Source organism: Ixodes scapularis, unplaced genomic scaffold (genome assembly GCF_016920785.2).
Source record: "Ixodes scapularis isolate PalLabHiFi unplaced genomic scaffold, ASM1692078v2 PGA_scaffold4__175_contigs__length_147842914, whole genome shotgun sequence".
NCBI classification, from domain to species: Eukaryota; Metazoa; Arthropoda; class Arachnida; order Ixodida; family Ixodidae; genus Ixodes; species Ixodes scapularis.
The window spans coordinates 129,931,326-130,048,509 of NW_024609879.1; the positions used below are offsets into that span (position 1 = coordinate 129,931,326).

General features: G+C 44.0%; 3 protein-coding genes across 3 annotated transcripts; all 3 read left to right on the forward strand.

Annotated features, from left to right (window-relative positions):
* The first annotated feature begins 504 nt into the window (after window positions 1–504).
* LOC121837862 (THAP domain-containing protein 1-like) lies at window positions 505–4,089 on the forward strand. Its single transcript, XM_042293710.1, has 4 exons — window positions 505–657; window positions 1,556–1,649; window positions 1,760–2,142; window positions 3,739–4,089. The coding sequence occupies exons 1-4, from the start codon at window positions 505–507 to the stop codon at window positions 4,087–4,089; spliced, it is 981 nt and encodes a 326-aa protein (XP_042149644.1).
* Window positions 4,090–12,428: 8,339 nt separating this feature from the next.
* Window positions 12,429–44,134, forward strand: LOC115320664. The gene is made up of 10 exons (XM_042293711.1): window positions 12,429–12,471; window positions 14,223–14,341; window positions 17,662–17,733; window positions 18,431–18,579; window positions 28,379–28,524; window positions 29,054–29,159; window positions 32,247–32,372; window positions 35,533–35,674; window positions 39,744–39,875; window positions 43,930–44,134. The coding sequence occupies exons 1-10, from the start codon at window positions 12,429–12,431 to the stop codon at window positions 43,984–43,986; spliced, it is 1,092 nt and encodes a 363-aa protein (XP_042149645.1). The 3' UTR covers window positions 43,987–44,134.
* A 30,330-nt stretch (window positions 44,135–74,464) lies between these two features.
* Window positions 74,465–103,468, forward strand: LOC115320668. Its single transcript, XM_029980815.2, has 10 exons — window positions 74,465–74,516; window positions 83,938–84,056; window positions 87,589–87,657; window positions 87,749–87,894; window positions 87,982–88,133; window positions 92,069–92,174; window positions 93,872–93,991; window positions 101,475–101,604; window positions 102,266–102,397; window positions 103,415–103,468. The coding sequence occupies exons 1-10, from the start codon at window positions 74,465–74,467 to the stop codon at window positions 103,466–103,468; spliced, it is 1,080 nt and encodes a 359-aa protein (XP_029836675.2).
* The last annotated feature ends 13,716 nt before the right edge of the window (window positions 103,469–117,184 follow it).

Below are 117,184 nucleotides of genomic sequence, written 5' to 3' on the forward strand. Positions count from 1 at the left end.
TTGGCAAACTTAACATAGGCCCTAATGCTAATGGATGCCAGTTTAATTGTTTCTGGTAATGACACTAATTATTCTCTCTGCCCGGTTACCTCTGGTGTGCCGCAGTGCTTCGTCTAAGGACCTCTTGTGTTTGCACACCCAATGTGTCGATCATCATCAATTCGTTTATTTGCTGACGATTGTGTAATTTATCTTGAAATAACTGACAAATTTCAGGCTGAACTAGGGTGCCTCGATGTCAGCGCCGCCTTGCAGGGTGAAGACATCCTTTGACCCGCGCCACGCCGCCACTTCCTCGCCGCGACGCCATCTTGGTTCAAACGACGGAGCGACGGAGTATGCGCAGTATGCGTGCGGTGTTCGGTGCGTGCGGTTGGACGTGCGGCGCGACTACCTTTCACCGTGGGCCGGGCTGTGCGCGGAAAAGTCTTTCTGGTCTTACTACCGATCTCATAGAGATCGGTAGATCTTACTGATCTCAACAGCAGTCGCCCGAGCACAAGCATGACCGGTTGTTCTGTACCGCTGTGTGCCGCTTCGTCGGCAAAGGGAGTCCGATGCTTCCGCTTTCCCCAAGAAAAGGCGCGAAGAAGGAAATGGGAGTCCTGCATCAAACGTGATCGCTGGAAGGCAAGTCACACCTCGAGGATCTGCGAGGTAAGTTACAAAAGCACGACTACTTTACTACGATATTAGGCAGTATTCAAAAATTGTCTTAGCAGCTCCGCTCGATTGCTTCATGATTGGAGTTGCTCGACTCAAAACCAGCCCTCGCTTTGTCTCACCGGTCGGATCGAGCGACCAGTCGGAGTTGTGACGTAAGGAATTGATCCTCTAAAGCACCCCATCCCGAGTTTTAATGGCAATACCTATATCGACATCCCCTTTCCGCCGTTAGGTCATATTCACTAATTAAATGACTTCCCCGATTAAAATAGGTTGAGGCGGTAGCTCTTCAGCGTGCGAGTTTCTCGCTCGTGAACAACTTTGGGATAACTTTTTGTGCTTATTTTACTATTCAACGAGTTTAAAACGATCTTATAAGCGCGGAATATTGTCGCGCGCGCGTACACCAGGTTTCTGTAGTTCAGTGACTGCATGCCATCTTCGCCTTTCGATCCTTGATTTGCGACTGGCCACCAACGTTTTCTTTTTTAGTTGGATTCTTTTTGTGTGTGTGTGTGTGAAAATAATCGCTGATGGTGAATCTCGAGCATGGTCAATGATATGTTTTCGAGACGATACTCGGGAATGCAAAAATCGCGACATATCTCGGTAGTCGGCGTGTGATATGTCATGGTCATGTCGCACAGCTCGAAGTGCTTGACGAAATGACATGACTTTGTCCCAGGTTGATTAGTACTTACATCGCTCTCTTGCAAGGTCGAAAAATTAAACAAAATAAAGCGCATTTTACGGTAACATTTTCAAAACTTAATCAGGATTGTTTTGACGTGAGATACTATGCAAATATTTTCTTCGATTTTTGTTTACACTAACGTCTGTGGCTTCCAATCTTCACATAAATCACAATCTCATTTCTTGTTTATTTCAGCGCCACTTCGAAGAAGACCAGTACGAGATGAACCGACAAGATGGGCGGCGACTTCTCAAGCGGACGGCTGTACCTACGTTGTTTGATTTCAGACGTAAGTGTTACTGTTACTATATGAGGTGCTATTACTGTCTGTGCCTCACTCGTTTGCGTACAATTTTATTCTGTGTTTAGATTTGTGATGTCTCTCCCTTTACTGCGCAGTGCAGCCGAAGCGAAGAAAGCCCCCCGCACCGCGAGCTCCTCCGGCTGATCGTGGAGGTGCCACCACTGCAGGTCCGTCGTCAATTTCTGCGGCAGAAGTCTCGGACCAAGAAGATTCTGGCACGGAGGACACTCAGCCAAACCCCATTTTAGAAGAAAATGTGCACGACCGCCTGAACGATACAGTTGATATCGTGACACTGCATACAAGTGAACTGCAGAAAACTTTGCAAGACACAAAAAGGAAAAACTGCGAGTTGGAAGAAAGCCTGTCAGCTGCAAAAAAGAAGTTAAAAAGAGCTCTAAGAAAAACAAGGCAGCTAGAAACAAAGCTTTCCACCTTGACTAGAAATTTGACATTTCTGAACGAGGACCAAAAACGTGTTTTGGAGAAACTGAACAGAAGAGGCTGTGCTTGGAGTGCTGACACCATACGGAAGGGACTACAGCTCAAGTTTGCCTGTGGCTCTACAGGGTATGACCTTCTACTTGAGCAGGGCAACCCCCTTCCGACGAGAAGGACGCTGTGCAGGAGACTGCAACACCTGTCATTTCAGCCTGGTGTGCTAACTGAAATATTGCGTGTGATGGAAACGAAAGTCGCTGCGATGTCAGACATTGAAAAGGATTGCGTCCTTTTTCTTGATGAAATGGAAATTCGAAAAGGCGTTGTGTTGGACCGTGGCAATGACACTTTGCTTGGCAAAACGACGCTGCCCAAGAGTGACCATCGTGCAAACCATGCTCTCGATTTTATGGTGGGAGGGATCAACTCGCGCTGGAAGCAAGTCGTAGCATACCACTACACGGGCGCATTTATCAACGGAGACGAGCTGAAGAAGTTTGTTTTTGACTTAATCAAGCGCTGTGCAGACATTTCACTGCGTGTGCTCTGTGTGACGTGTGATATGAGCAGTTCTAATCGTGCCATGTGGAGATCCCTGAACCTCTCCAGTTCCCGCAGTTCTGTGACTGTATGCAGTGTGCCGCATCCCTGTGAGGATGGTAAGGCATTGTTCTTCATGGCAGACCCCGCACATGTGTTGAAAAATATAAGAGGGCACCTTGTACGAAAAGATGTAATGCACCTAAGCGACGAGGTAGTCTCCAAGTTCAATTTACCAAGCAGCGAAGTCTCAATAGAGCATGTGGAAATGGTGTTAAAGTTGGACACTGAGCAGCTGCGTGTGGCACCCAACTTAAACAGTGCTCATGTGTCAAATGGCCATTTCACGAAAATGAAAGTCGGAATAGCGGTGCAGCTATTCAGGGAAGCTCCCTCGGCCATTCGGTATTTTATCCAACAGGAGAAACTGCCAGTTGAAGCCGAAGCAACTGCCTGGTTTTTCGAACTGGTGTTTAAATGGTACACCATAATGACCTCTCGCCATCCTGTCGTTGCTTTGAGTTTTGCGAATGAGAGCAAGTATCAGGAGGCCATTTCAACTCTGAAGCTCAGTATTTCTGTTGTTGAGGGCTTGGGGATCGGAGTGAAGAAAGTATGGAAGCCATGCCAGGCAGGGGTACTAATGTCGACAACTGTAGTGTTGCAATTGCACGCTGTTCTTTTGAAAGAGTGTGGCTACAACTTTGTGCTGACAGGACGGTTCGCTCAAGACTGTCTTGAGAACCTGTTTTCAGTTGTCAGAATGATTTCTCCAGTGCCAAACGCATATGACGTGAAAAATGCACTCAAAATTGTGACAGTAAGCCAGTTCATCAAAGTCCCAAAAAATTCAGGCTACGACATTGACGACAGCACCTACCTGGTAGATTTCCTCTCCGCAGAAATCAAAGAGGTGCAGCAGGAAGTAGAAGAGCCTCCAGGAGATAATGAGATAATTGAAATGGAACCACTCTCTAGAGCCGAGTCCGACATTGTTGCTCATTTGGCAGGGTTTTTGGTTAAACCTCTTCTCTCCGCTGTACAGTCGTGCCGTGTCTGCACACAAATGCTCACTGCAGAAGAGGCGTCCGAGGAGCATGCTCTTGTGCTCATGAAAGAATATGTTCAAGGGGAGAAACACCTCACTTACGTCAGCCTGGAAGTCTTCAACTTTGTTTCTTGTTGTGAGGGGGTATTTAAAGCGTTCTCAGAAGAAGAGGACATTTGTCTTTTGAAGAGCCCAATGAAGACCATAACACGACTTATTGAGCAATCTGTTCCTGTACCCCGTGTTGAGTGCAGCAAACACCCTGATCTAATACGCAAGTTATTGGAGCGTTTTGTCGTGATGCGCCTGCGCATTTACTTGCATTGGCTAAGTCAGCCGGAAGAGTCAGATGATGGTTATGGTAGTAAAACAGTCGCCGGTACAAACCTGCAGTGAGATGCAGCTTTTTGCTTTTACAGAAATAAATCGTGTATACTGAGGTAAAGCATTTGTGTCTTTTTTTCTGTAGGGTGGCATGTGTTATAGTCGTTTGCAACTCAAGAAGGTAGGGCGAGGAAAAGGAAGGCCGGCGAGGAGAAAGCGGGCTGAACGCTAGAGAGGAGGTTTCCCCCTTCCCTCTCCAGCGTTTCGTCTGCTTCCTCTTCCCCGGCCTTCTCCCTCGCCCTACCTTCTTGAGTTGCATATTTAGTATAATAAATTACTGAACAAGTGTATAATATACAAATCGAGCTCTGCAATAAGCACCTCCTATGGTAGAAACAACCCGTCGCTGCCATTATGTGCTACATCATATCTCAATCGGAACGCATAGGGATTGTTACTTTAAAGTGCTGCACTCGCATTAGCAAAAAAAAAAGTGTGGCACCACAAATTTGGGGGGATGTTAGTCTTGGTATTTTTTACGAAGAGCGTAAATTTCGAAAGTGTGTTGAGGCTATTATTTTTTCTTAACATTTTCCTTTTTATCCTGTTTGAAATTTTACTACTAATTGATAGGTGCACCACTAAGGAGGCGTTAAGCTGTTGGTGGGTCACTTAAAATAAGAATAAATAAATAAATAAATAAAAAGCCGTGAGAACCCAAAGCCCGTGCGCTCGCTTGTCAGAATGTTTGCGTCGCATCCGCTCATTTATTCTTTATTTGTATGAGTAAAAAGACTGAGACGCGCGTCTGAGTTGGAAAATGCAACGCGAAATGAAAGTTGCATGACGTAAGCCGACGTAAGCGCATCCTAGGCTAGAAGTAGCCAGCCCGCGGCATGCGCTTGAACCAAGATGGCGGCGCCGACGGAGATGTCTCCACCCTGGACGGAGGCGCGCGTTCATCCAGGCACCCTAGGCTGAACTTCTCCGAAGTGACCTATGCGCAGTATCGGAATGGTGCAACCCGTGGGAAATAACTCTTAAGTGCTTTTTGAGATTTATAACTTAATCTACGAGTTTTTAGGATCCTAAAAAAAAAAAAAACGAATTACATTCATGCACGGCCGATTTGCGTACTAAAAAAAGTAAGCAAAGATCTTGACACTTACCGTTGGGGGACAACAACAGATGGCGCTACAAATCCTCGGTGAATATGGGCGAACGACAAACGACGCTTGTCAGCCGCTCGCGAGCGACGAGTTTCAGCGTGGACGAATGGGACTGGTCAGCCGCTTGTCCTCGTGGGAACTCATCGCTCACGAGTGGCTGGCAAGCACCGCCCACCGTCCGCCCATATTCACCGAGGTTCTGTAGCGCCATCTGTCGTTCTCCCTCAACGGTACGTGTCCAGATCTTTGTTCACTTTTTTAATACGTAAATCGGCCGTGCATGAATGTAATTTCAGAATTTTTAGGACGCTTAGAGCGCGTACATTTACTTAAGGCCATGAAACGATGATCTCTAAACGCACTTTAGTGTTCCTTTAACACTAACCAATGCAATACTATAAGGGTTTCTCGTCGGAACACGTGCCCGTCATCATACTAAATTTGTAACACTCTATACAGCAGTCTGTCACGTCCTAGAAATATCCCGGTGTTCACATTACTCCTAACACAACCACTCTTCATCAAATATAATATTCTTAAGGCAGATCAAATATATTACTTCGAACTTTTACTGTGGATACATAAAAATCGACTTTACACCACACCAGCGAACAGCCTTAGTGCATATCAGATTAGAAATCCGAAGCGAAGGATGCCGGCCATAAGAACCAACTATGGTCAACAAACTTTCATTTTTCAAACAACTAAAACTCTAAATAGAACGGACTTCAACATTAACTTTAACAACACGTTACCTGGTTTTAAAAGGGATTGTAGAAGTTTCCTGGTTGGCAGTGAAATCGCATTCTCATTTGGATAGTGTATATCACCAAGAATACAATCACTAGATGTAGCTAATTTCAAAGATTTGTTTTCATTGCATTCCTTCATGAGAACTTGCTTGTGATGCTGATATGTCGGAGGAGCACAAGATTGCATTCTAGTTTTTTGTTGTTAGTGTTTGTTGTTACTGTTTTTGGTTTCTTACGACCAACACTCGTTTATAGAGTTTTTTTTTTAGCAAATGAATATAGTGTCTATTCTTGCTTCTTTGACTTGTTTCTCTTGTTTTATTTTAACTGTATGATGTTTTGTAGAATCTGTTATTATGCAACCACTTTGAGCTGCTGGACTTTAGGGGGCAGAGGCTTTGTCAGGCATCACGCCTTTATCTCTGCCCCCTACGCGGCAAACCCGCGAAACAAATAAAGAAAAAAAAAAAACATGTCATGAAAAACTCATGCCGACCATGTTATCGCTAACGATAACTCTGTGCTTTAAAAAAATATAACTTTTCTGCAACCCTAGTATTATCGAAATTACGCCTGTACAAAACCCTAGTTCGACCAAAATTGGACTATGCCGAATCTATCTGGGACCCAGGACATTCAACTCTGGTGGCGAACCTCGAATCTCTACAAAATCGCAGAGTACATTTAATGTTCGGCGACTATCATCGCACATGTAACCAGAGTGTCGTATATGAACACCGATTTATTAGTACCTCTTCTTTCCCTACGTCGAAAAATATCTGGTTCTGACACTTCACTGAATACATTATATCCCTTAGCCCTTCATATATCTCTTCACGCATTGATCATCATTTCAAACATCACTGAAACATCATTATACATTGACTCCTTTATACCAAAAACGTCTTCTGAGTGGAACCGCCTTCCAGTATCTTTAGTAACTATACCCTATATCGATTTGTTTCCAACTGCGTTAACTAATCACCTTTGTAAACATCGCCTCGAATTAGTATTTTGTAAAGTGCATTCTTTGTGTGTATTTTCTGTTGTGTGGATTTTTTTTTGTCCCACCTCCTGTGTAATGCCCTATGAGCCCCAACGGTATTGTCATAAAAAAAAAAATACGTGTTAATGTTAACGAAATTTGATCTACTTTTTTTTAGCTGCACCAGGGAACAGTAAAACGGCCCCAGAAGAAGCTTCTCGCAATGAGCAAGGTAAATGTACTATTTTATGTATAAGTTGAACCTTAACTAAAATAAGTTTGCGGCCTCTATGTCTCTGAGTGGTAGGAAATACAGTCAAATTAAAAACGGGAAATCAAAAACCAAGACCGTCTTGCATGGAAATTCTACCCCCGTTAATTACTATGGTCACAGGAAGCTTAAGAGCGGGGTGTGGCTCATTATGCTAATTCACACTCCTGGATTTCTGATTGGTTCTTTGGCGTTCTTATCGGCTGATGTCGCAATCTCATTTGCTGCGAAGCGGTAATTAGATGCTCGGGGCTCGCCAAGCCTAGTGTTTCTTAAACTGTCCGTGACTGTAGCTACGGTCAAAAGGAAGCAGGGTGACAAACTCAAGTGTACTTTGCTCCGGTTTTTGTTCCGGTTCGGGAACGGTTCAGCTCTGGGGCCTTAATCTAGATACTTAGCGAAAAAGTCGGCGAGAAATCTGGCGGCCGTGATTGGCCAACGCCGCACTTGACCTTGGCGCCGGCCAATCAAAGCCGGCGCCAAGGCGCCGAAGCGTATAACCTTTGACGTTATACGCTTCGCAAGTGGGCTCATTTTCGGCTTCTGTGCATGAGAAAGGCAGTAGCGGTGACGTCAGAACGCCGAGCCCCGATTGGCTGATCGCGACCCCCTATCTGAGCGTCGTCTGCTCCTTTGCGACGTCGTCTGCTCGCAACGACGTCTGCGTCTGTCTTACCTTTCCTGCGACTTTCGGAAGTGCAGGTATTTACGAGCGAGCTCGACTTCGCCTTTTAGAGAGGGCAGACGAAATAACTCGAGCGGTACGTTGTCTTTGTCTAACAACTAGCAGACGCGCATCAAGGAGGGAAGTCAAAGGACTCACTGGCGAGGTGTCCCGAGGCGCCGAGGTTTGTTTGCTTAGAACCAAGAGTGAGCGTATTAGTGTGCGCAAGTTCCCTCCCAAATACTTTTTCCCTCCTTACGTGTGCGGCGAGACTCCGCACTCTTTAACGGCGTCGGCGGGTTGGCGCAGTTAACGTCGTCTGCTTTACGTCTGCTAGTCAAAGCGATGGCTGCTTTACCTTTCCTCACTCTAAAAAATGTCTGTAAGCCTACTTTCACGCACAACAGTCGGAGAGCCAATCACCGCAACTTGCGGAGGCAGCTCAGCGAATGACGATGCCGAATCATATGTTTATACCAAAAAACGCAGTCTGAGTTGTGACATTAAGCAATGGGAAACGTCACGCTTGCATTGCTTAATGTCACAACTCAGACTGCGTTTTTTGGTCTAAACATATGTTTCGGCATCGCCATTCGCTGAGCTGCCTCCGTAAGTTGCGGTGATTTCCTCTTCGAGTTGTGTGCGTGAAAGTAGACGCACAAACTTTTCTTAGAGTGCTGCGTCTGCCGGAGATTCACCGCTTTTTCACCGGCGAGAGTCACCGTTGCCTCGGGAAACAAGGGGATAACAAGAGGAAGAAATTGACCTCTTAATCTAAAATTGAGGTCAGCGATCAAAGTATAATACGGGAAGGGTTCACAAGGGTCGCGCGGGCATATTCCATTCAGCACGCCAGCCGGTCGTGGGCAGACGGTCGCCGAGTCGAGGAGTACCTGCTAGGCCTAACTGCCGCGCTCGCTTGGTCGCGTTCGGTGGAGTCGTGGCTGTTAAAGCTTTTCGCGGGTGCTTGTGGATCCAGCGTTCTTGTTCGTCGTGGTCTGTTTCAAGTACTTTTTACTTTTTTCTTGCTGCTTGAAGTCGGGACGCGTGAGAAGCGCACGTAGAAAAATAAACGTCCGTGGGCCATCGCGACCGCGACGCTTTCGGCCATGCTGATTTGATTGTAAGAAGTGCGTAAGACAGCTTCGGAGCTGTCGAACGATTTCGTCGTAACCTGCGCAAAACTTACGAAAATTTCGTTTTGTGAATACGAATTTGTTCTTAAGTTTTGTCTTACGCACATTTTTGGCGTAAGTTCGTTTCGTGAATCTAGCCTCTGCACTTCCGAAAGTCGCAGGAAAGGTAAGACAGACGCAGACGATGTTGCGATCAGACGACGTTGCAAAGGAGCAGACGACGCCCAGATAGGGGGTCGCGATCAGCCAATCAGGGCTCGGCGTTCTGACGTCACCGCTACCCCCTGCGCAAGAAGCAGACGAACTTGCCCTCCGTATAGAAAAGAGAGATTTAATGCATCTTCGAACCGGTTGCTATTCGCATATATTGAAGACAGAATTGAAGACAGTAAAACACATGTTGTGCTTATTTTTATCGGAATGTAAAATGCAGAAAGAGAGAAGCTGAAAACTGTTTATTAGTTTTGACAAACGGAACATTCAGCCTGTTTTTAACTATGCTGGCTCTGCATTTCTAACACGTAGAATTCGTGTATGTAAGGATGAGTGTATAAGTTTTCTTGTCACGAACAATGTAAGGTTTTCATGCGCCAGGGTTCACAAGCATGTCGTTTTCTTACCAGCTCGTCAGCATTCCCTCACTTCTGAAAATTCCAAGGCATTCTGTTTTTTCAGTCCCTTGGATGAGTTCCGGAGGGCTTAAGCATTGCTTGAACATATAAAAATTTAAATATATTACGTACATAAGATGTGCTTCCAAGATGAAGTGAGACAAAATGTTAAAAACATTACTACCAGAATGATTAAAACATTATTCACACTCCGATTATCTAAACGTTTCTGCTGGATGCATTGCGGTATCAGCGTTTTCGTACAAGCCGGGAGTCTCTCCAGTGGCTGCAGTGCAGGTTTGAACGTGTTACGGTATTTAGTCGTGACTGCGGTGCTACCAACAATAGCTTTCCCCACTTGTGATTTGCGTGAAAGACGAGCAGCATGGTGTACGTAATTCGATTCTTTTTTTTTTCTTGGGGTGTGTGGCGCCAATTTTTATCGAAGACTGTACACAGTGTGAAGAAATTGTTTTGTTGCTAAGAGCTGTGTTTGCATGAATATGAAATATTAAGAAAGGGCACACGAATATCAACCATGCGGGAGTAGCCGTCCGCATATCCACATCCGCGACTGATGACAACCTTGAGCATACATGTGAACTGGTTCTGTCGGATAGACATAATCAGTTGATGATGTGGGAAATCATTTGCAAATCGACCAAAGCCCTGCCTTTGCATTAATACGTGACAGACTTGGGTTTCAAAAGGTTTTAGTGAGATAGGCACCTAAAAGGTTGTGGAAACCTTAGCGGGTAGGTGAGATTTGTATTTTGAACCTAGTTTGTGCTCCCAGGCAGATGCTAAGTGCATTAGACACCAGGCTTGCTTGGAATGTGCTCAATTGGAATGTGCTCAATTGGCGTCTGCATGTACGTAGCGCCGCGACTAGTTTATAGGAAAATTGGGGTCTATTTGGAATATTATACCAATTATAAGATGAAACAGAGCAAACATTGACTTCAACATGTATAATAGTTTTAAAGCACGTAATTATTTTTAACGAAACCCAAAACTTCTATATCCTGTCTGTCCATCCATTTGTGTATGTGTCGTTCATCCGTGCATTTTCCGCTAAATATAGCGTAGATTTTGACGTTGCGTGAGCTAACGTAACGTGGCATTTACACCAAGTGTAGGAATTGACATCACGTCACCTATACGTCAATTAAGTTTCCCCGTTACATTTAGCGGAAAATTTACGTCTTGTGACCCGAAAACACCAATTCAGTGTCTCTGCTAAATTTTTCTTGGCAATTAGCTTACGCGGCCTTTACACCAAGTCAGTTTCCCCTCTAGATATATCGGAAAAATTCCCACAAAGTGACCCAAACAACAATCTAGTTTCCCCACTAGATTTAGCATGGCAAATTGTTGTGAGGTGACTTGATATCACGTGACCCATGTAACAGTTCAGTTTTTCTGCTACGCGACAAACCAGTCCCCTCTTCTCACCCTTTTCCTCCCTTCCCGAACCCTTTCGTCTCCCTCCCCTCCAAGGCTGCCCTCTCCATCCCTTCCTTCCCTCTTCACCTCTCAAATTTCTTACCTATTACCCTCTCTTCCCCCCTCTCCTTTCTACTCCCCCTTTCTTCCCATATCTACCCCACTCTCCTACGGTGCCCTCCCTTCCCGTCCCTGCCCTTCCTTGGCCATATGACACATTGAGTTGCTGCATTTCATTTTCTACCATACTGTCTCCATCTTTCTCACAATCTCTCTCCCTACCGTCCTACAGTGTCATCTCTCCCCTCCCCCAAAGTTGTCTTCCTTCCCCCTCCCCCGCTTCCTGGCCGCGTGAGACGCCGATTCAATTTTCCCAAAATTGATTAAAAATAGGTTTTTTACGCCCGGAATGACTATTTTCGTTGGAATTACCTGCACTTCCTGCGCCGGTGCAGAAAGGTTTAGGGCAGTGTACTTCCGCGGTATCTGTATGCAGATACAACCGGAAGTACTGGCATACTTCCGCGGTATCTGTATTCAGATGCGGACGGAAGTACACCGCTCTACACTTTTCTGCACCGGTGCAAAAGGTGCAGGTAAATCGAACGATGCTATCTGTTTAAGGTCTACCAAATAAATGAAACAATCGCTCCTAAATACTGCAAGGACTTAAAGGTTAAAGGTGGCTGCCAATTGTTTTTATAGTGATAGACTGACATCGCAAGAAATAGAGCATCGATATCAAAAAGACAAAATTTGTAAGCTGTGATATTCATAGAAAAGATTTTGGATTTTGACCTCATTTCTGCAGGAGTAAATTTACAGAAGAAAAATAATACCTAAATACCTTTCATTATTGACTCATATACGCATAAATAAAAAATAACAGCTTTTTGAGGACTGACAATTTCAAGCTAACCCTACATCTTTTTGACGGGTTGTAATTTTACACTCGTGGTGACTTTATTTATTTATTTATTTGAAACACTATTGGTCCTACACAGGACCAAGATAGAAGTGGATTTGCAAAACACACAAAAAAAAGAAAACCACAAAACATAGACGCGCTAAAAATACACAGATTAATAACAGGATGCAACACAACGATGAGATCACTACTCTAGTACCTACAGTTGTGATTTCATCGTTGTGTTCATCGCTCTCAGAAATTTATGAAACAAGGAAACTAAACTCTTCTCAAGTTCCCGCAGTCACGACATGTGCCGGTAGCTTGTTCCATTCTCGCGCTGTTTGCCAAAAGAGCGAGTACCTAAAACACTCCTTTTAAACTTCCGCTGACGCAAATATGCGTTGTGCAGTTTCAGTTCTCGTCTTTATTTTTTATTTAAAACATTACAAGCACGTTACTGTAGGACCATGAAGACTGAAGGAAGTGATATGCCCTACATTGAATGTTTAGGTGAAATATATTAACATTTTACATCTCAGCACATTAGTCTACTTGCATCATAGCACTATGTTTTTTTGTTTGTGTTTTTTGGAAGGGGAGAATTAATAGTTCAGGCAGATGTTTTTAAAGCTCCGTATTGAGACAGACCGTCACGGACCCATCAGTCTTCACGGGCCGATCCTATGTTTATTAACGCATGGTGTGCTAAGCTACACCAATGCTTAACAAGGATTTAAGTGCCGGATTACAAGAGTCGCTCATGTTGATGAGGAATCTTTGAACTTGAAGAAAATGTTACGGACAATGTGAAACACTAGATTTCTATGACCATCAGACTACTTTTAGCGGTTTGGTGTGATTGTTATTCCAAACGCATTGCTCATGTTTATCGGCAGTGTTGTGTAGCTTGGTATGTGCATCAACAGTGCTGTGTTGCTTTGCCTAAAAACGAAGTATGTAACGGCACTTTAAAACTTTCGTTTCTTTTAGTAGAACAAGATGAAGACCCCGAACCCTCGCAATCAGGTAAATTGTTTTTCAATCTTAGACAATGTATGCCTTTAAACCTCACATTTGTCGTAGAGTGCCGCGAGCAAAAATAATATTATTGGTAAAGACACTTGGCAAGATATTATTTTTTGTTTCGGGTTTTTTTAACTTGCCGGTTCGTTTACATTTTGATTACTTTAAATATTTGCAAAGCAATTTTAACATATTGCAATGTAAATTAATTTGCAACGAAACGTAGTAATGCCCTATATTACGGGCGGTGCCTCAAAGGCTCCCAAACACGTTTCCCTCTTTCAAATAACATGACAGCCTATTTGATCAGGTTTAATTGCGTTTAATTGAAGCTCTGTAAATAAAAATAAAAGGGACGACGTACCATGAAAATTTATGGGTACTAGAAGTTTGAAATGGTTGAATGTGTAAATATTTTGTGGCAACCCAAAACAAGGATACCAAGACTGTTTTTTGGTTCAGTGCTGGAAATTTGCAGTGCATCAGCTATTAATTTATGAATGAATGTTTTGACCATGTGATGTAAAGTAATCCATATATGATCTGAAGGCCTGAATACATTGGTGTTTCTGGAATCAAGTCTGCTATAGTTCATTTGAACGCAAGTCAGAGAACATCCGCCGTCACGATCCGATATGAATAATTAAAGAGCGCCAAACGTTGCGACGTCACGGAATTCTTCAACTTTTGCGTCTGCTACAATTGACTCACCCAATCAAGCCCAACGAATACACCTTGACTTCGCGTTTTATCTATGGCTCTTCCTTTTTGTATGTTTTCTAGCCTTTGACTGTAATTTTACCTATGGTGAAGCAAACTGTAATGACTACATAACATCTAAAAAAAAAAGCATCCAAGAGATGCAGGCGAAAGCGGAAGCACTCCCTCTGATTTCTGTTTAAAAAGGCGACTTTTCGAAGGCAAAGCCCGTTCAAAAAAGTTCAAAATTCTTACTCCACTAACCGTAAAGTTTGAAACCAAATAAATATCTCAATTTCCAGCGATGCATTACATAAGATTTTGAGCTTTCAGCAAATTGTAATTGATTTCTACTCCGCGAAATTATTAATGTTTTATAAGCCGTTTGGCATGTGGGAGATGCTCTTTTTCCTGGTGTTTCCGGAAACTATCATGCGGTGATACCGGCGTCAGCAAATCATAAACAGGTAGTTTAGGTGACTTTCTTACCACATTCTTTAGCTATACAACTTCTTGAATAATTTTTTTTTTTTTTGTAGTAGCAACTGAGAAAACACTCTACGTGGGAATGTTCATTCTTACTGACTCGACGTTTCAAGCCTGCACTTCTTACCGGGACGACGCGCTCGAAGACTACCTAAGTGCATTTGTTGGATCAGTAAGTGATTTGTGTACATTTTAAGCCTGTTACATTATTAAAAACAAAAACGTTAACGAATTGGCTACGATTTATTTACCTAGTCTTAAATATTGCTCGCGTAGTTGCTATATTATTTTATATTAGTTATAGGTATATGACTGCTCAAAGGTAATGCAGTCATTGCAACCTTTTTTAGCGGAAAAAAGTGAAAAGGCTATAACATTTTATTTACTCTTTGAAACAGGACCTCCAAAAGAAGTTAATGAGACAAAGCTAAAAGAAAATGAAAAAAAATATTTGTGACACGATCTCCTGGAGTTACACTGACATAATTCAACCTTGTTGCAAAACGCCTCTTTCAATTTGATTCTGCGATGACGCATTAAAAACAGAAGGCGATGTTGCGAAAAAAAACAAAAAAAAAAAAACGACGAAATTATCGCTTTTTGTCTGGTCCAAAAAAATTAACTCCGTCATTGACGGGGAGAAGTCTTCCGCGGAAACCGGGTTTCAGCTTTTATAATATAAATAATTCAGCGTGGTTTATAAAAATTTGATTCAGGACTCACTTGTAGTGGCTCAACTGGCAGCTACGCAGTTTAGCGAAGCATTGAATATCATTATGAGCCCTACCCATGAAATGTAGCTTCTGCGCAGGTTTATGTTAGGAGTTTATTAATTTGCTTGCATGCTCCTGTACGAACCCTTAGGGTAAAACCTGAAACATGCGCGCGTGGGATCTTTTAGAGGTAAATATACATTTTCAAAACCAGGGCATAAAAAAAGAAATATTAAAGAAGGGCATAGCTGAAAAAAAAAAATCTGTTCGCGTGAAAGTTTTAATTATATTTGTGTTTCGCAGAAAAATTTAATTCTTTAAAAGTGCGCGGTTTGTAAACATCATATTTGAGAGGTTTATGTCTATAACATGTCAGTTCGCAACCGGGCAAAAATCAACAATATCAACCCTTCAATTAATAAGCCACGAAATACCGCTTTCTTTTTGAACAGATCCGACGTTCGAATCTTCAATTAACATTTGCAACTTGCGGATGGCTTCGTGACATAACTTTTATCACTTTTATGCGGCAGTACACTTTCTCGGCAAAAGTATGGCGTCCGAATCAAATTATATTTCACATGGCTATCAAACTACGTCATACAAGCCTCACATGCTCTGGCTGGCTATGTGATCTTTATAGGATTATATACGAAGAAATTAATATTATTATCATAATTTTTAGCAAACCAGCCATGTAGACGTTACTGAAAAAGTAACTAAATACCGTTCCCTGTTTATCGCTCAAAAATAACTAGGTACGTTACTCGTTTCTGGTATATGATATGTATACGCTCAAAAGTAATGAGCTTTCTTGTTACTCTGGATGTTTCGTTTTTCAAAACCTGTAGGTGCCTTACAATACTTGGTGCCGTTAATAATGCATAGGTTTTTAACGCAGTCATAGATATCGTTTTATTATTTCATATTGGCATTTTTGTACCGTGAAAGTCACAGGCAGGAGCTGGGGAGAAAACCAAATAGCGTAACATGTGTTGTACACGTTGCTCCCCAAAAGTAACTAACTACCGTCACTCGTTCCTTCATCATAAAGTTGGGAATATTCGTTATCGTGGAGCTAGCAAGCTTCTGCCTTCAGCGCGACGCCAACAGAGGCGAAGCGGGGGGAGACTTCCGCTTTGGAGTGACACGCCCACAACGATGACCAAAACCAAAATACGCTGTTGGACCGACTTGGGCACCCCTGGGGGCGTTCACCGACTGCGACCTCTACTTCCGGTTTCACTTGGGGTCTTCTCGTTTGGCGGGCTTCAGCCCGTATGTCGTCTCCTTTTATTCGTACCTTCATTTACCTTACTCGTTCCTTCTATTGAGAAGCAACCAAGTAGTTATTTGTTACCGAAAACATAACTAGACACAAGTAACCTGTTAGTTGTAACGTGTTACGTACAGGTCTAGGACACACCATCATTTGGAAGAATTGATTTTACTTTGACAGCGTATGCTGTCACTTCGTGAGAGCTGAGATCACTCAGACATATGGGCAAATTTTCAAATGTTATACCCCGAGGGTATAACATTCGACGCCAGCAACAGTATTCTCAATACCTTGTGCAACAATAGAAAGTTATAGAATAGGGGGCCTCAACGCTTTGGGTCCCCTAGATATTAGAGCATCGCAAAACGCGTGCGCAGACCTTCGGCGTATGCACATTGCGACTACCCGAGCCCCCCGAGATACCTTCAGCTTTGGGGCCCCATTCTGAAATTCCAATGCCTCAATGTTGTGTCAACCGTGTTTTAAGTGTGTTTATACAGCGTGGAGTTAGTCAGCCCCTGTTGGTGTCTGATGTCACTGCCGGAGATAAGAAATTTGGGCAGTGCAGAACGACCTCTTCCCTCAGAACATACATCACACAGTATCGATACATATGACCGCACGCCGGTGCGATGCTCATGCGGTTTGAAACGAGCAGGGGAGGGGATTGAATCCAGTATTCCAGGGTACTGCTGCGCGAGCTTGCACTCCAGGTGCTCCGAGCTACGGTGTGCTAACAAATTCGGCCACCAACCCTCTTGTTGGAAACGAGAATCCTTCGCGATTGTATTAATCCACAGGGTAGATAGAATCTTACCTGCTGACGTATAGTTATAGAACCGATCTTGTTTTGTATACAGCTATTTGAGTAAAGGTTCTAGCATGTAATAAATTATTAGCAAATATGGTTGACATGTGCAAAGTTGTAAATGGTTGTCCGCTTGAAGAGTGTGCACCATAGATGAGCAAGTTCATTAAAAAGTAGCTCAAATTAAAAAAAATCTAGTTCACTTACTCTTGACATTGATTAAAAACAATGACGTTACACAAGTTTATATTCTACTATAATTGCCAGAAAGACGTCTTCTCAAGAGAGAGCGTAAGTATTTAATAGATTGATAACCGGAAACCCGAATGACTTTTTAGATTTTATAAGACTGCACCATTCTTGTTATTGATTTCTTTAACATTTTTCAATTGTATAAGTGCCGTGAGCTTGTCATTTCTCTTTTTTTTTTAGTTGGTAGATTTGGAATATATTTGTATGAGCATGATTACACCCACCTTATCTGAGGCAATAACGGGCCTTTGAGATGAAATAAAAAAATAAATACATTAATTAATTAATTAGTTAATAAATGGATGAATGAATGAATGAATGAATGAATGAATGGATGAATGAATGAATGGATGAATGAATGAATGAATGAAGAAATGAATGAGGAACGAATTAATGAATGAAGAAATGAAGGAGTTTACTTAATTATTCTTGTCTTACAGGTGTCTATGCGATTTTGGGATCTTTCTTCACCAGCAGTGAAACTCATCTTCACCGGATCACGGGCTCTAACTGTAGGCATGAATTCCCCACTTGTATTTCTAGAGCCGAGTGAAAATATTACTCATAGCCGAACATATCGCACTTATACATTGAAAAGAAATGACATTGATATCTCAGAGTGGAAACTGTTGTTTTGATAAGTTACACTTTTTTGGGGGCATCGAAGAGTGTTTTCTTAGTATTATGATGGTAGCCATTTCGAGGTTTTTAAAAGGTTACTTATCAAGTACTTTCTAGCAATGTCTTCAACCTTCGTTATACTGTCACGAATGACAAATGATGAGCCGGCAAATACCCGAAGAAACTAAACGTTTAATGGGGTGAATTTGTGCCCAAAATAAAATAAAGAAAGGCTAGCGTCGCAGGCGTCGATGTCGGCGAAACAGCAGGATCGAGCGCTGGGGCGAAACTGACCAGCGGCTTGCCACGCGGAACCATTTTTGTACACGCGTGGGCTTCTGGAACAATCGGCATAGAAAGTTTCGCGCGTAGAACATTCTAACCTCGAATCAGTAAGACTGTTCTCGAATTTACTAGAACATCACATTAGAATCAACAAAAATGTGAACCGGCGGTAAAACATCCAACCCCGGCTTTCTGCGTGGAAGGCAAGCGCGATAACTATTAGGCCACGAGTTCGCTGACTACTTCGTCAGCTGCCCGCGCGGCAATATGTTTAGAATAATAATGATGTAACGTCTCGCCTAGGATGAAGAAGAACAGAATATTCTTGGAAAAGAAGAGGGCTTTCTGCAAGGTCCCGTGAAAGGCGCTGATGCAGTGAATAGGTTAATGGATATTGAAATGGAGGGAGAGTCCATTTTCGGCCAAAACGTATTTTACTACGTCCTGACACGGTAAGCCTTGAGACTGTCCTTATTTGCACTTCTGATTGGGTTTGGGATACTCCGAATAAAGAGTTCTAGAATGACGAAATTGTATTGAATAAAAATAATTCACATTAATACTACGCTGAATGTTCCACGCACAGTGGTAGAATCTTTAAATTTACCTACACCCAATACGAGACATAATTCTCCAATCAAGAACAACACATTTGCAGGAATTTGTAAAGATCTATTGTAAATGCAGATAGAGACTTTCAATTATTGAATATTTTATTTAAACCAGCCATCCCAAATTATAAGAAGCTAAGCTTTAGAAGGACGAGCTTTCGATTGGAAAATTTTAATAACATATTTCACTGTACGACTGGGATAGAAAGAAGTGCCTACCTTCATTCGCCAGATTACATATCACAACGAAAGGATCATGCTTATAAGGTTAAGGAACCCACTGTAGAACTGATGTCTTTATGAACTCATTTTTTCCTAAAACAATACGGGTTTGGAACGGTTTGGCAACCTCGGAAGTCAACATTGTTCATAACGATATGTTTTATTCAACGCTAACCTCCTAGTGTTTAGTTCATTTTTATTAGACCGTATTTTTATGTAGCCTGCACTTGGTTATGATGCTAAAATATTTATTGCTTGTGTATATTGCTCTTTGAACCTTTGTATAACTATTTGTGTTTTTCATTCCCAACTTTCTCCCCACTGTAATGCCCCAAGGCGCTGTAGGTATTTGAAAAAATAAAAATAAATAAATAAACTTCGTATTTGCAGATGTCAATAAAGGAAGAAACAGGACAATATACAAGGGCTGGAAGGGGTGGGCGTGAGAAATTTTTGAGATGAATGCGAGAGAATTAACAATGCTGGGGGCTTCTTAAACACACAAATTCAGTGCAAGAGTATGACCATTTTGTAGAATAACGGATCAGTTGAGTAAAGACGTGGGGTGGCCTTTGTACAGGGTTTACCGTTTGCTTGGACGGCTTCCTCTCTTCAGCCTTTGCTCTTTCTTTTTGTAGAAGACCCCGGCTTTGAGCTTAGATAGCATCAATGGTTACGGGCAATAGTCTTGATTTAAAAACAATTGAAACTTTTGAATCGTTTTGGGGCAAACGGCGATCTTGGTTCAACTTCTTCAGACTGACTTTGACACTGTTTTGGACTGGTGCAACGCATGGTGTATGTCTCTTAACGTTAACAAATGCAAAGCGATGAGTGTATCTCCGACGTAACTCATCACCACTTTCATACACCCTTAGTACCTCCCCCTTGGAAATCGTAACTTTCTACACATATCTTGGAGTTCATATTACAGATAACATGTCATGGCACGTTAACATTGATCATACCACTGCTAACGCTAACTCCATGCTCGGTTTCTTAAAACGGTGTTTTACTTTAGCACCAGTGTCACTAAAATTACTTTTATTCAAAAACATGGCACGCTCTAGATTAGTGTACGCTGCAGCAATCTGGGATCCCGGTCACACCACGCTCGTATCTAACATTGAAGCCATTCAGAACCGTGGCGCGCGGTTTATCTTTTGTAATTATCATCGTTCAGCCTGCGTGTCATCCATGAAATCTAACTTATCTTTGCCCCTTCTTTCTCTGCGCCATAAAGTATCTCGTCTATCACATTTTCATAAAATTTACTACTCTATTCCTGCTCTAAAAGAAAAACTTATTCTCCCTCACCCGCATATCTCCTTTCGCGCGTACTAAGTTGGAATTCCCCAGTGTCGCACCTCCGCCTGCCTTGACTCTTCTATCCCCAGGTCGTCATTGTAGTGGAACCACCTTCCCGCATCTTTAGTATCTATATGATCATTTGCTTCTTTTAGAGCTGCATTAAACAGCCATTTTTGTCAGCAGGGCCGTGACTGCTGTTTCTATTGTATAAATTTTTGTATTTGTTCTCATTTTTTGCATTATGTTTTGTTACTTGCCTCTTCCTTCTGTAATGCCCTCGGGCCTTGAGGGTACTGAAATAAATAAATAAATACATTCCTCAATCTGAGGAATGACGCCACAAAGGAATGGCGTATCTGACAGCGCTCCGCACAAAGGTGCCAAGATGGCTGCCAAAAAGGACGTCTGTCCATTTTGCTCTGATCCATTTTATTGAAACCAACAGCATCTTAACTGCTGTGCATGCCTGCCTCGATATTATTGTAAATGTATTAACGTTCATGGGGACGACTACAACCTTTTGATGGCCGAAGGCGTGAGTGCCTACAAATGAAACTCGTGTTCGAAGCGAGGTGAGCCGGAGGAAGCGAAGCTGAATGCCACCGCGATGGACACGCCCCAAAAACACGCTGTGAAGGACGGAGAGGGCAGAGGGTTCCAACAACAAATCAACGGTACAGAGCAGCTCCCTCGAAATGCTCGTTTTGTCTTTGACAGCCAAAGTAGACTTGCTTGTAGGCACAGTCAAGATAATGCGCGAAGAAAACGTCATGATAAGAAGTGAGCTTTAACAAGCCGAATCGCTTTGGACGCAGCTCTTCCCTGCTACTCCAAAAATTACCGATCGTGCAGCGCCTCGTGCCCACAAGAGTTACGCCGTAGCCATGAGTAGTCAGAATACTACCGAAAGCAGTCGCCACCTTGACAACGACGCTGGTCGTGCAAAGGAAAAGACTGCTGGGAGGAACATCGCTCCACAATCTCAGGCATGTGCCTCTGGTTCTGTCCCTGAGCACGCCAGCAGTATCGTCGAGGATCCATCCTCTGTGACAGGCTTTGTGACCGACGACGGATTTCAGCTTGTGGCGAGAAAAAAGCGACGTCCGCTCGCGAAAGTTGGTGCGTGCACAAATGCCTCACTCTCCTCGATTCCGCGGCCACCTGTAAAGCAGGAACTTTTCGTGACGAGGCTGAGCCCGGACAGGGCGTGCGAGGATGTGAACAACTTCCTGTCTTCAGTGCTCCAAACTGGAAGATTTCAGTGTACCAAACTTCGCAGTCAGCCCGATTCATACAGCTCTTTTCATATGAACACTACGATTGCCTGATAAAAATTAATGACTCTAGCGTGCGGCTGGAAGGTAATTTCTTTAGGCCCTTTTGGGGGCCCTTGCGTGGCCCGGATATAGAGCGACCAACAGCTAACGAGGACTCGTGATGGATAACATACGTGTATACTACCGAAACGCTCGTGGGTTACGAACCAAACCTGGTGCTTTCTTTGAATGTGTCACGACTTCCGATTTTCATGTAATTTGTATCACGGAAACTTCGATTACACAAGCAATCTCTAGCAACGAATATTTTACTGATGAATACTGCGTTTACAGATGTGATAGGGATTCAACTGGTTCGCGAGCCACTCTGGGAGCAGGGGTACTTACGGCGGTGCACAATTCGTTATCATGTTTTCGCAGGTTTGATCTGCAAGGAAGAAATGGATGTCTTGGGTTGCAAATCCGTTTTCCGGGCCAGACTAACTTTATAAATGGAAATTATTACTTTCCACCTCGCTCTGACACACAATCATTCATAAGCACTTTGAACTACATTTCCGGTGACGTAGATTTTTCAGCCGATGATGCCATGATCGTTGGTGACTTTAACGTGCCTGGCGTTGATTGGAATTCAAACACAATTACTGCTGCATCAAGTGAGGCATGTGATAAGGCCGAAAAAACAAGAGTTTGTGAACTTCAATGGGCTTTTTCAGCTTCATACTACAACAAACGGGGCTGGGAATACGCTTGACTTGTGCATGACTAACATATCAGCAATCACTTTCGAGGCTGCTGACTGTCCTCTTGTCTCTATCGATAAGTGGCATCCACCATTCACCTTTTCGATCGTACTTCCTGCTCGGACGTCGGCGAGTAGTCAGTCTACGCTCGTGGGGATTACTTTGGTCTTAACAATCACCTCCGCAACGTAGACTGGAGCGTTATTTCACTTTGTTCCAATATCAATAGCGCAGTTAAAGGTCCAACAGACATCGTAACTACAGCCATGAATAATTCCACTCCACGCAGAAGTGGTCGAACTACCAACGATCCTTTTTGGTTCTCCAGAGAGCTACGTGATGCGTTGCGTAAAAAAATCAAGGTATAAAAAGTACAACACCGGCATAAAGAAATGGCAGGGTATGTATAAAGAGTATCGTTCAGCGGCCAAAACTTTGATACGGCATGATGGGGAGAACTGGCGAAATTCAGTTGAACGCAATTTAAAACGCGATCCTAATGCTCTGTGGTACTACGCGAGGTATATGACGACGTCTAGTCGATCGAAAACTATATTACAAGACGACTCTGCTTGTACATCCGAGCCGTCCGATGTCTGCAACTTTTTTGCTACGGTCTTCTCTTCCGTCGGTAACTTGATTACTCCGTGCACTGTTATGACCGATGCTCCTCTTGAAACTACCCGCAGCTTGGCACCTCCGAATCTTACGCTTGAAAATGTGCTCTCCGCAATAAATGAGCTCGCTCAAAAAAAGTCATGCGGTGAGGACGGAATTACTGCCTTGATTGTAAAGGGATGCAGGGATATTGTTTCCCCTGTGTTACTACATGTTTTAATGTGTCCTTAGAGGTCAATGTATTTCCTTAACGATGGAAGAATGCAGTGGCCGTACCCACGCATAAGTCTGGTCGCACTGAGTGCTTTAATAACCACAGACCAGCTTTTCTTCTTTGTTCTTTTTCGAAGGTATTTGAAAAGGCAATTGTAAGCGGGCAAGACGTCGGGTGATCAAAGAGGTTTATTCAGGAAAGGCAGCGGTTTATAGAGCCGAGGCGTGACGTGTCTCGTCACGTGCACCAGCTTGGTTCTGGATGTCACGATGACTCAGACCTGAGCCACGCTACCTCTCCCCTCCATCCGAATGTCTCTCGGGAAGAGGGTACCGACGAGGTTCTTGAAGTACTCTTGAACTTCTCCAACGTTCTGGAGGCTGTTCGACGTCCTCAGCGTCGGAGGCTTCCGAGGTTCCAGGCGCACCAGCTATGGCAGGGGCTGCGTCGTGCGGGGCCAGGGGCTTCAGAGGTTCCGCGTCGTGCGGGGCCGCTACCTCCCGGAGGTGCTCTCGGGTGCGCGGACTTCGCGGCCGTCTTCGGTCTGCAGGATCATCGAGCGAGGCGTGTTAGCTTGTCTCAGGACGATAGCAGGAGCCCATGTTCATTTGTCTTGTTCGTAGATCGTGACCTGTTGTCCTCGCGGCAACGTCGGCTGGTCCCTAGCGCCGTGGTTGTAGTCCCTTCTTCGCCGTTGGCGGATCTCTTGTAGTCGGCTGTGGACGTCCTTGGTCGGCACAGTCTTTGGCTCCAGGTGGCTCGTGAGCACGGGTGTCTGCCAACCCATCAATTTCTGCGAAAGGGATTTAAGAATGTCATCCCGATGGATGTTTCGCCATTGCATTAGAGCTAAATCAAGGTCGGAAACTTTGAGGGAACATTTCTTAAGCAGCTCCTTTGCTTCCTGTCATGCCGTTGGAGCGTGGGTGGTACGGACTGGAGGTGACGTGGGGAATGTCTAGCTCCTCTAGGAAATCCCGGAATTCTCTGCTGGGCTATAACAATACATCGATTATACCTCACGCTGAAAGCTCACGCTAGAGCGCGTTTGCTGTTGGGGGTGGGGAAGGGGGAGGGGGGGGGGGTTGGAGTTCCACTAACGATGACGTCGTGCGCAGTCCTTGTCTTCTAAGTGGTATTGTCTGATGTCGTCATCCTTCTGCACCCTACTTACGGTCTCATTTTCGAAGTTGCGTGATTCACAACTTTCCAATACAGCCAGCAAGGATAACTAATTTTTGTAAACATGACCATAAAATACCCACCAGAGGAAAAGCAATAGTAGTAGAAATGCAGTTTTCTTAACCCGTCCAAAGTCACGAAAGAGTTTATTTTGTCTATATACGTTTTACACAATTATTATATTTCGACACATCAAAAGCCATTGGTTGTTTCCGAGAACAGAAATAAATACATTATTTGTATGATGATAAAAAATTAAGCACGGAGCAAACATATTCACCAAGAATATGTTCTTAAGACATCTTTGCTAAGAAGTTCGTAAGTTACGCACATGATAAGAAGTTTTGAAATCGGTGTTCCTGAACGCGTTCGTAAGTAAGAGGATGAAAACGCAGGAAAAATAACACTTCCGATGTCCCGCAAGGTAATGCGAGAGAGGGTTGTTGATATGGCGACAGTGTCTTCGGCAACACAAACATCCAACGGGGGAGCTTGGCATGTCTCGGGGTATTCCGGAGCACGTGGGGTAGAACCAGAACAAACACAGGCAGTGGTCCTTCTATGATCATTCTGCCTGTGCATTGAGACGTCGCCACTACCCTGATTTAACCAAACCTAATTGCCCACCTTACTGTGGCCGGGGTGACCGTTTCAGTCCACTCCTACAAACGCAAATGCTACAACATAAAAAAAACAAAAAAAAACATAAGAAAACTGTTAATTATGATGACGGGAACGGGCCGCAATTCTAGTTTGCAAACTGGAACGCCTAAAAAATCGCCTAGGCATCGTTCGTGGTTCCAGGAATCCGGGAAGAATCCAACTTCTTTCGTACCACAAAAGCGCCAACATACGCTTGGCCCAAATCGCGTATCTCCCAAGGGAGGCTCTATCTAGACCTGTGTTAATGTTTTTACTACTAATGTCACGTTGAGACAAAAGGCCTACTCAAAGAATAACATGTACATACCAAATGATGTGAAGGTAATCCTTACGGCATTTACTTGAGATCTGCATCTGACAAAAAAGCAGATCGAATCAACAGAAGTGTCTCTGCGACGAGAGCGTCCGCCATCATCCCCGAAAAATGACGACGAGGGGACAAAAGGGCCATACCTAAAATCAATGTCAGGGTTTAGACTAAACATGCACAAAGCGTCCACTTAAAAAGGAAATAGGCTGAAATCGTTGCGGCCTCTAAGTTTATCCTCGAAAAAATGCGAAAGAATTTCGCGCAGCGGTTATATATAACAAAGCATGGTGAATGCAGCGAGCATCTAAGCCCTTGTCCGAGGAGCAGACATTCCCGAAACCTCTCTTCTCTCTGGTGCAAGCATATCAGGCCACTTAGCGTGCATTAAGGTTGTGCGCGCGATGTGCGGAAAACGAGAGCTATTTCTTTAGTGTGCAGACATGTTGCACATACAGGGGCGACGACACCGTGTGCTTGCGGCCCGGTGACGTGGCAAGACGACTGTGCGTCAAGAACGGCGTCGCAGGCTGAAGAACCGGACCTCTGCCGGTGTGCGTTTACAGGTCTCCAAAGTCGGCGGCAAACGCTTCCGAGGGAATCCAAAGTGTGCACCCGTTCCCCGGCCGCTTATTTCGAGAGGCTAGGAGATAGGACGCCTAGCAACGGCGCACGCACAGGATTGGCTGGTTATAGAGAGCGGAGACGCAATATAAGACCTAGTAACCGAGGTGCAGTGTGGGACAGCGGGGCTAGGGCGTACTTGGGCCGCAGGTGGGGCGCTGCAAAGCGGCGTGTATGGGTTGACTAAGGTGGGTTAATATTCTTTTGTAATGAGCCATCAGCAGACTGTCGCCGCGAAGCGGCGTGAATGGGAAGGCCTGGGCGGGTTTACACGCGCCTCATTGATACACCCGCTGTTCCACTCCGCGGCGCCGATATTGGCGAAAGGGGCCGTAGCCACTGATCTTCAGTTGCTACGTGTTACGTCAGGGTGCAGCTCCCTATAACCAGGCAATCCGGTGCGGCTTCCGTCGCCATGTGTCCTATCGTCAAGCCTCTCGATATATGCACCCCACCGCCATTCTCTCGGCGCCTGCAGGTGTTTCCTAGTCAGTTTCAACAGCCAGTGGGGCAGTGGCGCCATTCCGTGGCGACGTTGTGAAATTTGCGTACTTCAAACACTCCACCAAGGTCAGCGCATGTACCAGGGCACTAAAGGCATTAAAAAAACTGAAGGCCGTTTACAACTCCCTGTAATGCCGAATTAGAGCGCAGCTCTTGAGGAGGAGGATGGAAGCGTACTGAGGGGAGGGAATACCCCTTCTCCCTCCTCCTCACCCCGTCATCCTGCCTGCTACTCCTCCTCCCTCCTCTTCCTCCTCCTCCTCTTCTTCTCATCCTTCAACCTCCTGCCCTTGTGTCCTCCTCCCCCGTGACCCACGTCACGTCACGGGGGTCACGCGACCTCAGCGGGTCACGTGACCTCAGGGGGCGGGTTACGTGACCTGAGAGGGAGTCACGTGACCTCTAAGATGGTCACGTGACCTCGGGGGGGGGGGTTAGGTGACCTCAGGGGGAGTCACGTGACCTCACGGTTACGCCGACAGCGACGGTGACGCCGCTCAAGCCGGAATCGGGAGCCTAAGAGCTGCGCTCTAAAAAGAAAGTGGTTATGTTTGAGTGTGTGTTGGAAGTGGGGGAGGCGGGTGTCCCGCGAGCATCTTCTATTAAGCAGGGCAGCGATCGCAGGCTGACAGTCGTGGCAGGAGAGGACAAGTTAAATGCCTTGCCAGCCTAGCCCGTAAATGAGCACGGCTAAGGCGTCACAGTGCATTTGATTCGGTTTACGGCGAGGTCGCATTAAACACGGTTCACCCCGTTGATTATCCATTGAGGCACTCGTCTGGCTCATGCTTCTGACGCAAGCCACCACCGACTGGAAACTGCCGCTGGCATAAAAGCGACACGCCAGCACATCGCAGGGCTTCGCACGGTGGCCTAGGCAAGCGGTAGTTTCGCTGAAACGGATGATCAGCTATTGTTACGCGTCTCCGACGTGTGCTGAGCACACGTTGCTGCCGTACGCTTCTTCTAGCGTCCCGCTCTTCTTCAAGCACGAACGGGACGTAGGCAGTCATTCTGGACGCATAATCACGGAAAACTTCGTAAGATGAATCGGCCCACTTTAGTAGGATTTTGTCTTATCTCACGCAAAAGTTACGAACATTTTGCTTCGAAAATACCAAGAATTTTGTAACTTTTTCCTAGCAATATTTGCGCATTTTTGTGTTGTAAGATAAAGCTGTCAGAATCCGGCCACTGGCTTATATAGAGAAGAACTGAATGGTGTGAAAATAGTTCATACATTAAGGCCGCCTAAATTGCAGATCGTGATCGCTTATTAAAAGATATAGCTTTTAAAATAGGCTTTTTGTTTTCTCAAAGATATATACTTAAACATCCGAACATCTTCAGCTCCCCTGGTGTTTGTTAACGCCATTCTCTGGGGAAGAAATTGAAACCGAATTTCTAGAATGTATAATTTACTAGCCTAAAGTACAATCCTTACCTTGTGTAAAGCTTGAATGTAGCGTTAGGGGTAATTTATGTTAAAATAATAAATCAACTTAAACAAAGAGGACTAAAAAATTTTCTACAAAATGCGAGGGCACAAGTGAGCTGGTGTGAGCTCATAATAATAAAATTACCCGAGAATGCGGTGACAACAGAAAAACGACAGGTAGAAGAAAACATGTCTCAAATTTTGAGACATCTTTCCTTTTTCCTGTCGTTTTTCTGTCGTCAACGCAGTCTCGGTTAATTATGCAGTTATAAAATTGTACATATTTTGTTTTATTAAGATTACAAATCGCCTTTGTAGAAGAGATATCCTATAGCTGCCTGCGGTGCACAAACTGACCAGCATTCGCTCCCTGGGTGTTTACTACCACGAAGAACCTTTGGGTTTTCGCTGATTGCCTTGGTTGCTTTGCAATTTAAAGTCCCGATGTTTCCACATACTTTGTTTAAAACTTGAAGAGAGTGCATTAGGAATTATTACTTCTGGAGTGTTAAAAGTGAAATCGAAAAATTTCAACAGGCGGAACATTACTGAGGAAAAGACGAAAGCAAAAGTTAATACTAACTCACTATCGTTTGGCGGCAATGAGTCCAACAGTGAGGAGGAATCATTTCTTGTGAACGGACGTTCGAACACTGCTCAGAATATGTTTCCACCCGTTGAAGGTAAGAAAGCATTGCCTCTTTTCAAAAACATGTCGTGGTGCCTTGTCATTTTTGACGTTGTAGATACTAAATGACGCAACATCTGATTTCTGTAAAAAGATATATATTCTGGGGACATGATTTCCAGCTTTTTATCCCGTCATTGACAATGAATTCCCACTCATTACTTAAAACATTACTTGACCTGCAAGAATCTGTTCATAATCCCGCTTCTTTGTGGTGAAGCTTACAACAACATCTGCCACTGAGCTTAATTACTCTTAAGACACATATAATTGATTAGCAAGATGCTTTCGTATAGCTGTCAGAGCAGAATTATTGGACTGAATGACCACCCTGCTGCGAAACAATATTCTCGTAGTGTCAAGCAGTTGCTATTCACATAAATTTGTTTTAAGTGCCTCTAGAGGCCCCGGAGCGAAATACAGAGAGGGGCTACCGCATGAAACATGCTGGAGCTGCGACTGCATTATGCCTCTTGTTGTTCTGATAGCTGCCTCCTTAATTCTAAATTTTATGTTTTGTGAAGGGCTATCTCAGTACGGCAGCATATGTACCGTAAGTGTTGGTTTGGGCAAAGATAACGGACGAAACTTCAGCGGCGTCACCACCGCAGCTAAGCAAATTGCAAACATGTAAGTCTACAATTTATGAAAATTTTAGACAGACGGCTACCTCAGGTTTTTTATCAACTCTCTGTGAAATGATCATTACGTTAAATATAAAAAATCAAGTCATTTAGATGCGTTCTTTCGTGTTCGCAAGTTTCGGTTGTAACTTAGATAGCACGAAAATAAGCATAAAAAGCAAGGCAATATTTTGGAAACAAGAATCGAAGACATGAATGACTTTACGTATTCAGAGTGTAGCGGCAAAGTTTTTTTAGTTATATTTCCTCGTTCAAGGCATCCATTGGCGGTGCATCCATCCTTTCCGTAGTATTAGTCTTGAATTCTAATTAGCTTCACTATTTATGCGTGCTTTTTACAGATATCACGTACTACGCAATTTAACAGAACAGATATGAACGCACAATAGGTTTCACGCGGTCTTTTACTGATTACAAAAAGTATCTAGAAGGGTAGATATTCTCGTCACTGAATATTTTTTCATTAGTTTTATACACATAAGTGCTGCGACTGCGATATACGAAACTATTTTTCGTTTTCCTTTAAAGGGCAACTCTGATCGAAAACGACTACAAAATGATTGACTGAACCCTCTTTAGTGTCACGAAAACAGATCACAGCCGTAATATCACGTCAAAGTGAAGCCGCGTAATACACTAAAACCGATTTTAAAGATGCGACCAACTGCTCTTTAGCAAGTTGCAAGCAGGTTAGCCTTTGGTTAAGCAACACTGGGCGACGCGTACCGCAGTTAGTGTGTACTCGAACGTGGAGGTGTGTCGTCCGGCAGCCGTGAGAGTGTCGCTATGTGCGAGCTGGCCGGTGAGGGCGCTGTGGGGCAGAGAGCGGCCATCTGATGGCTGCCAGAGAGGCCTGGAGGTCGTAGCAGAGACGGTTTATTGGGCGCGAAAATGGTCATAATCTTCGTTTATCCAATCTCACACTCCTGTAAAAAAGCGTCACTTACGCGAGCGGCAGATGCTTATATTTAAAATGTAAATGCCTTTTGGGAGCGGTCAGTTACTTACATAGTGTCGCTTCTTTTATTATTTTCATTTTGCTAATATAGAAGAATAGTTGTCTATCTCATCTTACATGCCGGCTTTAAGAAAGCGAATTTTGAATGTGCTATGATGCGATGCTTTTCTCTTTAATTTAGTGGCAATGCCCTTTTTGTTCTGGTGTTTATACATCTTTTTGTGTAGCAGGGTTTAATAAAACTTAGCTTTTCGTGACTTTTTCATTCTCAACAAAAGCTTTTAATCAAGGAAATGTCTGAATTAATTTTATCTGTAAGCATGCACAATATGAAACAAAAAAAAAAAACCGCCAAGAATGACAAGTTAATGGAGCTACTTTAAGTGCTGCCTTTATTGACGAGCAATCCAACTTGGAGAAATTTGTGTTATATGTCATGTCACACAATTCACACATCCTTCTGATGCTTTATTCTTTTCTCTGCACCAGCTTCGTGTTTCTCCTCCAGAAGGAAACTATAATCCTGTAATGCAGAAGTTTTTTTTTTTTTCTTGGAATCAAACAATCCCAATCCGCGAACAGAAAGGCGCGCTCGGCGTCCGAACAAGGAGAGTTTTTGGTGCTTCCCGGCACAAAACTTCACCAATCTGTCTTTTTCTTTACAGTATTTCACATCGCTGTGAGTCACTCGTCTCTTCTGCGCAGCTAGCCAGTCACAGAATATTATACCGCTTCACACACAACGCAAATTAAGAAGGAATAGTCACATCAACACGCCCCAAGCCAGACTCGCTAAACGCTGCCCGACCGCCCCCTGGCCCCGCTGCGACTAGCAGCGTCACCCTACGTTCCTGCTGCAGAATCGTGCCACGCCACACCCACCTCCAGTAAAGAGCTCGAGGCGGTCGGCACACATCCGACTTCTTGGACACCCTACGGCAGCACCCCCGTGACGTCACGTCGCGGCTGGATGGAAGAATGTTAATGGCTATACCCCTTGTAACGGGTGGTAGCTTGCGCCACCTAGTCTAAGTCTAAAAAGACAAAAACTACTAAAAAACATCACCGCCCGCCTGCCTCTTCCTCCCGGCGAGGGAGTCGCAAATTTTCCTCTGGTCAAACCTTGTCGGCATTACCCCTGCACCGAACCCAATGGGAGACAGGATTTAGACTTTGGGCCGGAGCCACACGTACAGCTGACGATAATTGTTGCCATCACTCTCTAGCAGATAGTTTAGGTTTTGCCGTAGAGGCTCAGAACCAAACTTTGAGCCTTGATATTTATCAAACAGCACATAATAGCGAGAAGACAAAAAGAATATTATACCTTGTAATGGACCTTTTCCACATACCGACGCCACCAGGCGGTGGCTGCACGAACTAAAGATCGAGGAAGTGACCTACGTGCGCTAACAATCGATAATGGGAGCTACGCTACCAGTTTCTTCGCTCTCTGAGCTGCGGCGCGTGCCTAACGCGACTTTAAAGAGGGGAAAGAAAAACACGACGCAAACGATGTGTTTTTTTTTTCGTCCACTTTCTTTTTTTGTGTAACTTAATTATATATATGCTGCAATTACGTGTTCTACTCGCTGATCAACAGCCTCCTTCCGAATTTCCTCGATTTTTCGCACCGATTTCCGCCGCTTGGCATCGGGCGCTCGCGCGTGCGCAGAACGATTCTCGGAAAAGGTCCATACACGGACATTAACTGAACGTAAAACAGTCGCAATTCCAAATTCGAAAACATCCGTCGGAGTTGCCCTTTAAGGCAGAGGCAGCCGGTGCCACGGTCCGGTGAAGGCAATCAGGTCAAGCGGTGCCAGCCAAAAGTGTATCGTCACGGCGGTCGTCGTCTCTGTGCCTTTGCTATATTACCAACGAAACCAATCACGCAAATAAAACAAAATACAGAATCACGGCGCATTAACTGTGTGCGATTGACTTAGTCGGTGATAGCGAACGCACAAAGGCGACGAACGTTATGAGGACGCTTTTTTCGGCGCTCCCTGATGGCTCAACCGGATCGCAGCACCGGCTGTGCAGTACTTAACTGAAACTGAGTATAGCATCAGTCATGATACCCGATCTACTGTTTGTGCGTAACCTTTTCAGACTTGGTCCGATGTACAATGGAACGATAGAAAGAAGAAAGTGCGACATGAATTTCATGCAAGATGAAACAGATTTTCATTTTTTTGAATGCCGTACGGCTACGATGATTAACGATGACCAAACAGCGTGAGTTGTGACATAAAACAAATTCAAAGGTGTTTAAAAATATCTGTAATGCGAAATTAAACCGCAACTCTTGAAGAAATTTGATTTTGCGATATACCGGGCTAATTAATTTGCCGAAGAAATATCTATATGTACAAATACAGATCTAGTATTCCTGCGTTTAATATAAACTATATATAGACTATATATAGTTTAAATAAATAAACTATATATTATTTCTATATTATGTACACACATATATATATATACATATGTATAAATTAAAAATTTATTATAATAATATTTATATAAGGAGGAGGGGCAGGGGACGCGCAGGACCCTGCCCCCCTCCTCCTCTGGTTACGCCGACGGCGACGCCGAAGCCGCAAAACACGGACACGATCGCCTAAGAGCTGCGCTTTGAAATAAAGAACTGCGTTGAGGATGCACTCCAAGAGCTTGTTTTTCTATTTTAGTTTGAACAGCATATTATGGCGAAGTGTCGTCGGATGATAGAAATAAGACAGACACTGCACTCTAAGAAATACGTGCGCGTCTACTTACCTGCAAAGCGCTCAAATAGCCAATCTGTGCGATCCACGAAATCAGCTCAGTGAATGATGCGGCGGAACATCTGTTTAGACCTCAAAATTAAGTCTGCGCTTTGGCATAATGCGATGCAAGCATGACGCTTTGCATTACGTAATGCCACAGCGCAGACTTCATTTTTAGGTCTAAACGGGTGTTCCGTCGCATCATTCACTGAGCGGATTTTGTGGATCGCAGAGATTGGCTCTTTGAGTGTTTTACGGTTAGGTAGAGGCACACACATTTCTTAGAGTGTAGGGTGTGTTAGCGACGTCATTTCGTCCACCGTTTTGTTGTTATGAGCAGTCTGGCGCGTGCAGAAGGCGTGCACTCCGAAGAGTCACATCACACCCTTGAGTTGCTGTAGCGCACACAAAGGTATAAGTTTCATCACGTTGACATCTAACAACCAAATGGTAGATTGACGCCCCGTGAAAACAGCCTAAAGACGATTGTAAGCGAGACCAATGGATGCCACCATGTTTCTGTTCGTGTGGACAAAGCCGTGCAACTTCGAAGCTGTGTTCGAACTTTGTCAAAGCTGTGTTCACGCGCAAGCTGCACGCGCTTGCTCTTATGGTGCACCAGTAAGGGCGCCATGCTTGCAGCAGACCTTTTCGGAAATATGTGGTTTCCAGAGCGTCTTCTTAACGCATTGTGACGTTCAGACATACGGCCGTTAAATTATCCATGAGGCGAATACGAACTCGACGTTGGTTTAACAGTTCGTGATTTCAGAACGCAGAGAAGGCAGAAAAAAGGAAAAACAGAGTGTGTAATTATCTTTTTTTTTCTCCTTCACGTTATTTTTGCGTGTGTTATGAGCTCCTAATGATAAGAAAGAACGAATCGTGCCGTAACCAGGATATATAAAGCCTTCGAGCCGGAACCGAGCCTACACCCGAATAGCTCCAGAATTCCCCTCGTTGCAAGACCTCAAGGGATTTCCCTGAAAGATCTATTTTTCTATACACCAACACGCGGCTTTAACGCGGCGCTACTGCGGTTGCGCTGTTGTCAGCATGGCTCATGAGCAGACGCTTCACTTCAAACTAATCTGATTTCTACGCACGTCTAGTGCCCACACCTAGTATGGGCAAATGCTGACTTGTTTGTAAACAGTGTGTTGGTCTATAGTTGTTGACAGGTCAGGAACCAATTCAGTAGTTGCTGCGCCTGCAGTTCGCGCTCGTTGCCTTTCGTCGGGCTCTGGCTGAGCACGCGACAAAGTGTTACCAAAGGCAGAAATCTCGCGAGCGAGGCAAAATTTCTTTTGGGCTCTTAACCGGTGACCAACTATTCGCGACTCCAGCGAACTATAAGGGGCGTGCTGGTCAAACGGCGGACGGAAGGAGGTCGCTTTCGTCGTTCAGCACGCGGACCACCCTACATCTCTTGCACTGCAGGGTAAACTCGCTGTTACATAGAAATGCAAAGTGATTTTTCAACCCTAGAAACCTTCTTCTAGTCAGTGCTTAGGAACGACACGGCGGAAGCATAAAAATAGTTACTGGAGACGATGTTTGTTTCTATGCTGCATACGAGAACCAAGCAGCGGTAGCAGACGACAGAATCGAAACGACCTCCTCTCTTGAGCTTCTCGGCGTTGCCGCTACGCGGCGTCGATTTCCCTAGATTCGCCAATTGACTTTTTTGAAGAAAAAAAAAATATTGGCAACCCTGAGACTCTGTGTTTGAAAGTTTGAGAGGACAGCAGGAAACACTCTTAAGTGTTGGTGCCGCCATATTAAAGTTGCTTCCAACGATCTAATAGCACGCAGGAGTTTGGTTCCGGTTACAGATCGCTTCACAGTATAAAAGATTAGCGAGTACTATGCTTTCCTAACGACGAGCGATTGCAAACAGCGACGTACCAACGAATACGCCACTAAAAGCTACCTCTAGCCATTATCGGTTTCTTATTCCCGATAGATAAATTCCAGCGGAAAAAAAAATATCTCAGCACTATGTAATCAAAACTCTCTGAAAGCAAACAAGGTTTACTGCGAAGAGAAAAATACCTCGATCCAGGTTTTAATGACATAATACATATAACATAATCGTTCTAGCATTACGTATGTACAGTTACGAGCGCGTGCCTGCAGGCAGCTTACAATGGTTCAGTTGTAGCAGCACTGGTAGATCAGCCACAGTCTTCGGAGCCCGTTTTTATTAATGTACAACAACAAAAAAGTATAATATTCGTTTGTTCCTCCGCAGTAAAGCACAAAAAAAAAAAAAAAAACGTGCGTATGTGCGGTTCTTGTGGACGTACTCTTGTTCCTCAAAGTGGCAGGATCGCGCTCTTTATTTTGTTATTTGCAAAACTATGTCTCGCTTTGTACCCCTGATTATCATTCACGCCTTTTTGCGGGCAGATTGATGTAGCACAAATCAATAAGGTTATTCAGCTTCCAAATGGTGTAAGAGGAGCGTCAGGGACGCAACGTGCTTGAAATACGTTCGACGTACTGTTACCGGGAGCGGACGGCCTTAGCTCCCGCTGCAGCTGTAAAGCGTCAGCAATAAAGGACGAAACATGTGTAAGCAGGTCTATAATAAATTATGTTTAAGTTAACATTTTTGTGCGCAGCTCGGAAAATTATGACTGCCTCCAAGAACCTCCAGAGGATAAGAGCTCAAGCAATGTTACAAGTCCGCAACAGTTTTTCGAGAAGTATCACGAATGGACCCCGTGCGGTGTATCGTACCTAGGATCCGTGGAATGCCCCAGTGTGAGTCTTTCAAATTCCTCACTTACGTACTTAAGACATGTTTGAAACATGCATTTTTGATGATGGGTGGCCTTTTAAAAATCTGTTCATATTAAGAGTTGTGTAATCTAGTTTGGTCTGTAACAAAATAAATCACATGGTCTAGTCTCAATATATAATATAAATTTTATTACATTTTTACCTTTTTCCCAGTTTCTAGTGGAAACAAAAGGGACATAATTGTATTTATTAGTTCTAGATATTTTTTTTTTGCTGAGTCAAACCTTGTGTTTGTAAAAAAGTTTTAAAGAAAAAGGTAAGGAGGAACTAATTAAGTATAGATTGTCCTATTATTTTTCAACCAACTGTTCTGCAGGATTGCTTAGCGTCAAAAGAAGTTAAATGGGACTGAGCGAGATAAAGCTATGTTATTATTATTACACAAATATATAAATATGAATGAATCTCTTAATAAGGTAATATACCGATTATTATCAAATGAAGTTTTTACACTGACACCATATATCTAATCTTAAGTTAGTGCAGTGCTACGCGCGTACTGCATGCAGACAAAAAATTGGGATTATTCGGCACATAAAGAGGGCGCTCCTATCCTCCTGAGAATAAAGCCTGTCTATCCAGGGAGAAGTGGCGCCATTCATTGTTGTGCAAATGCTCGAGGTACGTGCCGCGCGGCACTTCTGAAAAGAACATGGCGTCTAAAATCTAGATCTGTGCTGCGCTGTGCCGCCACGTTCTTCCCAATGGTGGCATGTCACACGTGCCTCGTGCATCGACGCACCTTGCGCTACTTTTGAAATACCGTAACATAAAGTATCGTGATAAAATTTACGCTTACAAGTACCGCCAACAACCATTGTTGTGGAAACGCGCCAGACACGCCCCACGAGCGGGTGCTCCGCTGCCATTCGCTTCCAAGGGCCTCTAGAAACGGGCCTCGTGCGCTGGCGCATTTGACGAGACTTGCCAAACGGGGGGGATCGGTGGCCGAGTGGTCTAGACAACGCCAGCTCGGAGCACGCGGGACGAAAGCTCGCGCTGCAGAACCCAGGATCTCGGGTCCAATCCCTGCCCGTTTCGATCTGGATGAGCATCGTACCGGCATGCGGTCGTGTATCACTACTGCGTGGTGCACGTTAAAGATCCCAGGCTAGCGGTTGTACTGCACTGGCAAAATTACTCACATACAGGTGGGAGACTCATTGCCCGTTGAGGCAGTCCAAATTCTAGGCTGTATAAAGGTACACAAAGTCCTTAATAGCTCTTGTGATCTTTTATAACGAGAAGGCACACTTAAAGCCCCTCGATATGTTTCTGTTTGTCTTGCAAGTAGCGTCAAACGCGCGAGTGCACGAGGCCCATGTCTCGAGCGGCCCTTGGAAGCAAATGGCGGCGCAGCACTGAAATGAGCGGCCCTAGGAAGCGAATGGCGGCGGAGCACCCGCTCGTGGCACGTGTCTCGCGCATTTCCACAACAATGGTTGGCGGTACTTGTAAAAAACGCCTTTATCAAGGGGCTTTAGGCACACTAGCACGCTGGCTCCATCTATGAGGTGACCGTGGAACCGCCTTTCAATAGAGCGAAGTTTTCTGCGGTATCTGGGAACCTGCGGAGGAGGAATGAGGAGGAGGAGAGGAGGGGGGGGGAAGAAGGAGGGGAGGAAGAGTAGCCGGGAGGATGGAGAAGTGAGAAGGAGGGGTATACTCTCCCCTCAGTACCCTTCCCTCCTCCTCCTCAAGAGCTGCGCTCTAATTCGGCGTTACAGGGTGTTGTAAACGTCTCATTTTTTGTATTGTTTTTGAACGAAACGTCTTGCGAGCGAAAAAGAGCAAGAGTACGAGTTTGCAGTGCCTCTATATCACGGCGCTACTCGCGGTACCGAATTTTGACGGTGAAAGTAGTACTCAGTATTCATTTTAAAGCAAAAGAAAAGAATTGAAAGTGATATTAATTCAGCATATTAATTCAGCATAAAGAATAGTTTCATCACTTGACTAAGCATAAGTAGCTGCGGACGCTTAGATTTACGAGGAACGCTGTCAGTACCAAAACGCGTCACCGGGGTCCATAGGTGGTTCATTTAAGGTAGGTTCAAAATTCTGATCCCACTTTCTGGTTGCCAGACGTCCGGCGGTGTCGGAAAGATGTGTGGCTCTTTGCTCCAACGCTAGCGCCATGCGTGGAAGCGTACCAACCTCGCTCATAGCGTTCCGGAAAAGCTTCATGACCAGTAGCGTGTTAAAAGACTCTGGCTATAGCTACGACAGCGTCCGCATTACGTCGTCTAGTAAAGCGGTGCCCCTTCGGACTTCTTCTAATGCCCCTGCAGCGCCTTGGCTCCGTCTGCGCCTTCCCGCGGCCGCTCCAAACCAGTAAAGGTTTGACACTTTGACAGGCTTTGTCTTTCGAAAACGTATCCATGTCCAACGTTGCTTTGTATACGTGTCTTCCGATCATTCGACCCGCAGGAGTTTCTCGGAGCTCAGGTTCGATCGTCTTCAAAACGTTTGTGTGTGCGACGGTCCGGAAATCGCTACGGTACAACATTCATCAGTGCTACTAAGTGATACAATTTTACATAAGAAGCAATTTTCGATCCTTTTCTTTTTTTATCAGATTGCTCCTTGTTGGCTGGCGAGGGCCGAGTAGAACGACTGGAATTGAGGTGATCGCTGTTGTTTTCACTCGCGCATGGAGCGAATCTGCTCTCATTTTCTGGGTCTTCTATAAAACAAATTAGTGCTGACTGCGCACTGATTATTGTTTATTCCGAACGCTTCTACTAGAAGCCGCACCGTGACGCCACTGTCTTGTCCCACTCTTCCAATACTTTTAAATTTTAAACTACACTCTAAAAAAGGGTTGTAGCCCTTACACCTCTTGAAACATATACGACTCCCCAAACGTTCAGTTAATCGTACATGGCACTGACCTGAAACTGACGGCCAAAACTTTTACGAGAGGCTTGATGACGGTCCCATGTAAGATATTAAACAGCTACAGTACTCATCAAAAAGTTCAGAAAAAAAAAGCACTGGGGTTCTGCAGTAAGGCCAAGAAAACCCCGATTACTTATTTACAGTCTGTTACATTTACTTAAGCTATTTTAATAAGCTGTACAACTCGGCTATCAAGCCGCTCGTGAAAGTTGGTAGCGTCGAATGAACGTCGGTGCGCTGCAAGTCAAACTGAAGTTTAGGGCTGTCGTATATGTGTAAGGGGTGTAAGGGCTACACCCCTTTTTTGGTGTGTTTTTGTTCAATCTGCTTAACATTCAAGGAATAGCTAAAAATCTTGTTTATCTTCGGCCTTGTCTAATTTACGTTGTCATTACAATGAAGAGTTACCATTTAGTCCAAGTTTCAATTCTCTTGATGATCATTTATTTAAGGTATATATTTTACATTACACTCATTTTTACCCCATGCGTCTTATTTTGGCATCCCTCGAGGCGTATATAGTTATTTAAGTTACATTTGTATTCGCGCTTAAGATAATATATTTGTGTATTTATCAAGACGCAACGTTTCAGACGCGAATAACATTGTTTTTGTTTTTTTTTCTTCCACAAGCAAATAATATTAGAACTACTGCAAACTGCATAATAATAACGAAAACCAATTTGCTTTCTTCTGGAGCTGCGAACTGCGGTATTTACGCGTGTGTGTTTGGGTATATGAAAATTTCAAACCAATGGACTGCACGGATATTTAGCAGGAAACATGTTTGAAATTTGTAAATTTAGGGACAGAATAGGCGGATTACTATATGGATTGCATATTTTGGAATGTCGGCCAATGAAATTTGATGTCTTGAGTATAAGTCCAAATTATAAACTGCATTAGAAAGGTTTTTTGAGAATATACTAGAAAGAATAGGTTGGGCAAAACATGTTGAAATATTAGTTTTGCTGCCCAATCCTAATAGCAAATTTGAGCTTTTTACACATTTATTAACACTTGTCTCGGGATCTTTTTCGGCACTAAAAGAATCGTCCTAGTTTTATTTTCCCCATTTAGTTCAATGGTATTTGTGATAGTAAATGACTTCGAAACATTTCTTTTTCAGAATCCAAATGGTGCCTCAAGTTTATCGAGCGATTGTCATTTGTCATGCTGTCTTCCTGAAAATATTTTTAAGAGTTCCCTGAAGCATATTAATATCACTGCTCCTGATGGTAGAATCTGTGATTCAAAAAAGGTGTGTTCAAAACATGATGTATTTGTAGGAATAAGGAAGTCGTTGAGATAGTATGAAACGATTCAGAAGTTACAGCCAGAGCTTGCTATTAAAACGATTTAGACACGCGGGTTGCCGAACGTTCTATGAAGACAGGGACAATAAACAAAAAGAACGCAGACAGACACGCGAAGAGTTTTTTTTTTTTGTTATTTTTATGTCTGTATTTCTTTTTTTTCATTATCTATCCAAATATTACAGCGGAAGCTCTTAGTGGCCCGTCCTTCGGTTTCGCGACTGCGTGATGTAAACGAAAATGAACAGTTTCCCCGCTAAATTTGGCGGGAAAATTAATTTCATGTGACCTGACGTCACGGCACCTACGAATTCAGGTTTTCCGCTAACCTTAGAGGAAAAAATTGACGTCACGTTACCTCTACCCCAATTAAGTTTCCCCACTAAATCTTGCGGAAACAAATTGATGTTACGTCGCCTCACGTCACGGGGCCTACAGACAAATTCAGGCTCCCCGCTAAATTTAGCGAACAAATTTACAACACGAGACCTATGCACCTATTCAGTTTCCCAGCTAAATTTAGTCGGGAAAACACATCGCGATCTGAATATAAATGATTCATCCCCAACATATCGACACTAAATCAACGCAACGTCATTTCAATATCAGATCAGCTTATGACGCAAGATCGGCGCAATGTCAATCGACCGTCATCGTCATGCGTTCATGCAGCTCCCGCTGTCTAAACGCATTACTTCGTGTGATATCCGCTACGTTAGCTAAAACGGTTGTGGTTACCATAATGTAAACTAATCTGATATTTTCGTAAGGAAAACCTAAAATTGAAAAAAAAAAAATTGAAAACGAGAAAGTTAGGAGCTTCAAATGTTTCGATTGGCTTTTAAATTTTATTCTCGGGTTTATTTACATCAATGTAAATTATATAAATGATGATCACGACTGTCATATTAATGAATGTAAGCGATGCTCATGGCCCATCAGCACAACTGCGTTTAAATTGTTCTTGTTATAGTTAATTTATGTGAAGGTACCTTGGCTTAATTGAATATTTCAACTTGTAAAGGTTTGGCTTTTTTTAATGCTTTTTGTTTTCCGAGACGTGACATAGCTCCTAAAAAGTAAGAAAATGTACCCTATCGTCACCTAGTTTATACATTTCCGTCTCCTACAAATGTTTTTTTTTAAGCTGGTAATTAAAATTAACGATGCACCCTATTTTGTTGCCGACCTTTATGCCCAAGTCACGTAAGACTTATTGAACTGCTATACGTAACCCATTCCAGTGCCTCCTCTATACTTTCAGTGTCTGGCAAAGGGTCGGAAAACAATGAGACGCCGCCGTCGTTGCAAGTGCAACGCTTTGTTGCAAGTGCAACGCTTTGCCGCCAGGCGCGCCACTAAAACCGGGTCGTTTGGACTTTGAAATAGATAGGCTGATGCCGAATACGCGGGAGGTACGCTAGGGACGTGCCACCCGCATTCAGAAAAGCATTGACCATGGGGAAATTCTGGCACTATTTGATATATAAACGTTCCGGAGCGCTTGCGCCCGCGCATTTTCAGAACTGCATGCAACTTACTGACTTTCATGCATAAGCTGACAATGCGTCAAAGCTAGAGCCACGAGGCCGCAGCTTTGAGTCGTTGCGCTCACGCTTGAAAGGCCCATTTCAAAAGGGAGCTTTCGCAGATCGGTTCCTAGCGGAGGTAGACGCTGCTACTGAGCATGCGCACCGCTAGCTTTGTCTACGAAATTTCAGGGATCAGGTGAACGGAGTGAACCTACATTTCTTCTCTTAAATGCAATATTACATTATGACAAGGACTACCATAATCCGGGTGTATGAGGAAAGGAATGTTGTGTTGCAGAACATTTTGGAAACATCAATATTGTTTCTATTGTTTTCTTAGTAAAATGAAACTAGCTTGTAACGTAAAGAGTTAAGTCATCTATAACTTTTCAGCGAAAGTGATCGGTAGCGGTAAGCCACTAGGTTTGAGGCCCCGTAATTTGTGATTGACATCCATTACATTTTTGAAGTAACGGGCAAAAGTCTGCACAGCGCGTATTTAGAGAGAGCAGATTTAAAAGAGAGAAAATGATACCTTAGAAAGCGTTTGCAAGTGCGCATGCTTGTATTGTCGCGTGGCAAGGAATGCGGGCGGAAAGGCTGAGACGCTTTGAGACGATCAACGCTTCCTTCCCCTCATCGCTGCTCATCTGAAAACGCAACCACGTGACCCCAGTTGAAAACACTTTCAAACCTAGGCAGACTACGCGTGATGATGATGATGTACCTTGTTAACTTGAACCCCTCGCGCCACCACCACGAGCGACAGAAGCGATGTCTACGAGAGGACCTCTTCCCAATCACTGAAAGCGTATAGGTGGCAGTGTCCATTCAAAAACAATAACGTTCCCACCGTGCCCGCTAAGAGTGAAGGTCTATTCTTAAGGAAAAATATATAAAAGAGGAATAGTGTAACATTGTTGTGACCGAATAACTAGCTAAATATCAAAATCAGTAATAAGAAGAAAGAAATGCTGAAATACATATATCACATGACTTCTAGAGAATTTGTGGAAAGGGCGTCTAGAATTAACAGAATAGAATCTACTTTTAAAGGAGCCCTGCAATCATATTTAAGCGTCTACGTTTTTTGCGGTTTCCACGTCTCTTGGGGTTCGGGCAAGCCAGCGGGCACGGAGAGAGTAACTAAATATTAGTGCGTCCGATTTTAACCGGACAACGCGGAAACCTCCTCCACCTACGCGGACGACCTGCGGTGCCGAAAGCGCGCAAAATGTGACGTCTTTATACTATACTTACTATACTGGCTAGCTTTTTTTTAGTCGAAATACAAAATTTAAGCGGCGCGAACCGTTTCAATTATTTATGAAAGCAGTTTTTGTTCACTATTTAAGACCAGAAAAGAAACACATGCAGTTTATTTATTTATTTACCCTCAAGGCCCCGAAGGGTATTAGTATTAGTTTAGAAAGTACGGAAACAAGAAATGACCCGTCGACATACCCGCCACCAAGTGGTGGAAAAGGCGGCGCATACTAGAAAGGTGTAGTGGGATCAAGCACCAACGAGCGGCGAGAGTAGAAAGGTCCCGGATGTACGCGGCGGCGCTGCGGTCGTAAAGACTGAAGGATCCGACCGGCTCTGGGGGTTTCCAAGGCCTTCGGTGAGCAGCATTGGCTTGCGGTTTGGCCTTTTGGCGGTTAGGCAGCGCGAAGTGGCTCCCGTTGTGAACTGATCTTTACCCCGTGTTTGCTGTTGCTGTTGTTTCTGGCCAATGAAGTGTCATGCCGAATTAGTGTTTGATCGCGCAGTAAATACAATGCGAGCCGTCCTGGCTGCCTCCTTCATACAGCCTAGCCAGAACATGCTTTAGCAGCGCCCTCTCGAGCTGTCGACACGGAGTGCGGCAGCCGTGACCGCTCGCTGAGCTCACTAACCCTCTTCTAGTCCACGGCCACTCAAGCAACCAAGGACGTCATGAAGGAGGTTATTTTTCGCTTGTTTTCGTAATTTTGATTTTCCTATAACTTTTAAAATAAATCGAAATTCGAGAAAAGAAAAGTTTCATTAAGTTACTAAGTTCAGTGCGCTCCGGCTCAGTGCAAACTAAAAACCAGTAAAAACGTCCTTGTAGGGCCCTTTTAAGTTGTTGTAAGTCAATCGTAATGGAAAAACCTAAAAATGCTGTGAAAAAAAAAAAAAAGAACCACATACACTATGGAAAGACAAAAGAAAATGGGGACATATAACATCTCAATTATTGATTTTTCACCGTGCGTTTTCTTTTTCTGTTGTCGTCACGGTTTTCACCAACATAGTGTTTTTATTATGTCCTGAGTATGTCGCTGACTTTGGTGACGTAAGTTATCTTTAGATTGACTAATAACAAAACTGAAAGTCTACAAAAACAACTGTTGGAATTCTGATAGTCCCGCCAGCTGCTATTCATACATGGGTTAACAGTGACATTGAATAATAGTATTTTGGTAATTTTTTTTTTTTTCAGGTGTGTGTAGCAGGCAATTGCACTACCGAAGTGGCTACATCAACGGATGAAATATGAAGTGAAGCTGAAGTTAACATTGCCACGGATGTGACTGAGCTGGATGCGCACGCGCCTCTCCCGCAAGACTACTGGTTTCAATCTACCTCATTGCAGTTTTCTGTATAATTCTTCGTACCTATCCTTTAACGTGTCTGATTTGGAAGTTATTGTGTGTCCTTTAATAAAATGTTCCTGAAACTAGAGAGTGTATAAAACAAAATTTGTCTTTTTCGCTTTTCCACTCGGTCTTCCTGAAAGCTTATAACAATATTAAAAAAATAAAAGAATTTTCATTTTCGTTTTTGCAGTTTCGCCGAAACCAACGGCTGCGACGCCCCTTATTGTAATTTGTTTTGGCACAAACACGCCACAACCAACATCAAACTACAAGAAAAGCCCGCCAGCCGTGGGTCTTCTTAGCACTGCGAAAGCTATGAATGACACAGCGCTATTTGCTTCTAACCCCTATTCGCAAACCCATACATTGAACATTTAGTTATCACCCGTTAGAAAAAAAAAAACCGTCGTAAACAATTTGTAGGAATGAACAGTAGCCGCTTGGAGATATTAGACGTAACATCTGGAGACCACAGGGGAGCATTCTTGATCCTTTAGTGTTTTAGAGCGCAGCTCTTGGCGCCCGTTTCCGGCTTGAGCGGCGTCGCCGTCGGCGTAACCGCGCGGTGGATTACGGGACGCGTGACGTCACTGATGACGTCATCAGTGATGTATAGTCATCGGCATTGTTTCTGATGACGTCCTCGGCATCCGCATCATTATTGTAACTGATGACGTCATCAGTGACGTCACTGATGACGTCATCGCCATCCGCATCGTCATCGTCTCTGAGGACGTCACCAGTGACGTCACTGATGACGTCATCGGCATTCACATCGTCATCGTCACTGATGAGTCATCGTCATTGTCACGTGACTTTAGAGGACTCACGTGACCCCCGTGAGGTCACGTGACCCTCGTGAGGCGACGGCGACGCCGCTCGGAGGGAGGAGTAGCAGACAGGATGAGGAGGTGAGGAGAAGGGAGGAAGGATATGGCTTCCACTTTGTAACCTGCCCCTCCTCCTCCTCAAGAGCTGCGCTCTAATTCGGGGTTACAGGGAGTTGTAAACGGCTTTCATTTTAGAGCGCAGCTCTTAGGCACCCGTTTCCGGCTTGAACGGCATCGCCGTCGCTGTCGCCATTGGCGTAACCAAGGTCACCCCAAAGTCACGTGACCCCCAAGGTAACCCCAAGGTCACGTGACCCCTCCCAAGGTAACCTCAAGGTCTCGTAACCCCCCCCCCCCCCCCCCGAGGTGACCCCCCCGTGACCGCAAAGGTCACCCCCAGGTCACGTGACCCCCAGGTCACGTGTTCCCCATCCCCGAGGTCACGTGACTCCCCTCCCCCAAAGTCACGTGACACCCCCGAGGTCACGTGACCCCCTCCCCCCGAGGTCAAGTGACCCCCCCGGAGCATATTAAAAAATGAGGGGAGGAGGAGGGTCTACCCTTCCCTCAGTACCCTTCCCTCCTCCTCAAGAGCTGCGCTCCAATTCGGCGTTACAGGGCTTTCACTTTTTTTTTTAATTTATACAAAGGACATAGTTTCCGCGCCACACCCGTCTGGTAACATACGTTTATTTGCAGATGATTGTGTGTTTAAAGAAATATCTTTGCTTGACTGTCAACAATTAATGAGCGCAAGCCTCAATGACATTCAAAGCTGGTGCAGTACGTGAAACGTGAAGTTAAATTTTGAAAAAAAAAACTGTTTAACTGCAAATAGCCGAATAGAAAAAAGCCGTTCAACTTCCAATTCAGACTGAATAACATTCCCATCTCTCAGGTTGATGATTACAAGTACCTCGGAGTGACCATAAATACGAACTTAAATTGGATGACCCATATAAAAAATACACCCTCGGCAGCCTTCAAGAAGTTGGGCTTTTTAAGGCATAAGCTGAAATACGCAACTCCAAATGTGAAATTGCCGACTTACAATTCACTCGTTAGATCTAAACTAGAATATGGTGGTATTACTTCGGACGGTCATGCGAAATCTAAGTCTGAAATATCGGAACGAGTTCAAAGTTTATATAGGGAAAATTTAAAAGAACTGATTCGCCGCCCCCCCCCCCCCCCCCCTTCCAGACGGACAATATACTCTGTAAAATGGTGCTTTAGTGCAAGGAATGTTTAGGAGTGGGAGAAGTGGGGGGGGGGGGGGGGGGGGTAGTTGTCTCCAACGCAGGTAACTATAAATAAATCTGGAAAAGTAGATATGCAACAAGGAAAAACATATAGGCGATCTGGTTAGAAAACGTCACGCTCTGAGCCCTGGGACAAGGAGGAGGCCTGTGTGCAGTGTTATCGAGTGTCGTCTGTGGGCAGCAGCGTATGCAGCAGCACGGCAGTAGTCGCAGTTAATTAGCGAAATACGGCAAGAAACCTAAGCCGGCTTTTTAGAACCAGCGTCTCAGCTCAGACAGGGTGAAAAAAAGCATTGCAAAAGCTAGCGCACGAGCGGAGTGGTGTCTCAAGTCGAGTCATAGCCTCCTCTATACTGACAAAGCCTGGCAGATCGCCACCAGAAGCGACCTCTGAAATTGGAAAGGTAGAGCGGCAGACAACGGATGTGAGGAGAGGCTTTTAGGAGAGCCACGTGACGGGCGCCCCGCTGCGGCGAGACGCCGAAACACACTTCTTTTCCTTAGAGATGAAATGTCCGCTCGTGCTCCTCATGTTCCTCGCGCTACCGCTTCTTGTCTCGTCGGGTTTGAAAATCATTTTCGGGTCCTCGCCACTGCAAAAGGTGTGCGCTGACATCCGGGCTCCTCGAGGAATGCTCTGTGCTACCGGATCCTCGCCCTTCAAATCTGCGACCGGGCACTCTATGGCTCCGTCGTCGAACAGCCAAGCTTCGCGAGTCTAGAGGAGGCTATGGTCGAGTCTGAAGCGCTCGTGGGCACCAGGCGGTGCAGGCTTTCCTTAACCCAGTCTCAGCGAAGACTCGGTTTATGGCAAGCCGGCCCTAGTATTTTTTAAGGCTCGAGTTCTAGATGGCTCAGCTGGGATGAGTAGATAAAAAAGACGTATTTAATAGCGACACTCATATTGATTGGAGTGAAAATATTTGATGAGGTGCGCTTTGCGCTGTGGCTAACATTTTGACGAGGGTGGAAATTTGGGCAAGTAGGTGATTCATAATGATTTACCAACTTCTTCATAATAAATAACTTATATATATCTCTCTCATAACAATTAGCTCTGTGCATGTGTCTTCTTCTGTGTCCGTCGGCGTTTTGCGCTTTTTAATCGCTTATAATTTTAATTGGATGAGAATTTAATTAGAATAAAATAATAATAATTTTGATTAGAATTCCTATTCGACTCTTTGGAATTATTACTTTTTTTTCCGTCAGTACCTCTGAATAACTGCATCTGTTGGGAAAAAAGTTCGGGCTTTCTAATAGCAAAACCAACGGCTGCGTTGCATTTCTTTTATCCTAAGGCCCCTTTCTCCCACCCTCAAGAAATGACGTCAGTGCCCGTGTTCACTCGGAGAACTGTTATTATTATATGAGGGTTAACCCAAGCCGAACACAGTAGCTCTGAAGCCACATGGCTCCTGTTTATTATGCTGCCTTTGAAACAGAAACAGACTACTAAGAGGCGTCTTAAGTGTGACTTTCGCGTGAAGATAAAATGTGTGAGCTGAGACAGCTTTTCGTTCCATCGAGAACACTCACAGCAAGAGAGGGTCGAAGTAAGCCGTGCTTGCTTCTTTAGAGTACTGCGCAGTCTTAAGCAGAAACGCCAAAGGCTGCCTACTGCCTAACGCCTACACTTGAAAATTGTCAAAAAAGTTTTAAAAAAGTAGTCCGTGAATTCAACAAAAGGTTATTTGCAAAGCCAAAAATACTTTTACTAATTTCGTCGAGGCGCGACTAAAATGCAGTCCGACTGAATACTATAAGCATGCAAAAAGAAGTGTAAAATATGTCATAGCCATTCTGCCACATGCTTGCAGTGATGACGTTACCCAGGATAACATAGCTAAAGCGGAAATATTTATTCAGTACTTTTGTTATATTTCCACTACCGTGGTGTCACCTGATAACGGGAATGAAAAGGGAGTTTGAGAAGGATAAATGGTATATATGACATTGTGATCAGTGAACGCAAAGTGGAATCACTGTTGCGGGGAATAAATACTTTTAAAGCAAGCGGTGCTGATCGCTTACCCAACCATGTTTTTAAACTTTGTGCGCGATTGCTATCACCTTTTCTAATAGTATTTCTTGATAAATCCTCGAACGAAGCTTGGCTTTCAGATGACTAAAGAAATCACGATCCATAAATCCGGCCCGCGTAATGACGTCTTAAATTACTGCTCAATTTCGCAAAAATGTGTGGCATGTAAAGTATTAGATTACATGCTCTATATGAGCCTGTATTTAATCCCTATGAGCATGGTTGTTGGAAATTACTAACTTGTGTAACGCAGTTGAACGAATTCACTCATGACGGGGCCTATGCTCTAGAGCAGTGGTTCTCAAATAGGGATCCACGAAGGCATTCTAGGGGTCTGCGAAGCTCTAGCTGTTTCATCAGTCAGGCCCGGCAATAAAAGTTGTCTTTTTTTTTTCAGATTGACAGGAAAAGTTCGTTTTCGGGTAAATTTTCTCGTATGTATGTCAATTAGAGAAGTCTATTTCAAACTAGCTCTTCGTTATATCCATTTATTAAATAATTATCATAATTACCCTACAGCTTCCCCTTCCCCTCACCACGATCAGGGCCCCTTATCTTCTCCGCCGATCCACAAGGGGTCCGCGAAACATCAACGGCTGAGAACCACTGCTCTAGACAGCCATCTCTCATTTGATTGTTCATTTTTTTTAAAGCGTTTGACAAAGCACCGCGTTCCTTCCTAGTTGAAACACTTAACAGCTATATTATTAATTTACAAGTAGTTTTTTGGATGCCGAATATTCAAGGCAACGATGCCGGTTTGTCGACGTATATGGTTTACATTCATCTATTGTGGAAGACCCAGCTTGTTTTCCACAGGGGTTGGTGCTAGGGCAGCTTCTGCTTCTGTTTTTGCTTAATTATATTAATGAAGGTGTAGTGCCGTAGTGACGGCGTTCTATATGGTACCATTACTTGCACCGAAGATGCTCATGACATGCAGCGAGTCTTTAGTTGAATATTTCTGTTATGGACAAAATGGCACAAGCAGCTAAATTTAGGAAAACAGTATATATGACATTCACAAAAACGAACAAAAAAACAGGTATGTTGGTTTTTATAATATTAAACCTATCTTTTATCAAGAGTGTCTGACTATAAATATTTGTGGATCAATTAAAATGACACAGCCAAGAATAACGATAATATTACCAGGAGGAGGGGAACAAGGGGGACAAAGGAGGAACACACATGTCCCCACATTTCCAAAATACCCGAACAATGCTAGGTCACTGGTGCGCGACTGAAGAAATCCGCCTTGTCCTGATTCGATACCAAGACCAGGCTGATTTCTTCAGTCACGCACCAGTGACCTAGCGTTGTTCGGATATTTGTGTTTTCTCATGTTCCACGTGTTCCCCATCTCGTGGGGGTGTTATCGTTATGCTTGTCCAGCTCGCTGCACCTTTGCATTAATTGCATTACCGGTGCCATTACGTTGATTACAGTTTGGCCAAGGCTTGTAAAACCTTTGATTTCCTCCGTCGTGATGCTATAAACTTCGATACAGACACCCGACAGTTGATCTATAAAACATATGTCAAATCAGCTCTGGAATACGCACGTGCCGTATGGACCCGCCTAAAATACGTGACAAGGTAAAACTAGAAAAACTGCTAAACTGAAGCGCTCGTTTTGTAACCGGAACCTATATGCCGTAGATTTCAGGGCAACACGTACACACAAATTATGATTTGAAATTCGAGTTTCAGAAGACTTCGCTTGAAGTTTTAGTCATATCGTTTACCGTGCGACAGTTTGGCATATAAAAATACATGTATGTAAAGCGACCACACTATCAGTCATACCTTGTTGACCATAATAAAAAAAAACAAGAATATTCGTCTAAATCAAACATATTAAGGATGCCCTTTTTGTCCAAAAATACTCTTGCGACTGGAATCTCTTGTCTCCGTTTTTGATTGGTGTGATATAAAATGATGTATTGTTTACGCTAGATTGAACTTCGCTTGATTTCTATTTTACATTAGCTTATATTTCCTTTGCATAGTTTATATGCCTGTTTCTATAGCATTTGCTCCTCATTCATTTGAATGATTACTCTGCCGTGGAGCGGGAATCTGACATTGTATGATTTTATGTATTTTTATCGCACCGCTGTAATACCGGTTTCGGCGATGTGAGTATTGCAAAAATAAATACATAAATAAATAATAATAGTTTTAAGTATTATTAGTTATTTATCTATTATGAGTATATTACTGAGATGCATATGAGATATTTGATGTTCCCTAAAAGGAACATCAGATATTTAATATTCATCTCAAACTTGGGGCTAATTTTACAGAAGTCACTAATGAGTGGTCACGGGAACGCTAAGGCAGCACGGTCGCTCACGCATGAAATGCTTCCTCTCGTAGAGATCCGACTTCTTCAGGCCTTTCTCGGTTTCGCACTATTACCGGATCCATCTCAAGTCATCCTTGGTGTCAGCAATCCTGGCGGATCAACCCGACTGGCATCTTTCTCGATGTGTCATCCTCCGTGCGTCAGCAGGACCCGCCCCCATGCACCGTGGCGTGATTCTGGTCGCAAGCATTCCCAGCATTTCAAGATCCCAGCCTACATAAGGACGGCGCAAGCCACTCCTTCCTCAGTGGGCATCTCAAGTCATCCTTGGTGTATAAAAATTCAAAAGCGCAAACACCAAGGAAAAGAAAAGGGGACAGGACAGAGCGCTTACTCCAACTGGAAGTTTAATGCATTCCCCGAGGAAGACATAAGATAAGAATTAGGCATGTGAAGGTAAAAAAGAAGAGACATTATTGTTATAGTTTATATATCCATTAAAAAATTTTAAACTAAATCTCACTTCACCCCTTGACACTAGCGAAAAAAGAATGTAATAAAAATTCAGAAGTATAAACAAAATCAGCAGGCCAGGGATAAGGTTAGAAAACATCAAAGCGACCTGCGTTAAGACAAAAGGTCGAGGTACCTCATCGCTTTCTCGGAAGCGCTATTGATGGTGCGCTTATGCAAGCTCTCCCGAGAAACAAAAAGGGTTTTTGCTTCATAGAGTTCTCTGGATCTTTTTTTTATGGCAATGCTTGAGGATCTTAGTCTGTTGGAATATGGGTGTTAAGTGACAGTCCCGGACATGTATAGCGGGATGTCCCGATGGTGATGATTTCAGAGAAAGGTTATGCTCTCGAAGTCTCACGTTCACACAGCGCCCAGATTGTCCGACGTAGACTTTCCCACATGTGAATGGAATTTCGTACACTACGTTGATGTTGCAGTTAACGTACTTGTGCGTATGCTTGACGGTGCAGTTGTTGTTATTTTAATTTTGCGAATTAATCTTAGGACACAATTTTTCAGTTTGTTTGGAGCTGATAGTACCACTGGTATTTGCGCTTTTGAATGTTTATACAATGTGTAGCCAACTAGCCCACAATTAATTTTGATTCAACATCCATGGTGTCAGCAATCCTAACGGATCCACCCGACTGGCATCTTTTCTCGACGTGTCATGCTCCGTGCGTCAGCATGCAGGACCCGCCCCCAAGCACCGTGACGTCACCCTGGTCGCAAGCATTCCCAGCATTCCAAGATCCCAGCCTATAGTACATAAGGACGGCGCAAGCCACTCCTTCCTCAGTGGGCCCGGGAACGCTAAGGCAGCACGGTCGCTTACGCATGAAATGCTTCCTCTCGTACAGGTTTGAAAACGTTTCTCCTTGCATGCTAATGGTGAATTCGCGTGGTCGCCTCTCTCCTCTGACCTCGATTCAGCAGAGCGCCCCCTCCTCGCCGCCAGAGCTACTCGGGATCCTTTTCAGCTGATCACAACTGCTGGCTTCAGAGCGCTCCGAGATTCTCAGACCAGTCACGGAATTAATATTTCTTGACATTGGTAATGCATTAAAGACAACACGATCTAACAGCGTACGGTGAACGATTGAGCAAAATTTACGCTCGCAACGTGATGAAATAACTGTTGTGACGTAAATTGTTTTACGCATCGGCATGTAAAAAAAAAAAAAAAAAAAAAGAAAACAGCAGTATGGGAATTGATTTTCGCAGAACGGAACGAAAGCCAACGCTTGGAAAGAGTTGTCAACTCATCGCGTTTTCGTCAGTGAACGCGCTGCGATAGCGGTCACGCGTACGACAGAATAGGCAAATATAAAACGGTTAATAAACCGCATTCTTCTCACGGCTAAATATCGTGCAAGCATCGCCATGTGACACAAATCACATTGCATTATATTCGGCTCTTCCTTTATTTTAGAACACAAACCTTTGAATGCACTTTTACCAAACCTGAAAATTTCTTGAAGCGACCACAAAACCCGGTAAAACAGCGGCGAGCTCTACGAGCTGTTTCTTCGTCGGTTAGGCTTAGCGGATTCACCGCCGTGAGATCAACGATCTCGTGAAAGCGCTGGGAATACTTCACACGTCGACTTTTCCTGTTACGGTCACAAAGGAATGTCGTCCCGTCCGTCGTAATCCTCGCACCGTCGAATTCAGAAGCACTTTGTAGAACCACATATCAATCGCCGTCATGCCGCACCCCGCACACCACCACAGACCACTGCCGGCCATCGTCAACAAAACCACGTGATCCCCGTCCAAGTACCACGTGATGCCTGCGCCGCTCCGCACTCCGACGGCTAGAGACGGAGTGCCAAAGAGCGCTCTGAGAGGGAGAGGCGCCCTCGGAATGAACCACCCGATCAGGCGACAGCACTCGCTTTCAACCACCCGATCTCGCGCGCTCTGGAAAGAGCGCTCGAGAGCGCGCGGGAAGAACCACGCGAATTCGCCATAAGAGTACAAAGATCGTGAACATTTTACCATTCCCGTGCCCCAAAGTGTTACTTTGTCTCGCTTGGATTGTGCGTGCGTCATGGTAATCTGCTACTCTTGTCCGGTGACATTGAAACAAATCCTGGTCCCGGGCCTACCAAGGCTGAATTGGAAGCGCAGGTGAAACAACTTGGTAGTATGTACGAGCTAATGCAGAAAAGCGATGCTAATGTAACCGGCCTTGCGGCGGGACAAGCAGCCCTAAAAGCCGATGTCGAAGCGATACTTGGTGGCGGCGCTAAATGCAAAACTTGTTTCATTCGAAAAAGAAATCTTGTCTATCACGCAGGCCCAAGCAGATATCTGTAATCTGCAACATTCCGTCGCTGTGCAGTCCACTGCAACCGAAGTTATGCTATCTCGACTTGATTATTTTGAAAACCGCTCGCGACGGTGTAATCTTCTATTTTATGGCATACCCGATGCTGCCGGCGAGTCATGGTCTTTGTCCGAACAAAAAGTTTTAGAATTTGCAAATGAGAAACTTGATGTCACTCTTGATAGCTCTCAGATAGAACGCGCACATAGATTGGGAACCCCATCTCGGGAAGAGAACAGGCCTATTATTGTAAGCTTTTTTTCATACAAAGCAAAAAATCAGTTACTCTTGTGTGGACCAAAGCTGCGCGGCCTCCCTTTTTCTATGTCTGAAGATTTCTCGAAGAAAGTTCGCGTTGCGCGTCAGAGACTTCTTGCATTCGCCAAGTCACAGGGAGGTCCGCATAAGCTGCGTTTTGATAAACTACATATGGGTTCAAATGTCTTCCTTTACGACTCCACTTCCGATTCTGTGGTTAGTGCTTCCGCATAGGCACACGCTGCGAGTGGGAACAAACACGTTGCTTCCTCCAACTCTAACTCACTTATCGGTGTTTTATACTTAAATTCGCCCAGTTTAATACCAAAGCGTGACGAACTGTGTTCTCATATTTCAACCTGTGATGCTAAGATGGTACTGATCATTGACACCTGGCTTCATCCTGATATAAAGGACAAGAAAATACTGCTGAATCATTCAAACTTCACATTTTATCGACGCGACCGGAAGGATCGTCGTGGTGGCGGGGTTTTAATATGCATTGATAGCAGTATCAAAAGCACACTTCTTTTCGTTTCCATGTCAATTGAGGCCATCTGGGTCTCGGTGAAATGTGGTTTTAATTCAATCCTGGTTGGCGTGTGTTATAGACCACCAGAGGCGTCAGCTAGTTTTGTAACTGCTTTGCATGATGAGTTGCCAATTTTGTTCACACAATATACTGGTCATTGTTTTCTTAGTTGGCGATTTTAACTTCCGTGAGTTAAATTGAAATTTATCCGATCTTGTTGGTAGTGGAAGTTCTGGTGAGTGTCGCGATTTTATCAGCCTCTCCCTGGATTTTAACCTTCCCCAGGTGATTTCTTTCCCTACCCGTGTAACCGCCACATGTTCAAATATATTAGACTTGGTTTTGACTATCCACCCGAAGTCTATTACCTCTCTTACTGGTTTTGACGGCATCAGTGACCACAAAGCAGTGTTATTTAACCTGGGATTTCAAGCACCAGAACCAGTCAGGTTGACCAAGCAATTAAGGCTATATAATAAGGGAAACTATGAGCAGCTCAGCCAGGACGACTCAAGCTATTTCTCAGTCCTCCTGGGGGGTTTTGACGATAGGAATATAAATGAATATTTGTGCCTTTTTAAAAACAAATTACTGCAACTCATTGAAGCTCATGTTCCAGCTATTAACATCATTTCCCGGTCTTCTAATCCTTGGTATTCGCGCTCACTGAAAACCCTTAACAATAAGAAAAAACGACGTTTTCGAGCAGCCAAAAAACAAGACACTGCTTTAGCCTGGTCTAAATATCATGAATGCGCCATTGAATATAAAATTATGTTAGAGCAGCAGAAGCGTATATTCTACCAGGAGACCCCCCCCCCCCCCCCTCCCCCCCTTCCATCTAAGCTACTAAACAACCCGCGCAAATTTTGGAATGTTGTAAATTATGCACCATAATCCCCACTAGCGCGTATTGATGATTCTGAGAACATTATCGGAGATTAATCAGTGTGCCACAGTTCTTAATCATATATTTTCTTCCCATTTCATCGCCCACTGTCTCTTAACACTGTCTTTACCTATTGCTAGCAGTGTTTTACCTATGGATCCAATTTGTATTGATATCGAAGGTATTGTTAGTATTATTAAGTCATTGAAAATGTCCTCTTCCTGTGGTGTCGACGGCATAAATTCTAAGGTCTTACAAAGTACTAAATATCCCTCCAGCCTATTTTTAACAAAAAAATTTCAACAATCATTACATACGGCGGCGGTTCCTGAGCATTGGAGAATCGGCAAGGTCATCCCAGTCCACAAAAGCGGCGATAAATCTTCTCGTTTAAACTATAGGCCAATATCTCTAACTTCTGTACCTTCTAATATACTCGATCACGTAATCCACAAGCAACTGTCTATTCACCTTGATTCTATCTCCTTTTTTAAAAAAAGCGCAGCACGGCTTCGGTCGAAACTACTCCTGCGAAACCCAACTTTTCTGCTTAACAAACGACCTGTTCGCAAACCTTGATTCTGGCTACCCCATTGATGCTGTAATTCTCGACTTCGCTAAAGCTTTCGCCAAAGTTCCCCATAACAGACTGCTTCTAAAACTATCGTCATTAAACCTCGATAATAATGTTCTCTCCTAGATCGAATAATTTGAATCTTTTCTCTCTCAGCGTCATCAGTTTGTTCATGTCAATAATTGTTCTTCTACTCTAGCCCCCGTAACATCTGGCTTGCCTCAAGGAACGGTGCTTGGTCCGTTACTTTTCCTCATCTACATCAACGGTCTTCCTCTTCAGGTATCTTTACCCATGTGCCTATTTGCCGACGACTGTGTCGTTTACCGAAAAATAACATCCCCTCATGACTCTTTAACCCTACAAAATGACCTCGACCTAGTTCATAGCTGGTGTACTAACTGGCAGATAGATGACGCGTAACGTCAGCAAATGTAAATGCGTGCGCTTCTCTCGTTCCTCTTTTCAAACCTCTCCAGTTCACCTTTTCAATGGCATCCCTCTTCAACCCACGGATATGTATAAATACCCTCGGCGTTCTTCTAACTTCAAACCTCTCCTGGGAAAACCATATTAATTCAGTTGCAAGTTCCGCTAACAAAAGCTTGGGTTTCCTTTGTCGCAATTTCAGGTCCGCCCCTTCTCAACTAAAACGGCTCCTCTATCTTGCCCTAGTTCGGTCTGTGCTGTGCTGCGCGTTTTATTCAGTCTGATTACTCCAGTTTTTCTAGTGTTTCCCTCATTCAATCAAATCTCTCTCTCCCATTGCTTTTCACCCGTCGAAAAATATCCCCTCTCTGCCTTCTGCATAAAGCTTTTTATTCACCACTTTTTAATCAGTCTCTTCTTTCCCCACCGGCTTATTTTTCCCCCAGACTCGATCATTGCAATAAAATAGTCCGGCCAAAGTGTTTTTCCACAGCACATCAGCACGCCCCTCTTTCTGATGCAATTGTGGACAGGAATGACCTTCCCGAAGACATCGTCACCATTCAGGATCCCATCAGATTCCGAGAAGCAGTATCAACCATTGTACTTAACACCCACTCCCCTCCCTAACGCCTTATGGCCCTGAGGGTATTGTAAATAAATAAATAAATAAATAACTGTACTTGGTTTCAGCTTAACTCCAGACATGACAGATGCTTCAAACTAATGTGATTTATCAAGCAGTGTCTAAAGCGCAAGTAACTGGACCTTTTCTCGTAGGATTGGTTCTGCAATTATAGAATGCGTACATAAACATGACGAACACCAGGATGGTGTTTTTTGTACGTTGTCTGATTGGTCCTATCAGCTTGTGATATCGGCTGCGTCTGAATATAAAGAGAAACAAGGTGTAGATAGCAAGCGTTCTGCAATAATCCAAAGCAAAAAAAAAGAATCTTTTGAACACCAAATTTTTAGCAACAACAAATTTTGGTTTTCTTTATTCGTGTTTTTTTTTTTCCTTTGCCTGGACGAACTTTTGGTTCACAAGACGTTATTTCAAGTTCCACCTAGTAAATATTTAATGTAAAAACTAAACAGAGTACAAAAAAAATCATCTTTTTCCGGAAGACAAAAGTTACGCTTTTGTTGCCTATGCCAGAATACTCGATTCCGGCCTGTCTGACACAAATAAACTGTACGCAGAATTTTATAAATTAATCTACATGTTCAGGTCCGCAGATTCATGGGTAGTCCGTCTTGTGCACGGGACGTAACGCTCGCATACACGAACAATTCTCTAAGAAATAAAAGGGTTCAATTGATGGCGTCGCATCTTAACATTTTATGTCATATAATTACGGATTAACGCCCGAAGCTGTTTTCACATGCTTGACCTCAAGCTGCGCGCCCTTTCTAACTTCTGTTGGATTTCTTTGCGTATGGAAACTGCTCAAAGGTTCTGATTTAAGTATGTATAAATACCAACAAGCCACTTTTCCTTCTATAGCGTGACCATGACGTCCAAGTATGTATCGAAAACCTCAACGCCTCTTATGTGCTAACATTTCCCGTCGAAATGAAGGCCATTAATCACCTCAAGTTCCTGCTAGTGTTTACGAGCGTGTGCGGTATGTAGCCTTCTTTATAAACGGGTAGATAACGTTTATAGCTGGGCCGTAAAGTTTATTGATTAGCACGTTCACTGCATCATAGATCACTGGTGGGTCACGCCGCGCATGACAGGTGTGTGGCCCCGAATATTTAGACTTACTGTGTAGTGCGGGAACAATATCTTTGGAAAAAATTAACTTAATGAAATACAATTTTTTGTATCTGATTTAATGAGCCGTGATCAAACTCTTCAACCTCTGTGCTATGTTGAATAGCGGTGACCCACCGCTGAGCCACGCGCATTCGAAGAAAACGAACGACATCCGGTGAGACGTCCGTCAACAAATGGGGAAACGGTATTGTTTTCGTGAGAGCGTTTAGGCAGCGCTGCCCTGGGAACGGGAAACATAATAAATCAACGATATGTTATAAGCAGCAAAGGAAAGGTAATTTCCCTTCAAGGCCTAGATGGATGTCAAGGAGATAACACGAGTGGACAAAATACCCGTGCTCATGATGGCATCGGTTACAGAGCAAAAAGCGAGTCTTGTGAACACCGGCAAGAAAACCAGAAAAGCGTATTATCCACCGCCATCAGTGGCGATGCCTACCAAATGCGGTGTTTTGTTGTGGCCGAACCGGGGTTCCCTGTTCGTAAACCAAAATCTCCACTATCATCGCTTACCGCTTGAGGAACCCCTCGGGGGTTCCTCAAGCGGTAGACGAGGTGACAAGGTGACAAGGTAGACGAGGTGACAATGTGTTCACAATCACAGATGGAGCGCCTGAGGACCAAAAAAGAATGGTCACAGAGAAATCCGGAAGTGACATTATCCCCCAGAGATGTCACTGCGCTCGTGCCTCGGAAGTGCTCCGTCGCCGATGCACGAGTTGAGAGGCGCCGAAAACTTCGATCTTTGCCATATTTTTAGACAAAAACTAGTGCAGTATGGTCTAGTCCGTAACGTCATACGTCACGTGACATCAAACGTGGCTGTGACGTCCTGACCGTATCGACCCGCTAAATTTCCCCGGAAAATTTTCCGCTAGATTTTGCGGGAATATTTTCGCTAAATATGGCGGGCAATTTTTGCACTAAATTTGGAGGGAAAATTTTGCGCTACATTTGACGGGTAAACACCATAATGCAATGCGCTCAGCTACGTGTGACGTCACGTGTGACACAGGTGGCTGCGCGCGTTGCATTATGGGATTTGTCGGTCCCACCGACGCCGACGCCGGATTTTCTGCGGCAGGAGCTTGTAAACGCTGTCTCGTTAAAACCCTGCAAAAAAAACCGGACGATACTGATTAATGACATAGGCTTCACTGATAAAGGGATATTTCCTATCGGAAAGAGCTAACGAAAGAGCGCCGACACAGGCAGTCGGCCTATATGATTATTATATTGAAGGCTTAAGGTATTTTGCGCTCTAGTTTTGTTTAAAAGCTCCGCAGAATCTTAGGGCTATAAAATACTGGGTGGCATTCATGTATATTACAGTGTACAGACAAGGGGCCAGACGGAGATAGCCTAGTGGCAGCTGAGTACTCTCTAGTTCAATCATTGATGCACCTCTCCGTCTGGCCCATGTATACACACTCCCGCATGACAAAGGAATTTCATATAGGACCCCTATGGTGCACTCACTAAACTTTCCAGAGTGACGTTTGTAACACACTACTCATGTCTCTCCTGACTCTCCTGCTTTTTTATTTACTCTTTTACATAACGTGGAAAGTTTCTTCGGCGTTGAAAAAACGACAGGAACGCGAAACCAATTTGCCATCTTTTTCGAGTTGTGAGATACTTTATGGACACGGGGCAGGACAACAGGTCGGCCCTTTCTCTTCGCCATCACATGCTTGCTCTCCCGTGCTGAATTTTTTCATCTTTTTTACCAAGTGCCCTGAAACATCACATAGAACCCGGGGAGAAAAACCACCCTGCGATCTGAGTAACTGTGACTCGAAGCTAGAACTCATCCTGTGATGGCAGGATTTCTTCAATGAGGCATCGAGGCAACTGGAGTCTATTTCTCTTTTTACAAGCTTCGAGTAGGCTGAGTTAATTGGCAGCATCTTTTTCTTAGAGCGGGGCTCGTACACCCTAAGCGCAATCGTAGCCGCCGAGAGCTCGCAGTTTCGCGTGTGAAACTAAAGCCTGCCGCTCAGTCCGTAAATAAGAAAGTCATCAACGTCTCTGAAAATCTTTAGTCTGTATTTCTGTCCTATAACACTCTTGATTGCCTTGTCGCACAAGACAAATATCACAGAGTACTGGCGCTACCATCGTTCTTATACAAATCCCTCTTTTCTGGACAAACATTTCCCCCTTATAAAGTAGATTAAAGGTAGTGAGTCAGCAATTCTAAACAGGCTTCTACTAAGATGCCAGAGAAGCTGCGGAATTGCACCTCCCCGTTCATATATATATATATATATATATACCTTTTTGTGGATTATAATTAACTAGCCCAACTCACAGTTTTAATATTTTAATTGTGTCGCTGATACCTAAAAACCCCGATGAGCTTTTCATAAATTGGACACGGCCTCCTCGTTGAAACCAGCATTAATGGCGTTATTAATAATGAGCTTCCTGCCGACAACAAAAGGTATAATGTTCGCGTAAAAAAACAATCACACGGGTACGAAGAAAAAAGGTGGAAAAGTCAAAAGAAGATTTTTCAATGTTTGTGTTGATTTACCCGGTTTCAAGTTCAACCGATTTACGAGTCAAAAAAGTCACCCACGATTAAAGCAATACTTGCTTAAGCGAACGGTTAACCGATCAACCGACCATTGAAGTTGTTTGTCTTATTAGTAGTAAGAGACGGGCTGGTTAGTACATAGTTCCTTTTGACGATGAGCGCCGCAAGACAGGGACAGAACGCTTTTGTGTTGTGTCTCTATCTGTCCCTCTCTTGCGGCGTATTGTAATATATATATTGTAACAGCGCAACTTCATCCCCATCAACATCCACACTATCATTACCATCCACAACAGCGCACCGCCTGCACGGGCGGTGTGTGGCTCATGCTAGTGCTCGCGGGGCAGAATTGCTCCAGGGCTCGGTCAGTAAAGCAGGTGTTTTTTCATCTCTACTTTGTCTTTCTTACACATGGTAGAGGTCGGCAACGGTCTTCCCGCCCCTCTCCTCATTCGATATCCTGGAGCTTCGTCACCGCAACATAACCGTCACCACTGCCAAATCCAACCCCGTGGTTTCCTCGGACAGCGCAACGATGGCTACCATCGCAACTCAGACAGCCGGCACTCAACCGGCCCCTGCCTTGACTGTGACATCCCCTCAACGCGACCCCAGCATTTTCGCTGGTGTCGGAGTCGACGACGTGAGTGACTGGATTGATTCCTTTAAACGAGCTAGTCGTCACAACTGCTGGGACGACCATCGAAAGCTCTCTAACGTAATTTTCTACCTGACAAACGTCACCCACACGTGGTTCATTAACCATGAGCTCGAATTCGACACCTGGACCACATTCAAAACGCGCATGTTGGAAGTCTTCGGCAAGTCTGCAGCACGCAAACACGTCGCTGAACGCAAGCTTGCTCTAAGAGTACAACAAAGAGGAGAAACCTACACCTCCTATATCGAGGATGTTCTGTCCCTCATCAAGCTTGCTGACAAAGGCTTGCAAAAACGGGACAAACTGCAATATCTCCTCTAAGGCATCGACGAAGAGGCCTTTCGTGTTCTTCTCATCAACCCAAGCACATTAACACAATTCTCGGATGAGTGCCCTCGACTTTAAGAAGCGAAGACACGTCGCGTTACATCCCCTATTCCCGAAGTCACAAGCAACGACGCTCATAGCATCGCAGCTTTAACGTCGACCAACGCAGAGAGCCTTAGAAATCTCACTCGCGAGATTGTGCGCGAAGAAATCGCGTCCATAACAACATCCTCTCAAGGCAAGCCTACGGAGTCCTCTTTACTCAAACAAACGATCCAAGCAGAAGTCCTGACAACAATGCAACCTCTGCCACCACCTCGATCAACATACGCCGAGGTCGCCGCATGTACACCTGCGCAGTCACCTTGGCACAACCAGGGCCTTGCAACATTTTCTCCGACTCCCTCTCAATTCGCACCTGAATGGGGCCATCACCGACCGACCGCTTTTGCCAACAACCGCCCAGTCTGCTACTACTCCGGCATCCCTGGGCACGTCCAGCGGAACTGCCGTCGGCGCCGCCAAGAGCAGGCACCCAGCGATCACTTCACCTCATCAAACTGGGCTCCTCGCCGCATTTTTCATTTACTTCCAGAGCTTCGTTAACCGTCCCCGGGATTGAACGAGCGTCCCCAGGTGAACACGTCACGACCCACTACTCGTAGATCACCGTCTCCCCGAGGGAGATCTCTGTCTCCTATGATTCCTGCTCATAACGGAGACCCCCGACGCTCTGGGGGAAACTGGTAAGCGCAGTTCCCGGAGGCACAACTGCGACCGCTTCCAACGTTTCAAATCCTACTACGCCACCACAAAATATAATCGATGTTGAAGTAGAGGGTCTTTCTCTAAGGGCGTTAATTGACACGGGAGCCGCAATTTCAGTCATGGGGCAAAATTTTTGCCGCAAACTCAAGAAAGTATCCACACCATATACTTGCATTCACTTAAAAAGTGCATCGGGACGAATAATTTCACCTTCAGCAATGTGCACAGCTCGTATTAATATCTAGGGCAACCACCATCACATTCAATTTATTATCTTGCCTTCATGCAGTCATAATATTATTCTTGGCTGGGATTTTCTTGCCGCAAACAATGTTTTTAGAGACTGTGCCACGCCCTAGCTGTCCCTAGAAGCTGAGAGCTTTGTCGAACCATCTAACACAAAGTCACGTCAACGTCGCACTATAACCAGAGATACCCTAGTGCCAGCAAGAATGTCTGTGGTTATGCCCATTGCACTCGAATACGAATACACTGGAGATGCTCTCGTAGAATCTGCACCTGAGATTATTGTCGTGCCTTCTTGTATGCCAACTTTTGTCCCTCTAGGTACTGACGTGTTAGCGGTAAACGTAACAAATTTGGACATCGTACTTCCGCAGTCTATGGTGGTTGCTATAGCCACTCCTTCGACAGGTTTTAACCTGTTGGTTGTTTCTGCCCTTGACCATCCTACTGAACAACGAGCTAGCAGCAGCACTAGTGAATTAGACTCTACTATCGATCCTGCTCTTTCTGACGATCAAAAAGCACGTTCCCTTTCTCTTATCGAGTCCGTCCGACACGCATTCGACTCAGACGGACGTTCTTGGCAGGGCTCACTCTATTTACCACACGATAGATACCGGCGACACTTCCCCCATACGGCATGGACCTTACCGCATAGCTCCAGTCGAAATGCGCAAGATAGAAACTGAGGTAGCAGAAATGTTGAAACGAAATGTCATACGCCCCTCCAATAGTTCCTGGTCTTCCCCTGTTGTTTTGGTTAGAAAGAAAGATGGATCGGTCCGTTTCTGTGTAAATTACCGAAAACTCAACATCGTCACTCGAAAGGACAGCTATCCAATGCCTCGTATTGATGACGCCCTGGACACTCTGCAGGGAGCAAAATATTATTCTTCGTTAGTCCTAAGATCTATATACTGGCAGATCCCGATGTCTGAATCATACAAAAAAAAAAAAAAAAACAGCCCTCGTGACACCCGACGGTCTATTTGAGTTTAACGTCATGCCATTTGGCTTCTGTAACGCGCCGGCGACCTTTGAAAGAACAATCGACTCCATTCTACGTGGCTTAAAATGGCGTACATGTCTTTGTTATTTTGATGATGTTATTATTTGTTCGTCCACATTTAAAGAACAGCTCGTCCGGTTTTTAGAAGTTTTATATTGTATCACTAATGCGGGCTTACAACTCAATGCAAAGAAATGCAATTTTGCAGCGACTCAAATCAAAGTTCTAGGACATCTTATTTCCCACGAAGGCATAAGACCCGACCATGAAAAAATTAGAGCAGTCTCTTTGTTTCCCCACCCTGCAAACACAAAGCAGCTTAAAAGCTTTTTGGGTCTATGTTCTTATTTCTGTCGTTTTATCCGTGGCTTTGCACATATTGCATCTCCCATTACATAATCTTTTTTCCACCCGTGTCTCATATAAATAGACTACCGATTGCCAATTATCCTTCAACGCCCTTCGAAACGCGTTGACTTCTCATCCGGTACTGAGCCACTTCGATGATAACGCAACAACTGAACTTCACACGGATGCCAGCGGAACCGGGTTGGGCGCTGTACTCCTGCAAAAACATCCCTCCAGCCGTGACTCTCACGTCATCGCTTACGCGAGTCGTACCTTAACCAGACCTGAAAAAAATTACACTGTGACTGAACAAGAGTGCTTTCCAATAGTATGGGCCATCGGACGATTTAGACCCTATTTGTGCGTCCGTGCGTTTACGATTGTCACGTACCATCATGCCCTATGTTGGCTATCCTGAATGAAAAACTTATCTGGACATCTAGCCAGGTGGATCCTCAGCCTACAAGAATATCGGTTCACTATTGTTCGCAAAAGTGGAAAGAAACACTCGGATGCCGACGGACTGTCTCGTTGCCCTCTTACACTGAGTTCCCGCACCAACGACATCGACGACAATTTACCTAGCGTCAGTTCCCTAACACCAACAAATCTCATCTCTGCCAAAACAGAAGATCCTTGGAGTGCTAAGATAATTCGTACCCTCACTAGCCCAGCTCAAGACACGAAGTTCCGCCGAAAAATACGCAACTTCGTCCTCCTCAATGGTCTCCTCTACAAACGCAGTTGTAGAGGAGACAGTTACAAGATACACGGTCCTCGCAACTTTCCATGACCATCCCACAGCGGGTCACCTGGGCACTTACAAGACCTACGCCCGCCTTCGGTCCCGTTATTTATGGCCAGGCAAATATCGGACGACCGAGAAGTATGTGCAACCGTGCGTTCCTCGCCAACACCGCAAGCCTTCGCGAGACGCGTCAGATGGACAGTTGATGCCCCTACCTTGTCCCGAGAGGCCTTCCGACCGAGTCGGTATCGACCTTTACGGACCACTACCGAAGAGTTCGGCTGGCCATCGGTGGATCGTGGTAGCCATAGACCACCTTACGAGGTATGTCGAGATGGCTCCTCTCATCTCGGGTACTGCACAAAAACTTGCGCAGTTTTTTATTACCAACATAGTTTTACGAAATGGGCGCCGCGATTTCTCCTCAGCGACCGTGGAACCGCTTTCCTGTCCGCTCTCGTAAAAGAGGTTCTTGCTGCTTTTAGGGTTATTCACCGATTCACATCCGCGTACCACCCGCAAACAAACGGTCTTACCGAACGGTTCAATCGAACCCTATCGCAAATGCTTAGAATGCATATCTCCAACGACCATAAGAATTGGCACTTCATTCTTCCCTTCTTCAGCTTCGCCTACATCACTTCTATCCAATCGACCACGTGATTCTCTCCTTTCTCGTTTACGATCGGGAAGTGTCGTGCACCATAGACAGCCTTTTTCCGTACACTGACAACGACCTTCAAAACTCCCTCGAAGCATTAACAGTTTGCCGAGCCGAAGAATGCCGTCAACTTGCTCGCCTTCGCACCAATGACAACCGACAACAACAAAAGCGGCGTTACGACGGAGATCGCACTTCCGCAATATACCATCCAGGTGACCTTGTCTTGGTTTGGACACCCGTACGTACGCCAGGACTCTCCGAGAAACTTCTTCACAAATATCTTGGACCATATACTGTCCTTCATCAAACATCCCCAATCAATTACTCCGTGACCCCGCTAAAGCCGTCAACCGATCGGCGCTGCCGGGCGCTACAAAACGTTGATGTATCTCGCATGAAGCCCTTCGTCCAGCGCTCCGACCATGGCGCAACTTCATCCCCAACCTAAAGGTCGGCCAGGAGGCCTCCATCTTCTTCTACGGGGAGGATATTGTAACAGCGCAACTTCATCACCATCAACATCCACACTATCATCCCCATCCACAACAGCGCACCGCCTGCACGGGCGGTGTGTGGCTCATGCTACAGCTCGCGGGGCAGAATTGCTCCAGGGCTCGACTAGTAAAGCCGGTGTTTTTTTTATCTCTAGTTTGTCTTTCTAACAATATATATATATATAAAGAGAGAGAGAGAGAGAGATAACATTTATAATTAGATGATGAATTAGCTCAGAAATATGCTTTTGTTTTCAAAGAATACTTTTTATGACTCCACTCAAATAACTTTTGGTAGTAGTATAACGCATCTCCTATTTTACATGTTTTTTTTTATAAAATTAAGCTAGTTAAACAGTATTTCGTAGCTGCCAAATTGATGTTAATAAGGAGCTTGTCGTTTACTGGTCTCTACACCCTCAAATTCTATCAAAGTCCATCAGGCAACATTGGCGGTCGCCATTGCTTCGACATGAAGCTCGTGATTGGATCCGAGTCCTCGCCGAACGGTGGCGTCAACACTCGTGTCCAATACATGCTCAAAGTATGTGAACAAGCAACGGCGGACAGGCATTGGCGCGGACTTTAAGAAAGGATCTATCGCGTTTCCAAAGTGTATACCCTGATATTTGGAATTTCTCAATACTTTCACAATTCTATTACCCCTGATTTTCAGACTTACCATCTAATTAACTAAATAATCAAAGATGAACCCTGAATATCTAATGATTCAAATTCGGTGCATAAAATACTTCCTGGGAATCCACGTATCATGACTGTTTATTTCGGTTTCTTTGCGAACGGGTTGTGGGGTAACCGACGGAAAAAGCGCAAGAAATACTTCTCCTAGGTTGCGCATTAATGTTACGTTTTAACGTGTATTCTGTAATGATGACCCACAATGACGGATGCTGGTCATGCAAGGAAGTTATTGTAGTGAAATCGAAGTAACTTAATGGGGATACATCTATTCAAACTGAAATAAATAACACTTACCTTCCCATATCGTATAACGTTTGTCGAACTTCAGAAACAGTGAAATCTTGCATATATTTGTCAAAGTTATTGACCGGAACGATTGTTTTTTAACAATGAATGCTTCAATTCAGAGATCTTCATAAAATCCACCAAATACTAAACTTGACAACGTATCGCTTAAGGTAATAGTATATTGCTAAGGGTTAAACGTTTCGGAGTCTTGCAAAATATAACAAATACCAACATAGAACTTCACGTACCACTACTGCAAGGGTGCACGCCAGGAATAAGTTTGAGTAACAAACAACAAATAAAAACTTGAGCAAGAAAAAAGATGTGAAGAAAATCACGCTTTGGATATGTTGCTTCATTGTTTATCGCAAAAACACGTCTTCTCAAAACGATTGTGCGCGATTTTTTTCTATTCTTAGGGGTAGTGGTCGACCTTCACGTGCCTTCCAAGCTGTTAAACGTTTGAACTTCATAGTTCCAAATATCATAGCTGACGTGTTAGTTGTTCTTAACATGCAACACATGCTCCTTTTCAATCCACGTAAATGCGCACAAACGACGTCAGACGCTTGATTTTCTTTTGCGCATCCTTCCATAAAGCTGTTCGTAAAAATGCTGGACTTTTTATTTCTATTACGTGGCGTTGTTTACGGCACTAAGAATATAATTTATCCCTCGAAACGCGTGAAAAATATTGATGATTTGGAAGTAACTCATCTATAGTAATGACGGCTTAAGAAACGCGGGGCGTGGCTAATTATGCTCACGCTTCATGCTTAGGCGTAAATCGTTCACGCTTCTTGCTTAGGCGTGAATCGTTCACGGGTATTATTATCGGTGGACGCAGCAGTCTGATTGGCTGCGGAGCGATAATGGGATTTTCGGGAGTCGCCACGCTCTGCGTTTCCGAAGCTGTCGGTGACTCTTGGCGACTCTAGCGAAATCCACGCCGCGTAGCGGGAACGCCGAGAAGCTCTGACAGAAGGTCAATCGTTTTGCCTCTGTCATCTGCTTGGTTCTCTTAGGGAGCGTAGCTTTACGCCGCTTGCTTATTAAGATAAACTAAAGAGTCACGATTCATCGGATATGAAAACATGTTAGTAGTGTGATATTTTCCCCATCCGCGAGACGAAAAATAATGCCATTACGCCAGACATGTTCCCGTGCGAAAACTACAGTGAAAGCTACGGACTGGAGTACGTTAATAAAATAAAAATGGCTCTGAAAGTCAGACCAGAAAAATAAGAACGTAAATGATGCTTAGAGACTGTCTGTTTCTGGTTAAAAAAATATATTATTTAAAATACTAGCAAATCTAAATGTAAAAACGAATGTTATCAAATTTTATTACGATGGCGTGTAGGTGGGCGCAATAATCTAGTATTACGCTTGCTATATGCCAACTTACGCGAAGACCTTATTCCCGCAGATCATGTGTTACCCTCCCCTCACCCCCCCCCCCCCCAAAAAAAAAAAAAAGTGTGGTCGTTTTAACATTTTAAGCAAAACGTAAAAATTACGCAAACAACATTGATAATTGGTTGAGCATCAGTTCAATCCGAAAAAAGTACACATTCATATGAATTTCGGGTAGGTTGTTTATGAATAATAACTTGCATTATAATAAGTCATAGGTCATTACGCACGCTTACCTAGAAAACTTTTCTCCACGCCTTCGATGGCATTTCTTGTTGAAGCCGGGTTCAACTTTACCTTCAGGCTCTAGAGACTCCTGGACATAACTGCGACTATCACGTTTTCATTTGATAACTCAAGAAAATGTTTGCTCTAGCCATGTAATCCTGCTACATCCGGGAACGACGGCCTGATCACAACAAGCCGCAATACTCCGATCCTTCAATTTAGAGAAATGGAGAGTGGAGGAAGCGTTAAAATAGAGAGGAATGTACTTGGTCTAGTTGGTCATTCGTTGTATAGGATAAAAGCGCCAGAAAAGTATGAACAAGCTAAAGGACTTTGCGGTGTTCGTCCTCCTTTAACTTGTCCGTCGTCTTTTTCATTATTTATCGTATACGAGGTTAAAATATAACTCTTTTCAAGGAAAAAGGAAAGGGGGGTTGTAACGAGGGTCAAAGGTAGTTTGTACCCCAATATCACTTGCACCTTAGCTGCACATGTTTACCAACCAATTGAAGTCATTCATTGTTTTCATCAAACGTGAACCCGAGGGCGACTTTCGAAGTGCTCCGGAGTGCGGACGAAGTCAACGCGAGCCCTTATTAGAACTTTGACGATTTTCTACAGGACGATGCGTAGTTGTGTTAAAAATTGCTTTTCACCCTTCCAGTAGGCTAAGGTATCTTAAATATACTGCAACAATGGGACGTGTTGGGCTAGTTGGTCTCAGGCGAACATCTTGGGAAGAAACACCGGCAAACCAACTTAGATAAGAGTAAAGAAACATACACGACAGGACGGCGCTGAACTAACAACTCTTGTTTATTTGGCCTATCTTGACATAATATGGTGCTTGGTTGGCGTGTGTGTGTGTGTGATTTTTTTTTCTGATTAAGATGCTGAACTAACAGTTGTTAGTTCAGTTAGGTTAGTTTGAAATTTTATTAGTCATTGAAATATAAAAAGCTCGCTAGCGTTCTCGTCACGCTCGTGCCGAGGCGTTCAGCGCAGCCAGTTATGCTGAGTGGAATATGGCATCTATTTATTTCAGGTTCCCTTTAATTAGTTTCAGCGCAAAAAAAAATGCGGCAATTTGTTTTGTTTTATTTATTATTAGGAGAAATTTCGAGATTTTATTTTCAGTCATCAGTATACGTGTCATGAATATACACAGATATCTGCTATGCAACACATAATGATTTGACACTTTGCATTTTATCACATCTTCTCACCCATCCCTTTACATTCTTAGATTTTCGGAGTATAGTGTTTTTCGTAGAAGCACGACAACTTTTCTCCGCGACAACTTTTCTCGCCATTTCCGGGGAGAGGAGGAGAGCCCGCGCACAGCTTTATTCAGCGCTCAAAATGGGAGGAGGGGAAAGCGTGCCTGTTCCTTCCACTGCATTGCCAAGAATAGTTGTCGCAGAGTATAGTTAGTAAGATTATAGTTTTGCTGTTTTGTTGATGTCACTATGGCTATGATGATTTCAAACAAAAACCAGTACCACAAAAATAAGAGAAATATTTAAAATAAATGTCTCCTTTTGTGACATGTCTTTTCTATTTTCTTATTTACCAATAGTTTCAGCGGTTTACAATCAATTTTTTTTCCGTGTTCCCGAAATGATAGAGTCGCTATATTGGTTAAAACGAGCCTTTCAATTATATACAATTCATTCGGGGATCACTGTGACAAAGCGGTAACATTTCACATAGAACTTTGTTGTACAATTTATATTTCAAACTTGATATTAACGCGAGTTTATTCCTAAAAATGTCTCACCAACACGCGTGCGTTACAAGGTGCAGCCTTGAAGTAAATAAAGATCATCGCCGTTTTTTGGAAAGAAAAAACATTTTTCGCACAGCATTTATATTAAATTTCATATCTTGGGCTCGGAGTTCCTTGCCAACAAGGACACACAGTGAACGAGTGAGATTGAGGTTACACAATATGATAGGTTCACTTCTGCGAATATTTACTCTGTGACTACATTTGTTTCATATTTTAATGTAGGGGACAATAATTAAGTCTAGTGCCGTCGCAGATAGCACAACATAGAAACATGCCTACTTCGGTAAAAGCTAGGGAACTATAGGGACCAAGTCAGGGCCGAATACGCTTTTGCTCTAAGACGTTATTTAGTGTACTTTTCTTTAGGGGTTCCTATGACTTTTCTCTGGCCCGCCACATAATTGCTAAAGTGCCAAACTTAGGCCAAAGATGGCATGTGTGACTAAACACCAGCGGTGAAGCCTAAATTTGGCACTTAATTTGCAGTTTAGGTCCAAAATTTCCACATGAAAACTAAACAACCAAAAGTCAAACCGAACTCAGGCACTTGTTTGGCGATTTAGTGCCATAGATGCCAGATGACAGCCAAATTATTAAAAGTGAGACGTAACTTTGGCATTTCCTTGCCGACTTAGCACCCCGTAACTGATCATGAAAATAAACAATACCTGAACTTTGCCTAAATTCACAAACAAAAACTAAATCTGGGCCCGAATAGCTGCTCTACCTTTGGCAACAAAGTCGAGCAGAACGTTACTTACAATGCTAAATATTGCCACGCGCGTCGCTGAGCGAGCGCGTACGTGGCCGAATGGTCACCGTGCTTGGCTGTCGCGCGTAGGATCTGGGTTCGATTCCAGGGAGCGGAAAGTTCTTTTATTTATTTTTTTTTTACTTGGGATTCTCGCAAATTCGAAAACTTTCACGTCCGATCGAGTTGCGAATGTTTTACGCGCCGAATGTTTTAGGCCGATTGTTCCAGAAGCCCACGCGTGTACAAAAGGTGCTCCGCGTGGCAAAGGCGGAGGCAGTGTCGCCCCAGCGTTCGATCCTGCTGTTACGCCGACTTCGACACCCTCGACGCTCATTTGTTATCTTCTGTCCCCTTTTTGTTTTAGGCACAAGTTCGCCCCACTAAACGTTTCAGTTTCCTTAATTATTCTTTGTTTCGTTCCCTCGTCATTCGTAGCGATATGTTCAGAGATTTTGGAAGTACGTACCAACATTTACACTTATTATTGCTTGCTTTTTGCTTTTATAAATGTTATTGTTAAATAAATCTCGTCTTTTCCGTTTATAGCTGCGCCAAGGGAAGGAGAAACGCTCCCACAACAGGTGGCGTATAACGGGCAAGGTAAATATACTCTAATTTCTTAAAATTATTTTTAAGTATAAAAAATTGATTTCTTCATTTCTGAGTAATAAAAAATATATACAAATTTAAGACAAGAAATCAGAAGCCGATGCTGTCTTACATGGGAATGCTAGCGACGGTAATTAATATGGTTAGATAGAGGCTAAGAAACACAGAGCTTTGTCCATTATGATCAGGCTTCTTGCTGCATGATTCGTTCTTTGGTTTCTCTTTCTATTGATGGAGGAATCGCGTTGGCTGCGGAGTGATAAGGGTGCTTGACACTCGCCACGCACTGCACTTTTTATGTAGTTATTTTTATATATGGCCACATGCGTTTTCAATGTATAGAACTGACTTTGTGGACACGTGTGAGATTTATATCAGTAAAACACAGTTGTGAGAAAGAAGAAGACATTGCTTTTCTTTTTTGTTTCTTGCTGACAGGTCTTATTTTTACCGAAATAGATGCTCCGGCACGCACAATGTTATCGCGTTTTTACAGCAGAGCTGTTAAGTGCTACTTCCCAAGGATCGTATCCCCCGCAAAGAAATGTCGACACAAAACTCTGGACAGCTACTGCCTTTTAAGAGCGACGGCGGCAACCAGACAATCGGCTTGAAGCCCTTGCTCATAGATAACGACAACCTTTCTACTCTGGTTTTCACCAGAGTGGAAAGGCTGAATTTTTCTAGGCGTCGTTCCAGATGTCGTCCTCGAGGTCGTCTTTGAAGTCGTCCTTGAGGTCGTTCTAAATGTCGTCCTTGAGGTTGTCCGAGAGGTTGTCCTCCAGGTCGTCCTAGAAGTTGTCCTTGAGGCCGTCTTAGACATCGTTCTTGACGTCGTCCGAGAGATTGTCCTCGAGGTCGTCCTAGAAGTCGTTATTGAGGTTGTCCTAGACGTCGCCCTCGAGGTCGTGCCAAAAGTCATCCTTGATGTCGTCCTAGACGTTGTCTTCAAAACCGTCCCAGACGTCGTCCCTGAGGTCGTCCCAGGCGTCATCCTTGAGGTCGTCTAGATGTCGTCTTTGAGGTCGTCGTCTAGGAGTCGTCTAAGAAGTCGTCCTTAAGGTTGTCCTAGGCATCATCCTTGAAGTCGTCCTAGACTTCGTTCTAGACGTCGTTTTCGAGGTCGTCCAGGAAGTCGCCCTTAGGTCGTCTGACAATAGTACAGCTTCGCTGACCTTCCTTCTTCACCAAAGTGTAAAGGCTGAAAGTTTTTTTAACGATATGTATAGCCTTTGGTGGAATTTCGCTCATAACGAAATTTTGTCTTTCTCAAAATTACCTTTTGACCCAGATGACGTCATGTTATGAAACTTTCCACTTCTATTCCAACCCCTAGCGTCACATTCTCACTGAGTCTGAGCTTTTTGCGGTATGCTAGTTCATATACCCGGGCCGAAAAATTGGCCATGTTGAATTAACCTGAGACTGGGGTAGAGAAGAAACATCGAAACGTAGAAGGGACAGAAAATACACAGGACGACGTCTCAAACTCAGCTCGCTGAGTTTGCGACGTCGCCAAACTGAGGTGAGTTTGAGACGTCGTCCTCTCTATTTTCTGTCCCTTCTGCGTTTTGATGTTTCTTCTCTACTCCAGTCTCAGGTTAATTCAACAGGGTTAAAATTCACCAGCTCGCCTGCACCCATACGATTTTTTCTACGAAAAATTGGGTTCTCTTTTCTGGGGAGCACCCTGTCAATGTGAAGCAAATATGATGCGGCACTATGCTGCTCGTCCACTGTTCCGAGAGGCAGACGTGCGAAACGATTAATAAATATATCAGATCCAGAGACACAAAAGCAGCGACGATGACCTCTTCTAGGGGCACTGACGAAACAAAGGTAGAGCTGAAGAGTACTGGAACAAAGTGCAGGGGTACATGGCTAAACGAGTGCGAAAAATTAACCATTTAGAAGTCCGGGAAGTCACCACAGGGGAGAGCTGAGTAAAAAAAAAGATCAAAAGTATGCGCTCAGTCGTTTTCTTACGGCATAGTGGAGGGGCAAATAAATTTGAATGTATAAAGGCCGGTCCATACCAGCCCGAAATCGGGGTGGCGGCTAGCGGAAGCAGCAAAGTCTTTGTGCTTTACGTACCTGTCACGGAAAGAAATGTTGCGGTTCACCTTGGTCGGTTTGTACAACCGGCGGCCAGCCAATGGGGTGATCACGTGTTTTTTGCTACTTTGCCCGCAAGAAAGGCCCGCAAGTGACGATGTAAGATAAATTTTACATAGTACTCCGCTCTTTTGCGTTAGACAGTGTGCCGGTAGCACCAAATCCTCCCTTAACGTTGTGGACAGACCACATCCGGAAGAACGCATGCATATCGCGTAGCATACGCTGTCGCGCTTTCGTGCTGCGCTGATGGAAAGAACTGCCGCCCACGCACCGAGGTACCGGGCTCTCCAAGACATCATAAGGGAGTTTACGAGGATTGTTTTCGCCGTTCCGCAACGCCCTTCGCAACCCGCTATGATACCCGGAACTCTACAGTCAAGGCCATCGGCGCTGTCGCAGTAGTAGTGGCTTCTTTTTTGCGGAGGGCTTAGCCAATGGGGAAGCGAGGTCTGCGAAAACTTTCTAAAACTATTACAAGTGGGATCCCGGCTTAACCTCGAACCGCGTTCCGAGGTGAGGTGGACCTACTCTCCAGGCAGGATGTTCACTGCTTGCCATACAATGTTGCCAAGTTTCCCTTGGCAACATTGTACGGCAATTGAACCGCACTCAATAAAAAACTGCGAAATAAGACATATTATTTTATGAGCTTGATTTAATAAAAATACATATGTCTACGTCACGCGGAAGTCAGGTTTTGTTCACTCCAAAAGCCAATGACTCACTTTAAACAAAACAAAAAATGGAAACTAAAGTTTCTTAAACAAAAGAAGAAGAGAGTATAATTTACGCATTTGCACACGCACACAGATATTGCGCAGCTATAATACAAAACACTTGCGTTCTCAACTGAGACTAAAACTGGATGAGTTAACTTTTTAGTTGCGACGAATCATTTCGCAATGTGCGTGATGCGATATCTGGTGTTTATGTTGCTGTGCGGCGCCGCATACGGTGAGAAAAATATCTGTAGTAATTATAATTTATTTCTTAAATAATGTTTTTAGTATTTTTGTTTTAATATGTACACGTTGTACGCCGCGTAGCGATGATTTAAAATACTTCGTTTTTAGCAGACTCTGTGTCAGAAAAATTAAAGGTTATTCTTATGACAGAAATGTGAAAGGATAGGGTAACCGACTAAAAGTTACAGAGAATCGACGAGTGTTGGATAATCTCTTAAATACAGAAAAAAAGAAGATCGATCTTTTTTTACCGATGAGTTGTACAGCGACGCGTTTTCAATTTGTCACATTTGGCTGGCATTTCAAAACAAAATGCCCAGCCAAGAAAAATTTGACATCCGCCCGAAAAAAAACTGTTGAGCTTAATCTACCCTTTGACGAATTCAATTCTTTATTTGATTTTATTATGTTTACGGAAACGTGGAATTCGAATGAAAGTGCTGTTTTCAGTCTACCGATGTATAATGGATATTATTTGAACAGAACAGTTGGACGCAGAGGGGGTGTATCATTAATACTTAGAAATAATATCTGTGGTGAAAAAATAGAAGAATACTCATGTCTCTGTAACAATTACGAAGTGCTGTCCTTGCTCGTTAATAAAATTATCTCGACAATCTGTAGACCACCGGATGGGAACGTGATATATTTTCTTTTTTTTTTTTAGAAACGTACTTCAGATTTGTAACCAAGAATAGATATAATATTATTTTGTGAGGAGATCCTAATCTTAACATTCTGCAGGATGCACCTAATGATATAAATTAAAACTGTTACTAAACAGTAGTGGTTGTATAAACGCAATTACATCACCTACGTCAATCACGGTAGAATCATCTACATTGCTCGACTTGTTTTTAACGAATTTGGATCTAGCTTATCTGAAGTTAGGGATAATAAGCACGAACATAAGTGATCATTTGGGTATATTTATTTCTATAAAAAAAGAATAAGACAAAACTACGAGGAACCAATTTCTTGGATCCTTTCAGAATAATAAGAATGCAGCCTTTGTGAATTTAGATAAACACTTTCAGAGCTAGACTGGAATGAAGTTTACGATTTACTAGACGCTGACGAAGCATACAACTTGTTCTTAAACAAATTTCCGCGCATTTATATTGAGTGTTTTCACAATAAACCTGTCAGGTTGTCGAAAAAGAGTCGTAAGCCCCGAGTGTCTCAGGAACTTTGAACAAAAACTAAAAAAAAAAGCTTTATATAAATATTCGTGGTAACAATAGACCCTGCAAACTTAAAAAAAAAACGTTCAAAATATACCGTAATAGAATTACAAACAAAATAAAGAATGCTAGAGCGAGATATTTCAATAATTGGTTTATGCCCTCTGCAATGCAAACAGACGTGATATGGAAGAAATTAAGCAATGTTTAAGATCATTCCCACGGTACAGGTCAAATTAAAAAAGATTTATCTTAATGACAGAAAATTAACGGAATGACCACTAGCAAATGCCTCTAATAATTATTTTTTAAACTTAGTTACAGAAACCCCTAATGAAAATGCTTGTGCATATATTCAGAGTGGAAATGTAAGCTCGATCTTTCTCGAGCCGGCTGTAGAAGTGGAAGTGACGCGAACATTTCAATCGCAAAAAAAAAAAAACAGTACAAGCTGTGACCCTGACGACAAGCAAAAAGTCCCATAAAATATCTTATAAATATCATATTTCCCTGTTTGATGCATATCTTTAATTTGTGCTTACAGCCCGGGGTATTTACGAAAATAATGCAGATTGTAAAGGTAAGTGTTTTGTACAAAAATGGGTGATAGGAATGACATAGGTAACTACAGGCAAATTTAAATCTTAACGGTGTTTTCGAAAGGCCTTGAAACCATTCAGCATTTGGGCCAAGCGCAATTTTATGAACAGCATGTTATAATCGCTTCGTCACAGTTTGAATTTCGCAAAAAAACGGTCTACGGAACTTGCTCTTTTAGAAAAGAAAGATTACATTTAGCGTAGTTCGAAGTTAGAAGATGACACTCGGAATTTTCATCGATTTAGCAAAGTATTCGATCATTTAAACCACAATCTGTTTATCAAAAAGCTAGGAATGCACGGATCTTCTGGTTATACCTCAACTTTAATTACGTCATAACTATCTCATCGAAAACAATATGCTCACATAGATGGCTTCTGCTCTAATGTAAATCTTTTCCGATGTTCCACAAAGGACTATCTTGGGAACTTTTTTGTTTAACCTGTATGTGAATGATATTGTAAACGTAAACCCGAATATTAAAAATTTTATCTGTGCTGATGAAGTTTGTTCTTCTCAGTAAATAAAGCGAACAAAACTCTCAAGTACCTAGTTACTTGGAGTAGTTCTAATTCCTTCAAAGTTAATGAGGGCAAAATAGTAGACCTCTTATTTCGTCCAAGAAACAATAATGATGATATTACAAGCGATATTATCCTGAACGGTACAAAAATAGAAGATCTTTTTAGTTTTAAAACACTTGGTATCATCTTCACAGATTGAATGATATATGGGACGAGCATGTGAATTATGTATTGGTAAAGCTGTCACGCGTGGTTGACATGATATACCGTCACCACCATATTTTACCAAAACACGTGAAAATACTAGATTATAATTCATTATTTCATTCCCATGTGAACTTTTGCGATCTAGACTGCGATAATACAACAAATGCAAATTTAAGTAAAATACTTGTCTTTCAAGAAAACGTTTTTACGAAACATCTGTAATGTTCCATATGATCATCCTAGTGCGCCTCTTGTTAAGGTCCTGAGTCTGATGCCTGTAAATTGCCTGTATCAATATCGACAGTGTGCAACCTCTAAATCACGTCTTGAAAAAAAAATAATGCACATAGATTTCTGGAACTTGCGTCCCTAACACCAAGAGCGACCGCATATCCCACCCGCAACACGGAGTATACAGAGTGCTCCAAAATTGCAAAACCACGTATGGCGAGCGAATGATATTGTCACGAATGGCAAGTGATGAGGCGATAATAACTGGAGAAACTAAACTTTTAAAGGGGTGCCCAAAAATAAAAAGGGAACAGAATAAAGCAGAGCGTCGCGGGCGTCGAAGTCGGTGTGACAGCAAAATCGAACGCTGGGGCGAAACTGACTCCGGCTTGCCACGCGGAGCCCCTTTTGTACACGCGTGTGCTTGTGGAACATGCGGCGTAGAAGGTTCGGCGTGTCGAACATTCTAGCCTCGAATCAGCAACAGGGTTCTCGAAATTACCAGAGCATTACGTTAGAATCAGCAAAAATGCGTCTTCGCAGCCGGAAATCGAACCCTGGCTTTCTGCGCGGAAGGCAGGCGCGATAACCGTTGGGGCACGAGCGCGCTGCCTGCTTGGTCAGCTGCGCTCACGGCATTACTCCCCCCTATAAAATGTGCATCGCCCCAATGCAATGCAAAACAAAAAAAAGCACATAGAAAGAAAAGGCGAACTAAGGAGTCTTTTGGCACACATAAAATCCACAGTCCTATCGAGCGTAGTACGACTTTAGACGAACGACGTGGACAACTTCAGGTCGCGGTGGGCGAAGGGATGATGTTCTTGCTCCGTCGGGCATCACCTTGTAGTTCAGATCCCCGAGTCGACGAAGCACTTTGCAGGGTCCAAAGTAGCGCTTCAGGAGTTTCTCGCTGAGTCCTCGGCGGCGAATCGGTGTCCAGACCCACACCCTGTCTCCAAGCTGGAAGTGGACGTCCCGACAACGAAGGTTGTAGCGGCCAGTGTCGATACGTTGTTGGGCTTGAATCCTGAGCCTGGCGAGCTGACGGACTTCTTCTTCCCGTTAGGCAACCACCGGAGCGTCGTCGCTTCCGTCGACAGCCGGTTCTGGAGTATCCACACGAAGGAGAAATCCGCCCCTTTCTTCCGCGGAGCGCGCATCACGTGAGACATACGTCATCCCTTTTTGACGCCTCGCGGCGCGTTCTCCTCCGTGGCGGAGACGCGGAGGCTTTGCGCTGACACCACGAAAGCTCCGCAAGTGCACGTGGCGGAGCCGGGGACGGAGCTTTTCGGGATGTTGACGTCACGACATCCGTCCGCGGAGTTCTCCTTCGTGTGGATACCCCTTTCGTGAGGTAACATCGCGTCCAGCATTGTCGTCACTTTGCGACCATGAACCAGTTAAAAGGGTGTAACCCCGGTGGTCTCTTGCACGGCCGTGTTGTAGGCAAAGGTGACGTACGGCAACACCTAGTCCCATGTCTTGTGCTTCACGTCGACGTACATAGAAATCATGTCGGCGATGGGCTTGTTAAGTCTTTCCGTCAGCCCGTTGGTCTGCGGGTGGTACGCCGTGGTGTGACGATGGCTGGTGTGGCTGAGACGAAGCACTTTATGTGTCAGCTGGGCCATGAACGAGGATCCACGGTCTGAGATCAGGACTTCGGGGGCGCCGTGCTGGAGGACAAAGGACTCGATGAAAAACTTGGCGACTTCAACAGCCGTACCTGATGGAAGGTCTCTCGTTTCGGTGTACCGCGTGAGATAATCTGTGGCGACGATGATCCAGCGATTTCCTGACGTCGACGGCGGAAAAGGGCCAAGCAGATCTATTCCGATATGCTGGAACAGTGCGGTCGGGGGAGTAATCGGCTGCAGGAGACCTGCCGGCTTCGTCGGCGGTTTCTTACGTCGCTGGCACTCGTGGCACGACCTGGTGTAGATGTGGACGGCTTTGGGGAGCTTTGGCCAGTAATACTTTTCTCGAATGCGGGCCAATGTTCGGCTGTAACCGAGATGTCCGGACCTCGGGCCGTCGTGACATGCTTGAAAGATCTCCTCCCGAAGGTCGGTCAGGATTACAAACAACCACGGTGTGTTGTTGTCCCCGAAGTTCTCTTCGTAGAGAACACCTTGTCGAATGGCGAAGGTCGGCAGTACTCGTGAGAGGACACGTGGCACAGTACTCCCGTTCCTTTCCAGGTGCTCGAGTAATGCGCGCAGCTCAGGATCGTCCCGTTGACGTCGTGACATGTCGTCGATGTTCACTGCTCCTGGGAAGCACTCGTCGTCATTGTCGTCGCTGCAGCCGAAAGGAGTTTCGACGGGGGCTCTGGACAGACAGTCGGCGTCGCTGTGCTTGCGGCCTGACTTGTAGACGACAGTCATGTTGAACTCTTGTAGTCGGAGACTCCATCGAGCGAGGCGTCCTGACGGGTACTTGAAGTTCGCAAGCCAGCAAAGCGAGTGGTGGTCCGTCACTACGCGGAACGGGCTCCCGTACAAGTACGGGCGAAACTTCGTGATTGTCCAGACGACCACAAGGCATTCTTTCTCAGTCGTGGAGTAATTTTTCTCCGCCTTGGACAGTGTCCGACTTGCGTAGGCGATGACTCGCTCGATTACTTCTTGCACGTGGACCAGTACTGCGCCCAGTCCCGCGTTACTTGCGTCCGTGTGAATCTCAGTTTCCGCATCCTGATCGAAATGTCCAAGCACAGGAGGAGTCTCGAGTCGTCATTTCAGCTCGTCGAATGCCTGCTGCTGCTCCTCGGCCCATTCGAACTTCTCGGCGTCTTTCGTGAGGTTTGTGAGCTGTGCGGAAATTTTAGCGAAATCCCGAACGAAGCATCGATAGTAGGCGCAAAGTCCAAGGAATCTTCGTACGACCTTCTTGTCTGTCGGCGCTGGAAATGCCGCAACGGCTCGAGTCTTCTCGGGATCTGGGCGGACGCCTTTGTTACTAGCCACGTGGCCTAGGAAGTTCAGTTCGTCCTAGGTGAACCGGCACTTTGACGGCTTGAGTGTGAGTCCGGCGGTCTGAATGGCTTGGAAAACAGCTCGGAGTCGTCGCAAGTGCTCGCCGAAGTCACTTGAAAACACTACGACGTCATCAAGGTAGACGAGACAGCTATGCCACTTCGACCCTGCCAGTACCGTGTCCATGACACGCTGGAAAGTTGCCGGCGCCGTGCATAGGCCGAAAGGCATCACCTTGAACTCGTACAAGCCATCCGGCGTGGCGAAGGCTGTCTTCTCTCGGTCCGGTTCGTCGACTTCGATCTGCCAGTAGCTGCTCTCCAGGTCCATCGATTGGGGGGTGGATAGACGTATTTCTTCGTTACCGCGTTCAGCTGCCGATAGTCTACGCAGAACCTAAGCGTTTCGTCCTTCTTCCTAACCAGCACGACTGGAGAGGCCCACGGACTGCTTGAAGTCTGGATTATGTCGTCGCTCAGCATTTCTTCCACTTGCTGTTGGATGACCTCCCGTTCTTTTATGGAGACTCGGTACGGCGATCGGTGCACAGGGAGTGCATCGTCCTCGATGACGATGCGATGGTTCGCAACGGTGGTTTGGCGCACCTTCGTTGACGTAGCGAATCAGTCGCTGTATTTGGCGAGGAGGTCAATCAGCTGTCGTCGTCTCGGGCCTGGGAGTTCGGGTCGATGTCGAGCTCCGCTGGTGGCGAGATGTCTCGCTGAGGTGGCGATGATTCGTCAGCAATCGCGGCGATGTCGGCGGAGTTTTGAAGTTCCTCGACGTGGCCCACAGCGTCAGCTTTCGTGAGGTGTTGCGTTTCTTGTCGGAAGTTCGTCACGAGGACCACGGTGCGCCCATCCTGAAGGTTAGTCACTCCTCTAGCGACGCCAATTCCTCTCCTCAAGGGCGATTGAAGGTTACCTTTCAGGACAACTTCGCCGCAGGTAGCTGTATCGTTCACGACGGGTACGACAACACGTGATCGCGGGGGCAGGTTAACGTGGTCGGCGGCTCGGATGGCGGCTGACGCTGTTTGGGCTTTCTCTGAAGGCGGTACAGGTTTCCGCAGCGTCAATCTTTATTCACCAAGGTCGATGACGGCGCCGTATTCACACAGAAAGTCCATGCCGAGAATGAGGTCCCTGGCACAGACTAGTAGAATGACGAACTTCACAAGGCACGTCTCACCATGGATCTTCACGCGAGCGGTGCATTTCCCGAGTGGTGTGATGAGATGCCCTCCGGCGGTTCCTATCTGAGGTCCAAACCAAGGCGTTGCCACTTTTCGAAGGCGGCGAGAGAGCCTCCCACTCAAGACTGAGTAGTCTGCCCCGCACTCTTAAAAAAAAGGGTATGGATAGTCCTCCCTTAGGGGAGGAACGGTCTTGTAACCTATGTTCCTTTGGAAAGGGAGAAACTTTTGTCCCTGAAGCAGGGGAGCAAAGTTCCTTCGTCGCTTGCATATCATTATGGCGGCCCCGAATCAAGCGAATCGAGCCCAATAAGGCTTAACGAGGACGCTACGTCTCTTGTACGGGACGAGAGGAGCAGCAAATAAAAGCGTTACTCGAGCTTTCCGCGAACTGTGTTTGTTTCCGAAGCCAGATTCCCCCCACAGGTACAGAAACTTGCGTTTCGAAAGCAGTTACTCAGTCTTCTCGTCAACAGCACTGCGATGTTAAACGGAGACAGCCGATACCCAGTTACTTCGCGCACTTTGCGTCTTCCCTTTGGTGTTCCTCGAAACTCAGTTCCTTCGTCAACCGCACATTACGGAGAATGGCAAACTCAATCCGTGAAACCAAAAGCCGCTCTCGAAAGAACAAACTCGAAGCCGCTGTTTATCGCGTAGCGTGAACAGCGACTTCGATTTTGTTCTTGGTAAGCTTCACAGATTTGTGGAAAATAAAATATGGTAAACTTTTACAAATCTTTGTAATGCGAAACTAGAGCGCAGCTTTTGAAGAGGAGAAGGGGAGGGTACAGAGGGAAGGGTACGCCCCTCTTCTTCCTCCTCGCCCCTCCCCTTCTACCCCCTCTTCCCTCCTCCTCCTTCTCAGTCTCTCCCGCTCCTCCTTTCCCCCTCCTCTCCTCCTGAAGTTGAATTTGTTCATGAGTGACGGGACACGAAGTCATGACGTCATTTTCCCCTCTAAGTTCTGGGGGAAACTGAATTGATGTTGAGGTCAAGTGACGTCAATTTCCCCGCTAACTTTAGCGGGGAAACGTCGGAGAATGCAACGCACGCGGTTAAGGCCCTGTCACACTGAGGCAACAGTTGGACAACTCTATCCGGCAACACAAGGAAATCGTGTTGCCGGCGACCCTGTCACATCCCGGCAACAACAACAGTCGGGCAACATGTTGCCGTTGCCCGGAAACCGTGTTGGCCGATTTGTTGTCCGACCACCCTGTCACACCGCGCTGACGGCGGGGACAACACGGGGGAACACTCCGCCATCTTGATTGTTTACCTTCGTTCGTGTGAGGCGCGGTGTCTCTGGAAATGGGCCTCTACAAAGGGCTAGTGCGTTCGAAGGGCCGGAAATTAGCACCAGTGACGGTGATTAGAAAACTTGAAACGGAGAGTATTTTTCCGCTTTGTATATTATCAAAACGGTCTTCATTCGCTGGCAAAGCCGATAGCCCTTAGCGAGGAAAGTGTAACCGCTGATATTTGTTCGGGATTTCCGCCACCGTATGAACAGTTTCGGGCCGGTTCTTTCTTTCGCGCAATTTCTAGTTCTACTGTAGTACCGCAACGCGTCTTTTGTAGCGGGGTGTTGAGCTGAACTGATAGTTCTTAAAAACAGCGACACCGTAACGATCGGCCTTTATAGCAATTCTGTGGAATAAGTATTTTTTAACGCTGTACATTTGCCTAGCGCCTGGTATGTGGTCGCTTCATTCCCCAAAACGTCTTGGAGATGTTTTTTATCGATTGGGGTGTCAAGGGCATAGTGTATGGGGCTAATCGAAACGGTCAGTCTGCTTATTATGACAGATGCGTTAACTAACGTTTTTAATTTGTGAAAATAGACATATGGTTCATATTGGAAACTTGCTGAGCGTCATCTAAAACATCTAAATCAGTCATTTTTAGGAATACTTTGAGCACGTGAGAAACATAGTAATACGATAAATGTACCACTCGTGCCACAGCCTCAAGGCTGGGGCTATGAAAAGAGACGAAAACGTCGTGCGGGCGGGGTATCTCGCCGGTAGCCTTGCTCTTGCAGCTCGAGTAGTAACTTTAGCGCACTGCTGCGATTCTCGCGCGCTCTAAGTCTTCCTAAAAATTAAGGATTTAGTAGCTTTCGAGGACACTCAGCAAGTTTCTGATTGGAACCCTAAGCCTATTTTCACTAATTCGATCAGAAGTTAATTAACACATTTTACCTAATTGACCGACTGGTCGTTACAATTAGCAACCTATACTATTTCCCCCTGGCCATGTAACTCACCTGTACAAAACACATAAGTGTAGCTTCCACAGTTAATTTCAAGAAATCTGTAGAGCTGAAAAAAAAAAAAAACCGCCGGTATAAAGCCACAATGTAAGTTACATCTTGTCGGGAGCAGCAAGCATATCATTGAAAGTTTTGTTTGCGACATTGTTTACATTTTTCATATTAATTTTGATGACAGATGTTTTTAATTTCCGTTTAATGTTGCAGCTGATAAAAAACCACTTTATCTTGGAGTCTTCCTAGCAACGGATTCTGCTTTTCGATCGTGCTCACCTTACCGAAACGATAGCATGCTCCAAGATTACCTAAAAGCATTTGTTGGAGGGGTGAGTACTTTTTAAAACTTTGGGGTCGAGTACATATCCATTATCACACATAAAGGCGACTCCTTCCCGGATATATACTTATTTCTCTACATATATGTTATAAAAAAAACTGTCAGAGACAGACATGCACGTAACACGTTACTGGTAACCAGTTACTTCTACCTAGTTACGTTTTTCTGTAACGAGTTACTTATTTAGGTACTTTCTTAGAGAAGAAACGAGTAACGTACTTAGTTAATTTTCAGGCTAAGTAACGCGTGACGGTATTTCATTACTTTTGAGAAGTATCGTGTACCTTTAAGCAGCCTTGTTTTAGTTCTAACCTGAGTATGCGTCTATGGTGACAAAGGCAGATGGGCAACCCCCCCCCCCCCCCCTTAAAAAAAAACAAACAACAGTATAGCACCATTCATCGCTAAACACGTCACTCCAACTCCACAGCTGAGAAGGTTCCTTACCTAGAGAACACAATCAGGTTCGTTGGTTGAACCTTCTAGACCTGTGTACAGACCGAATGTAAACCCGGAGGTGTTCAACGTTGCACTGGACCAATTGTCCTCTTCAAACTTTAGAAGCAGAGAGAACAAATGAGAGAGTGGAATCTCAGAGTCACCAGCTCTTCCTGGAGCACAACACTGCAGTTCCTTCGAGCGCATCAGTAGAGTGACTCTTCAGCGTCGCCGGTGATGTAGTCTCAATTAAGCGGGGAAGCATAGCTGATCTAAACTTTGAACGACAGCAACTGCCTAAAAAAGGTAATAAAACGATATTGCGTTGGAATGTTTAGGACTTTGCAGACGCCTACTGGTCCCAGTCTGGCTCAAGTATACTCGCACACCACCACTGATTTAAAGTTTTTTTGTCGCGATGAAATTGCGAGGATCAAAAGAGGACTATATATTTCAGTCTTGCCTTCCCAAAGCTTGATAACGTAATTGGGGGATCGAAACCACCCGGCTGACGAGAGTCGAGAGCGGCTCGTGAATTTGACACGAGAACTGTGTAAGCACTTTACTTCGGCTTTATTAATCAGTGCCTCGGCAGACACTCGGGTAGTGGCTCGTGTTCAACCACTGCGGGGATGTGAATAGCCGAATTGTAACAATGCCTGGAGCTCAGCACGCATTTTCTACTCTGCCAACCCCAGCACGTGGCTATGATTAACGTTGGTGGCATATGATAGGCACCTGGTCACGTGACCGCTTGCTCTGGTTCCGAGTTGAGGGTATGAACGAGGCTGATATTTCTCGAATTTCTTTATCTACTGCCATCGCCTAGACATAAAAAAATAAGGCAAGTTTATTCATTTATTAACGTTAGGCAGTGATTCTATGTTTCTATTTATGGAAAAAGGAAAAATTGTTGCGTGAATCTTTTAAATGCAACGACAAAAAAATAAGCAAAAGTTATTGTGTATTTGGTAGTCGAAGTAACGAGAATAGTAACTCGCTGCTTCCAAAGTACATCAACACGTTTTTTTGTTTTTCGAGAATCGGTAACAAGTAACGTATTTAGTTACTTTTTGAGCGAGTAACGAGTAATGGTAGTTAGTTACTGTTTGGGGGTAACGTGTACTTGTCCGGTTAGAAATTTCAAATAGGTATTAAGCTATAAAAAATATGAAGACTGGAGAACTGTTCATTTGAGCTAAAATAGTTTACATGTGAGCTATATAAATGAGATCGTCAAAGCGTTTTGATTCCCTGCTGACAGTAAATGGTAGTAGTAAGATGGAGAAAAAAAATCTTAAAAAGCCTTTCATGTTCATGCACCAAACTTGTATCGTTTTATTATATAAACTTCAATCCTTCGAGTTGTCAACACTTTAACAAATACATACGTTTGTTTATTCTAGTCCTTGATTCGCGCCTCCCTTTTTTGTTTCATCTCTGTTTTACATTGTCCGTTCGACAGCACAATATAATGTTTTGGATTGTTTATTGAGGGTCTTTCGTTTTCGGGTAAAACCTGGTATTTCCCTATATTTACACGCCGATGATGTTCCTTGAAAATCGGGTTAAACCTGATTTTTCCCCGAATTCGGAAATTGAATTTCATCATCTTCCGAATCGCAATCGCTTTCCTCCGAAATTCTTTTCTTGGAAAGAAAGGGTTGGTAGGAACATGAGCGTTAGCCCCAGGCTTCGGAAATGAACCTAGATTTTGTTGGCTTCAGTGAACTGCAAAAACATATAGATAGAGCACCAAAATGTTGCTTTTCTATTTAGTGTTAAGTATCCTTAGCCCTTCCTCTCTTTTCGTTTCAACCAGACGTGTACGGTGCTAACTACAAGTAATCAAAAACTTGTAATCGGTTACTTTATGAAGTAATTTTGCGATAATTTAGTCACTTTTATGACGGAGTAATCACAGGTATTATATGATTACTTCTGGAAGGAGTACAACAACTTCTAACCGTTACTCATCTCGAAACAAGTGTCCAATGAAAAGATAGTTTACAAAAACTGGCAAATTAAGAAGTGAAGTAGTTTATAGTTCGGCTAATCTAATCCCAGACCCGTTCTAATACAGGCAGAAAAATTTGTCATTTTGAAAATCTGGAGTGATCGGAAAAGTAAAGGGTACTTTTCTATACACCGGCCAATTCCTTCACTTCATGAGTAATCGAGTAATCTAATTAAATACTTCTTCGCCAAGAATAATCCTAATCGATTAATTTTTTCGTGCAACTAGTACAAGTCTCGTTTCAACCAGCGTAACAAAAATTGAAAGATGAAAAACTACTCTCCAGATATTTTCTTTTGAGAGGAACAGCAGATATTTTGCTTCTGTCGAACAGAAGTGAAATTGTTATGCATTGTAAAGGTAGGCGTAAGCAATGATGTTGAGAGAACGTTATTTGGAATTAGGCATGTCTAGAGACCAGACATAACTAGGATTGAGACAGAGACGATGCACATGCAGAAGATTATGTAAGCAACAATGAGTATGAAAGTTCGAAAAGCACAAGTGAGCTCTCATACCCTGTTCCAATGCTATCGTGTGTACCTTAGAAACTTGACTGCAAAAAAAAAAAATATTTTTCATACATTGAAACCGATCAAGAATCTTTATAACCAATGTAACCGGAAAAACCTCAAATTCCAGGATAATGTTTCGAAAACCTGATTTCTCCCCGATTACCACCTTGGGACAAATTTAAGCACCAGAATCTTTCCCCCCGATTTTGCAAAAATGATAAAACCCGAAAATTAAGCATCCTATATAAACTTTGATTCGCTCACAAAATGTACGCTAGCTAAATTGACGCAAATCTATTGCATATAAACAATGAGATACATTTCGTCAAGTTCAGCTCGCATCATGCGATTATAGTCAATAGCAAGAAAGTTTAATAAATGGAACTGAGGTGAATAATAATTACTGTAGAAACTTCCGTGTAGTTGAGTGATGGTGTGAACGTATCCACTAAACATCGTAAATGCAGCTTATTAAGTTTTTTTATTAAAAAAAATGATGAGCATCTATATACGTGTCACTTTGTTTATATTTACCAATATCTTCTTTGCAGATGGCACTTTATTTTCAGGAGGCATCGTCACCGATAAAAGTTAGTTATCTGGGATCACGCAACCTTACTGTAAGATATCATCCTAAGAACTAAATCTTATTCAGAAACACTTCATATGCAAATTCTTAGGCAAGAGATTGATGTTTATTTGTCCTTACAGGAGGAAGAAGAACGCGACGTATTAGGAATCAAAGGAAATGAAGAGGATATCACTGTAAAAGGAGCTGACGCTATTAAAGCGCTCGTAGAGGTCACTATAAGCGAGGATTTCCTTGGATATAACAAGCTGTTTGTTGTCCTCACAGGGTATAAGCGAGTTATTGCGTTAATAATGAAGCCAACTACGAGATAAAATATACAAAAACTAATCAATTTTTTTTTTACGTTTAATAGATTAAATATTACCGAGGAAGAAACTAAACATAAGGCTAACAGAGATGCAGTCACTCCTAGCAGCGGCGACAGTTCCGATGAAGACTATGATGAATATATGAGCCTCAGCGCTCGTTCCGGCTCTAAAAAGAAAGTTTTTCAAAATGTACCCGGTAAGGAATATACATTTTGTCTGCCATGTGCCTTCAAGTTCCTCCGTCTACCCTCACATTGCGATGTTATTTTCTGCTCACATTATTATTCTAATGTCATTTAAGTACAAAAATAAAATATAGATTGTTTTCCAAAACGCTGGCCAAATCGTTCCTGCAAAGATTGCACATAGCTTAGAACGAAGGGCGATGCCATATTGGTCTCTACCGAAGTACTTGGTTAAGAATATGAATAAACTTCGGTATAATTAGGCTCTTAATTATTTTTGAGTACTTAAAGTTTGAAATCGTAAATTTAAGGGTATGATTGAAAATAAGACGTAATCAGTACACTTTAAAAAATACAAGGCACACGCGGCATTTTACGGCGTTCCGTAAAACACTGAGTAGGTTTTTGTTTCCTATCGGAGCGTATCTCTGCGCCATCGGTCCTGTACCTCTTGCTAAATCTCACCACTAACGTGTGCCACAATTAGTTTCCGGATGTTGGAACTAAACCCAAGAAATGAAAACACTTTTTTGCAATGTCATTCCAAAAGGGCAGCGTTTTATTTCATCATCTCTCGATACACCTTTTTCCAATAGGAACAAAATGAGGTGGCAGTTGGGCACTTTAACCGCGGGGACGTGAACTTACAAACGAGTCAAAATTGAGGGTTTTTTTTTTTTTTGGAACGCTGCAAAAATGTGCGCTTCCCTTATGTTACTATTTCTTTTTGTAAATTGCGCATATTTAGTGGTTATCGATTATGCCTAGAAATGTTCTAATTGAAATCATGCCTTTAAATGTCCTAATTGAAAAGGTAATTACGTACTCAATAGTAATTAAGAACATAATTATAGCCAAGTTGATTACTTTTACCTAATAGGCCCTTTGACATACACAAATATGGCACAGACGCTTTTTCTTCTGTGCGATGCGTACTTTCCACAACAGCGACTTGGCCGGCGTTTTCTGAAGCACCCTATACACTTTAAAACCTTCTGCGTAACGCTTGGTGGGGCAACCAGGGTACCGATTCTAAGTTATTCAAAAACGTACCCAATGAGCTGAAACAGGTTAACTTAAGCTCTTGGGACTGAGTTTCAACATCTGCTCACCATCCAAATAGAATTCGAGTTTTTTTAGGTTTGCTATATAATCAAAATGCGAATTAAGTTTTTGGGCGATTCACCGTGAGCTGCTTTTAAAGCACTGCAATCGGCAATATAGCTGTGCCTGTTATTTGAGTGTCAGTTTTTGTTTTATATCAACAGTGCCTTTGTGATTTTTGCCTTGTGGCTCTTTGGGATTGTCTTTTATAAAGTCACAGCTGTGTTTGAAGGAATTTTTTTCTTTACAGTTCTTTCAATTAGGCTTCCCATCCTCAAATACTAAAATATCTATTCGTGAAACTAACTCCCGCAGCTGTTTCTTTTTATTTAGCTTCATTGTGAGCAGGGTTGTTATACTAATCGATTAACATGTAGTACACTTTACGCACACTGTTAGAAGTGGCACTTGCACTTTACTTTGGAAGGGCATTGGCGGACATAAAATTTTACCGTTTCGGTTAGTGCCCCAAATGAGTACATTCCACCATACCGGTAGTTTTGATGATATGCCTTTGATGCTGAGGGTAACAAACAAATACGGACGATTGCTTCTTTGCGCTAACAATGTCTCGCAGTGTGCGTGCATAGCCCGACGCCTTTAGCGCGAACAAGCAATTTCTCGTTTTTGCTGCTCCTGTTTTGAAATCAAAAGGCTGTCGTAAAACTACTGGAAAGTGCGCAATTAAGGAACTAACCTAAGCGCCAAGGTGATTTTGAAGTAAAACAAAAACACCACTAATGTCGTGTTCGCACTAATTCTGTTACGCACTACATGTTCACCGATTAATGAATTCTTACTCGAAGCGGTTTAATGCATTAATCGGTAAAAAGTTAACTTTTTACTGTATTTGTTTGTCACAATCATCACCTTCGTCGTTGTTAAACTTAAAATAAAGAATTTAGCCACCATAGAACGGGACTATTCATGACAAAGGTCATAAAAAACTTATCATAAGGTATACCACGTTTGCTGCTCAGATTTCCGCTGAAGAACATTCCTTCTTATTTACTGTACGTATCCTTTTCCATCTTGCCATTTCCTGCGGTAAGGTTATGAGAAATCGCTAATGCACAACGCAGGTTTAAAGAAAGTCTACGCTTTCACATTTGAATCTATTTCCTCCTAAACAACCTTCCATCTATATAAATAACATTTGGTAGCTCAGGAAGCTTACGTCAGTAAAAATAGTAGTACATTTCATTTTGTCCTGTCCTTTCTATGCCTTTGTCATCAGATATTTGAAGGCATGCCAAACAAATTTATCAAATAAAATTACTTCCTTAAAACGTAATTTTCCGGCATTGCTAAGACCATGGGAATCCCAGTTAATATTTCCGCTTATGTACATCGTTATATTTATAATGTTCTAGTATTTGAACAAATTAATCATGCTCCGTGTTACTCCGCTTATCCGATTAATAATTCACGGATTGATCACATAAAATGTTTAAATTAGTGTACAGCCCTTATTTTATTACTACGTAGGAGGACAAAATCATTTATTAAAAATCAAATCAACTTTATTTTATTAAATCATAATTATTTGTGTTTAATCAGGTTTATTTGGTTTAAATCAGATTAATTTGATTTAAATCACTGAAACTAAAAATAGTCCTTCTTTAACGGAAGATGTATTTCTGAACATAGCAAATGTATTTATGAGTTTGTACAACCACTGATAACTTTGCAGATGAAGTAGTTACTTTAAATGTAAAGTGCAGTTTAATTCACAACTTTTTATTGGTATAGTTGCCTCCACATTGGAACAACAACAGTCTAGTTTATTTAGTTCAAGCTACTTATCCCAGTGATCTTTCAGTTTGTAGTTAATTGCAATCAGACAATCTTTTCGTTGTCGTTTATTTTGCGCTCTGAATTTGTTCCAGTAAAATGTTATGTAGCTGCCGAACAAAGTGAAGGCGTATATCGAGCTCAACGCTCCATGTGCACAGAAAAGAATTTCTTCTTTATCGTGTTCAGTTTTATACAAATCTTTGCTGCTTGACGATTATTTCATTTAAATGCGAAAGCATTAAATAATAGACAGTCCAAAATACAAGGTATTTTCGAACTCATATTTCCGGGAATGAATTGATTTAATTTGTCATAGTAGGTATGGTCTGATATAAATCACGATCTAAATTATAAGGATTTTTACTTCTCATCCTGCTCATATGTTATCATTGTCTAATGTCTGCACATTATAGCCGCTTATTATAGCCATTGACAGGTTAGAAGTTCAAGGAAAGCTCCTCCCAGCTCTTCCAACTTTGGCACAGCGAACGCTGAAGAGGAGGCGACATCCTCTCCAGCGTTCGCTCTGCTAAAGTGGAAAGAGGTGGGAAGAGCTTCCCCTTAACTCTTATCTTGTCACCGCCAATAGTGCTTATTTATATATTTTGTCACAAGCAACTGATTAGCGTGTTGGTGCACACCGATGAACAAAACAAAGTACATAACGTAAACACAGAAAGCAATGGTTGACACGAGTACACGTTTCCGCAGACAGACGTAATACTTCCTCAAACGCGTGAGTGAGCACGTAACCCGAAAGATAGAGGGGTGAAAAGTTACATTCCTTTATTTTTTTCCCCTTCTTGTCCTCCTCCTCCCTTTCCCTCTTACTACTTTCCTTTTTCAGGTTGCCAGGTTGCTGGCGTGTTTTGGGCAATATATGTTTCTTTTTATTTGAAAGTTGGCGCGGTTTGCTTTATGGGTGTATTCTTTCTGGTCTTAATCGTTTTTTTGGAACCTCCTTAATATGTTTTCGTAACCGCTCAATCTACGAGATAAATTTTTGTGACATATTTTATTATCAAATCTTCTCATATGAACCAAGGGTTATCACAATATGGCACCATTTGTGGCATGACGAGCGCCATTGTCCAGGATTTTGGAAGCAATTTTAGCGGAATCCCTTCTGCAGCTTCGCAAGTTGCAACCGTGTAAGTACCAACACATTTTAGCTCAGCGTTGTGGGCGTACAATATACAATGTGTAAGGTGATCAGACCCATTCTATTATATTGTTGCTATGATACATCTTGCTGCTGTTGGTAAACTCAGTCTGTGAAAACAACATTAAAGCTCAAAGCAGAGCAAGTCAGTATATATGTCGCAAGGCAGCAGAGCTGAGCAGATATACTCTAAAATTATTCCGAAATACAAATACCGCGATGCTTGTATTTTAAGGCCAAAATATAGATACTGATATATATTTACGTTTTATGTAACGGAAAATCCCTAAGATACTTTTTCAAAAACGGCCAAAAATTATCCCGTGAAAGACATACATACAGGTATACTTTATTTTCCACGCACGGCGGTAGATACAGAGAAGGGCAGTATGCGGCGAATGCAAATGGCGGTGCTTACATTTCATTCCCTGTGCCAGCTTATGCCCCTCCCCTTAAATCGAACTCATCATATACTTGATCCTAATATCCCGAATGCGAAGAAAAAAAATAACATTTTGTTAGTGACCCTCGTAGGTACTGGAAACAGGCGGCTGAAATTTGCATGCTTGACCAAAGGAGTCTGCCCCAAACGAACTGTGTTTTGACGGAAGGATGCGTCTCATACTGTCGTCTTAATTCCTTCTGTGTCACCCAGGCTGCGGAGATTGGGTAACAGAGTCCTGCCTGTCTGCACTCAGTGTCACTCATCCTAGTCTGCAGGAAACCTGTTGCAACATAAAAGGAAAAGAAGACCCTCCCACAAGTCCTTTAATGTCAATTACTGGTAGTTTCTTTCTGGCCACTTGCATCATATCCAGGGTTCATTTCACAAAAGTGCAAATAGTAAAGGGTCGTTCGGGAGAAGGTAATCATAATAGCTGGTTTTAAAGCGACGTTTCCCCAACCCACTTGTTTTTTCCTTGTTTTTTGTTTTTACTTTTCTTTCTTTTTTATTTGTCGCTCGTATTTTGCATGTAATTCGTGCCGACGCTTACTGTTTAACAGAGGAAACACTAGAAGGACACTGCTACTGCGAACACCTTAGAGAGCCAAGATTTAAAAGAGGGAGCAACTCAAGTCATGACGAGCGTTTGCAATTTAATGGCGGATGCCTCCTGCGCAGATTGGTCGCAAAAGCGCATGCGTTGCGTTGTTGTGTGCCGATAAAGAAAGCGGGTGGAGAGACAGACGCACTTGCAGGCGATTGCCACTTTCGTCCCGTTCCAGCAGGTGGCACTCCAGACGTAGCTCATAAACCACGTGACCCTATCGAGATGTTAGAAGCCCTCCTAAAGATAGGCACACTAAATGATCTCCATTTATCGTGGCGCCATTCTTTGAGTGGCAGCATCAAGCAGACCGATTTTTGTTCTGTGCGTAGAAATGTGTCTTTTTCTTAAAATGTTTTACCAAAAGCACACATTAACGAATTTTGACTACGATAAATGCTCCACCTAAACACATATCTGTAAACAGCTCGATTGCAATCAATTAATTTAACGATTTATAAGCTTCACTTTACGACAGAAGAGTATTAGGTCTGTATTTTTCAGAAACGCTCTGTATTTTTCAGAAACATCACTCATACTGCTCTTATGCATAAGCCCATCATTTTGCTTTTCTCTGTCTGTGTTCGCTAGAGTTTGTGAAAGTATCTAGCGTGTCGTGCTTGTGCAATGATTTCAGACTTGGAGCAAAATACAAAGGAAATATTTCTAGGCGAGTCTGCCTTGCGTATGAACCCGGCCCCACAAAGTTCGATGATGATGAGTGCTATATAATCTTGAATTACGGTGATCAAGAAGAGTAAGTACTATCGATATAAATAAAATAATAAACGTACTTCAAAACTTTAAAAATAACGTCTATGCTTAATCAATTACAGTACCACATGCGGTCGTTGAAACAAATGATATGAAATAAGAACACCAAACCAAACTTATATTCGCCCGTTCACTAATGTGACCAAAAAGCAAATACCGCAATATATTGTTCGCTCGACTAAAAACTTTTTTTCAGAGTCACCAAAGAGGAGCGTATTGCTCTATATAAAACAAAAGCACCTTCCTATTGCCCCTCCCCACCCCCCCCCCCCCCCCCCCGCCCCCCCCCCCCATCCCCCACCGAAGCTGTTTTTGTTTTATATGAAGAAACACTTTCGGGACCAAACCGTGCTGATTTTCTAAAGTATTAGAGAACTTAGACGCCTTTAAGTATGTGCTTCTTTGATACTATACCAGCAATTTAATAACAAACCTGGAGCACAAACAAACGTGAGCATATGATGGATGCATGTCTGCAACAAGCCCCTTTGTTCCATCGACGGGCAACCCCCAATTATGTATATTGTAGTGGGGTGGATCGCGGATCGAGGCATGTGCTGCTGTGGATCTGTGGTACCAATGTTGAGTTGGTCCAACCAGTGCTTAGCCATCGCTTTACACCAGAAAATGTATGGAACTACATGAACTAACCGAAGAAAACTGTTGTTTTAAACTTTGTTAGATTGTCTGCACCAATGAAACGTCTATAGTATTTATCAAAAGTCTTGCTCTTTCTCTATTTCATACTGCACACACTTGAGTCGTCCCAGCAGGATTTACATATCGTGCTAAAACATTTAAATTGGCAAAAGACCGAACTTAGGCTCTAGTTACATACGTTTGGAAACGACAAGAATGACTAACATAAATATATCCACGTGTTTACTTAAAGGTGTGCGAACACCGTTCGCAGGCCCTACTGCTCAAATATATGTATCTTCACTCCGCCGAGACACAAACCATTTAGCTGTATCATACTCACGCCTCACTGTATGCATTTGACAATCGAGATATTCACTGAGACGAGTTTATGTAATTAGTGCAAATAGATGACATCTATGATAAATGAGGAGTGGTTCACCAACAGTGTGGCCCTTTATAAACTTTTTAGACTGATGCAGGTACCGTCAAGAATCAACTTTGACTTGATTCTGTGCGATAGAAAGTGGTAAATCCTGCAATATCTTCGTTTTGATACCTTCAGCCACCGACTTCTTAAGCAGTTTATTCTGTTCTTTTTTTTAGCTTCTCATCTCTTTAATATATATTTAATACGTTCGGTGCGGGGAGATCATAAAAATACATGTAAAAACCGCAAATATTATTTTGGCTAGCGTGCCCGGTCTGCCGAGGGTCAAATCATGTTTAGAGGCATAAATAGATTACATCCGTTCAGCTCTTTAAAAATACATTTATGTTGCATACCCGATTCTGCTGCCAAAATTACTGTATTAATACTTAAAAAACAAGCGAGCTGGTGATGATTCATGGTAATAATACCCGAGACTCAGGAACAAAGATGGGGACGAACACAACACATTGAGACGTTGTGTTGTGTTCGTCCCCTTCTGTGTTCCTGAGTTCCTGAGTCTCGGGTTTTATTACCATGAAAATTACTGTAGTATCCTAAAATTTTGTAGACGAATAGTCATGTCAACGAAACACAAGCAAATATGTTCACATGCCGGAAATATCATATGCGCATAGAGATTTATCAGGAATATACTCGTGGTTAAAATAATAAAGAAGCGAAGTGTAATTTCGCATTATCCTAACAAAATATCCCTTCATAATTCTCGTGTTTGTTATCGTTGACCAGCCTATTACTTGTGTCATAATATAGCTATGTTCGTGCCTATAATTATGAGTTTGGTGTTCATTCTATCTTAGAAGTATTTGCAAAATATTCGTCGGAATTGCAAGCTCCGGATCTAAATACAAGACACAGTAAAAAGTCTTTGCAATTTAGTTAAAAAAATAAATCCCACGATAGGCTGTTGTGCTTCAAATATCGTTTAGCCCTCCACCTAAGTAAGCTGTTCACGCTGGCCCAGGGTCCTGTTGAGAAATAACACGTGGCCTCAGCACCTTTAAGGGGCCATGAAATAACCTTCTTACTTTTACCAGATAACTTTTACAGTAAACCTTCAACGTTCACTGAATGCCGAACAGGCATCTGTTTTCGTCTCGGTTCATTAACTTGTACACAAAAAATTATTGAACTATCGACTATTTCTTTCTTTTCAACTGACCGCAAAACAAGTTGCGGCGTAATTTTGAAGGTCGTGACGTACCCTGGCACAGGAACTGGAAGTTCTCTCGGCAGTAGAAGGATGGGAGCGTTAGCGGCGGCGAGTTGGGGGTCATATTGAATGGGTTAAAACAGCGCAGGAAGACGAAGGACCAGTGCAGCAGTAAATATTTCAGTTGTAAGTCAGCGCTGTGTCTGTGTGTTTTCTTTTACTGGTCCTTCGTCTTTCTGCGCTGTTTTAACCCATTCAATATGACCATCAACCAACTCGCCCAACTCTCCACCTTGTTGGAGTTGGGGGTGCGCCGTATATAGGTTTTACTGCGCTGATGTCACCGACGAATTTTCTGAACCGGCGCCTCTCATCGCCACGATAGCCATGGACGCATCTCAGCTGAGCCAAATTCAATGAGATATGTTGCGCTACAGCGACAGCATGGGACTAGTCCCATACGCCGGTATGCCTGTTGGGAAGTGCGGCGAGTGTTCCGGTGAAGACTCCAGAAGTCAACCCAACTGTTATTGTCGGTAAAAGGCGGCCCGTTTCAGTCGTTTGCAAAGCGACGTAGATGGAAACGAATTGCCGCGGCATTTTCCGCGGCCTCGGAGATGCAGGAGCGAGCCGACGTTAAAAAAGATACGTTTGAACTACGACAGTTTCAGCAAGAGCCACGTAAATACCTGTTCGCACTCGGAGCGGACGCGCGCGTTTGATGAAAGTGCTGTATTCGCGCTGTTGGTAACCGCTTCGGGACCGATCTTTTACGATTGCAACTCGATATTGACGTGACACTCGGCAAAGGAAGGTTGGACCGGCATCGCACGTAGCTCCCACGAACTGTTATAGCTCGACAGTGACGTGCAGTCCTGTCAGAATAAGAATGGCATACTAATAACAAAGTGTGCGTACCGTGTTACGAAGGTAATCCATACTGCGTTTATTCGAGCTCTATATCACACAAAACAAGGAGATAGAATCGACGAGAGTCCCTTTTCGACGACAGTGTTCGTCAACACTGCCTCCTAAAACAAGGAGATAACAAGGGGAAGAGATTGACCTCACCTCTTAATGTAAAATTGAGGTCAGCGATCAAACTATAACACGGGAAGGGTCCACAAGGGTCGCATGGGCATATTTCATTCAGCACGCCAGCCGGTCGTGGGCAGACGGTCTTGGCCAAGTACCGTCGATGCAACGCTCTGCCGAGTCGGAGTGCCTGCTAGGCCTATATTCTGCCCAGCTCGCTTGGTCGTGGTCGGTGAATTCGTGGTCTCTGTAGCTTTTCTCGGGTGTTTGTGGATCCACCGTTCTTGTTCGTCGTGGTCTGTTTCAAGTACTTTTTCCTTGCTGCTTGAAGTCGGGACACGCGAGAAAAACACGTAAAAAACAAACGTTCGTTGGTCGTCCCGACCAAGTAACTGACCTCACTGAGCGACGCTGTCGGCCCTACTGCGCAAGCGCAGTAGTTGCTTCGTTTACCACACGATAGATGGCGCTTGGCTCTCAGCATTATGAAATTTGGCCATTTTCGTCACATCTCGAATTATGCTACAAAATGTGGATCTGAATATTATTTAACAAAACATTTAGGAAATATTCGCCGGATATTTATTGTTTATGATCGCGGTGTTGGTGAGGTAGGCTCTTACCCAATAGGCGACCTGGATTCGGTTGACGTGCTGCAACTCCGCGGATGCATCGCAGTGAAAAGGAAGAGAACTTTCGAAGGAAAGAAGGCGCAAACAGTCCAGTTTTTTTTAAAGTTCTATAGCAAAGAATTTTTTTTGGCTCCCTATTTCTGCGTTTTTGTGTTTCTTTTCACACCTTTTGCGACAATCGGTAGATGAAATTTGATTTCAGAATCGTTTCATGATCCCTTTAAAATGGCACCTCCCTTGAAAGCTCGCACCAGGGAGGAAAAAAATGGCTCAGTAATCCAGTTTTTGGCACAGAAGCTGAAAACCCCGCGGATATCCATTGCAGGATGTTGGAGCAGTGCGGAGGCGCCCGTATATAGCTTCGACAGGTGTATGAAAAGTTCAAACATTGTGAAAGCGTAAAGCCTGACTGGCACACATCACTCCGGCCGGGCGCACACTTCGACAACTCCTCACTCAATATCAGAAGTTGAACGGCTTGTACACTAAAAACAGCCATGTCCCTATCAATGAAATGTCTAAAGGATTGAACTCGGTGCACCCCCGGATTCGTAATATTCTGCAGTACGATAAAGTGTGCGTCAGGAGGGTAGCAAAGCCACTTACGTCAAACATTAAGGAGGACCCCGTGGATATGTGCAAAAGGTTGCTTCGATACAATGTAGCAGAGAAATATGATTTTCTTCGACAACGCAGTTTCATTAGGGACAAATAAAGAATCCAATTAGCCTAGCCAGAGACCAAGCGGGCAAGCCGGAAGCGGGGGCACACTTCGTCACACAGACCAAAGAAGCTTCGGGCGTTTCCGACGCAAACCAATGTAAAGGCCAGCTCACATACATGGGACCCCTTAGAACCGACCGCCTTAAAACCTCTTAATATCTCTTACGACAGGAGAGCACACTAGCACGCTGGCTCCATGTATGCGTTGACCCTGGAACTGCTTTTCACTAGCGGGAAGGTATGGCGGTATATGAGAGGTCAGATGTACTATCGTGGACACTATTAGCTATAACACGGCAGCGGCGGCCGTCCCGTACCCCCAGCGCCCCATAGCAGGCGTCGTCCGAAACACTGAGCACGCGCCGTGTGGCGGACTCGCTCTTCCTGCCTCCGAGCACACCCTCGCTTTGTTGTCTGCTAGGCAGAGAGCAGATGACGCCACAGCGCTCGCCAATTTTCGCTGAACACGGTTCAGCGAACCACTGCGTAAGAGGTGCAAACGGTTGATTCCCTGACTTCGCTGGCTAAGGATAATCATCGCCACTAAATGTAATATCACGGTATATTAAAAATTTTTATGGGACAAACTTGCAGTTATACTCCGTTTCACTTTAGGTCTAAGCGCAGCGGACGCTACGAGACGGTAGGACCAACCAAGCAGCGACAAAAGCACACTTTTTGCACCTTATTGGGTCCCCCGATGATGTACTCAGTGGCGTTGCACCTTTGCCGCTATTTGATTGGCTCTGTCGTTTTGTAGCGTACGCTGCGGTCGGACTCAAGGTGAAACGGAGTATAACAGTCTATTTCTGTATCACACCTGCTGCGCTCTTACTGTTTTGCGAAAGCATGTTGTTAAAAATGCATTGCGGACGCCTGTTTCTAAAAAAGAAAAAGCTTATACTGGGGTAGTGCCCTAATGACTGTGCAATCTGCCCCAATAAAAATCTCCGGTTGAAAATGAGTTTGAGACCAGTTCGCTATGGCGAGGGTACCAGACGAGCAGCACTGTGGCATCGCCTGCTTTGCGCCTAGCAGACGACAGAGCGAGGGTGTGCTCGCGAACGGGAAGAGCGAGTCCGCCACACGGCCTATGCTCGAGTTTCAAACGGCACACGTGCTATGGGACGCTGGGGGTACGGGACGGCCGCCGCTGCCGTGTACCACGCGAGGTGTCCCGTGGCGAGGTGTCCCGCCACGGGACACCTCGCCAGTGAGTCCTTTGACTTCCCTCCTTGATGCGCATCTGCTAGTTGTTAGACAAAAACAGCGTACCGCTCGAGTTATTTCGTCTGCCCTCTCTGAAAGGCGAAGTCGAGCTCGCTCGCAAAAAGACATGCACTTCCGAAAGTCGCAGGAAAGGTAAGACAGACGCAGACGACGTTGCGAGCAGACGACGTTGCAAAGGAGCAGACGACGCCCAGATAGGGGGTCGCGATCAGCCAATCAGGGCTCAGCGTTCTGACGTCACCGCTACCCCCTGCTCAAGAAGCAGACGAACTTGCCCTCCGCATAGCTAACGGTGTCCACAATAGTACGTACTACTTGTTCGTTTGTAACACTGAAAAAAGTTTTTCAAGCGAAGTACAAAAGAACGATGCGCCAAAGAAATTGAAAATATACGAGACCGCCCAGTGTTCCATTGCTAGCCGATAGGTGGTGCTAGCGTGTCCTCTCGTCGTTAGAGATTTTAAGAGGTGTCAAGTGACTCGGCTTTAGGAAGTCGCAAGTCCGTGAATGGGCTTTTATTGTCACGGTGTTCTGGGAACTTGAAGGACAGGTAGTCGAACATTATATCCCCAGAAGATTGTGTCGAGAACTTGTCGTATCGGGATCTGCTCGAGAACACCTGGAAGTCTGCGATCAGCTCAAAGCGCAGTGGTTTGCTGACCTTTAGTGCGTGGCTGCCGAATAGCAATGCGAACCCCAAATGGCACGTGCAACAGCAGAAAAGAAATCAAGGAGTCGAGGTTTTCAGTGCCTTTTGCAGGCGCATGCATACTCAAAGGATCTGGCACCGAGCAATTTTATTCTTTTGTGACAACTAAATGCAATTATTAGCGGAATAAAGTTCAATACAGATGATGAGCTAAAAGCGGCAGTGAATCCCTGGCTTTGTACTTATCACCAAGATGTTTTCTTCTGCGACCTCCACGTGTTGGTGAAGTGTTGACGCAGATGTGTTGAGCGCGCAAAGGCCGGGGGGGGGAAGGGGGCACTATGCTCGGAAGCGGCAAATCACTTTTAATTATGTATTTATTATTATGCAGATAAAAATATATTGCGGCTGCTTTTTTTACTCTGCCTCGTAACAGTGTCTTTCGTTGTAATAATCACAACTGTAGCAAGATAATTGTCATGTTCTTTATAAGTGTATTGTCCTAGTCAGATATCATTTGTTCACACTTACGCATGATTGAATGGCAATTTGGAATGATTTAGACTTTATAATATGTTATATTAATTTTAATATAATATCATGTGTTACGTTTCTTAATTTCATGTCTTTTTCATGTTAAACCTATATATATTGGTAGATTTGTGCGATCGTCTGCAGAGAAGACAGGACATGATGACAGACTACAGTATTATTTATTAAAAGTCAGTCCCGCCGAAAAGGAGTCGCGCGGCGTCATTCTCGTCATCTTTACCATCTTCCTGATATAATGAACCCTAAAATTGTAAAGACTAGAGCATGCAGATTTCTTCTTTTTTTTCCATGTCAGAATAGAAGTTATGTGCTCTTATGGAGTTCAACATTGGTATCGCTCTTTAGGAGTATGGCCTTACTAATATTCAAAGTATCTGTCAAGGTAATCATACTTTTCTGCAGGGGTTTTGAGTGCCTGGAGGAGCCCATTAAGGATGCTGAGACCGAGTTGATGACACCTAATCAATTTTATGCAAAGTACTCCAGCTGGTCTCCGTGCAGAGCTTCCTACCTTGGTTCTCAAGAGTGTCAGGTGTGTTACTCATTACAGAAACCAAGAAAAAAAATCAATGAGTTTTGTTTTATGGTTTTATTTTTTCATAGGAAAGTAGAGTTCGATTCATCCACGTAAACTTTCTTAAAAGTAGTTGGAGTGCACTTGATGTGGTTCTTCGAACTGGCGCTTTATTATGGGATTGCGCCGACGCGACAGGGCAAAACGAAGGAAACTTTCTTTCTTGTCCATTTTGAGCATCCATTTTCACTTCGTCTGCATCTGCTGCCCGGCGGCGTAAACTTTCGTAGGCAAAATCGGTGTTTCTCTTATAACTTTTTTCTCTTAGACACCAAGTTTTGAAAACGGTAGCTTTTTGAAGTGGAGTAGGTACTTACAGAGGCGTAGACTAAAGGGGGCATCGGGGCTCGTGCCCCCCTGGCGAGATCCAAGGGGGGCGGAGCACCCCCCCCCCCCCCCCCCCCCCCCCGGGTTCGGGCCATGATCCTTACCTAGACGCTGTTTACGTGCCATGTAAGGAGTATTTAGTAGTAGCATGTAAACAAAATACTGCCCACGTTGCCTTTATTGAGAAAATTCATGAAAAATGGAATCCTTTTCTCCTTCTTAATTTATTTAATGAAAAAGTGTTGCACCTAGTCAGACATCTAACTTTCTTTTCTAAAATTTTATCTTACAGAATTCCAGCGAGTCGTCATCCGAAAATAGCAAATGCACTATATCGTGCTGCGCTGAGTATAGTTGTTTTCAATTAAACGTGAAGTTAGGTGACATTGCTGCTCCGGACGGTGAGAACTGTGACGCTGACAAGGTACGAAGAAGTAAATGACGCACTATTAGAATTAAAAAGTATTACAATTAGGCATTGTAGAAGAAAACATGAATAATCCTCACTGTGTAAAGAAAATATAGTAAGGGTGCAGGTGAGCTGGTAAATATTAACCACGTCGAAATAACCTGAGACTGGGGTAGAACGTAAACGTCAACATCCATTAACGGCACGTGACTTCAAAATTAATTCAATTCCTCGCTAAATTGGCAAAATTAAAAATTGACGTCACGTGACCGTTGGGGTCACTTGACGTCCATTTTTCCGCCAAATCTAGAGGAGAAACTGAATTTGTTCACAGGTGCATGACTAGACACCAAGTCATGTGACACCACTGATTCCCACTACATTTAGCGGGGAAACTGAAATGGAGGAGGTGGGCAGAGGACTGGATCGAGAAGAAAAAGGAGGGGCATACCGTCCCTTTCGTACAGTCCCCTTCTCCTCCTCAAGAGCTGCGCTCTAATTCCGCGTTACAAGGATTTGCAAACGTTATTCACTTTTTTCTTCTTCCTTTTTGGTGTTTCTCTTCTACCCCATCCTCAGGTTAATTCGACACGGTTAATCCTCATTCTGGGTATTTTTTTTTTCAATAATTTTCACGTCAAAGTAAAAGGTGAGTAGAGATGCCACGGTGTTTGAGACGTACGTGAAATAAAACCGTGCAAAAGAGGAACCGAAATAGCCGGGAAAAGACAGATGTACAGACGAAATGGCAACATTTAACAAGACGCAATAAGCGATGAGAAGAAACTTTGTGTGAGCTATAGATTGTTTTTTTCTTTTACTCGGTATTGGGCTTTCTCTCCGTAAGGTAACAATGATAAAAAAGAAAAAAAAAACACGAATGAATCATTTTGTGCCTTTTAGAATATCCGGGCCTTAGGTACATGTCTATAGAAGGTGTTTCACCACTGTGTTTATCTTACTTCTGGGTGCGGTAATTTTCTTCACCGTTGATATTAAATTGAATATATTATTTGCTTCTCAATCTTTCAGATTTGCGTGGGAGGCAAATGCATCGTGAACACGACATCTGTTGGAGGAAAGTAATTGCTCAATTTTAAGATGAGCATTGTCGTCGCGATAATAAAGATAACATTAGTGTCTGTATCTCAGCTTCTTATGGGTTGTTATTTGTAAGGGCTAAGTAATCCAAGGACGATGAACAATTTTAATAATCCAGGTAAATATATATATATATATATATATATATATAGATATAGATATATATATATTGTGGCAATAGCGATAAGCCGTGAAACTTTTACGAAAAGGCAGTTGGAGGTCTGGGATATCCAATGCCTGTCAAATTACCGAATGTCTATACCGGCCACCAAAAGTATTTTCGGCACTTGTACACTTCTAGCCAAAAGCGCCGGCCTATGCAGAAACATGTAAGCAAAAAAACACGACTCTACAAAATTGACGTTGGGTTCATTTTTAGAACTGCGCTTGAATACCGCGAATCCGCTAACACAAGCACCATTAAAAACACAGTAAATTATCTTGTCACATACACTTTTAAATCTTTGCAAGAAATTTAAAAATTTTTAAAATCGCCGGTCCAGGAGGCTCTTGTATGAAAATATATAAAGACGTGCTAAAGCGAGCGCAGGAAGTCTCCCAACCAAAAAGGCAAGATCCGGCTTTCTCTGTTGAAGTGCTGTGGCCTGCATTGGGCTCTCCCATAGTCTCTTTTTATCCCCCATCGTGGCTTATATTTTAACCCCAAGATTGCTTTTTGATGCGTCTTCCCTCTCCTGTCTAATCCTCGCAATGTTTCATTTTCAAAATCCTCAAACCTGGTTTATACCAGGGGGCGCCAATTATTTCCATAATGATGGATTATCGCTGGAATATTTAACGTGAATAGTAATTTGCACAGCCGAGCACAAAGTTGAACCGATCGCAAATTTGACGGGTAAATAACTGAATGATGAACAGGAAACAAGCCAGTACCAAAGACTCGAAATGCTAACAAAGAAACCCACAAAAGAAATTAAGTGAAAAACACAAAAAAACGCGAAGAGCTTTTTTGTGTGTGTGTGTGTTTAACTTTGCTAGGACAAGAACAGCGATAGCCCGACAGCTTCATAAGCATAGCGATTTCAACAAGACTAGCCACAAGCTACACGCAGGATGAGCTCTAAAAAGCTGTATACGCCTTCTTAAAGGGGTTTCTAGAGCTTAATACGAAGAAATCATTAAGAAAAAACAAAAAAAAACAGACAAACGCGAGGATGACAGTAGCGCTTTTTTGTGTCCATCTGTGCCTTTCTTTTTGAAGTTTATCCATCTTTGAATGCAGCGTTTGGGGTACCCTACTTTAAAAATGCGCGGCAAGGATTATTCCTAGTAAACGTCAGTTCTCCTTGTTATTCACTCATTCTTTCGCGTATAATACAAAATCTGTTTCAAGTGATCTACGGATATAGTGACTCCCGGCGCTTTCCTGACAAGAAGTAAAAACAGGATTGTATTGTAAACCAAGTCAGATTGGTGGAATGACATTGGGAGCTCAAATGACAAAGCGAAAGCTGGGTTTTGAAGAGCCCCGAGATGGAATCGTTATCAAGGGAGAAAAGAAAGGTTGTTGCGGTAATGGAGATAGAGATGCTCCCGTGATCCATAGAGGAAGACCATAGCGATCTAACCATTCACTCCTACACTTTAGTCGACGACCGAGAGAGAACGGCAGGCAAACCTTTCAGTTGTCCCGCCCCCAGCGCAAGCCTCTTAACTTTGATGACGCTGCAGCATCTCGTGACCCTCGTGGGTGGACGCTCAGCCAGAAAACGGAGGAAGGCAAGGAGCGCTGGCGGAGGCCGCCAGCGCTCCTTGCGTCCATGCATCCATGCACGACCGATTTGCGTATTAAAAAGTTGATCAAAGATCTCGACACCTATCTGTGGCGCAGAACGACAGATGGCGCTACCGAACTTTCCTGAAAATGGCCAAATGACGCTTGACGCTTGTCAGCGACTCGTCAACGATGAGTCTGCTAAAATATTTTAATTTTGATAAGTCAATAAAATGTCTTGAGCAAGGCAGTACCGAATTCGACATTTCAAGTGTACGAAATAGAACATAAACAAAACTGTGCACATTTCTTTATAAAACCCTGTTGGACACGTAATCAGAATACGTAGCCAGATTAAGCTGCCTACAGACCTCCAATTTAAACCAATACGACATTTGGCGAGCGTGCTGCGAATTCAGCTTGAAATTCAATACTCTGCGTAAAAAATTCCACCCCACGTAAAAGGGCCTTCCCAACAGACATCCTCAGTAGTAGGTTAGTAATAACGTTAAACAAGCCTAAAATGCCTCCCTCAATCCTCGGTGATCCGGTATCAAATTAAACCACCTCTTATGTTGAATTTCCAAAACGTGCAATAAATATTCTAAATATTAGCGGAAAGTGCCGTTTTGGAGGTGTCACAGGTAGTCCAAGTTGGGCATGCCCACACCTTCCCACTTTGAAGCTCACACCGTAGCTAACTTGACCACCACGGAGCAGAGGCGAAACCGTGGAATGCGGGTTTTGCACGTGGGTTTTGCATGGGCAGCCCGATCTGGGCATGCCCACGCTTTGCCGCTGTAAAGGCCACACCGTTGCTAACTTGACCACCACGGAGACGAGGTGAGACCCAGGGGCGTTTAACACGGGCAGCCCATGTCGGGCATGCCCACGCTTTTCCTCCATGAACCCTATACATCAACTCGTGTTTACAAACAAGCCGGAGCGCTTCTGGGCCCTAGTACACGCCACGGGTGCCGCGCATGCGCGACGGGGGTGTAAGCAAGAAGCTCGCCGTCGCCCAAAAACACACCATTGAAATGCAATGTTGTCGGTGCCAGTGTGAGTCCCCCTGCCCATTTTCGCGTTCGAATTATTGATGCTACGTCTTCCTGGCGATGTCTGACTACTTGAGTGGCGCCAGCGAAATTACCGAGGGTCGCTACACCGCAAAACTTCGCCTGAATAGTGTGACATGTGGCGATTCATTCCGCGTGGACGCCGCAGTATGCACGCTAAAGCCTGATTCGCATGATGAGATTTTGCTCGCAATTTTTACTCGCGACGCCGCTCCGGCTGCAAAAGCGTGAACCGTAGCTGAGATGGTTGACGTGGATATTGAAAATCGCAAGCAAAATCGGACCAAGTGAATTACGCATAACAAGTCGGTGATGCTCACTGGTAACAATGATCAACATCTCCTTGTATCTACTGTTTCATCGAGCCTGCTTAGCAACCTTCAAACTTTAGTCTTTTGAGGCCTGCACTTACTTCTTATCGCAAGTACCGGGCCCACATTTGGTCTACGGGCCGGCGTCGTCTAAGAGAGCAGACGACAAGCAGAAACGTTTGAAAGAGCAGACGACAGTTCGAACGATCATGCGGCCATTTGAACGTGAAGACGCGCTGAACGTAGTCCGCAGGTGGTCCGCACAACTTGATGGTTTTCTGGCGTTCATGGTGGAATAAAACAAATAAATCTGATGACCACAAGTATCCGTCAATTCAACCCAAAGTGCCTCGCGCCCAAGATATCGCTGTCCGACGGCGTCTGCTTTTCCCTTTCCATCGCACATATCCAGATTCTCGGACGAACCGAGCACGTGAAAACTGACCTTCCAACCTTTCTCGACTCTTTTGGTACGGCCCCAGGCGCGGCGTTTTGACAAGGCAGGTTTTAGATGCGGAGCATCTCTTGCTCGGGCTATGTCCCGCGGCGTCGTAGTCCGCACTCACACTACGCATGCGCAACTCTCCTCGCTGCGCGTGCGTTCTCTCTCTCTCCAACAGCTGCGCGAAGTGCACGCAGCTACCAGCTGCGTCCCTCTCTCCAACAGCTGCGCGTGCGTTCTCTCTCTCTCCAACAGCTGCGCGAAGTGCACGCAGCTACCAGCTGCGTACACTTCGCGTGCGTTCGCTTCTACTCACACCACGCGCGCAGGCGCAACTCTCCTTCTCTATACTCCGCGACAACTTTTCTTGGCAATGCAGTGGAAGGTACAGGCCCGCGTCCCCTCTCCCATTTTGAGTGTACGCAGGCTCTCCTCCTCCCCCATTTACGGGGAGAGGAGGAGAGCCCGCGCACACTCAAATTGGGAGAGGGGACGCGGGCCTGTACCTTCCACTGCATTGCCAAGAAAAGTTGTCGCGGAGTATAGTTTCTTCTCCTTCAAGTTTGAATATAAGCAGCGGTAGCGCGCTGCGCGCGTTCAAGGGGAGGAAGTGGCCGAGTGGGCTAAAGCGTCTCAGCTCGGAGTGTGGAGCGAAAGCTTGCGCTGGGAACTTCCTGGGTTCGAGTCCCCGCCACCCCCGCCCGTTTCGATCTGGATGAGTTTCGTACCGGCACGCGTTCGTGTGATGACTACTGCGTGATGCACGTTAAGAACCCCAGGTTAGCGGTTGTACTGCACTGGCTAAATTTCTCATCTACAGCTAAGAGACCTATTACCCGTTGAGGCGCATCTCCATCAAGGCTGTATAAACATAAAGAGCAAACCAATTTCTGCACGCGTTCAGTTCACCGCTGTTGACTCCACTTCATTCTTCGGATGAAGTGTGATGGAACGATGCTCCGCATCACCCCATGGTTCCCCTCGGGAAGATGGTGTAATTTTTTTGTCTGGTTCCTTTCAAAACAACGCAGGAATACACGTCTGGCATGGGGACTTCTCCCCACAGCCCCAGACCAGAAGTGCGCCCGACGCGCTACCACCGCACCGTGACGTCACAGAGTTGAGTTCGTGTATACAGCAGGGGGGGAGGACCAACGGAGATTTTGCGTAACAAAGGACAAAGAATGGGTTGTTGAAAATACAAGAATCAAAGAGAAAGTAAAATCAAAGAAAGAATAGAATCAAAGAAAGAACTGTGCAGTCTGTCCGTGTCCGTATGTGTTTTTATTACTTCTTTGGTTGTTGGGTTTTACGTGGGGTGCCCAAGTTCAGCATACACACGCTTTGCCGCCATGGAGCCCCCCCCCCCCCCATCTTCGTATCTAGGCCGCCGCAGAACCGAGGTGGGACCCACGGGGGTTTTATATGGGTAGCCAAACTCAAACACGCCCGCAGTAAGCCGCTCTGGAGCCCACATCCTTGCCTTTGGCCCTCGAAGAGCCGAGGTGGGTCCCACGGGGGGCTTTACATGGGCAGCCCAACACGGACATGCCCACGCTTTGCCGGTATCTTCTTTACCTCTGCCCCCGCATTGCCAAATTGGAACCCAAGGAGGTATTGCATGGGCAGGCCAAGTTGGGCATGCGCATACTTTTCCCCCCTGAAGCCCACATCTGCGCCGTCTCTGTCCCCGAATAGCCATACTGGGACCCAAGTCTTTATCGCATGGGCAGCCCAAACTGTGCATGCCCTCGCGTAGCCGAGGTGGTGCCCACGGGGGTACTGTATGGGCAGCCCAAGTTGCGCATGCCAACGCTGTGCTCAAATTCGCCCTCACATATTCGGGGTGGGACCTGCTGCGGCACTGCGTAGGCAGTTTCAGTAGGGACTTCCCGAGCCCCCGTTGCCGACGTGGGGCCTCACCTTCTGTGCTACTTGGGATGCGGTGCCGGTGCTTGGAGGCACTGAAAAATAATGTTCCTGTTTTGAAATACGCAATAAGAAGAATGTAATTGTTAGAGATGCGTGGAGGTGGGCATAATTTACAAGTTGACCGCATACACAATGACAAGGGCGCTTATATTGGCGATGAACGCTTTCAGTACGATGACGCTCCATGGTGATCTTGGTGCGACTGGATTAGAACGACCCTCTCAAAGTTTGAAGATTACCAGGGACCAAAATGGCGATTTTCACATCAACGGAGACCGATTAGCCACTCGCATTGTGAGGTTTTGGTCGTCTGTATGGTAGTATTTGTTTGATTTCAGCAGCAGGCAGGGAAGGCAATGGTTCTGCTTTCCCAAGATCCAGTGACTTTAGTGTGAGCTAGCCTTTCGACTGTTAGGATGACTACGTTGTTTTCAGAACTTAACATCTACCGAAGATCGCGAAGTACTTCAAGGATCTGAATATATATATTTTAAAAAATCTAGTTTTCCAAATTACGTGAATAAATGTATCGGTTAATTTCAGCATATTATATGCAAATGTGTTGTTCTAAAAGCGTATTGCTGTTTCTTTACTTAGAACATTAACCTAAACCACGTATATTTAAGATATTTACTGCTCGATATTCGCAAAGTTCTGTTTTTAATAGAGGGAACTAAAGCAGGTTTTAGTAATTATTAAACGTTTGGCTGATATTCAAATTTAAAAGTTCTTATGTGAAATTCACATTCATCATATACGGGGCGCATGCCATTGGTTGACACTCATAATAGCTTTTTAGATACCGGCCACTTTGAGGTCGGTAGTTTGTTCACCTTGTGGACATACTCCTTTTGGAGATAAAAGCACTTGCGCGATAATTGTAGCAGTCTTTTAATGCCCCGCTGGAACCACATTTTGGAAACGCGTCGTACTTACCCTTGGATAGCTTCTTCCAGCTCATCGGCGATTGTGGATAGGCATCCTCGCAGGGCTCTTTTAATGGTGGCTTCGAAAAGGTTATAATCACTCGGGGGTAAATTAGGAGTGTAGACACTCACGGGTAAGCGCCCGAATTGACCAGCGCCTGGACAGGGTCAGACATTTGTTTGGGCATGTATATGGTCCTATCTGACCCCCAGTGATTATGTGCTGTTGAAATCCCCCAAAAAAGGTATATTTCAGTATTCTAGCTTTTTGTTGTTGTTTTTTTTTTGAGCCTATGACAATATATTAAGGTTTGCCTAAAAACTTTCTAAATACACAAGCAGACATCGCTGAGATATAGTAACCCAAATATTTTGTAAAAATTACCTATTTTATCGAAGGTATTGAATTTACAATTTTGGTCCTCACCCCGATTCTCAAAGTAAAGTCTCTGCTGACAACAATGAAATAGTGACGTCAGCGGAAGAGAGAAAAAAACTATTTGGACTGTAAAATTTGTTCCCAACTGATTACAAGCAGTTTCATGATGTCAAATAATTGCCTTGGAAGCTCGCTCCAGCACCGCGCACCAGCAGGAGAAAGCAACAATGCTCCGCATAGTCCATTTTCAGGCTGCTTGCTCAACATGCAAGCCTGCCTTCCCCTGCCGTCACAGTACTGAAATGCGCGGGAATATTTGAATGTTGGTTTTGGCATCATGTTCACTTGCCGATTTCAGAATAACTATTCTGAATTTTGTGATACTAAATAGCATACCTGGAATGTTAAGGGCCAGTGACTCTAAAAATCGCCGTGGTACCCCTTTACCGACCGACAAGCAGAGCGGATGAAGCTTACTGTCCACTCTCCTCGATTTTCTTCTCGCCGTTTTTCCTGCACGATGAAAGACAGAAAGAACTCATCCTTCTAAGCTCGCCGTTTAGGATTAAAAAAAAATTAAAGAGGAAAATTTTTTTGCCAGGAACAATTTATTTTGGCACGTCGGGTTTTAACTCTGCTTCTGCGCAGCATTCTTCTTGGCTTGTATATCTTACGTTGAATAAAATTGACTTTTGCTCTCGCCTTTCAGTGTTTGGTTTCTTGTGTATGTAGCAGTTTCGTGAATATGTTCTTTTTTTTTTTCATTTTTTGCTAAACGTGCCCCTCTTGCTTAGGACAAGAATATTGGGTGAGGGTCATTTAAAAGAGAAAAAAACTAAAGGCCCCGAGGTAAAGAATGTGTTTCTTGCTGTAAATGCTGTAAACAACAGTTGTAGTAGTTTTTCTAAGCATCTCTAGGTCGTCGGCGAAAAACAGGGGGCTGTTTCTGCACGGTGCTTTGCTCCAGAGCACCGAGACTTCTAATATCGCATTTAACAGCGAATGCGGGTAAAGTTGCTGAATACCAAGTTCGGCGGTCCACCATTGTGGACACGCGGCGCCATCTCGTTTACGATAAACGGAGCTGTAGGACTGGTGGCAGTTTTGAATACCTTTTTCGTGAATTTATAAAATTATTATTTTTTCTCCTCATTTTTCTGAAAATGAAGAGGTGATGTTTAGATCATGAGACGCAACATGGAGTTCTAGATTACTAACAGAGAACTTAAACGCCTGAGAATTTGAGTTGAAGATGGCAATCTCTAGTTAAGCGGAAAGTTGAGGTAGTCGTTAAGGTGACGTCATTATAATACTTCTGCGCGGTTTTTATTATGAAGATGATAATGTGGGTCACATGTCTAGTTAGAGAAATATTATTAAAAACAAAATGGAAGCAACGCTCAAAAACAACGTGCGCGGGACATCAACTGAGATAATGAAGGTAAAGTTCAGGATACGAAAATAAAATATCACTTTCGAGTTTTCCTGAGCTTGGAACGGTAGAATCACGTTCATGAACAGGTGGTGCCTCATATACAATGTATCGTTTTAATTCGAACAAAATTATTTAAAAGAAAACGTGAAAGCTGCACTAAATCGGTTTATGGAGGAGCTGCATGACCAAGAGGGCGTAATATAGGGCCTAATCGTGACGATAAGCCGAATAACTAACATTTTTCAATTAACTTTTTAATTAGTGAAAAGAAACGAATGGTTTTAATCAGAAACTTCCGCAGAGTCATCGAATATCACTAATTTCGAACATTTTAGCAGGTCTTCACAGAGTCGAGAAGCCCGGGGCTGCGCTAGTTACCGCTCGCACACAGGATAAAGGCTGGCGATGCGTAAACGTGTTTTCGAACCGCTAGCCTTGCGCCTGCTGCGCAAGTGGTAACTTTAGCGCACCCGCTTGCTTCCCACTTGCTTCAAGTCCTTCTAAAATTGAGTGGTTCAGTGGTCTTAAATAATGCTCAGTAAGTTTCTAACTCGATCAGTTCGTTCATTTTCACTTTTTAGGCTAACACATTTTAGATGTTTACTCAACTTATTCTGACAATTATCCCTATGTATAATGTGCCATTGTTGTATAAACTCATCTGCACAGACTGCATCAACGTGAATGATTGTGGTCAAATGAACGTAAAACGCACTGTGTAGGGTGTCCACAATGGGTCCCCAGCGTGGTAAAGCAAGCCGCAAAAATGAAAGCCTGTACATAGAAACCTAGAACATTTGAGGAGTGTGGATTGAGGGGGTGGGCTTTACTCACTGAAACGTGTAGCTCCGGTTCTCTGAATATATGAGACAATTAAACTTGCCAGGGTCAACGGCAGACGTGTTCGCAGACGACTGTAAGTTAGCGAGGGTTGTAAACTGTGGCGCCTTCTGCGAAAGGGCGCAGCGAACAGAAGACAGCGTGCGTCGTCTGCTCGCTCAGCCTATCGGTAGATGGCGCCATGGAGGTAAAGGAGGGGGGTATGTTGCTTCCGGTTCTCTATTGCTTTTGCTTGTCTTTGAGCACCTTGGAGAATAGTGCATACTTTAAAAGTCTCATCGCCGATGACTAACTTCAGTACCTCCTGAAATGTACTTATACGGGATCGACATTTGTTTCTGCTCCCTCTTGAAAAATCAAAACACTTGTTCCTAAAAAAAACAAAAAAAATAGAAATCTGCCGAAGGTATTGTGGGTGCATCTTTGGGACTATCTATTCCCTAAACGCGTTCAACTAAACTTCGTGAAGGTCAAGGCATCGGCAGTGGACATCTATGCTTCCCCAGGCTCCGAAGATCCGCGATGAGTTCCCACGCAGGGGGGCCGAACCGGGTCTTGGTTTTAGCAATAACGATTGATTGTTTTATTGATTGATATTTATTTGAGCTCAAGAGAACACCCGAAAAGTTTTGTTGCGCTTCCTTTAGCGCGACATAAGTCTATCTTCTAGTGCCTTGACTTGCTTGCTTGATATATTTAAGGTTTCTTTCCAAGTTCACCGTGCTCATTGCATCTCTACGGGCCGTAATGGCCCATCGTTGTGCGGAGATGGTAGGTCGAGATTTCGCGGTACTACATTCTCGAGCCTGTCCCGTTGCGTCATCTGTCGGCAGCACATCGCTAGCACCGTCTGCCAATGCCGTCGTCCTGCGATCGCCCAAGCTGGCGTGGCGTCGGTATACGTCCCTCCTCTGGCAATAATGAAAACAAGTTTACTTCTAACATTTTCTGCGTGCCGTTACGCATCGGCAACTTTAAAACACGACAATGAAGAATTTGTATAGAGCTCAACTCTCACGGCATTGCTCGCGAATGAACCTAGAGTCGTCGCGCGCACCGCACCCGAACACGAGGTGAACCATAGGAGAACTGGAAGTATTTCTCTCCCCCTGTCATGGCGGCCGGAAGTGGCGCACCCAACCTATATAGAGTCATTGTCGGCTTAAACAAAAATCAGGTCGTTGCTATCCCCGAGCTTCGTATTATCGCTCCGAAGCCAATAAAATTGCGACATAGGCCAACAAGCACGCCGAAGAACAAGTCAGAAAGCAAATAGCGTGCATATCATAAGTGGCGCCCCATGCTTTCTTTAAGCTCTCAGCGAGTGCAGACCATAACGCTTTTAAAAAGAACAGAAACACTCTGCGTTTGTAACCAGATTCGCACGTCAGTGCCACGTGTTGGTGTATAGCTGTCTTCTCGCTGATGGTTGCTCGCCAGAGAAGTGGCGTCATGCAGAGTAGGAATGGTTAGGCGTTTTGCTCACGTTTCTACTTGTCGCATCCCGGTTCCGACTTGGAGTCCGTCGTCTTCATGTAGTGGTTATTGTCGATTTTTAATGACGTGTTTGTGAACCCACTTTCATAGCTTCACATTTTGACCGCCAGGTGCTGCGGACATCTGATTTGCTCGAGAAAGCTGGAGGGTGAACTTGCCTCTACAGGTTTCTGTTCTATGCCGCAAGGTGCCTGATTTCGCTGGAGTCGACAACAGACAGTCGCCCATTTATCCCGACTGTCTGCGGCAGGTCGTACCGAGGACACGTTCTAGGCGTATATAGCCCCTCATAAAAAGAGCTCCGGGAAAAACTGCACCTAATTAACTGATTCTCCTTTGCCATATTTGAGTAAGGTAAAGCGACCTCATGTCGTTTTTGTTTCTTAAAAATAGGAATAAAACATATGGGGAGCGTTCTAAAACTGGATTGAAATACGCCGAAGAAATATTTAAGTTACTTTCTTACAACAGTACTGAATTAAATTCGTGTCTAGTTCTGTTAAATGCCTGTTAAATGCACACTGGGCGACGTTGTTAGCGCGAACAAGCGGACACCGGTTTTTCGAGTGTACTCATATTATTAAAGGACAGGTGTCAAGGCTACTAATGTGATAGAACGTGCTGATTTAACACACTCACCTAAGCGGTACATCTTCTGAAGTAAAATTAAAACAAGGGCGGATTTAATGTTCGCGCTCACGTGCTGCGCGGCTTCCCATATACAAAGTCAAGCTCTTTAAAAATATCTAACGTTCTTATAGTTTCAGCGAATCGATTTTCAGGAGTACGCAATGCACTTGTTAGCATGCGCATAAAATCCTTACTGCAGATTTTCATCGGTTATAGTCAAGAAGAGCAGGCTCAGGTATTTTCATTCTTTTATACACTGGAGAAGTCTAGTATACCTAGTGCACAAAAAACAGAGAGCTTTAATTTTTATTGCAAAATATTCTTACTCTTGAAAACTTGGTGCCAATATGACAGGAATGTAGAAGTGCGTCGCATTAATTGTTTTCCAACTTTAGGATATGCCAAGCTCATAGCCGCAAGTGTCTCCGCACTAAAGTTGTGTAAGTAAATTCTTACATCTAAGTTAAGAATTAAAAAAATGCTGATCCAACTTTACTAAACTATCCGCATTCGCAGACAACTAAAACAGCAAAAAGAAAACTGGGGAAACGTTTAAAATAAACTGTGTTTATTCTCCACGCTTCAAAGTACATCACTTTCCAAAGGTCGGCTCAATGTTCATGTCACGCCATTCCGAAAAATATACAACACCTCAAGTCAACCATTCCCATGCGCGTTTCCTCTTTCGCCGAATGCCATTGCTTTTAAGTACGAAAAATAACATGTTCATCATAGATACGTCCTTGAAGGAACATTCAAGAAGACGTCTCGCGATACAGAACAAGCATAAAATACGCTCCGTATATATCTATACACATATTTATACAGTCATATTAAAACATCATGAAGTACAATAAACGAAGTAGACGAAAACGATGTTACACCGTGCGCCAAACTTCAAAACATTGGTGTGCATCGATGAAGGCTCTACGATGGGAGGATGGTGCCTCAGACTGCAGCGGGTTTGCTACTTTATGTATTTTTTTTACGAATTTATTGGGCCGTAAACTTAAGGCCGTTCGCGAAGAAGCGTGATCACTCCTTTTAGTCACACGTTCTTGCGGCATATGTACACACAAAACAATCACATGAGTGTCACCATGGGACATCCTTGCAACAATCTGGAGCGCGATAGCTAAATTTTGACGATATGTACTGTACGTTCGTAGGCTCCCTATATTATAACACAATCCTAAATACAACCGCCATATTGTTTGCTTTATGTATGTACATTTCAGTGGTTGTTATGGCCACTCAATAACCTCATCTCGGCGGATCTCGTGTCACGTGTGGATGCAATTGACTAGTTTTCTTATAGCGCCACTGTAAGCAAGCTATGCACCAGAGTACGGACCCTTTAGCAATGTTGGTGCTTAAAATCAGTGTTGTCAGCTCTCTCCTGCGTTATGTGAAATTGCAGGAGACGCTTTTCCGACCTCCAGAATTTTTTAATACGGTCTCCGACAGAGCACGACCATACGTAACTCGAGCTTTCGGACACCGCAGGTGGAGATCGAAAAGTCGTATTTTAGAATCGCAACGATGGCCAATTCCGCTCATTCCGTAACAAGCACAAAAATGGCGGCGTCCACAAAAGCGCATGCTCATGGCGCATTCAGTGTACATGATCAGTTTAGCCGATGATACCAAGCGTACAAAGACAACGTTGATTTATTGATTCCATTGCATCATAGCGTGTACTGTTGTTGGACTTCGTTTGAAGCGAAGTACAGTGTTGCCGAACCTTCACGAGACTGTTCAACATCCAGCGTTTAGATCTGACAGGAAAATTCAACAGAGACGGGTGTATAAAAAAGAGGGCCATTTTATGCGTTTTCCAAAAATGCCTTTGTGTGGCCAGTGATTGCTTCGGAACACTCAAGCCCGACGCGGAAAAACAGGTATCGCGGCGTTCCAGAACAAAATGAATGCGACTGTACAATGTGCATGGACACCCGAACATCAACAGTTACGATGTAGTGAACAGGGCAAGATGACTGAGGACACAGTAATTTTTGTGCACCATGACACTGAGGAAGTCGTAGTAAAGACAGTAATTTAAAGAACAACTAGTGAGAGAACTAACATGCACTCACACACAAGGTGTTTGCGAAGGGTATGACGAAGAGTGCGGCATCTCGTGTAAGAATCTCTGAATGCTTGGATGCAAACACTTTTTATGAGACACGGACTGCATTTTGCTGGACTGATAGTGCAAGCATCAAATAAAATCTCAGAGCGGTATGATTGGTTTTCATTTTCATGCATGCTTCGTCCCAAACTAAAAAAAAAAAAAAGTATTGTTGTACGATGCATATTGAATAGAAACGATCTGGCTGAGTTCTTTCTCTCTTGAGAACATGAATGTTTGACATACCTTGCTTTATATTGCTTTCTGTGGGTTTCTGCATTGTCGACGTGATTCCCTTTCCCGGGAGGGTAAAAGCAATAGATGCTTCACAACACCCAACGGTTGAGACGCGCTCCAAATTATT

Coding starts and splice junctions, on each gene's coding strand:
- LOC121837862 (XM_042293710.1), top strand. CDS start 505: ATGACCGGTTGTTCTGTACCGCTGTGTGCCGCTTCGTCGGCAAAGGGA. Junction 658..1,555: donor ACACCTCGAGGATCTGCGAG/GTAAGTTACAAA, acceptor TGTTTATTTCAG/CGCCACTTCGAAGAAGACCA. Junction 2,143..3,738: donor TGAACGAGGACCAAAAACGT/GTTTTGGAGAAA, acceptor GAGGCGTCCGAG/GAGCATGCTCTTGTGCTCAT.
- LOC115320664 (XM_042293711.1), top strand. CDS start 12,429: ATGAAGACTGAAGGAAGTGATATGCCCTACATTGAATGTTTAG. Junction 12,472..14,222: donor GCCCTACATTGAATGTTTAG/GTGAAATATATT, acceptor TTTTTTTTGTAG/TAGCAACTGAGAAAACACTC. Junction 18,580..28,378: donor TTTTACTACGTCCTGACACG/GTAAGCCTTGAG, acceptor AAATTTCAACAG/GCGGAACATTACTGAGGAAA.
- LOC115320668 (XM_029980815.2), top strand. CDS start 74,465: ATGTGCGTGATGCGATATCTGGTGTTTATGTTGCTGTGCGGCGCCGCA. Junction 87,658..87,748: donor TGGGATCACGCAACCTTACT/GTAAGATATCAT, acceptor TTGTCCTTACAG/GAGGAAGAAGAACGCGACGT. Junction 93,992..101,474: donor AATTACGGTGATCAAGAAGA/GTAAGTACTATC, acceptor ACTTTTCTGCAG/GGGTTTTGAGTGCCTGGAGG.